Here is a 144,179-nt window from a genome sequence, read left to right as displayed (position 1 = left end):
GTGTGTGTGTGTGATAAAGAGAGAGAGAGAGAGAATGTAATGAGTATAATCCTCCCTTTTTATTTTTATGTTTAATTTTTTATTAAAGTGTCACTATATAGTTACAAATATTTTCAGGTTGACCATAATGTCATCTATGAAATCTTTATTATTATTATTATTATTATTATTATAGCTTTTTATTCTTCTAATTAACATTTCAGTGTAAGTGACATTGTCATTGGGAAATTGTTTTCAGGAGGTGGAAAGGTGCCGTAGTAGACTTCTAATTGCCACTGTTCTGGAAAAGGGATAAATTTCCCCATGATAAACTTTATTCACATTTCTGGGATACACCAAAATGACACTCTTAGTTTCAAGGTTGCCATAAAACTAATAAAGATAAAGAGAATATTTTACAAAATTCAACAATGTGCTTTGATTGAGACAAAAGAGAGAGAGAAAATCGTGTCCTGTAAATTGTCCTGTAAATCTTGAACATTATGTTTAATCATTATGTTTAATCTTTCTGAAGTGGCATATGAACAGCAGCAGTAGTGTCAGCAGACATCTGGGAATTAGAATAATTCAAATATTATTTTTTAAACGGTTTCTTAAAATAAATAGAATACACCAATGTATATTTCAGTCCTTTCCAGGCTGACTGTAAAAAAAAGTCACTGCATGTGAACGGAGAAGGGAGCAGACTGGATTGGCGTGCACTACACTACACCTCATTTGGTCCAAGCCGTGTATTCGGCTACATTAGCAGAATCTATTTTTTCCCCTCGTTTTTTTCTGCTCGTCATTGTTTTGTCAGGACAGTTTAGGAGGACATAAAGAGCCCTTGTTTTGACATATGGTTTCTTGGTTTTGTTTTTGTTATTAATGAGAAACAGGTTTTCTGGCAAGCGGGCTAGGAGCAGAGCTGCCGCGGTTGCGGAGACAAGAAACCCGCGCTCTCTCACCAAAGACTGCTGGGAAAAACGAGCTACAATCAGAAAGGGGGATTTTACCGAGATGTCATGAAGTTCCACATATCGCTTTTACATTGCACCTTTTTCACTTTGAAATATCGTCTCCGGTAAGGGCGCCAGTGTTACATTAATCAGTCTGATTTATTGCTGTTTTGCGGTGACCAATTAAACTGTTACTACGGGTCTTTTAGCTAAATCCCACTAATGGAAGAATCCGCTGGGCGTGCCTCTTTGCGTCCGTTCGGACATAAATTTTTCTTTCTATAGTTCTGTTTCCCAGGTACATTTATGACTTGGGTCCAAAAGAACTGGAGACAAAGGGTCCTCTGTAAACCAGGCAGGTTGGAAGAAATTTGGCAGGATTCATATTTTCCAGCTTCACTCATTTTTAGCTGAGCTGGAACAAAAGCCGATTTTGCCCTTAGTTGGGAAATTGGGTAATTTGACCTGGCGTGACCTGACTTGTAAAGCTTGACCTGGCTATCAGACAGAAGCCTTGTACTCCCTGCTCCGGCCTGCGGAAACACTAATCACTCGACCCGCCTGGCAATAAAAAACAGCCCAGCACGCAATAGGAACGGGGCTCTAGCAGCGAGCTGCGGGACAGCGGCATGGCGGAAACAGCTGTTTCAGGGCCATGCTGGCCGCTTGCTTGTTATCCGCTCCAAAATGCACTGCATTTATGCCATCCTCATTGTTAATCACGTCCCCTTTTCAGTTCCAATGTTTTGCCCATAAATTCAATCAGTGCAGCTTCATTTTTGTATTTAATAAAGCCTACCTTTACCATGGGGTTTCATTATTATAATTACTTTGAGAACAGAATACTCAATTACTCATATTTGGACCCTACCCAGGGGATGGGAGCTTATTACTGTTTTAAAAGAGTGAAATTGGGTGTCTGAAAAGACAAATTGGGATCTCTGGATTTCTTTTAAACCCAAAGCAATCGAGGTAACATGGAAAAATACACTGATTCATTTCTTCAATCTCAGGACCCATTTTGTAGGGATTGATTCAGCAATTCCCCAAAATGAGTCACAAATGTAAGGAGCTTACAGTGTGTCTTATATTACATTGCAGTATCTTGTAATTGGCTTCTGTGCACAACAAGACCTTTCAAATAATGCAATGAAATATTTCCAAAAGTTTATTTTCCAGCAAATATTTGGGGAAAAGAAACAATGCAGATTAGAGCTGTGGTTAATTAATCTACTTGTATAATCTATCGATCATCACAGTCCTCGTAATGCTAAAATTTGTCTTGGGTCCTGGCCACAGTCCAGGTCTCCTTGATTTGAGGGTAGATTCATTTTTCATCCTTATTATCATTACAGTACAGCAATCTCCACATATTGCGGATAGAATTTTTCTGCCAGTGGTCAAAGGACCCTGCAAAGTAATGTCTTTGAACTTTGTGGCTTGTCTTATGTTTTTTAATCTTCCCTGTCCACTAAATAGAAGATAAATCATTCTTTAAAGCAAGGTTGGAGCATGCCAGAAAAAGGGCACGCAATCGCTTCGAATAAAAGAGCAGAAAAAGCTGACATCAGCACATGCTGATGGCCCTGCCCTGACAATCCTCTGCTGCGGAGGCTTAGCATAGCACGCCGGCCAAAAAGACTTTCACCACTGCGGGCCCACTGCTTTCTTTGAACTCCTAAAGCATTGTGCACTTTCCCCAATTGCCCGTAATGATGCTTTTACAAAATTAGAATTAAAACCAATGCTAAACATAACCTCCCACTTCTCAGAATTGTTTTTCTTTTTATTTTAACAGGGTATGTCTGGAAATCATCTGTATTCCTTGCGTTGTCCCCAAGATACTGATTTAAAGATAACACAATTTTACGCAAGTATGTACACAAAGGGAATTCTATATGTCATGCAAGCACTGATATGTTGGTCTAATGCAAGTGTTCTGGCACGGCTCATTCACAAACCCCAGCCCCCACTCCCCACCCCCATGGGCGGTATTCTTTTGCTGGGCATCTTATTTCTATGTGGGATTTGTAGAGAGGGGATCATGCAATCACAGGAGAGTCCAGTGCAGTCTTAAGAACAGATCCCTCCATGGTGTTCCTCGCACTGAAAGCCACCAGGTTATTGCCAACTCCTGCATAACGGTCAATTTTTCCCTGTCCCCAATACCCCTATCATATGCCCATTTCACTGTCTTTTAGCATTATACATTGTTTCTCAATCTCTTGTTTAGTTGTCCTGTTAAGATCTTCAAAACATCAGTGTCCACTGGACAACAAATATTAATATTTCACAAGAAAAATTCAATGCTGGTGACTTTTTAAATCACCATTGCCATCCTTGCTCTGTGTACAGTTGTCATTTTGTGGTGACTGCACAGTACACCTGACACTTTGACATGCTGTGTTGGATTAAAGCTCAAGCAGTGTTAGGTCACCTCAAACAGCACAACAGAACTGCATATTATGGATGAATATTTTGGATCACAGTTGAAGAGCCTCTCCAAATTTCAAGAGGAACATTTGCAAACATAATTAATGCATCACTACCTGTTCACTAAATTTGATTAATGTTCAAATGTAGTAAATCTATGTGTTAATGTCAATATTTTGAAATAAAGAAGAATGAAAAAAGTGGAACAATTTCAAAGACATTTTTCTAAACAACAAGTAAACATTTTTTAAATAATGAATTGTTTGTTCATTACATATTTACAATTTACTATCCATTTTCGATTTTTTAAATATACATTTGTTTATTAATCAAAAATCAAATGTTGTTCTCTTTGGAAAAAGCTTGCTGTTTAAATAATGAGTAGGAGAGGGTGTGTTGCAGATTTGTAACTCGGGCCAAGATTCAATGTAACCAAGACATACTTTGTCTCAACCTTGGAAAGCCGCTTCTAAAATTGTTACAGCCTATTTCTTTTCTATTCTCATGCATTTTTATTTAATTCTAGTGACTGTTGAGCTTGATAGTGAGGAAATATGTTTTTTTTTTTTTCTAAAGTTGGACTTCGATAAGGACAAAACACATTGTGTTTACACTGAATTCAGGCCTTTTTGTATGCATGCATGCTTGGCTACCAATAGGAACTAGTCTGTGCCATGAGACAAGGACTGGCAAGTTTAGATGGGCAAATGGCTAGATGTCCAAGATAGCCAATTGGCTTGTTCTTGTTATTAAAATCCTTTTTTTTCTTCCAGTTGTGGATATGGCAGGAAAATGTCTGGATGTGTGGTTAAGAAATAATGATATAAATAAATAATTCTTTCTGAGGTGGAATGTAGCCATGTGGAGTGGCAGCAGCTCTCTGTACTGGAGTTTAATCGGGAGAGCTCCCCGGTCCTCTGATCATTGTAAAACCAATACTCACCACACACACAGAAACATAATGGCACACGGAACAGCAAAGACCTTCCACAGAAACCATAATGTTAATTGAGATATGCCAGATCATAATCAGGAGAGAAAAGAGGAGTATTATAAATATCAGTTACTCCAGTGGCTTTGGCAAGTGGCTCACAAATGCCACATCGTGTCTGTATGGGACTTCAGACATAAGATAATGAAAACAGAATTCAACAGGCAATGTGACTATGAAGTACAGGTCAGTGAGGGACAATCTTAAACAGAAAGTCAAGATAAAAGTTTTTTCTCTTTGTCCATCTTCAGAGTAAAAGTGAAAAATTTTAAATAATATACAGATGAATTAATTGTTTTCCAGAGTAACAAAATGATTTAGTATATTGTTTTCCTACCTCCTTGTCTTGGGTTTGTGTATAATAGTTGCATTACAATAAAAAATAAAAAAGTTGTCTTTCTTGGCCACACACTAAAAGCAAGAAATTACCTTCTCTAAACTATCTTCTCTGGCAGATTTTCTTATATCCTGGGAATTTTTTAACCACAAGCAAGACTCAGCTCTCCAAGGAAAGACCAAATAGCATGTGACTAAAATATATTGCACTTCAACAGAGGAAAAAACAAAACAAACAAACCAACCAACAATGAAGAACCATAATTCATAAATCTGTGGAGAATAAGATTGAGCAGTTATAATTCTTAAAATTGTGACATGGCATATTTGGCAAACACTGAATATGAAATAAATATGAGAAGACACAGCCATGACATTTTAATATAGCACAAACACATTTCTTAAACATATTTCTGAAAATGTCATTTATCTCCCTGGGTATTTGCACTTATTTTTAGCTCATATTTTGGGGCAGTGGTTTCCTGAAGATAAAATAAAGCAAAGGTGTGGTGAATCTAGCCATTTTAATTTGCCTCCATGGGATCTCCAGGGATATGACAAATTTTGATGTTACCTGATATTGACCATCCAAACTGCACATGCACACATGTACATATGTGAATGTAAACACACACACATACACACATAGAAAGGGGGAAGGGTGGGGCAAAAAGGTGAAGGACTCTGAGCATTTGACCAATTTTAGCTTTGAAAATTGCTTGAGAATTTATTTCTACCATCATGACTTGAGATGACGTTTGAATGCAGACGATCGATGAGAATTTACTGTTGCCTGCCCTTGGAATGGTGTCTGTGAGTGAGATTAAGCAACAGCGTGGGACTGGTCTCCCTAAATCAACCCTGCGACCCAGGCTAGAGGAGTCATTCCATGCCGACTTGCCCTCCGGCCCTAGTTAATAAAGTTCTCCTTTGTGAGTATTAGTTCTTCAATAACCTCGCCTTTTGCAACTGCATAATTTTAAATCCACTTCGTCTCTGTTCTCATAATGGAGTCATTCCTGACTTGGCTTTCAGCGGTTTCAGTGCAAAACGTTTTCCACATCCAAGCCAAAAATCCACCAGTCCATCCTGTGCATCATTTGCAGAAACCAATTAATGCCACAACCAACTAACTATGTAACTAACTTTGAATTTCAGTTTTTTTTTTTTCAGAGACCACAGATGTCATGCCTTTAAAAAGAAATACAATATGCTTCTTGTAATCAGTAATGGCAGTTACCAAACAAATTTTGGACAGGCACAGCACTTCTTGAACATTCTTGGATCATCAGCAGCACGGTGGGACTTTGCGCTGTGGCCTGGTGGTGCAGGGCAGGGTATGCTGTTTACTCTGCAGCGGGTACACACGAATGTGGGCGAGCGGCAGACACAGGGTAAGCGATGGCCATAAAAGGCTGCCTTCTCCCCGGCTCTCGTCACCTCCTGCAGCCACTGGGGCCCCCCGACTGCAACCAGCTGCCTACCTGCGTCTCTACCTCAAACGGAGCCTTCGATTGATTGCTAGGCTTGATAAAATAGTTTCCACTGGGACTTGGCAGAGGCTGGACCTATTTGGCATTGCTACCTCGACTGGAACAAATGTGTGTACACAGTACATACAAGGATTATCCTGATATAGGCCAGATGTTTAAAAAAGCCAATTTGAATTAATATATACCAAGATCGATTTATATACTACCTCAGGGGGTACAAGGACAGATGTGCATCACTGGAGCTGTGAGCTTTCATTATGAAAAAGGTCTTAGTGATGTTGTTATTTATATGTGCTTCCCTGTTATAGCCCTGTCGCCCTTACAAGGCAAGGAGGTTAAATGTGCTGAATACATGAGACGATTGGGAAACTCCATGAGGCGCTGCGGAATAAGTCACATGTCATAGCATTTGTGTTCCAACTTATCTGATGTTGTTAGCTGCTGTTATCTGAGAAAGCACATCCATTGCTATCCTTTATAAGGCACTGAAGGTGCAGCCTTATTGAAGGAAGAGAATGTTGCACTGTGTCAAACACTCACGATCTGCAGTTTGCAATCCCCACTTCCTTTTAATCCTAACATCTCAGCAGACTGACTACATATTTGTTGCTCTTTATGGCAGCAGAATCCAATTAGACTCAATTCATGAGATAAAAATCTAAACTGATATCTTAGGGATTTGAGTCCTTCAAAGCCAATATGGAATTGACACTGTGAAGGCAAGATAATGAGACCTTTTTTCTTCCTGCAACCTGCCATGTGACATATACTTTGTTTCTGACCGTGGCTTCTAAACGCCACTTTGTTACAGACATCACTCAGCGCTGTATGGGGGAATTCATAATGATATCAGCCACATACTTCTCCTCTAAATCCCTGTGACAGAAAATATTTCAGACTGTTTAAAAATTTAAACCTATCTGAGCTAAAATCATGCCTGCCTGACCTGTAGTTTCTCAGTTAATGCACTTATGTTGGATTTTTACATCCTAGCTGAAGAATAGTGGTGATTATTTAGTGATCATTATATCAATAGACTGATTAGTTTAGTAGAATTAGGATACACCGGGACAATGATGATTGTATTCTGTGTAGTTTTAGGCTGATCACAGAGTTGCGACTTGTGGCCTACATTCCAAGAGACACTGCTATGTTGAAATAATCATGCACAGAGGCATACTGAAGTATGTACGTGGCACAAGGCCGTTCCAACAGAGAGGCCTATGATTTCAAGCACTCATATAGCTGTAGTTCAGACATGTGGGAATGCATACATTCTTGGGTGATATAGGGATTCTCTACCCGGTGGGACTGTCTCCCACTCTGTCTCCCATGTCAGTGTTTGTGACAAAGAGGAGTTGGGTCAGTGTGTGCTCCCTTATCAACCAAGGATACCCTTTGAAGCAATGTTTTTTCCAATTAGGCGCCAGACTGTAGACGGTGCAAGGTCAATCAAATATCTGGACAGCTTAGGTCATTAGTTTCCCACTCTTTAGGATGCTATAAGATATTCTTTGTGAAGCAGAGTTGCCAGTTCCAGCACCCACCAGCAGCAGAGACAGACTGGATCTTGAGAGGTTGATGAGTGTGTAAGGTGTAAGACTCTAAGTGAGACTTAGTGCGTGTAACATCTGAAACTCTGCGAAGCCCTGCTGTACTGAAGATCATCAATAAACATCTTTTGCCTCTTCTACAACAACGATCCAGACTGAAGTTCTTTGTGTAACAGTTTATTAGTTAGACTGCAAGTGCATCAATTTCACCAAAAGCCAACATAGCTAAAGGTTCATTTTAATTATAACACAAATCTGCTGGTTCTGCTAGTTACCCTGGATAACATTTTACAATTTTACAGAGGATAATGTACACATTGGTCCAAAAACATTTCCTGAAAGTAAATAAGAAGGCCTATTTTTCTAGCTCTCAGTATTCTGTCAAAGGCAGTATGGGGAACTGCTTATCAAATTTGGAGGTAAGGATGGCATCATTACAGTAGCCCAAGTGTTAATCTGTCTTACAGCAACATACCAATGAAAAGTGGATTTAACTGATATTCCATCGAAAATCTATGTTAATTCTAAAAACCAGCTCAACCAAGAGGCTTGATAATCCTCTGCTTAGTGGAAAACTGTTTTTCTTAAAGGTCACCAGAGGTCATTTTCTGAAAGATTATCAGTATTTTATTTTACAGTTTAAGCATGAAATAAATGATGTGTCCCAGAAGAAGTCAGCAAGTATTTGAAAATGGCCCTCCAGGAGAACCATTCCAGTGCATGTGTAGTATCGAACACAACCTAGGGCTGCCCCACAAACTTTACCTCTTAAACCATTGCACCCTCATTTTGGGAGTAGGAAGTGCCAATGTCACAACATTAAAAGCTTTGGCAATCCATAGTTATCAAGGTGAAGCAGCTTGAAATTAAGCCTCGGATATGCCCTCAATGTATGGACAACTATTGTGACTTTGGGGAAGGGATGTATGGAATTACATCCCACAGACTATTGAGGTTGAGTCCACAGCAACCTCCCACACAGGACATGGCAAGCACACCCCTTCCTGAAATTTTGATAAATGGCTGAATGTAAAGAAAATCAGTGTATATCACACAAATCTATGTCATTCCTGCACATCTAGAATACTTTGATTAAGAAATATGACTTAAATCAGTCAGAATTTAGGACATGCATGAGTATGCAAGTATTTATTAAGTCTTAGGGAAATGGCTGTCTAACAGGGCAGCATGTAATAAATAATGAACAGTACACATTTTAAATTAACACAATTTGGACTTAAGCTAAAATCTCAAAATTCCCTAGCCAGTGCTACTCCATTAAGATACTGGGGTGGGGTTAGACAATGCTGAAACATTCAACCCCCATGGAATGCCAAATACTAGCCACTGTGTAGCTTTCTACACACAGCACTCTGTCACCCTTAAATAGGTCACCTCATGTACAGCTGACTACCTGGAGCCAGGACATCGTCACGGCAACACACATGTTTGTGGAAACGACAAATGAGGAGGCAGCCTAGCACAATACCACACAATTTACCCATCTTTGCCTTTTTCCATTCACACAAGAGCCTTTTCTGCATGCTTACTTTCCTGCTACAGCTAATTTAAATGGCAAAAAGGGAGAGAAGAACTTTCAAATGACAGACCAAACAATGCAGGAAGAGATTTAAAATCTGTTCAAAATCAATTTGAACAAGTCAATGTGACTAATGGAAAGTAGCTGCACTTTTGTAAGTCACTTTGGATAAAAGCATTGTCTAAACGACTAAATGTAAATATAATGTAGCTGTAATAAAATAAGTAGTAAATAATCTAATAAGCCAGCAAATGATGTAGTATTAGCAAAATATGAGCTTGTGAATTAGTGGCTGTGAAGACCGGCTACGCCAGAGCAGCCATTGTCTTGTGTATGTATTTGGAGTATAATTAGAAAGAAATACGTAACAGTTTCGTATTTTTGTTGTCTGTAGCATGTTAGATGTAGTAAAAATACATGGATGCAGACATGTTAACCTGTACCTAATCATTTACTGCCTCTAGGGTCATTGCCACAGATTCCCTGCAACACCATTAATGACCTCACACTGGGAACCACTGAAAGATAATGATCGCCCTTGCCAAAACAAAATCCCATTTGCACTGACTTCCAGACTCTGGGACCTAGCAATTTCCCATTGACACCTTATATAATGCTTTGTCTACCCACCAAATCTGTGCCTGAGATTTCTCCTTGTGCTAATATAATTCCTATACCTTCAGTGGGCACTTTACACTGTGCAAAGAACAGAGAATTTCCCAAGTATTCATTTGACTGACACACAAGGTCCTGTCATGCACATTGTACCAATCACAGATCCTCTGAGTTTCTGGGACCTTTGAGAGCTATAGAAGTGAGATTTGCAATTACAATTAAACAGAAGAAGACTTCAAGTGATGCTTCCCTGCAATAATCAAAATTAATTGCACTGGTAAATGCAGATGAAAAGTGGCAAGGAAGTGAACTTTCTAATATGTAGTCTTCCCTGTCCTTGCTCATGGAATGCTAAAAAGGTGTCATCCACAGTGCAAAAACATGGTCATAACCCGTGATAATGCACCACGCTCAAATCAAAAACAACTTGTACTCTACAGTAAAATAGCCCATTCAAAATAAAAAACAACCTTTATTCTAGAATAATGCATACTCAAACAGAGTATGCATTATTCTAGAACAAAGGTCCAGGTCCCCTCGGCCTCTTCATTGACAACCTCGACACTCTTCTGAGCTCCCTCTCTGATGACACCCCACTGACTCTACTGGGAGACTTCAACATTCAATCTGCAACCTCTGTGATGGCCAGCATAATCTCCCTCCTCCAGTCCTTTGCCCTCAACCTCTCGCCATCACCTGCAACCCACAAGGCCGGCAACCAGCTAGACCTTGTGCTCTACCTTGTTTCACCAGAAGCTGTGCCACAACCCTCCTCACGGTGACTCCCCTCCACATATCGGACCACTATTTTGTATCATTCTCCCTCACTCTCCCCTACACCCTCAACCCCCCTGACCACCCCACCCCCACTTTCAGGAGAAACTTCCATACTCTCTGCCACTCTGCATTTACCTCCACTGTTCTCTCTACTCTCCCTCCCCTTCCTTCCTTCTCCATCATGCCTGCTGAGTCTGCTATATCAGTCTTTAACACATCTTTCTCAATCCTTAGATGCACTCTGTCCTACTATCTCCAGACCATCACGACCGTCACCCTCCTGTCCATGGCTGACTGACTCCCTCTGCTCAGACAGGATTGCGCTGCGAGCTGCCGAGAGGAAGTTGAGGAAATCCAGATCCTCTGTGGACATGGCTACTTCTGCTAACAGCATTCACAACTGCAACAACATCAGCTAAGTCCTCATTCTTCCAATGCAAAATTAATGCGAACATAACTAACCCATGAAAACTTTTCTCCACCTTCTCCACCCTCCTCTCCCCTCCTCCTCCTCCCTCCCCCTCTCTCCTCTCTGCTAATGATTTTAGGGTTTACTTTGAGGAAAAGGTGACCAGCATCTGGGACTCCCTCACTCCCTCAACAACACCCTTGACCACCACAACCAACTGCATCAACCACCTGTCCTCTTTCATGCCGCTCAACGATTTGGATGTGCTTCAACTCATCTCAGACCACCATGCCATAACCTGCCTTCTGGACCCCATCCCCTCTACTCTGCTCCAATCTATATGCAGTGAGATCACCCCCTTTCTTTCCTCAATTGTCAACACCTGACTAATCTCTGGTATTGTCCCCACAGACCTCAAGAAAGCTCTGGTTACTCCACTCCTGGAGAAACCAACCACTGACCCATCAGATGTTATGAACTACCGACCGGTATCTCTCCTCTCATTTCTATCCAAAACCCTGGAATGTGCAGTACTTAATCAACTGTCCCCTTTTCTTCTCAGGAGTCCCACAGGGTTCAGTACTGGGACCCCTACTTTTCTCAGTTTACATCAACTCACTTGGCTCAGTTATCAAATCACATGGTTTCTCCTATCACTGTTATGCTGACGACATCCAATTCTTTTTCTCTTCCCTCCCTCTACCCCCCAGGTCAACGAAAGGATTTCCACATGCCTGGCTGACATCTCCAAATGGATGACATCCCACCATCTGAAGCTGAACCTCAAGAAAACAAAACTGCTCTTCATCCCAGCCAGCCCTTCCCCCCTGCAAGACCTCTCCATCACTGTCGATGGCACCACAATACCATCCTCTCGATCAGCAAAGAGCTTGGGCGTCATCCACAACAACAACCTAGACATCAAGGAGTACATTGCTCGCACATGACGAGGCTGCCGATTCCTCCTCCACAATATCAGGAGAATTCGTCTGTTCCTGACAACATATGCCACGCAGCTCCTTGTCCAGGCCGCAGTGCTCCCTCGCCTGGACTACTGCACCGCTCTCCTGGCAGGGCTCCCAGCCTGCACCACCCAGCCTCTGCAGCTCATTCAGAACGCAGCTGCCTGACTAATCTTCAACCTCCCCACATTCCCATGTTACTCCCCTGCTTAAATCCCTCCACTGGCTTCCTGTTGCAGCCAGGATCAGTTTCAAAACGCTGACCCTCACCTTCTCTACAGTCAACAGGACAGCCCCTACCTACCTCCAAGAACTCATCCAGCCCTACACACCTGCCCAGCCCCTACGCTCAACAGCAGCTGGACGTCTTGCCCCTCGCAAAGACAAAGCGGGAGGTTCTCGCTCTGCAAGGCAATGACGTTTCTCTTACGTTGCTCTCCAGTGGTGGAACGAACTCCCTGTTCCACTACAGACAGCTCCATCAGTCCAACAGTCCAATCCTTCAGATGTGGTCTGAAGACACAATTCTTCAGACTCTACCTGGACTGACCTATCACACAACCCCCCCCCCCCCCCCCCCCCCGGGGTAACTCACTTCCCAACTCCTGTCTGCTGTCATCTTTCAGCTCTCCATCTGGATCAGTGCTGTTAAAAATTGCTGTGTGTTTTTTGTGTTTGTGTTCTTGTTACCGTCTTTACTCTGGCACTCATTGCGCTGTTTTGAAGTTGGATCTTGTTAGTTGGCCTATACCCTGTAGTTGAATAAATTAGCTAGTACTGTGTCCTCAAACAGACTTTGCTCTCAGCTGAGAACTACTGTCTCATTGTGGAACTGTACACATCCTGTCTCCGTACTGTCGCTATACTTACTGTATGTACTTCTGTACATCGCTTTGGATAAAAGCATGTGTTAAATAAATAAATGTACATGTAAAAAATAATTACATACACATTTGATAATGGTTAGTGGCTAGTGCAGGACTAGAACATAATTAATTAAAGAAGAAATGTTTGCGCACTACTCTTATGTTCTAACAATTTTATTAGCACCTAGCCAAATACTATAACATAACATGGGGAATATTTATCTCTCTGGGGATCTTTGTCAGGACAGTGCAGATTGACATCTCACCTGTGTAAATATCGTCCAGTTCACCAGTTTCTTCTTTATCCAGGCTCAGAACAAAACATCCTTTAGTGTAATGCACTATACTCAGAACAAATGCAGCTTTTACTTTCCAGAAATGTATTTCTCACATACAAACTATGACTACAATGGTTTGGCAGCTTTAGTGTGAAGGTTACCAACCAACTGCATGCCTGGGAAATCCCTTTGGAGTAAACAGTGACAGAGGCTCAGTCCACCTCTCCCAGACTTGGGCTTAACCACTGAGCTTAAAATCTAGGAGAAAAAATAGAGGGTTATGTAATTGTCTGGTAAAGGTGAGGGTAATGACCTTGAACAAGTGATTTTGAGATGCGTCACAGCGCATCCCTCATTATGGCTGCTTTGCCCCAGGCTCCTTCAGACCCTGGAATGATTCCTTGGTGATGTCACAGGCATATCACACCACATGACTGCTAATGGCCAAAGGGCTTATATGAGGTAGCTGTGCAAGGGAGGCAAAGTAAATGGCTCTCACAGCGCATATTCATAAATGCTTGGAATATCAAGCCAAATGCTCTATCTGGGTTTTATTTTCTCAAAGAGCTACCCTTGGCACCTTTTAAGCCAAAACCATAGGCTGGATAGACAGACCCATGCTGTAAATAACCTCCTACAGTGGGTGGGCAGTGACGTGAGCAGCTTTTCTTTGTACGCTGTGCCCCTGCCCTCTGGCAGGAATGAAACTCACCAAACTACAAGAACAGCCAGTGTGAAGTGCCACAGACTCACACACCACAGCCCCTACCTTCCGCTCACCAAAGCCACTCCATTTGCATTCATCACACCACAGTTCTGCCTAGTCATCAATTACATCTCCCAGGGTTTTTTTTCTTTTTTCGGCCGTTCATTCATCCCGCAGTTAACACTGTCATGCATTCATGTAAATCACCACGTAGCAGATGGCAAACGCGCCCCCTCATGAATGGCCGTTTTCTCTGCTCATCGTTTTACACTGTCAATGGCTGATGATGTAAACTCCCCTGATTGTATGTAAATGCCTATGAAAAGGATAACAGCAGCTGATGCCAATCATGGTATAAACATGAAAGCAGCAGTGAATTTGTTATTCACTCAGACAGAAAAGAAAGGAGTGTCTGTTATTAGTGAATAAAGGACAAAAATAAATGGATGGAGCTACATGTATGATTGGCCTTCAGTTTCATCTCTGCTGTTGTGTGAATTGAAGAATAAGGACATCACACTATGACACTACGCAGCTCAGGGGGTTGTAGTGTGTTACAGCTGCACTGATTTGATGACAGAAACAGATGGTTGTTTTCAGTCCCCGTCGCCTTGGCTTTTATCTCTCCCCAGTTCATTACAGTTTTTGTTGCACCGCACACATCCCTGGCCGCATGCCCATTTTTTTGTTGTTTTTTTCTTTTTTGTTCCCACCCTCCACCCCCCCACAATCAATCATTCCTCAAGGGAGGTTTTGGGGAATCTGCAAATTTTGAGGGTAGCATTTTGATTCTGCTGGTGCCACGGCAACACAGGAAGGAAAAAAGTAACAGTATCCATGACCTGGTGAGGAGGTGATCACAGTTTTCATTTTGCTCAAACAGTTTTTTTAGTGTGCATGACAAAATGCCACTTCCAGCTTTATGGTTTGTATCTATTTTTGGAGATGGCAAAAGGGAGCAAAAGCAGCATAACTGATGTGATAAAACACTGTACTCTGTGTGAAGGAGGCCATTTTGGGAAGAAGAAACAAACACATTTCTTTCTGTCCCACAAGGAAGATGACTCTGATTCTAGGTGTCACAGGTACCTCAGGTATTCTCAAACTTTCAATTCCATCCCCACCTCTCAGCTGCCTTATTAATCATACTCACTCATTCATGACATTTCTGCAGTCACCTGTGCCTCAGTGAATATGCATTTTTGCCAGTCATAGTTTCATACAATGACTGGTAAAAAGAGGAGCTTGTCTTAACATTGCACTGATTTCAAATGTAACCTGTGTTAATGCATGAATTAAAACGGCACTTTAACATACATGCCATTTACACATTCAAATGAAAAATATTTGTTTGGAAGTCAGTTAGAGACTTTGTTGCTAAAACAGAACTTTTAATAGATTTCTCTTTTTTTGTCCCCGTAACTCACACTATACTGACATTCAGCATTTCAATACATTTGAGAAATGAGCTGTGACAGAGTTATTGTGAGCTATGTGGAACTCCAGGCACTCATTGATCAGGTACAGAGATTGCTGTCAGAAACATAATGCTATGCGATTCAGGAAAGATTGCATTTAGCACTTAAAATGATTGCGTTCAAAAGAGACACACAAATGCATTTTGCCCCTTTGATATTAAATATGGATACACCCTCAATAACAGGAGTCCAGATACCCTGTATGAACTTAAATTCACACAGCTGACATGTGACCACTTCAGTATTCCCTGCACACCTGTAGCCAGGTGTCCACTGTCCTAGCTAAGGTGAATGTGAGTAATTCTAATGCGAGCCATATGTTGGTTTGTGTTAGTTTATTAGTGCTCAAATGACACTAACCCTGAGTTACCATAGGTGGTAACGCCTGCCTGCCTTCTGTGTGTTTCTGTTATCAAATGAGAAGAGCCACTCCCTGAAATGATATATGATGGAGGAAGAAATCATGATGTAGCAAAAAGGAAAAAAAGAAAACATAAAGCAGAAAAATAAATAAGTAAAATAAAAGCAGAAACAGACAGCAACAAAAAAGACAGTGGAGACTGATGCCAATCCTAATAATACATGGATACAGCTTACAGCTCAAAAAGGGATGTTGGTTTAAATTAGACCATGAGTTGTTGATATGTGAAGACCATGCTTGCTACGCTAGCTAGGGGTCTGCACTGGTAAACAAACATGCTAACCCAGCTGGGATGGCTTTGTGCTTTAGAGTGTTGATTTTGTGGAGTTCGAAGAACTCTCACTTTTGTGATGAACACTGATCCCAAATATCACCATAAGCCCTGATACTGGTGGATGGATGTTCTGTCTATTATATTTGCATGTTGTGTGGTTATATCTATTTCCTTCAATGCAGTTATTTTTGCCTTCTCAGTTTCTTTTTAATTTTTTTTTTTAATCCCTGTGTTCTCTCACACAGTCTGACATTTAAACGTTAAAATTCAAACTGAACCAGGATCAGTCTGGGTCATTTTGAATTTGCTTCTTGGGCCCAATATTAACTTATTAATTATTAAATTGTTGCTTTGGTGCTTCAAGGAATTCTCTTTTTGCTCACCACATCTACTTGTGTACTTTAACTGATTTGTAAGTAACAACAGGGAATTCTGTCATCCACTGTCATTTTGAAATGAGCTGTGCTTTGAGTTATAATGCTGATGTCATAGGGGGATGTCATGGCAACATGGGAGGAACATTGCTGACACCCTTCTCCCTTGCCTCCACAGTCTGTTCCCATGTGCTAATGTGTGGAACCTTCCAGTGATTGAAGTGGAAAAAAAAAGTGCCGGTACTCCCCTTATTCACATGTTGGCGTGTGTATTTTGCCCTCTGTACGATGCACGACCAATAATGCCAAAAGTCCCATAATGTATGATAATTCGATCATTTTGTGACATTTAGTATTTGTAGTTGTAATCAGTCTATCTCATTTTAATTCATTTCCCGACAAGATCAGGATAGTAAAATATGGATCTTACGTCTGTGTTTACGAATCTCTTCTCACGTGACGTATTTCCAGCCAATCATGCTTGTTGTGATGATGAACGTGACTCATGAGCATGGCTGTCGTTAACCATTAATCAAATCCTCTTTACAAATCAGAAATTTTAGGTATTTTATATTGAATGCAGTAACTTACAGACCAGTACTATATTTACCCAGTGTAATGCAGTTAAAATATTACAAGTATATTACAAGTTAAATGAGCTGTCAAAAAGTCGTTCATCACAATGTTTTCTGAAATTACACATTTACGCCTATTTGTTCTCTTGGTAATGACCCGCATACAATAATTTTCCTCAAAATATGAGAATTTTAAGCCTCTGGTACGATACTTTTTTTTTTTTTACGATACGAACATTTCCCATCTGGCAATGTTGGCCATTGTTAATTAAACAATCTCATGCTGTAGCTTTCGCAATAGCACACAAACTACAGACATTCTGCACTGTTTTGTGGCCATAATCATTTACTCTATTTATGCGATTGTTGTCGATTATTCTGTGAATTATTTGTTTTAATGGTAATCAAGGAGGATAAAGGGGAACAGGTTGAAAGTAATGATAAATTTAAAGGTAATGTTTGGGCTTCCCCTGTTTCCAGCTCACCAGCCGCCACTGCTTAGCATTAACGTTACGTTACTTAGACTAGCATTAACGTTAGACTTGTCGAGAGAACGGGAACAGGTGAGCGTCACGTATATAGGGTATACAGTTTATATAGGGTCATTATAAATCGCCCAGAATCTGATATGGAGAGGGCAGGAAAGAGTACAGGTAGCCTGTGAGATGTGCCGGTACGCAAGAAAAAGTCACAGTACGCCAAAGAGTAAAATGTAGAAGTGCTGGTATTGTGTACCGGTGAGTACTGGCCCACTTTAAGCACTGGAACCTTCTATCATAAGCAATACCAGTTACCTTGACTGAAGTTACACCAAGTTTAGTGAGGACTAAGCCACAAAGCTCTAGGCAGGGCAAGACTCAAATTGAGAGAAAAATGGCGGCTTCAAGTGAATCTAAACTTTCAAAAATGCATCTAAAAATTCATCTAGATTCATTTCAAATTCAGTTTGTTCTCAAAGCATTCACTCTCAAAAGTGTGTTTGCCTCCATAGTCGACATGAGGTTAGCCACCGGGAGCTCCATCGTGACCCTTAACAAGAGGCTCTGATTGGCAGGTGTCAACAAGGACCAAGCCTCTGTTGTTTATTGGTCCTCTGCGGACTGCACCACTGTAATTTGTATATTTGGTGTTTGTAGTTGTTAGTTTACTTTAGTGGAACCTGGGGTTAGGCTGTGACCATAGCTAGGCAGTGAACCATGTATTTTTTGTTGTATTTAGCATGGTCATGTTCAACCTTGACTTGTGTCTTATATAAGTTATATTTGTCTCTCAAGGATCACTCCACTTTACCCCCAATGTCTTGTAGACTCTATCCCTCAATAAGTGTGGATTCAACATCTGTGTGCTAATTCATGAAGATTACCCCCTTAGTATGGGGGTGCACTGTTGTTCTGAATCTAAAGTTACTACTCTTATCCAGAGCGACCTCCAGCACAACAGAACAGAAGTGTATCCTTTCAAGTTAAATGAGCAACCATGCCAGACCAGGCTAACAACACTCACACTGAATGAGTGTGAGCACAACAACATTCAAGCCATACCACAGTTTACTTTTGCAAACTGATTAGGCAATGAAGACAAGTACACTAGAACACAGAATTCAACATACATGACAATACTACATGAAAAATAAACATCAATCCTAGTGATAGCAGGTGTTAGGGAGCAGGGATTGAGGTGGAACTGAGATGCAGTCTGAATAGATGGGTCTTCAGTCTGCGACAGAGGATGGCCAGAGATTCTGTTGTCCTGACCACCATAGGGAGTTCATTTCACCACTGAGGAACCAGTGCAGACAGGGATTATGTTTAAGAGGAACAACCCCATTGAGATGGGACAGTCAGTTGCCCCGTTGAGGCAGAGCATAGCGGTCTTTACAGAACATAATGTTTGAAGACTGGTTGTAGGAATGAGGGGGCTGTCCTGTATGCCAGCACCAATGTTTTGAACTTGATGTGAGTGATAAAAAGAAGCCAATGAAGTGAAGGAGGAGGGGAGTAACTTGACTAAGTTTAAGGAGATTGTAGACAAGTCATTTGCCATTGGAAATTTTCGTTTTTTTTTGGCTTGAATGCTCCTCTTGGATAAGGGCATATGAAAATAAAGCAATAAAATGTACCACTCACAATTATAGCTGCATTTATATTAATATTGATGATCAGTCACTAATGATTCATAGTTCATTTATTAGAAGTAATTGATGCTTTCCCCTCTAAATACTGAGTTATTTTTATCAGTGTGACCATATATAAAAAGAACTAAAACCACTACCATCTTGAGGGAGCCTCTTATTTGTTAAACAAACAAATGACGAGAAGAGTTTCCATGTGCAATTTTTAAACAACTCAAACCAGTTGCATCCGGCCAAAAAAAAAGAAATAAAATAAAAAATAAAATTGCCCTGTATTAGTTTCTGTACTCTGAAATTGGATCTTGTCTAGACCTTTGTAAACAGAAAACCTTAGAATTTACCCAACCATGAACATGCAGTAGCATGAGCCAATAAACTTCACTATTAAATGCACAATGCAATATTTCTGCAATGGTATGTGCCACCACTGGCTCCACTCTCCTGTCTCCCTTTCCTCATGCTTTACCTCACATTCCGCCAGACTCTCACTCTATCCATCTATAATACAGCTTCACATTCATGAAAAGTACATGCCAGACACACCTGTTTCTTTCTCTATTACCACAGTATGAAGCAGGTTCATACCAGTACGCCTTGCAGAGTGATATCGTAAGTAGCCTTTGAACCATTCTTCTATAAACTCTTTTTCAAATTTAGTTTTTTTTTTGCCTTGGTTAGTTAACTGCTAGTCTAATTAGTTAGTAGCTTAGGCTTTCCCCTCCTAATTGGCTGATCATTTGATCATTCAAGGCAACTAGGTATTTACTGGGTGTGTATGTGTTGAAGTGGCAGCCTCATTTCTCACCCTAATTGTTCCACAAAGACAAGAGAGTCTGTCTATGGGACTCCATGGAGGGAGGCTCTGTCACATCACTATCCCAAATTACTATTGCTAATTAACTTAATGAACTGTGTGCATCTAATCCCATCCATTATATCTGGAAATTGTACTTCAGGGTATGTGTTGGTATTGTGTTAGAATGACACACACCTATTGAGTATGTTGTGTGTGGTGCACTTCTGTGTTGGGCCAGGTGCACATTTATGGTCCCAGCCTTGTGTTTACTATAGGGTTTGCTTGGCCCCACAAAATGACACAATATATGAAGGCATCAGTATGCATGAAAAAGTTGCAGAATGTAAATCATTTTTATTGTGCAAACTGCAACATAGTAAAAACAGAACTTAAAAAATAGATATGCCAACAACTTTAACATTGCTTCCTTTTCAAAACAAAACAAACACTATAAATTGACCTAAAATACTCAAAAGTGTTTAATTATTCAAAGAGATATTTCTCAAATGTTCTATTGCACAAGTAAGAAACAAGCTTAATATTAATTCCCAATATGTTATCCTTCAAGCCAAGGTATTCAAGTATTAAAATGGCTGTTGATCAGTCACAAATCCCTTGGTTCTCCATTTAACAAATGAAACATTCCAACTCCGGTCTCACTTTCTTCATCCTCCATCTGTTTTTTGTTCTTTAAATCTACTGTAGTGATGGAGCCTCTCTCAGCTGTTAAAAGACTGCTATGCTACCTGGCTAGCTAGCGAGCTGTACCCAGTATGCCGTTCGGTGGTGTAATTTTGTAAACGTAGAAATATTAGTGTTACGCAGTGACGGCTAATTAACAAGGATGGTAATTTGAATAATTAAGTGGCAAGTAATCCATAAGCTTTCTCTTAAATGTTTCACATTATAGCTTTCTTGTGTTAGAAAATTCAAATTACAAAACTGAGAATAAACTTTTAGGTTAGGTTGAGTGCAATGAACAATAACGTTTAGAACACAGACTTCTAGCGGCGAACAATATTATATAATCTGCTGCCTATTGAAGCATTACAGCTGTTGTTTCAACTATGCAACGATATGGCGGTATATGAAAAATTCATACCGTATGGGAAATTAAAATATTGGGCTATACATTAAATTGTTAAGCTACTCCTTTCTCACAATGTATTTAGGATGGCTCATGCCTTTTCTAACTCATGTTTTCGTGTAATGTACAGTTTGAATTAACATTTACAATTCTGAAGAAACTGCGATTAAATGCCCATAGACTTAACATGGGGGTGCCAAAATGTTAGCCACAACAATGCTAAGTGAACATTCTTAAAATAACCGTTCAGAACCTTTGTCGGATGAACATTGTTTAAAAAACCGTAAGAAAGTAATCCAAAGTATTTAGATTACATTACTTACCTTGAGTAATCTGAATACATTACATACACACACATTTTAGGGCAAGTATTCTGTAATCTGTAGTGGAATACAAATTAAAAGTAACCCTTCCAACCCTGTGTGTGGATGATGGTGTCCTCATTTGTGTAGTTTTATGTTGTTTTATTGGATGCATTTCATGCTTGACTTTGCAAGGCATCTGCAAGGCAACAAATAGTAAATGTAAATGTACACTCTCTCATCCTCAACAACCAAAGTGAATTTTAGTTCATTTGTTGTGATTTAACAATCAATGCATTTTAAAGGGTATCTTGGGCCATTCTCTGACAAAACACTGACAATTTTGCATGACAGTCATCATGTACTGTTCATGTGCAACTGCAGCTTGATATTAAAAACCTCGTCATTCACCTCCCACAAGGCAGGTTTTTAAATCTCAGCATGTCCAACCAAACACATTTCCTGGGTTTTATTTTCCCATGGATCACGCCCATGTTCTTTTAAACTTCCTTCAAAGTCAGCTACAAAACCAACTGCCAGCAATACCCCTCCACTGAACCAGAAAACAAGGTTTTTTTCTTCTCTTCCTCTGTTCACAGTTCCTGTACAGAAGGACGTGGTTTCTTGTTGACTATGTAAAAAAGATGTTTATCACCTGAAGAGAATAAAGCAACTTACTGTTGGAGCTAGCATGTCAAATAATGAGTGTTGATGAGAAACGCTGAGCCACTTGTCCTCTCTGAGCTTTGAAATGGCGGAAGCGGCCGTGCCCCATTAGCTAGCTGGATTATTTCTCATGGCCTTGTTCATAGCTGATGTGAGAGCTCTCAACGGCGCGGCTGCCCCCACATCACTTTGCTGCCAGTTACCACCAACTTGTGGAATATGACGTCTCTCTGCTCGTCTGTTTGCACAAGGGGCTGCAGCTGCAAGATTCTGGGCAAGTGCCTGGCCCTTCGAGCGGGGGGGGGGGGGGCACAGGTGTCTCCTGTGTCTCTGCGCACACACACATACACATGCACGCACACACAGGCTCAGGCACAGAGACACACACAGAGACACACACAAAAGCATACACTCCTCATTGATTTCACCCTGTTTCACATCAGCATCTTAAAAAAGGGGAATTACTCTGGCCTATATATTTGACCTCACCTTGACATTGATCTCACCTCCCAAAGAACAGGACAGCAAACGGGTTGGGTGGTGGTGGCACATCTCTGTTACCTGCTCTGTGTAGAATTTACAGGCGTTTGGCTAATTCTGATTCAAGGTTATCCAGCCTTGGCTTCAGCTGAAATTGATTTGAAGCAATGCTTTCTTCACCTCGTCACATAAGTCTTCATTAGCCAATCCCCCTGACCCACACTTAACCAGTGTCATTACCCCAGCCATCATCAATATCCCCTCCTGTCCTATAGCTGAAGCCCACCGACTCTTATCAACGGGCTGCCCATTTCATTCACATCACCTCAATATTAATCTGGCTTCTGTCACAGAGCGTAAGCGCTACAGCGACTCGGTGCAGTCCAGGATCTGGAGGGGGAGCAACAAATAGCATTTTGTGCATCTAATAACATTCGAATGTGTCCATGTTTCAACCTATTGTGAGGCATGAAAAATGGGCCCTCTTAGATGGAATTCATTAACGACCCTCAGTGTTTTCATTTCACAGCTCCCCAGCCACTCGACTTAAACCGGGGAGGAAAACAAACACACACAAAACGTACAAAGTAGCCACAGCAGGGACGTGGGCAGTTAGGGTTTGGGTTGGGGTTATGGGACAGGGTTAAAAGTTGGGTTAGGGTTAGGGTTAGGTTTTAGGGTTGGGGTTGGGGTTATGGGACAGGGTTAAAAATTGGGGTTAACCCCTTTTATGCTCTGGCCTACTGAGCTCAGCAGTAATACATGGGGGAGAGAATTTCAGGTAAGCGTATCTGTATATGCATGGGTGAGTGTATGTATGTGGACAAACAAGGAGTGTGTGTGTGTGTGTGTGTGTGTATGTGTGTGTGTCTGCGTGTGGAGTGGAGTTGTATTGTGTGTTGTAAAAGTATCCCGGTATTACCAGAATAACCCTGGATATAGTATGTCAGCGAGGAGAGAAGAGGATCAAGGTAAGTAAAGAGGGTAAGTACTAAAGAGTAATACTGTAAATATGTTTGTTTAGTTGTATGTGTATGTATATGTATGGACAGGAGGTGTGTTGTGTTTCATGAGAATCACTCTGTCTTACAGGAGTCACTCTGTACCATCTGCTGGAGAGGTGGAAAGGATGCCAAGGTAAGTAGGGACAGTAATTAGTCAACAGTAATAAATAATTTGAATAAATTTAGACATAGATTAAATAGAGCATAATAAATAGTTAATGAATAGTTAGATAAAGGATATATTTTGAGAGAGGCTACAAGACCAATATGGGAGTTCAGTGGACACAGTCATGGCTTTTATGTGCTTTAAGTAAGATAAGTGCCAAAATAAGTGGATTCACAGCAATCCAAAACAATAAGTGAATATCAATTTTATATTCACACTACACCACAAGAATTTCAAGATTTTAACATTACAAGTTGAAAAAGTGCATTTCATTTGCCATGAATGGGGCCACTGAAACTCCCATCCTGTGTTGTATCCACCTATAGATAACCCATAATAAATAAATCATGATCATCAACAGCATCATGAGCATCAAAAGAGCATCATGCTGGTTAAATATGTGAGAAATTTCATGTTATATGTTAACTACCAGAACACAGGGCAAGGTTCAAAGACTGTTTTGTCGAGATCTAAAAGCATTTAAAATTGAACACCTATGGAAAAATGGCTCCCAGTTCTTTAATCCAGAAGGCCTCCCTTCTCCTTCTCTGCTGCAGGGACCATGTCAAACTCGTCTCCAACGCCATAATTTTATGGGAATGAGTGAAAAGTGTCTAATGAGAGGAGTGTCAAGGATTTGTGTGTGGATATTACATAAATGTTGCTTGAGTCATATGTCTAATGTATGATGGGTTTCCCCAATGTAATGTTGGGTGCAGTGTGTGCAGGTTATTATGTACACTAAGTTCCTGGTGGACAGGTTAACGTGAGCTGAAAGTGAGTACCCTTTGGACACGACTCAGAGGATCCTTTGCTGTTTGAAGTGTTGCTTCCACCCAAGAGGAGCATCGGCAGAACCTGTTTGGAAAGTAGACCTGACAAAATGTTCTTGAGGTACCTGTTCTTCCTGTAGGCTGAAACAACAGTGAACCTTTGTAGTGGTGGATGTGAGTCTTGTGCAACTGTGAAATTGTGTTAGGGTCCCAGTAAACATGCGGTGGTTGGGCCAGCGTTGGCTCATGGTCATTATGGTTGGTGACAGTCACCATCTGCTGCCAATGTTGGCACACTGTTGGGATGCCACTTTAGCCCAACGATCGCCTAATCATCATGAGTCAACATTGGTACAACATTGGACTACCACTCTACCCCAACCATCACATAACCGTCATGAACCAACGCTGGCACTCCGTTAGCATTGTGACTTTTACCCATCACATTTTTGCAATTAATGTTCCTAACTGGCCAACGTTAGCTTGGGAAGATCGCGAGGAGATTTTTGAAATTCAGCTGAAAGTGTGTGAGATAGCTCTCAGTCTCAGTCTGAAGAGAGAAGTAAAGCAGCATCTGGGGAAGTAGCCTACCTTATAACAATTGTCTTATATTTTGTAAAATAAATAAAACGTATCATGTCTAATTATGTTAAGTTCAAACTGGAATGGTTACTTTAATATATGGTATTTATATATTTATTTGTTGTTGTATGTTGGTAGTTTTAGCCAATTTTAGTGAGATGGATTTACATTACATTACCTGGTTCTGAGGTAAATTAGCTAGCGTAGGTAGCTATGTATTTAGCTCTTTTAGCTAATCCCACACTGCTTGGTTAGCTAAGGCTACGTTTTTAATTTCATACAAACAGTGAAGTGGTTAACGTTATAAGGGTGTCACAGATGTTGATCTTTATGACAGTGGCTGTAGTATCTAGATAGCCCACACCATAGCACTATCAATAAGATACACTGCGCTAGCTGCCTACTGCTTCACCAAACAGCTAGCTGTCAAAATTTGCTTAAGGTAAACCTAGGTTAGTTTCATATGGCCCAGATCTGGTAAAACATAATTGAATAAGTACTGTTTTGGCTACAGTTCGGCATGTCGCGAAAACACAATAACTACTGTTTAAAATAGCGTTTAGAAACTCTTAAGCAGATTTGCGGGGTTAACTGACACAAAACATTATTGAGTCATTATTTTGTTTGTCTTTAAGGAGCTGTGCGGGGAAACGTCAAAGATGCTACAGATGTCGACATCTGTACATCAGCGAAAAATTGGCTGCGGTATGCTAAAGACTGTGACGGAGGGAGGAAGGCAAGGAACGCAAGTTTTAATTAAGTTTCTAAAAGTAGCCTACTGTATTTTAAATACAATTGTATTCTAAATATGTTCTGTCATTTGGTTTTTGTGTATGTATTTTGTCATGGTTTAGCCTGTTAAATTGTTCCAAATAGGCTACATTTCTTTTTAAGTTTGACTTAAGCTATTTATTCCATTTTAAAATCCTGTTAATGTTTTATTTAAATGTTATTAATAAATCAGTTTCATTAATTATATGTTTTGTCATTTGTTCATGTTAACTTAGTCTAATATAGGCTACTCGTTTCCTCTCTTTGATATCTCCAACAACTACGTTAAAAGTGATACAGATAAACACTTCTCCAACCTTAAATTCTGAATGGAAATTTCTTCTCTGTGTAGCACAGTCGCAGCATATTTCTGCAAATGTAATATGTTGGATATAAAGGGCACATAATTGTTTCTGCCGACTTCAGAAGACCAAAACGTTGTATTTGTCCTAGTACCGTGTCTACTAACAAATGGTATAGGCTAATCAGTAATGGTTGGCTGGCGACTTTGGACCACCGGTGTTAGCGTAACATTCTAGAACCAAATACTGCTCTGTGCAGAATATCATATGGATTATACTTGGCTGCCGACGTTGCGCCATCCATGCAGATAAACGGTTGGGCCACCGTTGTAAGAACAAAGGAGTGCAACGTTGGGCCATCATGGTTGGGCCAACGTAGAACCATTGAGTAAAAACAATGATTGCCCAACGTTGGAAAATGACACTGGGCTACATCTCCGATTACGAGCACTGTCTAAGCTTCCTCCTGAAGCAGTGTGCTCCAGCTTGGTATCTCTGTTCACGTTTATGTTAGGTGTCCCAAAGTGATGATAACAAAACAAATCAGAAACAAACACCTCAAAACTTCTCATGAGCGCACAGCCTTTCACAGGGTTGAGCGGGACAAGTCATCTGCTGCCACCAGAACTCTTCCTCTTTTTTTCCCTCCTCCTTGTCCAGGTAACTTCTTGTCAATTTAAAAGACACCAGTCACGCCTCTCAATCAAATAGCCCCCTGCAGCCTTCAATGTCAGGGATTAGGGGCAGGATTATGCAATTGGGGGCAGAAACCAGGCAAGACAAAGGATTGAGAGTGAGGGCAGTGTTTTGTGTGCCTCCAAATGCATCTAAATGTGCTTTAACAAGCAATTAAGCGCTGTATACCTCCCCTACCTTTGGGTATTTCTTTCTAACTAAAGTAGAGAGATAAGGAAAAAAATCTGAACATTGCAGGGATTGAGGAGGGGTGGTATGGCCTAATTTGAATCATGGAAACTTCTGTATAAGGCAACTTGGATAATACCAAGCTGCTGTGCAAATGCAAGCTATATTTCCTCTTAAGAAGGCCTCTCTGAAGTGGATTTTGAATTCAGATGTAATAGAGGCAGGTCCACCACTGACTTCAGACTGCAGCCATCACCGCCTGTGTGGCACAGCATGAGATAACATTAGCTCAGCGAGTTAAAGACCCAGGTCTTTTGGGAGCCAGTCATTTTCTTGCCTTGGCTCTAAGCGATGACATCACCATCTAGAGTGGACTCAGGAGCTCTTCTGAGTGTTGCTCCACAAACAGCAAAACAGAGCTGGCAGAATGACAGCATTAAATCTGAGTTTACTATGGAATCAGGATCTGCATGTATAGTTTATTTATAAAAAGAATTCATTTTTCATGATAGAAGAATTCAAGAATTCAATTTTCATGATAAGAATAAAATGCATGTTCAATGGTTCAAGTCCAGTTCATAAAAACTACTGCAAAATAATGAAAAACACACAGAAATACAATGACAGAATGATTTACAATGCTTATTGGCCCGTAAACACCTTTCTTTTGAGCCATATAAATCACACTGTATTCTTCTGCACACAGAAGTTTGTAGCACATGCCATCTGAACTGTCCTTGAACACAGAGCTAGAGTGGGATCCAATGTAACTGTCAGATACCCAATCCTACTTGGCTAATATAACATCATGTACTACAAGATCACATCCCAGTGCTGTTTGTTCTCCACATATAACATGAAGATCCAATGAAGCCATCATGTTCCATTTGTGAACTCATTCTCGGTAAATTCTAGTGACCGTGCGCTATATGTAATAAACAGCTTTGACTAAAAACATAAAAGCATGCACTTCACTCTGTCTCTGCACAGACTGTAAGAAATGCACACTGAAACTAGCCTTTGTGCAACAAGCTCACACTTGCAACTGCATGTTCAGAAAGCTACCTGAAATTTTTAGACTGTCGAAGAGGGTTCTTAAGATTTAAAAACCATTCCCTCTGACTGGGGCTCCAGTGAGTGAAGACTGGAGAAATCAGGATTTAAATTAATCATGAAGCTCCAGCAGATAAAAAGGAAAACAGAGAGATGCTTTGAATCAAATAAAAAAGCACCAGCAAAAAAGCAAGCAGTGTTCATTAAATATAGAATGATAAAAACAAGCAGGAATCTTTTTCTGCATTTACTGCTTTTGAAGACTGCAGATAGGTGTTTCAGTGCATAGGCAGTCAAGCCACACTATCGAAGAAGACAATAAGAGTAAAAGGCTCCTGGTACTATGGCAAAAGCATGGATAACAATTAAAAAACAGTAATTCCCTTACTCTACAGTTATTATGGACTGACACCTGTCTCACTAATAACTTTTTCTACACGCACACAGCTATTTTACTGTTCACTTCAGTGGTAAGCAAATGGATTATCATTTTTGGCTCAGTCAAACCACTATTCAACTACGAACTTCTACCTCCATCAGTTGGCAGCCCATCTGTCATAATTGATAATACTTGCTAACAGCATGGCTTAGCAGCAGGTATATGCTTTGAGAGTGAAAAGTGTTGCAGGGCCAGGCTCAGGGAGGTACCTGTCCTGAAGCTCTACTTTAACTAGGACGTTGTCATATCTCTATCAGACATTATGCTAACTTCCCACAAAGACTCCTTGAGTGCTGTCAAGAATGTATTTCTCCAGTGTAAATGCTGAGAACTGTCAATAATTTGCATCAATTTGGTATTACAATACATGCCAAAAATAAGAGAATGTGGCAATTCTAGGTTTCTGCTGTTGCTGACATTTTTTCTTCAAAGCTGAGCCACTCACTGCTGTATAAGTCTGAACTCCAGGAGAATACCAGTATTTCAATGCACTATACAACTTGAGAAAGTGATGTTGGCTGGTGCCACTCTGAAATGCACCTTTTAGAACACTGTTGTGTCGCTTTGTGTCTCATACGAAGTGGAAGCACCCCAAATGCAAACAACACAGCATGTTCTTAATCCGATATACGCCTTTAATCCTGTCCTTTCACTCAAACAGTACTGCCCCATAATCAGAACTCTACCATTTAAAGTTATGCTTGTTCTGTCCAAAATGAATAAATATGCTGCAATGGGACAGACAGCCACAATTCACAGACATAACCACATGCCAGGCAGAAATCTTTGCCATCATCTCAAGCTCAGTCTCTCTAAAACAGGCCTGCTTTACTCATTGACAAACCCCTCAGCCTCTCCAGGACCTCCCAAAAACTCAAAGCTTCAAGAGTCTACATGTTTAACCAATTTTTGTAAACAACAACCTAGTTGTTGTAAGCCATTTGGTACCTACCAAATAAAAAATAAGTAACAATAAGCACATAATAGAATATCACTGTGTTCCTGCAATGAATGGCTGACTCAAAATTAATGTACTTTATGCTAGCAAACAAGTTGGCCAGTTTCTCAGCATGTTAACATCCATGTCTTAGTTATGGTTGAGTCTTAGGGACAGGAGATCCAAGGGCCTTGTGGTTCGGTGATGAACAACAGCAGTGTAGAGAGAAAGTATCTTTCAAGTAAATAGGATTTTGGTGATCTGTAAAGTAAGAGCAGAACCAGGCGTGGAGCAGTATCAGAGATTCTCAGATCAGTGGTGATGGTGACCTGTAAAGCAAGAGCAGAACCAAGCGTGGGGCAGTATCGGAGATTCTCAGATCAGTGGTGATGGTGACCTGTAAAGCAAGAGCAGAACCAGGCGTGGAGCAGTATCGGAGATTCTCAGATCAGTGGTGATGGTGACCTGTAAAGCAAGAGCAGAACCAGGCGTGGAGCAGTATCGGAGATTCTCAGATCAGTAGGGACTGAGATGACTGAGGATCTGCAGCATCAAAAGCAGCAGAGATTAGGAACAGTCAGTGTGGCGGAGGAGTAGCGTGAGCACAGAGTCAATTACAGATAAAATGTCACTGTCTGTCAGGCAAGAGGAGCTGAAGCCAGACCGCAGAGGATCACTACTACAGGCTGCAGAGTGGGCCCACACAAAGCCCTGGTGATGCTCCACGCCTCTGAAGTGGAGCGGACATAAAGACACCAAGGTTTGGGTCGATCAGACATTTTCGGAGGGGGAGGGGGGTGGGGGTGTAAAGCATGCCTGTTTAAAGGTAAGAAGTAGACATCAATCAGGGAGATCAGGGTAGTGTTGAAGAGGAAGCAGAGGGTGTGAGTGTAGGGGATACTGCCCCTATAGAGGCAGGTACAGGCCCCTGTGGGCAGACAGTAAGGCAGCACTCCTGGAGAAAAGAGACTTTAATTTAAAAGGAAAACCAAGGATGTGAGGGGCCAGAGGACAAAGGCAGGAGTCCCTGGAGCATGCCGACCAAACGACGAATGAATAGAAAAATATATTGCATAGTTTTTTACCACTAAGATTACAAATAGTTGTCACTTCATCGGCAAAAAGACAGAGAAAGGGAGTTAGAAGATATAATGACATATGTATATTCCAATTGCAGTTCATAAAAGCAATGGTGATATAAATACAGAGCCAAATTGCATGCGGAGGGATGGCTTTTGATTGGCCTTCTCCTCTCCAGGTATTCCTCTCATGCTCGGGTGTGTCGGTGGCCGCGGCAGATGCGCCGTGAGGTTCACTGAAGGGTGATGGCGAGACGGAGGGTGAGAAGGCCCCGGCAGACGGGGGCACTCACCGGAACAGAGGAAGAAAAGCAGGAGTTGGAGGAGAGCAGACCTGTCATGCGAGAAGAACAGCTGAAGTGAGGGAAGAGGGAGCTCTGGCAGAAGAGAGAAAAAAAAAGAATCTAAATGCAATGGAGGCCTATCTGAGGCTCCCCAGCAGGCAGAGGGATTTGGCCACACATGAACAGAGGGAAGTGAGAATAAAAAACCCAGTGGAAGAGCCACCAGATGAACTTTTTCAACTTTGAGGGGAAGGAGATTCTCAGCTCTCTGCATGCCATAACAAAAGACATACTAGACACCTTTTAAAACCGAATTGGACTTGCTTGAACGTGGTGGCTTTTCACACATGAGTGTACTAACCCATGAACGGAACGGCTGATGTAAACCGTCATGAATTGAGGCCCCCCCATTGCCACGCGCCTTTTGTGAAAACAGGTGTGAACACCGGGAGGTAATTCCAAATGGTGACGAAGGACAACTCGTCCCGCGTACTTCCTCTGTGCCGAGCCCAGGGGCTTCACCTCCTCTGCACAAAACACACTAAACGTGATGAGAGAAGGAACTTCCTGTGACATGGACATACAGGAAGCTCTGGCCAGGTGTGCAGCCTCGTCAACGTTTTAAGCCAAGACGTCCACGGAAGAGGTGCACACTGCTTTTTTTAAAGCTCCTTTTTAGCGATAGTTTTATGGCAGGACGGAATGAGGGATGAGCTCAGAGAGGCGGATGCGTGTCACCTGCAGGAAGCAAGAGGGGCCTGGTAGGGTGGAGACAGTCATGGACACTTGGGTGGAGTTTGAAAAAGGGCCATGGAGTTTCCTTGTTTCTGTGGCTTGTTACTAAATCTCAGCTGCCACATCTATTAGCTGCAGAGTCAGAGGTGGAGAGCAGCCTGTTGTGGATTTAAACATCAGAACAGGTACAGATTTTTCTCTACAACAGCCTCGGATAAAGACGATGAAGGCCTTTGTGGTTTGGGGAGACAGACTGCCTTTTAAATTTTTTATCATTTGCTTCAAGAGTAGATAGCCCTGGTCTTAGAGAGTCACAGCACTGCTGTTTGAGAATTGTTTTCATGTTTAGCTTGTTATAGCCACTCTTTTTTCTCAAAACAGAGCAGTTTGTATGTTTTATGACAGCCCGGAAACTTGGCTCCCTTCAGAATTTGCTTAGATTTACCCAACTCAGACCTGACCTGGTCTCAGATCAGCTGCGCTCAGGACTTGAGTGTGGTGTGGATGCCTTGCTGGTCTACCTACCCTTTCACTCATTCAAAGCTAAATCTGCAATTAGAAGTCACTGAAATTCAACACTTAATTTGGCCCACTACAAATTAGGGTGTCTTCATGCATACCACTTATTTTCTTGACATCACCTTCAAACTGTATGCACACACCTGTCTGGATTCATATAAAACACAACCAAAGCTGAAGTTGAACTGGTGTCTGTGACTAATTTGTGTTGCAGTATGAAGGTGACCAGCTCTGTGAAATACAACCAGAAGGAGCAGCAGTGTGGCATACCTGGTAAAGAGCAGCAGTGTGGTGTAGTGGTAAGGAGCAGACAGGGTTCGAATTATGGGGGGGATCAGGGGGGTCTGACCCCCCTAATTAAGACTTGGGACCCTCCCAAAGGAGGTAAAAACAACAGTTTGGGGGGGTCGAAACATTTATATATCCTTCTTACCTGTAATTGTACATCTTACAAAGTATGGTCCACTTTAGGGGTGTCTGAAATTGTATAACACAATTCTTCCAAGCATGAATATGGGAAATATATTGTAATATTTACAATTACAATTATAAATGTTTTGACCCCACCAGATGCTGTTAACCAGGCAGACTTCCGACTGTAAACTACAGACTTCCTCACCCCTCTGTCGTTCATGTGTCGCAGAGAGTGAAGATTCAAGACCAGCAAATGATACCATTATCAGGGCTCAGGTGGGCTATAAGAAATTATACACCCCCAAAGTTAAATCTGGCTCTTGGGGAGGAGGGGGGGGGGGCCTAGAGATCAAGTCCTCAAATGCTCATTTGCCACGCGTGTCTGCAGAAGGCACACACACCATAATCAGGAGAGGAAGGCAGATTCCCCGATTCCTTAGGCTATTCGGCTGTGCAGGGTGGAATAGTCTGACAGACGGTCAAGACCAATGCGGTTTCATCTATAATGGAACAAAAGAAACATGCAAGCACACCCTCTCAGAAGAACACAATAGCTTGGCTCAAAGAAAATCAAATCTTAAATGGGCTCTGTAACGCAGCCTTAGAAATCAATGTTCATGCCCCCCACCCCCTCCACACAGACACACAAATCAATAGCCGGTTTGGAGAGAAATTCTCCTTGCACGCAGGCGTCTCATCTCTCTGCACCAGCCTGCCTTCAGAACAAGTGAGGATTCCACTTTTAACTGCACTCAGACTGCCAGTCTACAGCCTGCTCCCTCAAGCTTACTTGTGGGAGACAACCAACAGCTGGCTGGGTAGCTGTGTGTGTCCAGACTAATGACTTCTTTTTTGGGAGTCACTGGAAGTTTAATGTTCTCGCCGCATGCCCGAAATTTTGTCCCAGCAAAAGGATCAAAGCTCAGTCACTCTACCGTGCAAGCGCAACCGCATGGATGCGAAATGGCATCAACTGGAATACGACTACTGGACGGTCTGCTGTGTTACACGTGTAACAAACCCAGATCCCTACATTCCCATCCATGACCATCCTGAAATGGAGAAAATGTGAGTCACACTAGTGATCTGAGGTCAGAGCCCAAACCTGGAAAATCTGTTGCGTCAAGGGTTGGGAGGAGGGGGTTGCAGGCTGCAGGCTCCTGCTTGGCCATTAAATCTCACTTTTAAACAAATATCAACCAGATTCGGTTCATTTTCTTTGTATTGAATAGCTGGAGAAACACCCCCAATCCCTAAAACATGTCGAACAGTGGAAATTAACCCTGTTAATGTTTGCGCACAGCTGCAGTGGTGTCAGAGTTTTGCCTCGGGGTCAGTGGAAACCATGCACCCAGACAAGCCTCAGGTCAACACAACTTTTACATCTGAGCTATTATTGTTTATATGGTTATTACACCATGGTGTTAACTTCATAACTGCAGCTTAAGTGCTATTGGTTTAAAATAGATTTAATAATTTGTCAGCTACTCAACTTTTTAATTATAGAGGGAGCTGGACTATGCAGTGATTACTGTAATTCATCTGCAAAGGGTGATACGCAGGGACAGACAGTACTATGAGATGTTTAGTATAAAAAGAGCAGCTAATGCAGCATCAATACGCTCTGCTTCATGAGGGCGCACATATTAAACATGCAGCACTCTGAAGGTTGCCGACAACTTCCTGGTTGAGAAGAGTTTTAAAGTTCTGTTTTTCACCACTTTCAGTTCAAATGTTTTAATTGCAGTCCTTGCGCCAATAAATAGAAATATATTTTAAAAAGCTAATAAATGGGTACTTCACCCTGTGGGTGGATTGGAAGTGCAGGAGGAGGAGAGCAATTTGAAGTACCAGAGTAAGTCTCTCTCAGCACAGCGGGACGTGGGCAGATATTAAGACCCATTGCTAATATCCTTTGATGGCAGAGAAGGTGTAGGGGCTTTTACACACTGTGAGGAATTTATAATTACATGGCTCTGCAATCTATTTGACTCATTAGGCTGCGCTGCCACGAACTGCGATTGACTTGTTACATTTTTAGACCTTGCCGTTACAGTTTAATAGAGAGCCTGTGAGGTTACTGCCCTGGGTTTTAAAGATGAGCGTTTCTCAGGTGCAGCTTGCTACTGCAGCAATTGTTGAGGCAAGTGTGGTGTGTGTGACAAAAAGACAAAGAGCCTCCTGCTGGAGCACCCAGCTCTGTGGCAGTCGGCATTTCTGCTTATTATTCACGTTTGTGTGAATTAAAAAAGTTTGAGGTTTAAGCCCGTAACTGCATCCACTGTGCAAGGGAGGGATTCAGCAGCTTAATTCGCTGTCTGGCAGTTGAGGGGATAAAAATCACTCAGTGGTCCCTTGAGATGCTGAAGATTTTCTGGTCGTCACAATGGATTCCACCACAGACTCATCTCACACCCACAGCCCCCACCCCTGATTAGCATTCCCACTCCACTCGTGTAAGCTAGTCTCCCACCTATGCTCTAATCAAGGATTCACATTCGTAAGGCTACTTTCAAGTCCCTTGCAATGGTTGGCTTTCACCAATTACTCTACTAAGGGGATAAGGAAGAAGAAAAATCCAAACACGAATAAATGACAAGCAGGCGCATCCAGGCACAAACCAGGACAAACATCAACACACACCAGATACACACCATCCCATTTTATTTTGGTTTTGTATTCATATCCAATTAACAAAATTCCCTAAACCAGGGACTTACATGGTCAAAACCCAACTCTAAATGCTTCCTCTCAGTTATTTCAAAAAAATCCTCTTTCCCCTTGGTCATGCGGGTTGCGCTCTGTGCTTCAGGCAGCTGGGTTAGCTGATCACATCATGCTCTGCCTGATTGGCACCTTGGGTCCTCCGCTAGTTGTTGTGGCCTTGCAGTGCCTCAGCCATGAAGAGTTTGCCCAGGTTTTGTGAGGTGAACTCCTTGACATTCTGGCAGTAGGTGTTGATTTGCCCTGCGGGGTGAGGGGAGAAAGACACAGAGAGGCAAGCGGGTGAGTTTGGGTGGGCTGGCAACACCAGTGAAGCATTGGAGTTTTAATAGTCTCTGCTCAGTTCTGGGAGAGTGGGCGCAGCATTAGCTGTGCCCCTCTTAAAAGATTGTCTACTCGGCCAGTCCTCCACTCCCCTCTCCACCCATTTAGCTCTGAGTTGTTGTTTTAAACGGCCTTCGGTGATAGAGAGGGATGAGGTCTCCCACCCCAGACTCAGAGAGTACTCTATCACCAGCACTAGGCCTCTCACGCATGCTGTGCAAGGAAACTCAACCACACAGAGCAAAGGAACAGGCATGAAGACAAGACTGCCGTCTACAATTATCTGCTTTGCTCTAAGTTCTAAAATGTCCACAGACAACTACACTACCACTGACAATCCAAAATTCAAAATGGCTACTGGTTCCAAAAACATGCAAGAAAATATTGTGCTCCCAAGAAATTTCAGGCTTGACATTTCACACTGAGAATGCTTTTTACCTTGTCAAAGTCTGTGTGGAGCTACCCTGAGCTTTCTTGCTGAAAACTGAGTGGGTCTTAGAGAGGCAGGGCCTCAGGGAGCAGTCTGAGTGATCGTTTAACCAGGTTTCTTCACATTTACGTTTCATCACTGGGTGCTCTAATCCAGAGCGATTTCCAAAACAAGGGTGCAGCTAATGTAGTTGCATATAAGACGGTAAAGACAGAACAGTACGCAGAATTGAACGCACCATGCCTCCATCCCTTACACATACACTTTAATACATGTTTCAAAAACGCAAATGAGGGCAATATAGCATACTCTACAATAAAATTACACAAACATGGGGAGGTGAGCTATGCCTGAATAGGGGAGCTGAGACACAGTTTGAAGGGTCTTCTGTCTGACAAAAAATGACCAATGACCCCGCTGTACTGGCAACTATGGGAATCTCAGTCCACCATACAGGAGCCAGTGCAGAGAGGACATGACTGAGGCGTGTGACTGGGTGGCCATGAGCCCTGGGAGCAGGAAGCTAACACTATTGTTTTGGAACATAAGCGAGCTGCTACTGCTAGCTAGTGCTGGACGATATGACCAAAAATTTGTATCACAATATTTTTAAGATTCTGGCGGTTTCACGGTATATATATATATTTTTTTTTTGCATGACTGGGCCTTTATATACGTTTGTGGCTTATTCTATTCTCAGGAGTACACAGAATATAAAAACATTTTAATTTCATCATGTATATAGTGAAGGCTTTGATTACTATAGGGTTAGCTTGGCCCCACAAAATGACACAATACATGAAGGAATCAGTATGCATGAAACAGTTGCAGAATGTAAACAATTTTTATTGTGCAAGCTGCAACTTAGTAAACACAGGACTTAAAAATAGATATGCCAACAACTTTAACATTGCTTCCTTTTTGAAACAAAGATACAAGATAGTTCTATAAACACTATAAATTGACCTAAAATATCCAAAAGTGTTTAATTATTCAAATAGATATTTCTCAAACTTTCTATTGCACAAGTAAGAAACAAGCTTAATATTAATTCACAATATGTTATCCTTCAAGCCAAGGTATTCAAGTATTAAAATGGCTGTTGATCAGTCACAAATCCCTTGGTTCTCCATTTAACAAATGAAACATTCCAACTCCGGTTTCACTTTCTTCATCCTCCATCTGTTTTCTGTTCTTTAATCTACCGTAGTGATGGAGCCTCTCCCAGCTGTTAACAGACTGTTATGCTACGTGGCTAGCTAGTGAGCTGTACCCAGTATGCCGTTTGGCAGTGTAATTTTGTAAACATACAAATATTAGTGTTACGCAGTGGCGGCTGGTGAGCTGGAAACAGGGGGAGTGGAAACACTACCTTTAAATCTATCATTACTTTTATCCTGTTCCCCTTTTATCCTCCTTGATTAACAATAAAACAAATAATTCACAGAATAATCGACACCAATCGCGTAAATAGAGCAAATGAATATGCTCACGAAATAGCGCAGATTGTCTGTAGTTTGTGTGCTATTGTGCAAGCTACAGCATTAGACCGGTATACCGCCCAGCACTACTGCTAGCCAATGGAGGGAGATCAACAGAGGTGAGACCAGCAAGGAGGGAGCTGGAGTAGGTATTGATTGCACACTTTGAGCATCTCAATACAGCAACTACTCCTTAATGACAAACCTACTACATAAGTTTTATTTTTAAAGTAACGATTCTATGATATTAATTATACATCATTATATTATACATCACAGCAATTATAAACAAAAGCTATTCTTAGTAATCAATACTTCTTTCTTACCACCTTGTACTCTGATCAAAGACTATTATCTAACTAGTTGTTATCCAGCATAACATTCCGCCCCCTGACTTAATTTTAGCTTTACTCTTGGTTTATAAATGACAAAGACATACTAGACAGGCAGGGTTTAAACAAACTGACCAGCCAACCGGTCAACCAATCAACCAACTAATGAACCCTTCTTGTCTTTTATAGACAACCTGACAAAGGATACCCTCTGAAGCGATCACTCCACAAGGCCTGCTAGTCGTTTTAGTGACCAGAACCCCACCTAACATTTAATTGCCTGTAAAGAGGAAGAAAAAAAGAGGCGAATTCCTGAGCTGGCACAGAGCAGAGTAGCGCAGTGGTCCGTCTTCCCAGATTAAGTCAACACAATGATGCGGTTTGTTTAGAGGGGCCACGATCAATTACCAGCACAAACAGGGATACCCACTATTTTATTCGTAAGAAACAACAGATCAATGTATGGATTTTTGGTGAAGGTGCCTCTTTGATGTGAAGAAATCAATGGCTTCTTGCATTCTTCAGCTTTGTTTCAACAGCAGGCTTTCCTTGACACCGGCAGGAGGCCTCTGCATGCTGGTGTATATATGTGAGCCTATGCATGTGTGCATGCAGGATGTGTGAATTTCTGCAAAATGTGTGCTACAGACAACTCCCATCCTCATGGCGACTCAGGCGACATCCTGGGCGGCTACTGATTCAAGAAGAGCTGGACGGCAATCCCAAGAAAGGGGCGAGGCCCTCTCTGGGGGCCTAGAGCTGATCTCGGTCCCCTCATTCACTGTAACTCCCTCACTCTACTGTAGTTTCCTCCATTTCCTGCTCCGTGGGTAAGCTGTTTCACACCGACGGGCTGATTTATCACTGTGCCTCTCATCAGCTTCTGCAAAGTGTGGTATAAAAAGAGCCCATGTCCTGAAACGGCATGTTCCTAACTCTGAGAACATGCTCTAATGAGCACACTCATGCCCACACCCCTTATGCAATATTTATCAGAGTGTCTGGAGTGAGAGTGTTGACCTGCTGCTTACCATGGCCCTCAGTCTTACTCCAAACTCAGCTGCTGCTCTCGCTGGGTATATAATATGCCACACATTTTACAGTAAAAGATTGTGACAGTGCGACAATCATCTAAAATGTCACACAGTGTCACACAGATGATTTCATGGCATGTGGCAATTTTTTAGAAGTGCAATTTTACAAATACTTCTAAACAGTGAAACACCTGAACAAGTATTTTACACTGGAACAAAATGCTATTGAAATGTTACCTTGTTTTAACATTTTAACATGTTATGTTATTGGTGAAAATTGAAACTGACAAAATGCAAAATACAAAACGAGTGTCAGCTGTGATATCCCGTTTTATGGGATTAGTGCAGTTTCCTGGGATTTGTATTTTACACTGGTCTGTCATAGGTAATACAGAATGTTATACGCATACTTTGTTACATTATTACGCCTAACTACACCTAAACAACTCAAACAAGTACTCCAAACCACAATCGTGTAAGGCAAGAGTGTAGTTTCTGCATTTTCTCTGACTGTGCTAATTGCATGAGATGAGGAAACTTGCCCCACAGTCATCACTGTGGTTCCCTGGTGTTCCCTCTCACAGTTCAGGTTCAGCCTCACTCTGACACCTATGCAGTCACGTCTGCCATCACAAGTACGCTCAGTCATTTTTAACCATATTTGATGGATATGTAGTTGATCGCCTAAAATCTTGATGAAAATTGTTTTTTTCAACAGGGTACGATTTTTTTAAATGGCATTCTGTTTTGCCTATTTATTTGTTTGATGGCATGTGTTTAATGCTCAAGCCTAACTAGCTTCAAGGACAACAATGGACAGGTGACCTTCTCCTTCTGGTATAGCCCCATAGAGTTCTCTCTCTAATTGCATTAAAATGGAGATTTCCACTCAGTCACTTTTCTGTATCCTGTACCAAATGCATTGCTGTTTCAAATTCAAGAAGCAACACTGTGGAACATATCATTATGACTTTGTTACTTTTTTTTTTTACCTTTCCAAATTTTTTTGACAATTTCTTCCATGCCCCTGTGAACGCCCATAAAGTGCTTCTGTAAGAAGCAAAATAGGAGCTTTGGGCTTGATGATGAAGCGATTTGGGCAAGTATGTGTCTGTGTGCACTGATATGTAGCATTCAATATCAGACATACTTGGCTTTGAGTGCACCTATATACCTGGCTTTCAGTGTGAAAACTCCAATTGGTTGCTGGCAATTACAGGCTGATCATTTCCAATGCGCTGTGTGATCAAGTGTTGAATTTATTGGTAGTTAACGTTAATGGATTGAGGGCTTGATGGGAACACAGTCAACACATGGCTGCTTATGAAGAGAAAGGTTTGGTTTTCATCTCTATTATAAACAGCCTCCAAAAGTCAAACAAGTCTCATTCTACATACAGCAGACATTACACACAAACCCCAAATGAAGCAATGCTCCACTGAAAAAATAACAGCATTTCTTTGACTTATGCAAGTGAAGAACACGAGGGCGGGTGAGAGACAGTGGCAGATAGAGAGGGATGAGAGAGAGTGAGAAAGGGTGAGAGAGTAAGTGGGGAGGGTAAAATAACAGGGAAGGGAAAGGGTGATAGAGAAAAGAGGTGGTGGGGGGAGTACAAACAGGTACTGGGGCAGTGAGCATGAGGGTATCGGAGACATGGCATAAGAGGGAGAGGCACCTGGAGGAGCAGGTGGAGGAGGAGAGGTGCACCTCTGTCAGAGAGAGAGAGAGAGAGAGAGAGAGAGAGAGAGAGAGAGAGAGAGAGAAAGAGAGGAGCTGCTCTGGACTGTGAATCACAGATGCTGACACAGCCAAAAGACACACGCATTCCAGGCTGACCTGTAACATATTACTTTAATAATCAGGAAAAAATAACACGTCTAAATAATTCTCTCTCAACCAATCTTCTTCTTAATGCAATTCATAAATTACTGGCTGGCTCGCTGGTTTTCGCTCTAGCTGTGTGGAGAGAGTGGGGATAAACTTCACTCTTTTAAAGCATAAATTAGCAGCGCAGAAGTACAGGGGATGATTAACACGGCCTCCGGTGGCTGTGTTCTCTCTCTCATCTCTGCTCTGACGCTCTCTGGGACCAAGCAATAAAGATATTCCCACTTTCTACACCTTGCTTGAAAAGCAAGAAGCCATCGAAAAGATCTCATGAATTTCCTCATCGCCTTTGCAAGGCCTCCCATCACAAGGGTCTGCTGGTGCTTATCTCCATGTTTGCATCTACATACGTCCTCTTTCCCTACAGCCCTTAGTTGGAACTGGCTCTGAGGGACTGTCCACCAATCGCACAAGGGCTGGTGGGGTGGTTTACATGTCCATGTGGTAGGAGGCAGGGCCTACAGTGTTACCTGTGATGAGGGGCAGGTCCGTGCTCTAGGTTTGGGTCGAGGACATTCCTAATTGGCAATGGGGACATATCCATACAAGAGGTGCCACGACTGAGTGTGTTACTGACCAGTGATGACAGGTGTGTCCATGTGATGGGGGTGGGGTTGAGTATGTTACTGAGCTGTGGTGAGGTGTGTGCCCATGAGATAAGAGGCAGAGGTTGAGCGCATTACTGACTCGTGGTGAGGGGCGTGTCCATTTGATAAGGGGTGGGGGCTGAGTATATTACTGACCTGCGATGAGGAGCGTGTCCATGCGGGGTGGGGGCTGGGGGGGCTTGAACATTTTGCTGAGGTCCTCATCAGGCAGCGGTGGCTCCCCGCGAGACTGCCTCTGAGCGTTCTCCTGCTGCCGCCTCTGCAGGTACTGCACAGAGAGAGACACACAATTACACCACTCAGAAACATGACATGCTTTGACTATTGCTGGGCCTACCTTCAGCAACACTTCGTCTGGATTTTGCATAGGGCAGCACTCTGCATTCAAAAGCAAGAGGAAGGAGAGAGATAGGAGGGCATATGCAAACCCCTGTTAAACTGAATTAGAGGCCATTTATCTGATGCTCCTCTGCATTTTCATTAACCTCTGCATGGCCTGAGTTGACCCAATCATCCTCTGGTCTGGTAGAGAGAAACAGGCCCTGCAGAGCGAGCTCCACTGAGACAGAGCTACAGGAGGCAATGAGGAGGGACAATGCTGCCTTCTCTGGTTACCTACATTTAATCCTTATGATTCACTCAGCACCCTCCTTATCACTGCATAGCCAGTGCAGTGCACTCCATGACTAATTTCTACAGTACCCATTTCCCCTGTGAGTGCTAAACCAATCAAAAACACAATTAGGAAAACATTACGCTCATGCTGGTGGAAGGGTCCAGATGTTTTTTTCCCCAATTTCTCTGCCATGACTTATCTGACCAGGGTGGGGGCTCCTGGCAGCCATTTTGTCACATTCGAGAGCTAAATTAAAAATGGTTTCCTCTGGCACAGAACCAAGGCAAATGGAGAAGAATACGGGTCATTTGGTCTATCTAACATGGGGTGTGCTTGCGCAAAATGGAGGGAAATATGAAGGATGGGGACAATTATAGGACGGACACAGCTCAGAAGTATGGCGGGGGGGGGGGGCACATCGGGCTCATGTCGGCAATCCAGTTCCTCTCGCGCTTTGGGGCAGGAGCCGATTCCATCGCCCACTAACGATTCCCCCGTGTTGTTCACTCGTCCATTTCATCTCAGACCCATCCCTGGAGTTTGTGCCCACCTGCCAACTTGATTAGCCGGGGCCTCTCTCAGATTCTGTTCAATTACAGGCTTTGAGGAGATCTCGCCTCAGAGAGCCAGCTGCTGCAGACCCAACCCCGCCACCACCCCTTCCTTATCTTAGTCTCAACATTAGGAGGAGAAACTCCAAGGTTATTTTTTTAACAGCACTGCAGCTGAGACGAGTGTGCTGTGAAGATGCTGGAGATGTGTCACAGTGTGAAAGTGCACATGACTGTCACTGGTACTCCCGACTGCTTCTCACGGCATCAGTCACCAAGGCATTTTGACGTGACGCAGCGTCCCTGTGACTGTTCGTCACTCGGCAACACGCGACCACCCCCCCTGCGGCTGTGTGTGGATTTGAACCTGTGACTCCACTGGTCACAGATGGAATGGATATGGGTGGCAGAAACAGAGGGCTCGATATAGTGTTAACCCTAAACGGTGTGGCCTTTCTGCTCTGCGTTGTTGAAGCCAGGGACATCAGGTAGTCCACCACCCTTTTGGATTCATCTACTTTTGCTGGTCAGCACGGGCGTGTGTGCGTGCGTGGCAGGCGAGGAGCCCAGGCAACAGCACATTGCGCCAGTTTCTCCGCTCAGCGGGAGTCGCCGTGGGCCCCCCACATCAAAGCTTGCGCGAGACGAGGTGCTCCTCTTATCAGCGCGGGTGCTATTTCACACCTCTTACAGATCTGAATGTTAGCGGTCGGCGGTGTGCTCAGCATGCTAGGCCCGGACTCGGCTCAGGGCTAATTGAATTAGGTAGAGATAAACCGACAGGGCTTTGAAAGCTGGCCGGGCCCCCGCTGCAGCAGCAGAAGCAATCCCCCTGCTCGCGCACCCTCTCCCCTGATTACACCGCTGATGGCTGGGAGCAAACCTGCCCTTATTTAGACATTTCCAATCGATACGACATAGCGGAGGCACCAAGAAAGGGAAAAAAATAGAACAAGGCTCCATTTCAGTGCCTGTCTCTGTTTCCTCTTTATAAGGATGTAAAGTTGAAAAAGACAATGGAAAAGAACGCTGTGGTTTGAAATTAAAGCCAAAGTCTGTCAAGTTGTTAGTTTAAAAAAAAGAAAAAAAAGCAACGTCATGCCCTGGATAACTTTGAAAAGTCACTTAAAAAAAAAAAAATAGGCTCAAGCGATGACGACGGCATCCACACTCGGATTCAGAGTTCCGCCGGATGACCGCGGACCGTGGGTGGTTTGCGCTAAGCACAGATGAAAAGCATTCCTTTGCTGACCTACAGGAATCCATCCCTCCTCCTCCTTTAGGAAAACCACTTTAAATGCAGACAAATCTGAGCTCGCCATCTCTGGCTAGATACATGAAGGATTTGAGGTGTAAAGCCACGGTGTCTGGTCCTGCTCAGAGGACTCCCGGGAGTTTAAATATCAGCACCCCCTATTCCAGGAGCAAGGCGCACTTTTATCAAAAACGTTTCTGTAAAGTCATTACCTCCCAAATGGAGAGAGAGCGGACAAATGGGGGGAAAAAAATAAATGCAAGACTAATAAATATTCATAACGATGTGGTTTGGAACGATAAGTTGCGCTTTTCAGATTAACCTTCTGAAATGAATAAATAAACATGCATAAACAGCCGAGTGCTGAATCGGTCTGTTAGACCTACGAGATTGCACACATGGCAAAATACCTCCCCCTGAGGGGCTTGTTTGTTCCCTACGGGGCCCCATCCAATGGTCTTGGAGAAAATTCTTCCGTGAATCTTTAATTACCACTGATGAAGCTGCAAACCACCAAATAAATGCACAACACAGAACTGAGCCAAGGAAGGAGAGAGCATGGCTGTTTCATGATGGGGAAAAGACCGGAAAAGACTGGCTCACTGACAGCCCAACCTGTTGACTGGCAGGGATCTGTGTTGGGCAGTGGACCCTTCAAGGCGTTCTCTCCTGTGGGAGGGAATGCCTAATGCAGATCATATCACAGGGTGTAAGGCTGGTGGCTTGGTTCCAGGGTCATTAGGGCCAGTTATCTAATCTGACTGAGATGGTGATGTTCGGTCTTATCTGAGTTGGTTCTCAGTAAGCAGTGTACCACCTCCACAGCGTGGCCCCCAAACCAACCGGTGAAAATAGTAACACAGTGTGGCTACAGTTGGTTTCAGGTAAAGGTGTCTTCCACAGTTTCCCTGTGGAGACCACAGATGTTTCTCCCTTATGTGCAATTGTGTGGCTTTGTTTGGCCTCTTTCATCATATATAAAGAGGAAAAACTCTGCTTTGTGAAACATGACTGATAGTGATGTTGCAAATGATAGAGTGTTTGTTTTTCATAGGAGAGAAACCTGGTACTTTCTGGGAAGAACTTTAATCAGATATGAGGGGCTGCTCTTGGTCATGCAGCTCTGTCTATAGTTGTTAGATAACAGTGGCTTCAGTAACAGACCCTGTTGGTGCCAATAACATGGTGTGAGACAGGCCCGTGGAGGAGTGTAAAGCTGTCACGGTATTTGCAGGCTTACCACAAAAGATAATTAAAACCACCCCAGTGATGAGACCACCGAAAAAATGACCAAAAATGGAACACAAACCTGTTCCCTTTGAGCATATGGTCCAAAACCCGGCCTCAAAAGATAAAGAGAAGTGGAGAGAGGGAGTCTAAGAGGGATGGCAAGTCAAGGAGCAGTGGATGGGGGGAGGGGATGGGCAGAGGTGAGGGCATACCTGGTGCTTCTGTTGCTGCTGCTTACTCAGGTTACGGCTGTAGGTGTTGTACTTGACAATGTCCTGGCTCATGTCGTCCACACGGTCCATCAGCATCTGCAGGCTCTTCTCCAGGTGGTTGCTGTGGGATGGGGAGGGAGGGACAGGGCATATTGTTAAAGGGAATCCATAAAGCTGCACCTGTTCTCCGCGCCATTAACCCCAACACCTCTGGCAACAGATGATGACATATAGCTCAAGATGCAGGCGGCTTGGGTGAGCTGCTTTTCCTGGCGACATGGCAGTGATGTGTGTGGCTAACCTGTGGCAGAGAGTGGTGCGTAAGGAGGCCGAAACCCAGGCCCTAATCCACACTTTCCTCTGAGCGGTTTCCGGTTCGACTGAGAACACCCACAATGCCCAGGGACCAGAGTCCTTCAGCTGTGCAGCCTTGCATTACTGTGTCAATGAGGAATGCACACCACAAAGAAGAACTCTAGGAGCAAAAAACTTAAATTCCTCTGTTTAATAGAATCCCCTTCTCTCCCATTCTCTCTGCCCGGGCTGAGATGAAACTGGATCGCACCATTTCAGAGCGCCATGTGGCAGACCTCCACACCAGCCATTGGCAAATGGTTCACCAGATGTGTGCGCACAACCCACCCTTCTCTGTCTCTTCCCTTTTGGGTCTCAGTTTTAACCTTTGAACCCCATACGAGAAAAAAAACACTGTGTCTTGCAAAGCACAGGACTGAAGGACAAACTCTGTCCAGAAAAACATTTTATTTCAAATTGCCATGTACATAGGCCTACATCACATATTAGCTTAACCATTAGAGCTGATGACATTTGGCTAGCTAACAATCTATGATCCCAAAGAAAAGTACCATTCTTCTACATCTATCACTAGTATTGTGCAAAGATAAGCACACACCTCATTGCAGGGAGAATGAACTTATGTCCTTTACTCCCATTTCTTTCAGTGGTAAAAAAAAAAAAAAAGTATTTGAAGTTTGCCAAAATTCATCCAGTGACTATCGACGACAAAACATTTTCCACTGAAAAGACACAAATATTATATATCATCTATATAGTGCCCTGTAAACCTCAGTCCTGTTGACTTCAGAAGATACTTCAATTAATGGACGACATTCTACTGTACTTGCAACTCACATCCACTGCTATTCTGTTGCCTACTCTAAGACACTCAGTGTCCTGTTTAATGTCACCTGTTTTGAACTGAGGCAAACACAGGGTGACTCCAGAGAGAACCAAAGGGACGGTCACCTCCACAGAGGCCTGGAATGGCCAAGAAGCCTCCTCTCGACCATTCCTGTTCAAGTGGCTTCATTTTATTTTTTTTAAATGATGCATTAATCTAAATTAGCAGCAAATTAGCCACTATAATACGTACCATTAATCTTCCCTTCAAACTGTAACGTTATGATGTGGAGAGTGCTTCTAAAGACGCTCGAGGCAAGGACAAAATCTGGCTTGTGGTACTGTACTGACACACAGAGCTAAAGGGATCGCAATGTGGTGCAATTTTTCTCTCATTTTTCAAATTCAGCCACCTTCCGTACAACCCAACACCATCCTCGGCCCCTGAAAGGGTGCCTTCCAGCTCACCGATGCAATCAGAATCATACTGCGGAAGGAATTCATCCTTGCTGCAGAGGAGCAGCTCTACCCAGACAGACTGTACGTAATCTGTTTGAGGACGACTGACTGGGCTCTTCGGTGATGGGAGTCCCAATGTGTGTGGGACAGTGAGGAAAGAAGAAAAACAGCAAAAAAAAAAAAAAAAAAACCCTCCCACACAAATGTGAAACACCCTGCTAGTGGGACGAAACACCGCTCACTCCACCCGTCGGTTTGCAGTGAGATTTGGACAAAGCCATTGTGTTGCTGTGACCTGCCAGAATAGTTTATTTTTTTGTAGCCATCATTGTTTAAAAGAACAGCATTCCAACCCATCAGACTAACGGCCCCAGCTCTTCTCCACTCTCTGAATGAGCAGGCACTGTCATCACTGTGAATATATCAGTGGTGGTGGGTTTTTTTTTTTTTAAACCCTCGTTTAAACGCTGCAACAGGACAAATTATGTATTTTGCAGACACAGACAGTTTTGCCAAAATTGCGAGGGGTGAGTAAGTGAGCGAGTGAGTGCATGCGTCTGTGTGTGTGTGCGCGTGTGTGTGAGTGCATGTGTGTGTGGCCCTGGCGAGAAATATTTAACTTTCTGAAGAGCCTCTGTCCCACGGATGCTGGTTGTGATGAATAAGTTAAGATATCCCTCCTTGCCCCCAGTCCCCCACCCCCTTTTTGTTTTTTATTTTTTTTTTTTACTGCAGGTTCTGATTATTCAGAACCGGGAATGCGCCCGTGTGCACAGCACGCCCAAGCTAGCTCGGACACTCACCGCCTTTTCTGTGAGCATGTGGCTGTGTTACAGAGCACAACGCCTCCCTCGCATCATGTAGGCCACGCCCTCAATGAAACGACACCTGCATCAGTTATGTGCAGATGTTACGTCTGGAAAATACATCTGATTTGTCCAATGTGCTGACAATATTTCATCCTGCCCCCCACCCTGAATTTTTCGTCCCACAGAACAAAAAACCAACAGGTGCTGGCAGCAAACATGCAAAGCAGGTCTGTCAGACAACGTAGCCTTGTCCAGGAAGTCAAGTACACAGCGTGTTGTTAGCCTTACATGTCTCCACAGAGCAGGAGCCAGCTGAGCCACACCCATGCACAGACTGTTCTGAATAGGGAGCCCGTTTGGAGAGGTATGTCCTTCGGCAGCCAACACCCTTTAAAAAGGGCATGCTGTGCATCCCTGGGCCCATGGTCTGCCACTGGTCACTGATGGCTGGCGACCGATAGTATTAAGCGATACAGTGACACAATGTCATGGTGGAAGGAGATGAGCTGATCCAGAAACACAGACGAAGAAACAGGGTGGCAAAGTGCTTACCCACAATGCAGCAGTCTCCCAGGTGGGAGGCTGCTGTTGCACCCTCCAGCGAGGTACTTAACCTGAATTGCTTCAGTCAATATCCAGGCATATCAATGACTAATATGTAAAAACGCACGCAACCCAGATCATCAGGGAAAAGGCCGTCTGCCATGTATGCCGATAATGTAAGGGAAAAACAGGTAATAACATTAAGCGGGCTTGTTTTTCAGAAGACGGGATAAACATTTTTCAGATTAGCATTCTCACTGGCTGGTAAACAGAGGACCCTTCAAAGACGCATTTTGCTTTAGGCGCCACTAAACATTGACAATAGTCTCACGCCACAAATAAAAGTAAATAAATGGGCTGTACGGAGATTAAAGTCGATTTAAACCAAAACACATGACGCGGATTCAAATGCACAGACAACAGACAAACAAAGAGAAGATAAAAAGGAGGGGGGGGGGGAGCCATTGTTCAAAGGAAAATTACTCTTAGGCCACAAATTTCAACATGGATCTTCAGAGGTTGCATAAACAGAGTGGGGTGGGATAGCAATGCCCTGCTCTCACGCTCACACTAAAACGAATGATAAGGGGTAAAATACGGTATACAATCTCAGAGCTGGCATGGGGAGATAAATCGCAACCTCTACTGTAAACGTATTTGGAGCGATGAAACCTGGGTTTTGAGGATAACGTCGTCAGTAAACAACCAACCGTTCTTTCAGTTCGTGAGAACGTAATTGTCAGTCCTGTCTTGCTGCGATCGTCGAAGCACCGACCATGTGTAACGATAGTGAGTGCAGATTTGATATTACTGTGTGTCTGAAACCAACCATTAATATTTTTTTAGAATAGCCTGTTCTTGATTCAGACGTTTCTCTCTCCACTGCAGTTAAAGGGACCAAAACCAAAAAAAAAAAAAAAAACCCACAATAAAAAGAAACAAGACGGATCTTTTTGCTCATGCATGAGCCTGATTTCACTTTTAGATGAATTCCTCCCCCTCTCTCCTCTCTTCCTGTTGTTGGCTGCAGTGAGCACCCCCCTCTCCATTACACAGTGAAAGATTGATGGCACGGAGTGGGGGGGGGGGGACGATGGTAAGGGAAGGGGAGGGGGGTGCACGCGATCTTGAGCTGCCGCGAGTGCGGAGCCCTCAGACACAAGCTGAGGTGGGAAACGTCCCAAACTGGACACGAGGGAAGAGAGAGAAAATAAGCTCTCTGGAGGCTTGCATTCATACAGCAATACGGTACACTTTCAGTGCTAACAAAACACTTCTTTTTTTCTTCCCTCCCCTAAAAACCAGACTTATAAGATTTTCACAGACCTCTGCACATACTGAAATGCTCATAATTCTTTTTTTCTCATCTCTCTTAAAAAAAAAAGAAGGAATTCAATTTTGCCCATACACGAATGGCGCTGACTTGCCGCGCGCCCTCTACGATCAGCAGCGGGGGTGGGGGGGGGGGGTGGTGATGGCGGGCCGCGGGAGAGAGAGACAGGGAGGTATTGTGCTGTGAAGGCTGCAGTGAGTCCGTGTTTGCTTTGGTTTCTAGGGTAACACCAGACTGCAAAGAGATAACTTAAACAGATGTGGAGGGAGGGAAAATAAAGGGGAAAAAAAGAAAACCCGCTGATAAATCTGCCGTCTCCGAGTAGTTTTTTTTGTATGCTACCCTTTCATGGGCCAAGAGTGAACCCGGCTCACTGTTAAATCGCTTCCCTGTGCCAGACAATTTAAGAGTAATTATTGCAATTCTTCTTGAGGTAAAGCAAAACAAAAAGAAATGTGTTACGTGGCTCTGTCAGGAAAACCATCGCAAGTCATTATTTTGATCTGAAAATGTAAAACAGGACAGCAAAGTAAACATCCTGAAACTGCATGCCACATGGTTAAGCTTTTACAAATTTGTTCATTTGAATAAAATGATTTGCTTTCCGTCTGACAGACGAGGGAGACGTTTTAATTTCACACTGGCCGAGAAGCCAAGCTCTAGAGGGTGGGGAAGAAGCTTGTGGTCTTCGAAAAAGACGGAAAGTAATTAGGAATGTATTCTTTCAAGTGCTAAACAGCACAGAGAAAGTCCCGCCTTTGATCTGGCAAAACTGCACATGACAGGTCTGAGTTAGGAGAGACAAATTAAAAAGATAAAATTCTCTTTATAGTCAACTGGAAGAGACCTTCAAACTTTCTTGGACATTTGACAGTGAAAAAAGTGATGAAGCCAAAATGAATATTTTCATTACAAACGGCATCCCATTGACAAAAGCTTTGCTTATTAAAATAATCAAGAGGTGAAAATACTACAATCTATATCTGCTTATCCACACAAGATATTTAAGTGTATGTGACTCCTGTTTCCACTTCTCTAGAGAATAAAACACTGATAACTTGTACATTAATTGACAGATTGTGATTCTTTCAGTTGAAATTAGTGGGCTTCTGAATGGACAAATAACAGTGCAAAATTCTTGCCAGAATGGATTCCTTATTAATCAGGCTAAAGGATTGTAAGAGTGTGGTTAAAAATCAACACCCACTTGATGGTTTGCCAGTCCGGGCCGAGCCCATTCCGAATGCAGGAATTCAAACGGCCTATTACTGGTGATTCTGAGTTTGGCCTATTACTGGTGATTCTGTCAGCTGTTGGGTAGCACAGACACGCAGACGTTCCTGGTAACATCACAAACTCACACTTGCGTCACTTGCATGCGCCCCGGGTAGATATTTCCACCAGATATTTCCACCAGATTTTAAGACCTTTAAGTTACTTTCATTTACAGATGCATACAAGTAGCCACCATTAGCTAGCTGTTCAAACATCATTTAGCGTCAAGTGTCTGAACAATCGCAGTCTGAGTCTGATCTGCACGAAGGTGAGCAACCTCGACTGCTTAGCATGGCCCATATGCACACCAGTGACTTGATTTAACCTCGTTTGCTCCTGTCACTGTAAGCATAAAAGCTCCTTAGCAGGCCCCAAACACCCTAATCTGACCTTTGAGGAATCCGAAACACTAAAATGGAGCATTCTACACAATGTATCTGTGAAATATGCAGAGCATTCTGATGTTTATCCACTTAACCTCACAGAGCAGCTGCTTGCCTTAGTCTTTGATCTTGGGATTTCCAAGCGACTGCAGCGTTGATGCGGCACCACCTGTTGACTGTTACTCGGCAGCAGGCATTAATTGCAACATTAGCTTACCAGTTTTACCAGTTTCCACATTTCCATTCACACACCTAATTGTGTATATTTTGGGTCAGATTTTCAGGATAGCCAATCTAAGAGATCAACTGCAAGGCTTTTTAAGATGTGGGTCTCTGCCAAATAAATGGACCAGTGCCTGCTGTAACTAGATGGCTGGGTGAGGGCATGTTACCTGTATCATAGTTGTGTAGAAGGTGTTCAGTACATACTGATAACAGTCTATAACAGCACATTCTACTATTATTAAATACATAAATATAACTGGGAATGGAAATTAAGAAAAAGTTGTTCTGTGAAAAGCCAGACTTATCCATGTATCCATTTTATAAACTATCTTCTGAGTCCAGCCAATCACTAGCCTTTACCTTCTCTGCTAGAACTGCCCAATGTGCCTTTTATGAGGCAGTGACATGCAAGTATCAACAATCACAGAAACTAGAACAGCTGGGGACAAAGAGAGAGCAGAGAACAGAGATATAGTGACTGGTGCTGGGGTAAGGGAGGTCATAGGATGAGAGAGGTGATGCAGTGAGGTATGTGAGGAGGTCAGTGGGCACAGGGTGACAGAGTGGGAAGGTCATGTGGCAAGGGAGGGGATGGGGTGAGGGAGAAGACAGGGTGACGGAGTGGGAAGGTGACTGGGTGAGGGAGGGGACAGCGTGAGGTGGCAAGAGTGGGTACAGAAAAACCGACCTGCTGGAGAGGTTGAGCAGCTCGTGCTTGTCAGCCACTGTGGACTTCTCCTCCAGCTCCCACATCAGCACGTTTATCAGGTGGGAGTTCTTGATGACGATGGGCACCTCCTCGAACATGTGCTCATACCCGATGTTGGCCTTCTTCAGCCTGGAGAAAGGACCAATGCAGTTTGATCAAAACCCTTTCTTCCCAAGTACCAAACAGAGACACCTGTCCTGTCTTGGAGTGACCCAGATTTCACAGACACTCTCAAACCAATTGTTGGTTGATTGGGTTTGGGTCTGGAGTGTTTGGGTTGCACCTATGAGGACATAAGTTGTCTTCTTCCCATTCAGTCTACACAGTTCCATACTAAAGGCTTTCTATGAGGTCAGCAACTGCATTATCCCTGAAAACAGGAATCAGTGCTGGAGGAAGCAAATTATGCACAGTTTAATAAGCTCCTTTCAGGAATAGCCGACTCTCAGGACAAACAGAGAGGAAATGCTGCAGTCCTGCTACCACCGGACTCCCTGCATATCTGAACAAAAAGAGGGCGATGATTTATTTAGCTGAGGTCATGCTGGGCTCCCAGTCTTCCAGCTGACATTGGTGTTTTTCAGCAAAACCTTTCTGGGGAGCTCAGTCACCCAGCTGTGGCACCGCAGCTCTTCTTCACATTCGGCACGCAAGGCGGTGTGGGAGGCCGTTATTTATGGCTTCCCTCTCCAGAAAAAGCTCTGACCTTTGAACCAGGAAGAGGGAGTGAGAGGAAGAGGGAATCAGGAAGTGAGAGAAAGAGAAAGAGAGAGGGAGAGAGACAGACCAAGAAGGAGGGAGAGGGAGGGAGGGAGATAGAGAGAGCCGGAGGAAGAGGACAGAACACAGAGGCCGAGGGCAAGTGCACTAATTCTCCTGTGAAAGTACTGTCAGACTTTTCCACGGAGTGCTGGCATCGCACAATCCCCTCTGGAACCGGATGACACGTGCCAGCATCTTGCTGTCTCCCTTAATGTCGGGGAGTCAGTGTGAAGCCAGAGTCCTCGCTCGTGTAGTCTGCCTCTAACAGAGGGTTCCCCAGTGTGCACAAAGGTGCAAATGTGAATAAAGCCTTAGCCTTCAACGCCTGCCTAACCAGAAGGAACACTTATCAGCGATAACTATTTAAACGTTCCTTAAATATTTAATAGTCAAATATTACAAGATCTAAATTCACATACATCCAAAAACACATGTACGCAAAAATGCACAAACATGATGGTACCTTATGACAAATCTGACAGTACCATGCAAACATCCTGCAAGAACTGCATTCTGAGCAGACTGAATTCTGTGCTTATTTTGAATCTTTGTTTTGATGTCTCTCATGACAGGTTTTTTGACAACTCCTCTTTCCACCCCTCACCACTTTCTACCCCCCAACTCCCCATGACTAGATCTGACTGAGTAGCACAGGCCCCACTGAAAGGGTACCAGGGGCACTGTTTTCAGCAGAACGCTCCTCAAACCTCACCTTTTTAAGAAGCACAGTGGTGTATGAACTAGCTTTGAACTGCACCCTTCGACCCCATCCAGCCCCATGACCCGAATTCATGGCACGGGTCAGCAAGAGGGCTCCATTCAGGGCGAGGAGATGACCCCTACCTGAACAGTGTAAACAGGCAGGGCATACAGACAGTCCTCTAGAAGCTTTGTGGTGGTGAAAGATGGCTCCCTGCTCTCTCCTCCCATTTCCTGATTGGGCACTTGGAATTTCAGGGGGAGGGGGTGGCAAATGGCTTTAAATAATTCTATGATATTATAGCTCTGATTTTTTATGCCTGCCAATTAATGAAATCAGCCAAGGTTAAACGCAACACTTTCAGGGGAGGAATTAACTGACGACATGCACAGATGATCAGTCAGACAGCAAAGCCTTTGGCTTTATTCAAATCTAAACAAGAGGGGACTGATGTGTGTGTGGGAAGAACTGTAAACGACCATGTGGGAACGAACATGAACTCACCGTGACCATACCTGGCTTTGAACGCAAGCCATCGAGACACCTTAAGTCAAATACGTGCTCTGGCGTTAAATAGCTAACAAAGTACCGGTGCTGTCTGAGCTACAGCCTCTGGAGAAAGATTCAATTGAAAATCCGGTCCTACAAGGATACACAATTGTGCACTTTAATTAAGAGTAAGTGCTACTGAAGCACTTATGTTTCCTTACAAGGCAGCTACAACAATTGAAAGAAATTATATGGCACCTACTGGAGTGGAGGTATTAGGCTCAAGGGTTAGGGGAAGTTTTACTTACTGTCTAAGATGAACCGCCTCCTTAAGAGCTTCTCGGGGTGACGTGGGGACAGAGAGAATAAGCGGGAAACTCTGGGACAGGGGGTCCCAGCATGGGACACGTATGGGACGCTCAGGACATTTCAGAGATTAAGCCCCGATGTCTCTACTGTGTGTGGGGTGAGCATGAACTGGCCATCTGCCTAAAATGTTTTTCTCTCCTGTATGGTGCTAGCATCAGTGCTGTGATTAGGTGTCTTCTGTTTGTATTATAGCTGTATTCAAGCACAGTAAGGTCTCAGTGGATTACTAAAGCTGTAAGGAATTCGCATTGTGGAGAAAAGAGATGGAAACACCGCATCCAGACAGAGTGAACAGTGAGGTACTTCCCATCCCAAACCACAAAATGAGCTTAAAACAATAGACAGTGCTATACATTTTTAATTACAATGAACACGCCCAGTTTAGAACTATGACAGTCTTAAGTGTTGTAAGACAGATGTGTAATGCATTTTAGCTCCTCTCTTCTACACTCTCACCTCTCAGCCTTTCTGCTCAAATTACTGCCAGGCTTGCAAAGCAACCTTTACTAGAAAAGACTGCTAACAAAAACCTCTAATGACATGATGCCTCTCAGGTAAAGCGAGCAGCCATTCACAAACTACTTCCAAGAATCAAGGGGAGTGTAGAGAAATTGTCACCAATCTGTTGCCTGGACACAAAGAGATTCCCGTAATGTCTACGTAACATCAGCACCAGCGAGCTTTAGCACCGCTGAAACGCTCTCCCTGGAGATAGGTACGATATCAGCTCATCTAGCCACCGGGTTCAGCAGGATACTCATTTTCCTTTCTCAGAAATTAGCATCAGCTTTGGAGGTTGGAATGGCCTGTCCTCAATTTGAAAAAAAAAACAACAAAAAACTGTTTCCCTGTGTTTAACCTGATGGATTCAATTATCTTTGACAGAAACAGATACAGATACTTTCCCTTTCCAGTAAGACATCTTCATGTACTTGAGTGAGTGAGTGACTGACAGTAAGTCAGTCAATCAGTGAATGAGTGAATGGCTCAGTGAGTAAGCGAGTGAATCAGTGAGCGAAGGACAGAGGTAAGACTGTGGAGGCCAAAGAGAGAGAGAGAGAGAGAAAGAGAAAAATAGAGTGAGGTAGAAGAAGAGCAAGAGAGAAGGGGAGTGAGGTAGAGGAAGAGCAAGAAAGAAGGAGAACCATGTGTAGGTATGAAGCTCACTGCTTACCCCTCAGGTGAGAAGTCCTTCTCCTTACAGATCTCCATCAGCTTGGGGGTCAGTCTGTAGGCCTTGAGGGACAGAGAGCCTTGGGCTGTCTTTATGGGGTCTGTGGAGAGAGGGGAGAAGGGGTAGGGCAGATAAAGTCATACATGATTCACTACACATGGCCAGTGTTCTCACCATTCTTATGTCTGTTCACATGTCCAGTTAGTTTATATCAAGCCTTTGGCCCCTGGAAACAGACCCAGGCATTTTCCAGAGGGATGGCACAATCACTGTGGCGTTCTTCTCAGTGCCTGCTAAATGTAACTTCAAACTGGCCGCTCAGAATGCTTTAACACAACCAAACAACTACATGGGAAAATTCTTAGTCATAACCGCTGCTTCCTGTGAAGAAAAAGACCATTTTTTCAGATCAAGCTAAAATCCGTGTGAGCAAAATGTCTGCCCACTTTAGAGCCTGAAGTGATGCGAGCGGTCAAGCCGTCAATCAACATCATCCGTCCTCTCGCCTAAATGCCTAAGCATACCGAAAAACAAAACTGGCTTCAGGGTTGTCAAGCGAAGACCAAAACACATAAATAAAGATCGAAACAGGGCCCCGCGGGCCATTAAGGATAGGTGTAGCCAGAGCCGTACGGAAAGTGCCGGCAGATTTGTAAGTGAGTCGTAGTGGATTAATTCTGCTGTCAGAAAGAGGACATTTTCTGTCTAAAAGGCTTTATTAACCTTCTAGCGAAGCTGAGCAGGCCTGTCAGTCATCTTCGCCTTCTGACACATGAAGAAAAGGTTCTTAAATTTCCTGCACATTTTTCACCCTCTCCTCCCTTTAAATACAATCTGTCATCCTGGAACAGCGCAAAAAAAACGCTCCCTCTTCAAGATGGACCTGGAACGCAGACGACAAAGTGAGAAGCCAGTGCTTTATCTGAGGAGACACATCGCTAATATTGTGAGAAATGTAAAGCTAGGAGCAGACGACACCACGTTGGCTGCATGCATCATGATGTTACATTTTTACTCGAGAGCCTCATTAGAAAAATGGATTTCTAACATAAAAAACAAGAGACGTATTGCTACTTAGCCATGTGTGCTTCCAGAAAAACGGGGGGGAGGAATTTTACACATTCCTTAAAAGTTTTGGGCATAAATTCGATTAATTAATCATTCATGACTGAGACGGGTTTCAGAACAGTGTACTCCATTTACAAGAATCAGAATCTGTCCAGGAAGGTTTGCAGCTTATTCTTAAAAGCTGGATTACAACAGAATAGATAAAATGTGTTCACATTTTAAATAGAGTTTCTCTTATTTGAGAAGTCCTCTAAAGTCGTAACGAAGTCATAAAATTTGGAACAAAACATTTAAATGTGCAGTATTTCTAAATAATAAAATGTTTTTTTTTTTTTAAAAAAAGCCCAATCAGTTACTTTGGAGTGTGACTGAAACTTGCTAGTGCTCCAATGCCACAGTGCAGTCTTCAGCAAGCAAAATGAGCTAAGCTACCAACCTAAATTCTGAAACTTAATTCCTAATGTAGGAATGCTAACGGACTTGAATTCATTATTTTTCAGTGTCTTCAAGATATCGGGCTCTGTGTTCTCTACAACAGTTGGTTTGGTCATTGCCTCGATCCTGGCTGGCTTACCGCTCATCTTTGTTTTCACGATGCTCTTCCTGTTACATGACTCGAGAAGGCAGTACTGTTCACCAACAGAAAACCATGCCTTTCTTTTCTTTGCTGTGTCCAAGCAATTCACAAAGTTTTATCAAACTATTTCATTCCCAAGGCGCTGTGAGAATTAAGGTCAGATAAAAGATCATCTTTCAAATTCAAATGCCAATTCTTGCACAGCTTTTTTTCCTCTTATTACAGGCCACTGCACTCGGTCACCATTTCGTCTCTTACAGCAGAGTATCGAATTACACAATACTCTGCATGATTACATGATTCTTGCAAGGGTACCTTGTGTGATTCATCAGAAATGAGCATGCTTATTTCAACTGCTTTTGGCAGTCTGGTCAAACACACTAACCAGGGCCTTTTTTTGGGGCTCACTGAGTAGTGGATCAGTCTGAGGAGAGGACCTGGTGTCCTCTGGACGCTAGGAGTTCATAGCCAGGGGAGCAAGTGGACTCCCGGCAGAAAGCACCAGCAGTGAGACTGACAGCGGAGCCTTTATTCCCTCTAATCAAGTGAAAACGCTGTCATTTTTCCCCAGGCCAGTGCGCCTTTCATCCCACTCGGCCTATGCATTATTGATGGGCGGTTAACAGAGCAATTTGTATTAAAAATGACGAATTGCAGAGGAGCCCTGCTCTTGAAGGGCACGTGCAGGCCTCCCAGGCCATCTGAAGGCGGCTGGCACCGTCTGTCAGAGCGGTGCGAGAAGAGGAGGAGGAGGAGGAGGAGAGACGGCACGTACACCGTCACAAGGTAAACAGCCAGGTAAACACGCTGTGGGCGGAATTAAATCAAAGGATCAAAGACCAGAAACGAAATGGGATTTTACACCCACACGCACGAATGCACACACAAACACACACATTTGGAGCAATAAACCACATCAAACTGTGTTCTCTCAATATATGCCTATTCCTCAGCCATGGCAATGTGGTCAGAGGCAAAGCCTATATACAATAGTTCGAATTTTTGAACTATTGTATGTGTACATCTACAAAATTATACAGCTCTTTGTCTGCAGCTAACTTTTTTGTAATCACCCATTGTACATTAGGTTCATTTTACCATGACAACCTCTGCACTCCTGTGGGAGCAGCGGGGCGTGGCAAATGTGCTCCTCCGATACGCATACCTGCCACAACTATTCTCACACTAAAAATCCCACAGTGCACCAGGAACGTGATGCCGAATGGAGCACAGCAGCATGTTGCCTGCATCATTCTAAGCGAGCCACATATTGTCTGAGAGCAGCGAGATGAGGGGACCCTGGCTGACCTGCCTACCCTTAACGCAACAGAAAAAGACAGGCTATGGGGCTTGGCCAGCACACAAAGCAAGTGCAATAACCATCTGAGCAGCCCAGGAGCACTAGGAATGGGTGGGTGGGTGGGTGGGTGCGTGGGTGCGTGCGTGCATGCGTGCGTGCGTGCAAGGAGCTACTGGGCTACTGGCTAGAAGCCACCCGTACAATATGCCAACATACAATATACCATATAGTACTAAACGCTTGCATCGATTCCGCTATGAATGCTGGAGTGGTCTACAGGGGTAGCACAGACTGATGGGGTGCCGATGACCAAAACAGCACCTGGGCCCGCACTCTACTAAAGGGCCTCCCTGAGCAGCAGGGAGAGCGCCAGTGTGGGTGGGGGACAAGGGTGCCAATACGGCAACACCAGCATGCAGAAACCCAAGGCCGCCCGAAGAGCGGCAGGGGCACCCCCTCTGCAGGTCTGTGCTGCAAAATTAAAAAGATACGACACCACATCTGGCGTGGGGGAGAGGAAACTTACTAACAGGACCCAGTTAGGGGGGTGGAGGAGGGGCTGCTAAAAACAGTTAAGGTTTTGTGTGCTCCCCCAAATCCACCCACCCCCTCACACATGCTACACCCCCCATTTCCTCTAATCAGGAGTGGACTGGCTTGGGAGTGGGGGAAGGGGGGTGAGGGCCGCCTGTGTCAGAACCATTTGGTCACGTACTGAGCGGGACTCCAGAGGTGGCGTTCTCTCTGACTTCTAGTCAGGTTCCGTGAACCAAGAGTGAGAGAGGAGGAAAGGGGGGAGGAGGAGAGGGGGGGGGCTTGTTGGAAGGAGGAATAAAAATGAAGCAGCTACTCAGGCATTCCAAAATGTACACATCAGGGCTCTGATAGCAAGAAAAATAAACAGAGAGAAGGAAACTCTGTCTAGACTGGGCAGCTGCTGAGAGTGCAGCAGACACCGAGCTGGTATTTACACTGGGGGAACTGCCAAGCCTATCCAGAAAGGCAGGACCAGTGAGAGGGAGGGAGAGAGGGAGGGATCGGGATTAGATGCAGAGGAGGACGGACCGAAAAGTAACCAAGGTTCCAAAAAAAAAAAAAAAAAAAAAAAAAACAAGGGGGGATTGATGATACAGAGAAGCTGATTTGGAGGCGCGGCCTACCATAGATGAGCACCACTGACTCCTCGATGGCGTGCTGGTAGCTGAACTGCGAGTCAAGCAGGGCGCGGCTGACGAAGGAGCCGTAGTAGGTGGACTGGTACCAGCCCACATGCAGGTGGTCGATATTCACATGGCGAAGGCTTCGCATCATCTCCATCTGGTACTGAACTGAGAGGGAGAAACAAAAAAAGGGTACAGAGTTACACAAGGTCAGTGGGACAGAGGGCCCCCTAGCAGTGCTGGAGGGCCTTCATTCCAGTCCTGCACTGTGCATTTGAATTTAACACGGTCCATGAGGGGGTGGTAGTTTCAGTGCGTTTCAGCATGCTGCCTGCAGGGGCGTTGAACGTGCAGTGACACTGCAGAAAGGCACTCTGGGAAATGTAGGCAGCTGTGCCAGAGTGCCCTTTCTTGCTCTTATAAGAGCAACGCTGTGGCGCCTGGGTCTCCTCCTATTGGCACTCCCCTGGGCCCGCTTCCTGATGTTTTCTTCCCACAGTGCACTCCCCTTATTTCAGCTCAACATGGGTCCTTTTTGGTTTGGCCACTGAACAAAGGCCGATATTTCAAGTTCAGCACACTGCTTAGCTCATAATACAGTCTTTGAAGAGCAGAAACCAATCAATGGGGAGTCTGAGGTTTGATCGGTGCTGGAACAGATACAGATACAGGGGAGGAACAGAGTAACAGACCGCAAGGAAAAGCCGGTCCGAACCTCACAGTCCAGACCCTCAGCAAGAAAAACAACCAGCGAGGTGGGGTGGCTGTGGGCGGGGGGAAAAAGGGATTCTCCTCCTCTCACCACAGCCCCGCCACCTATTTGATTCTAACTGGGTGGCTTGCAAGGATGGCCCCTGGACGTATGAGGATGGGGGGACCAACCGCCCGTCTGTCCACAGTATGGCGGGTGTGTGTGTGGGGGGGGGGGGGGGGGGGGGGGGCAGCTGTGTCCCCTTGTCCTTGTGCGTCTGGGGACAGTCCTCGCAAGCTACCCAGGGAGAATTAAATTGTCACCAGGCGAATGCGGACAGATCTCATAACGGCATCTCTCCCAGCCTGTCGCAGACCCCCCCCCCCACTGCACCCTGGACTCGTTATCACAACTCCTCCATCTAGCCATCTCCTCCTCTCCATGTGTGGCGCGTGTTAACAGGAAAAAGCCAGCCCTCTCCCCCGCTTTACGAGCGGGCCTGACAGCACGTTGCGGGGGGGGGGGCTCAAACAGGGGAAGGGGGTTTGCCTTACAATTGAGAACTGCACCGCTAATAAACCTGCGTTTGATGGTGTCACCGGGCAGGCATGCAGTGGAAAAAATTAACGAGGAGGCTCCGCCACAGATAAGCCCGTGTCTCTCAAGACCACGAGCAGCTCAGCTCCACGGACAAGAGGATCTGTCACTATATCTCCCAGAACCAAAACACAAGAAATATCTCCCCCTGAAGAGGGTGACCTAATCCCTTCTCAGACACTATTTGATTTTACACTGGTGGGGAGGAATAGAAAAAAAATGGACTGGCTGAACTGTTACAAAGCGTTTTTATTTGCCTTTGTGTTCATTTGCAACCGTAATTGTCAATTGACTGACCGGATTCAGACAAAGCGCCTCTGCAAGGCTGCAAATGTTACAAGCAGGTTACAGACAGAGGGGGACGACCACAACAAGCAGAGAAAGATTTGGGGGTAGTGGGACAGAGATCTCAGCGGCCCCTATCAGGGAGCACCAGGGCCAGGGCGTTTGCGGGCCCTCTGCGCAAACACAGACAGGCCTTGGGTGGGCCGTGGGGGCAGATATTTTGGGAGCTGGTCTCATCTGGCCGACGTCTGTCACGCGGGTCCGACACGGCTGTGTCGCGCCAGCTCCAGTGACGTCTCCTAAAAGCAAACACATAAATCGCCGTGTCGAGAGAGGGCCCGCTCCAAAACGGCCTCCGTGAAAATATTCAGCAACCACCTGCTGGCCCTCTTCATTCCTACACCATTGTCTGGATACTTTGCGCGTTCCCACTGACTTATGAGAAGCTTAAGACAGCCTCAGCAACACTAGCACCCCATCCAACAGAGGGAACAGACCAATAAAATCCAGTCACTTCTGGTTTACACCAAAAAATATTATTGTGAGAAGACGGTGGCCATTGCTAGGGCAAAACGGACATTGAGCGCTGGCTTCAAGGTCTCCTCCACAGGGCTGAGACTGACACACCGCAGCACTCCTGTGGGACAGAGGCCTTCAGGACCACACCCCCATGAATTACTGACAGGTACTCACCTGTCAGAGAGACATGACCACCTTGAAACACCCCCTCCGTCACCTGTATTGATGGAGACTACTCGCTTGAGACAGCTCCCCCTCCCCCCAACACTGCTCACAAGCCAATCCACTCCTATTGCGATCAAGCCAGTGTGTGCTACAGATCCCCCATTTCCAGTCTGAGGAAAACCAGCATGTGCTGAGAAACGGTTATTTCAGGTTGCGTATCCTTCTTTTTCCACTCTTATACAGGGTACTTAAGCTACACTGTCAAGATGGAAATGACCATTACATTGAAGAAAAAACACATACATTCATCGATGTCCCTTCTAGAATGCTAAGATTTAGCTGAAAAAGAGCAGTGGAGGAACGTGCATAAACATTGGGACGCGGCGCATAGATCTGCCCGCAGACCAGATTTCCCAAGGGCGAATGAGATGCACGCAGGCAAAACAAAAAATAAAACCCAAAAGCCACCAAAACACTTGAAACGACAACAGAAAAAACAAGATAATGAGCATCTAGCTGATCGCATGCTGTAATTATCTGACATTCCGAACTAGAAAACACTACCCCAAGAAAAAAAAGAAAGAGAGCAAAAGAAATAAAGGAGGGGAAAAACAGCAGGCTCCATGAAAGAAAGATGAATTTGGCAGTAATCTGCAACTGCATTTTGCAAGCTTGACATCACCTTCTGAAGTTAAGGATCGACCCAGTCTTCCATAGTCTTCAGAGGGACGAAAGAAAGATGTATAAAATCAAATTCATATAAAGTGTCCAAATGATCTGAATTCAGCTTTGGGGCCTAAACTAAAGGCTTTGACAGCACTGAAAGCCTCTGTCACAAACAAGCTAGTTCTCAAATATCCATTCTCTATTTCTGGGAAAAGACCGATTCAACTGACTATGTCCACTAGTAACTCCAGGCCTTACAGACAGGAAGAAGTGTTTTGAGAGACAGTGTTTGTTTTGATAAGCCCTGTGGGTTCAAGCGGGAATTGCTGCAATGGAGTGACACTCCTAGCGGAAGACAACAGACACAAGCTAGAAACATGACCTCCACGTGTTCACAAAACCAGTCCAGGCCCTCTATGTTGGCGTATGTCCCAGTGGCAATATCATGGCTCCTCACAGAGACATACCTCAAAAAAAGGCCTTAACCTGATTTTTCAGGCATCTTCACTATCAGAAATAGCTACCTGTACATACTAACTGGATTTTAAATGAACCATATACAAAACCATAAAACCACAGATGCAGGTGTAGAGTGCAATTATACCCAGAAAGGAGCAAACAAAATCTCCCAGAATTCTCAATTAAATCAGCTCCTGCGTCTAAGACAGGAGTTGGACAGTTCAAACTGCTCAAATGCACAGGAGTAAGCTCAGCTATGTGCCACTATTTAAGGGATGGGAACTATATTTTTATGAGGTTTGCAGTAATTTTAGCCCAACTTACTGTAATATGATTTCTGATGTTTTTATCTATATACCAAACCACAACTGATGCCTGCTTTAAGTCTCTACAAAATTGAATAAAATACTGCAATTTTTGAAACGTCTGGTCTAAATGGTTTAAAAATGTCAGAAATACAGATGGTTTCTACCCTTTCCCAACAGGAAACTGTTTTGGAAAATCCCAGAAGCCTTTGCACCCATGATGTCACTAGAAGGACATATGTAGGAAGTGTTGTGCTATGCTTTGGGTGATTTCCCAGGGCACTGCCATAATGTAGTTCACAGATGCTTGGAAAACAAATTTTGCATTTGCCACATTTGGTAACCACCACAAATGCCTCAGTGAATTTTATTTTTATGAAGGGTGTGTCTGGAGAGTTACTGTCAGTTCACGCATGTAACATATTATTGTATCTATCTCTCTGCAGGCCATCTATGGAGACACTCCCCTTTCCAGTGTTACCGGAGAGAAACTGGAATTCTTTGACAGGGGCTGAATTTATTGCTTAATGTGATTTTTCCAATTTAAAACTATTCTGTTTTGAGGTGCTATCTGTTAGCATAATGCACAGTTTACCTAGTTAGACCTGGATTTTAATTCAAATTTGCAACTGTAAAGCATCATATGAAATGTCTAAATAAAAAAATGACGCATCATTTGAAATCTCTTTAAAATGTATGACAGTTTTGGGGTGTTGTTTTTCCATCAAAAAAGATGTAAGATGCATTTCAAGGCTCCTGTCAGGTCTGATATATTTAGTACAAGGCTACTGGACTAGCTAGCCACATACCCACCAGCATGAAAAGCACATTAAGCCAACTGGTCCTGAGAAACTTTGGAAATACTGTATACATATCAAACTAACACAGTAGACAGAATTTGAAGTTCTAACAAGAATAGCAATTTGATTATGATGGGGACAGCTACTGCGGTCAGCTACTGTACTAGCATAAAGACACTGCTAGAACGCTTTCTGGACTCAGACCAAGGACAATTAAGGGGGATTACAGATGCAATAAAATTAATAAGCACAAGCAAAAAACTATTGCGAGCATCCATGACCTTAATGTTTGAACTTTCAATTTCAGTTCAACCAGGTTGTAGGGAACCGTGACATTATTTGTACAAATTCTATTCAAAGCTACGCATATGTGGAGTTAGAGGAACCTTCCACAGCTTTTGTGTTGCAAAAGTGAGATGGCTAGCAACAAAATGTCTGGTTTCACATGGAACACAGAAATCATACTCCTGCTAAGGACAACTGGGAGACTCTAAAATGGGTATCTACAGGGCTTTGAATGGGTATGGGTTTCATTACTGGGAATAAAATGGGTACTTACAGGGAAGAACCAGGAAAACATGGCAAATTTCATGAAACATCTGTGGAAAACTGACCAAGTCAGACACCAGACATTAAACACAGTTTTCAAGAGCCTCTCAGTCCTTGACCTTTGACCTTAATATTTTTGCCCCAGAGGTGGCCACGTTGGGTACCAGACACAAGTGTTGTGAAATAAGGACAACAGAAGAGAAGGACAACCTGAAAGCACATTGGGCCTGTTCTCAACCAGATGGAACACGGCATGACAGCGCTGTTCAAGTGGCCATGTAATTGTTTTTAACAGTACAATGCGATCTTCTTGCTGCCACTACCTTATCAATTCAAGCTCTCCCTACATCTCGTGTATGGTACATGTTGCTCTGAGAAACATGTGGGCTACATTTTAAGAGCAGCAGTATGAGTGCAGTTGCATTCAGAAATACACAATGCACCTGAGACATAGCTGGTATCTGTCATGTAAAAACACAACAAACAACAAGCTCTGGATAATATTGTGTGCAAGATCTACAGAACAGGAACAGGTCGATCACAATTTCAGGTCATTCTCACCCACCCCTCCCTGGTGGTTTGAATCTGGAGGCTTTGCAACGCGGTCTGGCGTGGGGCTGACGCACCCTAACATTTGCACTTGCAAATCGCTTTCCATTGCCCCACTGAAGGTAGTCCTGTAGCGACCAGCAAGAGCTAATAAAGGCACAAGCTGCCGTCTCCCCCACCGTCCCGAGCGTGTCCGAGCCTCGCTGGGTCCGCTTATTAGTGTGGTAATTCCCACCCCAGACTGCTTGTTAGGGCTGCCATGCCAAAGCCCAGCTTGCAAAGGCACAGGCTGTGCCGGATCTACTTTCAATGCAATGCAGCATGTTGGAGAGGAACTGCCCTTTTTAGTACCATTGTTTCTGTATGCAATCTGCAGTTAATTGATAATGGGATTATCAATTATTTGTAATTGATAATGTGATTATCAATATCAATTACTATATGTAATTGATTTCTTTGTTTTATTTACACTGGAAAGTAAATATATGCAAAAAGAGAAACATGGTAACACAGAGACATTACACTGAGAATCATGATGTGGGTTGTATGACTGATCTGGCAGTTAAAAAAAGCTTCATTCCAGACCTCAATTGTCCACCCTTTAGCACCATGAATGTGAGCTGTTGGTAGCTCCATGGAAATATCATCTAGAAAAACAGAAATCCATCGTTGCCCAGAAACCAAATGAGGAGGGTTCCATCAGTTTATTAGAATCTTTTTGGCAGCAGAGAATCTTCATAAAAACATTATTTTCTGTTCAAGTTACAAGTTGAGAGTAGAAAAATCATGAAGGAGAAATAATGATTGTGAGCATGATGTATTGTGATCTGTAGTGATATGTCCCTAGAAGCAAGGACAATCCCCAAACCAACAGAAAAAAGTACCCACAGCCCCCTGAGGACACTCTGGGGGTGGATGTAAACGCATATGGAAGCACCTCAGTGGAGTCAGATACAACCTATGCAGGATCCTCAGCCGGATTATCTGATGACTCAGCTTGTTAGAGGACACCCAAATGATGTTCCACACGTCAGTGCAAGACCATTTGTGAACATGTAGATTTTGGTCTTTTGCCCAGACAGATATAGCACCTAGTGCTCTGTAAGAGGGTCTGAGCAGTAGAAGAAAGTAGAAGAAAGTACATAGAGGCCTTTTAGAACATGTTACCCATACATGGCAAATAGTGGTAACCAAGTTCCCCAAGGAACCCCAGAGGCACATAGACCAGAAGTGAGATGTAAATACAAGGCCTGGTAAATTATATTGTACCTGAGCATACTGAAAGGTCCTTAGGTCATTTTCATTAGGAATATCTGCCAATATACATGTACAAATCCCTTTTTAACCCTCAAAGGAAGGGGAATTCACAATATTTAAAGAAAAAAAAGTTCTATTCTTCCCCAATTTCCTTCTCCATTTTACTCATGATCTACATAAAAACTGCCTGAACTCTCTGTGTCATACATTTAGGAGCCCCTTCACAGGAACCAAAAGTTGCTGCTTGAGGTTTCAGAGAGCAGACAATTATTAACATAAATACCACTTTCAACTTTTTATATTTTCATCTTGGAAAAAATTAATAAAAATCTATTCTACAGAATTGCACATATCAGAAATGAATGGATTCCTCCTTACAATAAAAACCCGTTCAAGCCTTATCACATACTAGCACTATACAGCTCTGGGGGGTGTGAGCGCTCACATGCTCTCCCTCTTGCTGTCACTCTATGAACCCTGAGGGGAAGCGACCGGGTCTGGTGCATTGGACAGCCAACTATTAGCTCCCGGTGATGGCATTAAGAGCCTGCTTACTAATTCAAATGCTGCCTCAAATAGACAGCGTTCCCCAGCACTGCATACTGCACACACTCTGTTTGGGCTTTCAGCACAGACTCTTAGCCAGGCCCAAAAACAGCAGCTTGGTGTAAAAGCCCATGAACTGCGTTTAGGAGTACCAGGACGCAACAGGGGACTAAGTGCAAAAGAAAAAGTGAAAAAGAAGTTATTTACGATGCAATATGTGACCAAATTGACAGCGTGCCTAAGCAGAGGTGGGGGAAAGGGTTAAAAACCTGATCTCCACGAGCTTGCATTCGTCTGCTACCCTCTATCTGTAACTGGGCTTTTTCAAGCTGCTGTCAAAGGGGCTTCAGCTCGACCCCTGCAACGACTCAAGTCCGAGGTTATGGCGCCATCTAGTGTCCAATATGCCAGACTGAGGACTACTTTCATGCAATCCTCTCCTCCTCCTTGTTCTGGAAAACAAAACACTGTATTTCATTGCTAAGATGACCTCTTAGAAGACAGTCTGTGTGTGTGTGTGTGTGTGTGTGTGTGTGTGTGTGTGTGTGTCTGGTGAATGGGTGGGGACAAGGTTATTGATAAGACAGTGGTAACTTTCAGAGGAAAGGCAGACATGTTATACCCCCAACCTCCCAAGCTTGAGGAAGCTATCCATGGAATACAAACTTCCTTGTTGGCTGATCTTGATGCAACATTGGCAGGTTCACAGCAGAGGCAGAGCCACGCCATTCAATATCATGCTTCACAGCCTGACAGGCAGAACTAAGCCCCTGTAAAACCAGGAACGCTCAACTCCAATTCTTTCAGGCCGTTGGGGTTTTTTGCTTTCTCCAGATTGCGAGCCTGAAATCATTTGCCATGTCACCCATTTTTCGCAGAGCTGCCTGATCTCTGGAAGACACTGATGCATCCTCTGGCCCTCGAGGACTGAAGGTGCCCTTACCGTGTGCCTTCGCTACCTTGTAGGTGACGGCACTTAAGGGCTGAGGTTCCCTGGAGGGGGGGGGCTTGGGGACAGATGGAGTGAGGAGAGACCAAGGGGCGCACAAGAGCAGTGTGGCTGACCTGCAACATCAGTTTCTGTCCTCTCTTCAGTCAGCTGCGGGACGCTCACAAGGGAGACACAGGAGGACTAGACTGCAGGTCCTCTTCCCAATATGCCCTTCAAGAGCCGTCCTCTCCCAACACTCATCGCGCTCACACCTCCACTGATACCGCACTCCCCTGAGCATCAACTGCACAGAGGTGTTTTACCGGAGACAGCCAGGTTTTTTGTTGTTGGCTGTTTTGAACATTACCTGAAAATGGCTACCCTAGACTGCCTTCCTGTTTCTTATGATAAGGATACTCAGCGATAAAGACAGCACTCATGCGCTGACGGACATATTCTACTGACTTTTTTTATCCATTGCCAATCCACAGCGGTCCACAGCCCTGGAGAGGACCGCTGAGGTCTGCTAAATTAAACCGCATGCCCCAAGTCAGGAGATGTTCAAGCATAGACAAGCACAGACCGGCAGCCAATTAAGACAGTTAAGTAGTGCTAAGCAGTGCCGGGGTAAGAGGCTAAAACTCATCACCGGCTGTCAGTCATTGGCAAGTCCCACGTCCATCTCCCATTTCCCATAGTGCAGCTGCAGAGAATGTCATGGTTTGCTTACTTAGCGGCCACGCATTCATTTCAATATCCCTCCATTATAATCCGGCATCATTCTTATACCAACTTTCAGGGGACTGAAATTTAGACACGGGGCAATAAAAACAAGAGGGGGCAATGGAAGGAACAAGAAAAGCTGGCAAATTACAACAGATAAATCTGAGGTGCCCAAGGTTATAGTGCTGACCTCAAATCTGTCCCTCTCATGCCAAGCCTAACCAAACTGCTCTTAAACAAACAATATGCATTCATCTCGTGCTCTGCTCTTTGTCAGGCGAGAGTGACGCCCTTTTTTTATGACAGATGGGGCCCTCGAAATAAAATAGAGTACAATAACACTCAGACATTTTCCATTATAAAGAAGTCAGCTGGGACTGCTGTGAGGGGAGGAGGGGACGTGCTAATATAACGCGGTTTTACGCAGAATGCGTTTCTGGGAAGCACTGGTCTGACCAAGACTAAAAAAAGGGACTATTCCTGCACTGCCCAGCCCAGTAGAAAACATACAGCAATACCTTCTGAAAAGCAATTGTGATTTTTGAATTCAGGAACAGAGCCATTTACGCAGCGTTCAAAGTGGTGGACAGGCGGGATTGGGGGAGAAAGGGATGGGGCACAAGGCTTCACCTTGAGTCGTGGGAGAGAATTCAGTCCGATGGTGATGAGTGCTGGCTATGGTGACATCACTGCATCTGTTCCACAAACTGCTATTTGCTCCCAGCACCACTCAAATCACTGCAGAACTGGGGCTCAGCCAGTCCAACTCTCCTGACCCCGGACAGCAGATCATTATCACCTCTCACATACTACGATGGGAACAAAGACATCTCAAAAGTGCAATGCCAACCGCAGAGTGTTCACATGCTCTTATCAGGAAAAGCAGCTAAGGAGCTGTGTCCACCAGGCGATGCTGGTTGCTTCTCTGACATGTTTTCAGCCAGGGGATGGGGATGATGCCGCCTTTCAGGATCCAAGGAATGCCACCACAAAGCCACCAATAAAAATTCAAGCTGGCTCTGTGCTTTCCAGTCTGATTTTTGTCCTTCAGATGGGCAGGAGTATTTTCCCGCCTTTTCCTTTATCAGCGAGCACGGCCCCCTCAGCTGGGCACACATGTGATCACGCTGGCGCACAGTGCCTGACGAGCACGGAGACTCAAAGTCGGTGAAAGGTCTAGGATTGTCCCGCGGACTCCGTGGAGGAGCAGGCCGATTCAGCAAACCGCCCGCTGCGCACCCCTCCAGCGCACCAGCTTGGGGTTTACTGAACTGGGAATTTACATCCAGGGGAAAGCAAAGCACTGGCTGGGAGGTCAGGATCAAACAGAGCTCATTCCAAGCTGTACAAACCAGATTAAAGGAATTAGACCACAGCTGGCAAGGTGGGTGAATCTAATCCTTAGGAGGGGAGGAGGCAACATTTTGGGGGCCGCTAGCGCGACGATCACTGCACCTGCAGCGGTGCAGCTCGGGAATGACAGTGAGCTGGTGATGCATCCCGCTGCAGGGCTGCCTGGGCAAGTGCATGCCTGCTTAACCCATTTCTAAATGAGACCTTACTCGAGCGAGTGGGTGGTAATTGACCGTAGGCCAGCAATGGCTGCTTGTTGGCCTATGTAGGGTTACAGTGGAAGCTGCATGTCTTTAACGCGGCTGACACCAGCCCTTGTCCATCCATCTCCGTGTAAATTCAGTGTAACCACACAGTGCTCCATCATTCCCGGGGGCATGGTTCAGTGCCCCCAGCCCGGACAGGCAGGCCACAGCGAAGAGCGATGCCGGTATGAACATTAAATCCCCTGTAAATGACGCTCCAACACAAAGGCTAATTCTCTGCAAACACCTTGCAGTCTAGGCGCTCCGCTGAGCAGCTGTGAGCCAGCGCCCAGGCCACAGAACGGCTGTGTTTGTCCATCTTTTCAGGGGCTTTGTTCGGGCAGCTTTGCCACTGGGCGCTGGCGGAAGGAGGCCCTGCCCAGCCATCGGAAACATTCATGCATGAGTCCTTAACAAGCCGTTGTCACATTCACAGAGGAAAACGTGCATAAAAATTTGTCCCCAATGACGGGGGGGGGGGAGACAGGGGAATGGCTCAGGGCATCAGCGGAGAACCCTATGGCGGGACAAAGCGCATTAGCATCAGCTCGCAGCGCAGCCATAAGCAGACGCCATGAGGCTGCCCTAATTAACTCAGCTGACATTTCCAGCTCCCGCACCGGCCGAGACACATGAAGGCCTCTCACAGTGGACACGGTCAGTCCTTGCGACACTTAACAAGCAACCCATGGCTCTGGCCACGATGGAGGCGTGGCCGTCCGGAGCAGAGGTCCCGGCAGGGTGAGCGTCCCGCTCCAGGCAGCTGTCAGAGGGCCGTGCGGAGGAGGGGGAGGAGATGGCAGCCGCCCCATCTCATTACAGCCCGTTTCTGACATGGAGGACTGCAGACGTGACACACGGCTCTGACCTCTGAGGTGATGGTTTGAACTGGCTCCCAGCATGAGGCTAAATCTGAGCAATCCATGGAGGGAAAAAAAAAGAGGCCCCTGGGGGGAGGAAGAGGGAGTATCGATACCGCCCAGCCAAAACACAACCGTGCCACAGCTGCTGATGTAACGGCACCTCCCTCTCCTGCTGGCTGGTTCGCCGGTGTCGCTGAAGCGTGGAGCCAGGAGGGGAGGCGAGTCATTAACAGCATTAGTGCTTTCATCCTCTTTGTTGCCGTGGTGCGAAACAAACCCTGTTAGGACCCCCTCCAAAACGCCTCTGCTTCCCGTCAGACACTCTGACGGAATGATTCAGTTGGAGCACGCCGAGCTGGGGGGGGTAGTCGACGTGTGCTGCTGGTTGATAAGTCTATCAGCCAGCGCAGACACGTGTCACGCCAAAACGCAGAGGTCCCAATCCTCTGGTGCTCTTGGGTCTCTGTCACACCTCTCCACCGCACCCCCTCCTCGTCCGCCATGGCGGCCAAGATGGCGATTATGCGGCCATGTAAACAATGCTCGCCTTGGATTCTCATTAAGGAGGCAGCCTCGCCAAACCTCGCCCCCTCGCATGTCGCACAAAAAGTTATGCTGCGTGGGAGGATCAGGGGCCTCGGCTCGCTCGGACAAGAAGGCCTGGCCCCGATTCACCGCCGTCGCCTAGTCTCCAGCTACCACCGCTAATGAACCAAGCTCCTTCAAGTCAAGGGCTGAATACTCCTACAGACGGAGCCTGGGTCAATTATAATTAACGCCTGGCAATTACTGTGGCTTTTTGGTGTCTGAACCGCAAGCGCCTGCCTTGGATAAGACGTTCCATTTGCATGGGCTGACGGGACAAGCTGGAGAAAAGGTTGCAGGCACTCGTCCGTGCAACAAAACCCAACAGACAAATAGCTGGGAAGGAAAAGGCACAAAAGGGTGTTTAACAGCAAATAAAAGCCAGGCAAAGAGTCTGAATGGAGGTGGACCTATAAATAAGCTCTGTGAGGGCTGCTGACCCAGCCACAGTAAACATACACCCTGGGGTTGCAGTTCAGATATGACTACTTCCAGGAAAATCAAAGCTTATTTTATGTGCCAATCAGATATCCGCAACACGCCATCCATGTAGGGCAATTCAGCGATTCCTAGTCCAGAGAAGTGTCCTTTACGTCATATGAAGGACTTAGAGTTTAATTACAGCCGGTGAACCCTCTGTCATATCTGTTAACACATGCATTTCTCCACACTGCTCACATGACCTACAGGTCCTGGTAAGACTTCTTTTAAGGACAGGGGACAATGGTTCAACCAAGCAATGTTCATCTCTTATTCCCTTGTAAACTAGGAATCACAGAGCCAGTAGCGGACCCCTTACTCTAAGAGATATGAATCATTACGCTATACTATACAGAGTGACAGAGTTACAGTCAATGAGCATTACAATAAAGCACACAAATAAGACTGCATACTAGCAATGCCGGTAGTTATGCAGGCATCTTTTACGTGGGGTAATAATATGACACATGACTGGGAGCAAGCAATTCATCATATGTACTAAATATACTTGCAGTAAACAAGGCAACAGTAACAAGATCTATATTTTAGCTATTAGTTCTTAATGCCTTCATGGAGTTGTTTCATTTGATAAGACAATAACCACCATTAAACGGTTACACAAAGATGTTTTGGTAGAAGGTAAAAGACACCTGTGTTTTGGATTCATAAAAATGACCATTGCTAAGCTGATAGCTTGAGATGTTTTCAAACCCAACTAGCTATGACCAAAATAGTAAAGTAAAAATATGGGTGATTATTTGTGGTTTACATCTTTTACATCTTTATGTGTTTGTTGTAAAAAAAAAAAAAAAAAAAAAAAAAGTCTTAAAACATTTCAGTTACACTTCAGTTATTTACAAAAACAAAAACTTTCTGCTTAATTGTTGTATCCTTTGTTTCTCAACAGTTTCACAATGACATCAAAAACAAGTTACAATAAAATCAGTTATTTTGAATATTTTCACATTTTAATATTTGTGTTACTAATAAATTAATGAGAGTTTGTTTTCTGTAACTCTACACAGCCTCGGACATGTCCTCTGAATGCTGTGCTCTAGTGCACTTCCACACAGCCAGTAAATCTCTGCTGGACGCTGAAAACCCGCATAGTGTCACATCCCCAGAACAGGCTGGATAAGGGTTTCAGTGAGTCAGCTGTAAGCCACACTCCCCATCACATGCTGGACGACACCAGGCTAACTGCGAGCATTTTTAACCCCTGATGTCGCCCCTGGGCAGAAACAAAAGGAGCCTCACACAGTTCCACTACTGCGGACGAGAAACTCTGCGGTGGAGTGAGGGGGTTTCTTCTCAGTTGTCCTCCATATATGGCCTCCATAGGGGCCTGGGACAGACCAAGGCTTACCCACGGTGATAAAAGCTCCCTTTCCTGTGTAGTGTCTGCTGGCTACTAGCATTTACTGACCAAGCAGCATGAGGGGGGCAGGGGACTGGGGGTGGAGGGAGGAGTCTGTGAACACCACAAGAGAGTCAGTACAGAACATCTACCGCACAGACAGGATCCTTATGAAAAAGAAAAAATGGCCTTAAGGAAACGGACGGGTGGGTAGGTGTGGGCGGGGGGGGGGGGGGGGGGGGGTAGTCTGTGATGCTACTAACAAGCTAACAAGCTGTGAGGCGACACATTTCAAAGGGAATCAGCAGAGCAGAGCAGAGGGGAGCTTCGCCTGGGACGGGGTGGGGGGCACTGGACAGTTCAGCCCAGCTCCAGCCTGACAGAGATTAATTGGAGCTTTAATCCTTGCTGCTGGCCAGAAGATGGAGCACACCTGAGTTGCTCTGAAGAGCTGCACCACCTGCAGGCCGAGCAATGTACTGCACTCCCCATGCCAGACTGAACAGGAACTCAATATGCCATTTACTCTTTTGAGCACAGGCATCCATCAGAGCCTGGGGCCCATAGGTCTGAAAAAACTCCCACAATCCCCCTCACACAGCATTTTAACCACTTCAACTCCTTTTAAAGCATGTGAACATGAGGTTGAGCCAAGGGCAGGCGCAGAGAGTGTGCGCATCCTCCTCTCCCTCTCACTGAATGAAGGTGACAGGAGCCATGATTTGCTTTTAATGGCTTCCAACAGGAGCAAAAACACTAAGTCGGAACAGCTAAAAGGCTGCAGAGGCCCATTTCAATATATGCTGCAGACCAGGGAGGTCAGTTCGGCTTCTTTGAACATTGATTGATGCCTTGTTTATTACCATGAAACATTTTGTTCAATCGAATTAGGATCGAAATCAATTTAATTGTTCCGGGATGGGTGAGTCAATTGTTGATATGCATTTGGTGGTACATACCAAGTGCAAAGCAAGCTGAAGGCCTTTGTTGATTAAGACCAGGTCCATCCAAATAAGCAGTTTCCCTGGGTATGTTTTTCTTTTTTTCCCCATGGGATGTCACATTTAGCGCAGCCCTCTCACTAACCCAGACACTCAGCACACCTGGCTTAGCCACAATAACCAATAATGTGGCCCTGATCCCCGCTTTGGGGAGAGAAGAGAGTAAAAGCGGACAGAAGAGAGGAGGAATAAAACAGCAGAATTGATGGCATGGATGGGCTGGCTGACAGGGGAGCGGCCGAAGCAGAACGTGGGAGCAGAATTAGCCTGTAAATCCACCGTAATAACAGCCAGCTTAGCGTTTCCCAGCAGGGGAGAGGGTATGGGAAGACTCACCGGACTCCGGGAGACCTCGCCTTCCACCCTGCTGAGTCATCCCCTTCACTGTTTATCTCCACGAGAGGAAGTTGATTTGCAATCTCCAGAAGATGCTTCTGAAGCATTTCCACGGGGTTCGGGGTTTCCCCCTCCCCCGCAAAGTGCGAACACAAAAATAATTAGCAAGTGGACTGCACTGGACTCTGCTGCCATCTTTTGAGGCTGATGGAATAGGTCATTTCTTCTTGCTGCTGAAGGGGATTCTGGGAATGCATGACGGTACCTCTGTCACAGCCAGAGGAGTCCTTCCTTCACCAGTCAGGTCAGCACCGCCACTACCACCATTGGAGACGTAAAAGCTAATATTATGATGGACTGGAGCGCAACACCATTGTAACACTGGACACCAGCTCTGTCATTCACCTGGCTCCAACTGTAACGCTGATCATGGGCAGTAACAGCTTGACATTTGAACACAAAATTAAATTGTTTAGTGGTTCACAGCAGAGGATTGCCCTGATCATTAGGACTACACCAATAAAAATGTCTACAAGCACATGAGACAAGCGTGGTACCCACAGACACTTTTGATTTTACATAAAACTAGACTAAAATAAGAAAAACACTCTTTGCTTTGAACATATTTGTATTTATAAACTTTGGGGACAAATCAGCAACAGCCATGCTAACCAAGCCGTCAACCAGGATAACAGGAACAGCTCTCAGGTCAACTGATTTTCTTTACACATGCTTTACTCCTACGTGCCTAACTATAACATGAAACTGGCTGTTCTGAGGAGCATGCTGCGTTCGGTCGCACCATCACATTATGGATAGGGAAGCGGCTCCTGCCTTCAAACAGAGGGCACCTGGCGCACTCTAACCCTATTAATAGATTGAGGACCATCTTACCTATCCCTGAGCCAAACTCACACAATTTCAAATTAAAGTGAACAGTAATCCAGGTTTAGCGTATAGAAGAAGAAATGATCTCTATCCAATTCTCGACTCTCTCACAGGTGACTGTTACAATGCCTCGTTCTGAATTCTCCATCAGAGAGTCAAAACTAATCTGTACTGGTACAAATTCATGTCGGTATAATATTGACTCCAAGCTACCTGCCACATTCTTGGTTATTTCAAAACTGACTCATTAAACGCTTCCTTCAGGTAGGCTGCCAATCATAAACTGACCAACACACAGGATGACCAGTAACAAATATTTTGCCTACTACTCAGTGTTGACCATTTCTGACTCCTTGCTCATATGAATGTGTATGTGATGGCTTTACAATGTGGATTGAGTTGTGTTGCACTACCACAGCCTAAGTCAGGCAGGGCTTGTACCCCACTGAGAGCAGTCTGCCTGAGGTTGAAGCAGACATAGTTAGGGACCGGATATGATAACTGCATAGATCTGCACATACGCGCAGGTGCGCGCGCGCACACACACACACACACACACACACACACACACACACACACACACACAGGCCTAATCACACTCACACTGCATCTCTAAAACCACATCAACACGCAAACCAGAAACTGAAAGGGGCAGAAAAAGGTTCGAACATAATTTCCACAGACGCCGATTATCCATCGTTTGGTGCAACTCTCTATGGAGCATTATTAATCAAAGCCTTCTGTCCGCACCAGGCATCTACCGCTCCCACAGACTGTCACCAGTCCTCATTCCCATTCCTCCTACCAATCCCTGTAGTGCTAGCCTACACTTAGCATCACGTTAGGGGGGAGTGCACTCCCATCACTGACATGCACACTGTACAAGTAATTTCAGAATTCAGACGGACCCCTCCACAGCCGCATCTTCAGGTGTGTGGAAAACCCAGGGTGAGTAAGCCTGCCCCACTAAGGCTCAGGAGAGTGAAGGTTTCTCTCATTTCAGAGGGGACTCCATGACGGTGTCCACTTGAGCGATGGCGGCGTGAGCGATGACGTTCTGCCAGCACGGAGAGGGTAATGGCTACCGGGGGACGGGTCCCCGCCACCAATCAATCAAGCCGTTTAAATAATCAATGGGCCTTGAGGTGGAATTGGGCCTCGAGAAGGGAGGGGGCCGGGCCGGGCAGGTGTCATCAATCCCAGCACTTGTATCTGATGCGCTTGGAGAGAATGACCCGCTGGCTTTGAAAGACTTGTGTGAGTAGAAGCCCCAGTGCATGTAGACACAGACAGACACACAGAACACAGACACAGAAGTGTGCTGTCTCACCAGGAGTCATTCCGCTGTCATGAGGCGCATCCCTCATTAAACAATCAAACATGGACTGAAATGTTTAATCTACTCTCCTCACCCTCACGCCCTCTCTCTGCTAATCAAGTAGATCATTTCCACAATGAGTGCTCTGTTTTTATGGAAGGAAATACAAGCCTGGGATCATTTTAGACAGAGGGAACCTGCAATCTTTAAACACATTAATAATTCTGTGTATGATTTATCAGATCAACTCTCTCGACTCCTGCGGGAGCACACCTCCAAAGTTCAGTGAAATGCTTCCGGGACAGAAAAATATCACTTGTATCTATATGTTGGTTAACTCCCTATTATCTTTGAAAAACACACTGCATATGTTGTCACTCTGTCTTTGTAGCCATGTGTTTCTATCTACTACATGGAAGCAGCATAGTGCTGTTGCTGTGATATCAACATTGAATAGATACGAGTGGTGTTTTTTCCCCCGGAAGCATTTCACATGGCCTTGGAAAACCGGAGGTGTGCTCCCACTTCAGGTATGACTAAAGGGAAAAAATATGGGAAGAAACCTAACGTCACATACTGGAGATAGCCATTATTGCGCTAAAAACAGCTATGCAATATATTGCAACGGCTATATAGCCCAGCCCTAGTGTGTATGTCAGAGTGTGTGTGTGTACATGAGTGCGTGCATGTACATCTGTGTATGTGCTTGCATAGGCCTATATGTAAGTGCATGTGTGTGTGTATGAGTGTGTGCATGTGTATGAGCGTCTGCGTGCGTGCTTATACACACACACATGTGCGTTCTTGCAGTGATGTGTGATCCTCCATGACTCATTAACCACAATCTCCTTGTGAAAAGGAATACCTACAACAAACCTATAACAAAAGCCCTTAATTAAGTTCTCACAATCAAGAACAGTTCTAAGGCACAATCTTCATCATCAGGCTCTGGGGCAGAGCGTCTAGGGCTTAAGAGTATTCTGTAATCACTGCTGACAATAAATCTCGGTAATGAAAAAGACAGAGTGATAAAGCCAGGGGACCAGTCCTTCAGAACATTACCCACCTGGAGAGGGGGTTGGGGGGGGCCTGTAACTTACAGTCCTGTAAACTTGCAAAACCCTGGGGTACAGATACTAATGCATTCATGAGGGTTCACACATGCATAATTAATTAGTGTTAATTAGGGGTTCACATATGAAGTTCACAATACTGCGAGGTCACATGCAGACACTGTCCATGCAAACCAATCAAGAGTCCTTTTGTGACAGGCCTGAGTGGCAGCTCTCCAGAGGCATGCTGGGTACATGCAGGGCACTGTGGGTAAAGCCAGCCCTTTGTGACACAAAGCCTGAGCGCACCACGCTCTGTCCTTCTCATTAAGCCTCAGTCAACAGTGGTCAGGAATGCAGCACTATCCACCAATCAAGAGGATGAATAAGGGAGGGAGAGTAGATAAAAACAGCTATCAAGTCTTTTAAAAGCCGGGCTTCACGTATGACAGATGGAGGGGGGTAGAGGAGGGGACGAGGGCAGAAGACAAGGTAGAGAGAGAGAGAGGAAGAGAGGGAGGCAGAGGGAAACAGAAACAGAGAGAGGAGAGAAAGACTAAAGAGGGAGGAAGAGGAAGACAGAAGGGGGAGGGAGAGAGAGAGGGAGAGAGACATGAAGACAGAGAGGAGGGGGGAGAGGACAGAAAGAGAAAGACAGAAGAGGGAGGGAGAGAGGAATAGGAAGACAAAGGGGAAGGGAGACAGGCAGACAGAGGTAGAGAGAGAGGGAGGAAGAGAGATGCACAGACAGTTGAGACTTGCAATGTGGAAACAGCTCAAATCTCCATGATTTTGAAGGCAGGAACCCTGCTATTCTAACTGGCAGTAATTAGAGATGGTAGTGCTGTAGGAGACCTGCACCTGTGTCGTTCAGCATCGAGCTACGTAATAGATGGTTGGGTTGAGTAGACCTTCATCGTGTACTCAACCCAGCCATCTGCTACACTTTCACTGAGCACTCAACCTTTACACCCATTTAAACCCTATTACACCCTGCTACAACTGGCACACTTCAACACTCAGCTACTCAGCAGCTCTCTCAGATGCACACAAAAGTGACCACAGAAAACACAAAGGCCCTGCTGATTGGCCAACTCCAACTCCACTTTCTAAATATAGAAATGCTTTAAACAGAGCCTGTTGCCTTGGTGAGCGAGAAAAGGCATTGATCAGGTAAGACTGCATACTGCATACTGCGTAACGAAAGGTCTAAGTCTGGAGCACAGACCAAAAGCCATGCCGATGTGTGCCGGACAGGCATGACCCACAGATCCAGTCCCTGCACTGATCTACACACCGAGGGGGAGAGCAGCCACGAAACCACACGGATTTAGGTTCAGACTCAAAGTGATTCACTGCTGTTACACAAGGTGCTTACTCAACAGATACTGTACACGCAAAGTATCTGGACACTGTATAATAAACAGAATCTGTATTACCACAGCTGATCGTGTACCAAATAAAGTTTGTGCTTTATAAAGGACTCCATGCTTTATTAGGCACTCCAAGTGGGAGTGGGACTGATCAGGCTTGTTTTGGGAGTTCACGCAAATAACCCCCAACACGCCCTACACACAATGGCCCAAAAGCATAATCACAACACACAAGATCTTTTAAAGTGACATAATTGCCTCTAATACAGAATTTAATTTATTTTAACACTCAAGACCAGTTAGTGAAACAGAGTGCATTCTAATGTGCACTCTAATGCATTGTAATGCATGGCACCCTTTAAGGTGAAATGGAGAGGTCTGCTGGAAGGCTTCATTTTTTTATGAAGCTGCTGAATTTATGAGTGCAGACCCTGGGGAGATGCCAGGATTTTTAGAGCAGTCGCCCCAGGTCCCCTTGGGCCTCCATCAAACGAGCATTAAAAATGTTTGCCATGAAGAGAGGGGGCGGGGCCAACTGGTTCCTCCTTCTCCAATTTCAAAATGACCATAAATTAAGCAATTGGCTTGCCAAAAGGCAAAGCAAAACTGGCCAGAGCCCAAAGATTGAGGCCTCTCAGAAATGCATTTACATCTCATGTGGCCCTTATTAGTTCCTGCATTACATGCAAAGTCCATAAGTACCCATTAGACTCAATCATTCAGTGAGCTTTTCAAGGTCTTCCTCGAAATTTCCCATCATTCCTAACTCGGTTAGGGCATCAGTGAGACACAGCCATGTGACAGAGAGTAACACAGCAGGGAGCAAGAATGGAGACGGCAGTATATTAAGAGGCTTCATAAAGACAGGCTGGACAGCTGGAAGGCTGCACAGTCCTACGATGGCCTCAGAAACAGCTGGGTTTCAACCAGAGATCTGGGGACCCTGAACAACACAAGGGCGGACCTCAGGAAGGTCAGACATGTGCACATTAGTGTCCATAAGATCACTGCCATGCATCTGAATCATCCACTAAATATATGCTGACATCATAAATGAGCAAAACTGCACATAGTATATGTATGCAAGGTAAATAATTCTGAACAAGGGCGTAAGTCAAACAAATACCATTAAAAACAATCTGCTACACTGGGGCAAAGCCGTTACTATGCTGCAGTGCAGGCTTTGGCTCGAGGGACCCCTGCTGTTTTAGCATTAGACACTGGGGTCACAGAGAGGTTGTGAAAACCCCTGCTGACAACCTCTGACCTCAAAGGCTAAAGGGTGAGGCTCCTCCCATTGCTGTGGAGTCTCTCAGAGCAGGTTCCTCTCGTAACACTACAGGACTCCCACAGTAAACAGACAGTGGGGAGTCCAAAACGCAAAGAAATTACAGCTGGAACCAGAATGCCAAAAGCAGCAGTGCGTGCGGGGACCAGCCTGGTGGAAGGGGCAGAGCTGACATCTCTTCCATTCATTCCCTTTCTTACCTAAATGGCTCAGGAATGTGACAAGTTCCTCTCATGGAGAATCAAGGTTAGCATTGGCACACACTGAAAACATAACAACAACAAAATCCAGCCAAATTACAACTCATATTTTTATCATGAGTATTTAAATCTGGGTCTTCTGACAAAAAAAAGAAAAACAAATTAAGGTAAAGTATTTGGATGGACATGACATAGGCTTTCTGATTAGGCTGTGAAGGCCACATAATTAGTGTAAGTCTAGCACAGAAACTCTCTGAGTTTCACATTCTAATACTTGTTCAATTGTTCTAGCAAACTTTAAAAACAGCTCAGGCTACTCACGTCTATATAAGGGTCTGGTTTGCCGTTCGACACGCATCCATTTTGTACATAAATACATGAGCCTCAGTACTGTTTATGGCTAATGCTTGTCTTTCATCTACAATTGTGGTTTTAACAGGGAGAAAAATTTGTCTCATGTCTGGTGTGCCATCTTTGGGTGACAGCAGTTCCCTGAAAATCCTGGTCTCCCTTATCCAAATTTCCACCCTGGTCTCCCTGGTTGATATTAGGCTTCACCGAGAAAGCAAAGAGGCTGAGGGTTTGAAACATCGTTTGAAAGATCTGGGGGGGGGGGGGGCTCTCTGAACGGAGGTGCTCCTGCCAATAAAGGGGGCCCGTGTCTGCCACTTCAACACTTCTACCACTAAGGGATGAGCAGAATATGGGGTGAACCAAGTATCATCTTACGCAATGTTCCCTCACCGGCCAACAAGTCTCAGCCACTAAAGCCTACTTGTCTGTTCTTCCTAAAAAAAAAAAAAAAAAACCCTACAATGCGGGGGTTCAACCTGGTGTTCACTTTCAGATTCCTGATTCACCTCTGCTATGTTGAAACACAAAAGCACACCCACTTTCCATTTCAAAATCAATGCCTTCACTCAAGGAACCATCCACTGAAAGTATTTTAAGACCCGATATTTTGACAGAAATATCAAATCTATTTCGCAGAGGCAAAATCAAAACCCACTGGCGAAAAAAAAACAAAACATGGGTATAAATGAATTGTGTTTCGGTGGTTGCCTTTAAGGAGATGAAGTAGTCATTTATTTATCCGAGACAAAAAAAAAAAAAACGCAACAGAGGGTTCATGAATCACTGAGGCTTATTTAATATTCTGGTCCATTACAGTGACTGAGAGACTAAAGCTCATGGCTCTTATCACCATAGCAATGATGTATTATGCCAGTGTGCACAAGAGCGAATCACGTGCCGCTCTCACTGATGAATGCCTGGCAACAAGTTAGCCATTCCATTGATGACTGTTAGCCTCGATCCGTCATTCAAGTCCCTCTGGTTTCCCAGCAAACCTTGCTGACGGAGAACCTGCACATTAAACACAATCACAGCACCAGTGGAGACTTTGAGGGAGACTTTGCTGGATTGAAATTATGCAGTAATTACAATTTGCTTTAGCGCTATTTTACATTATGAGCACCATCAATTTGTGCACTGATTGCTCACTATGCTCCTAAAGGCATTCATTTCTTGAATGCGTTTTGACATTCTGTTCAACAGCTGCCAATCAGGCAGAACTTTCGACTCAAAAGTAAACAACAACTCATATTACTTCTGTAATCAAATTTCAAATGTGTTTGAACTTATATTCAAACGGCATATGACAAATGGCAAAATAGTGTGAATCTAATAACCCTGATGCCTAAACTTCTTCCAGAGAATGTACTAGGGCAAAAGTCAAAGATAAAACAGCAGAACTCTCCATTTTAGACATTACAATAAATATTTAAAGGACACCACAGGCTGTTCTATGAAAAATTCAGCAGTTTACCATACAATTATTTTTTGACAAGTATATCATTGCATCTCATTGAATTAAATTTTAGCTTTGTAAAAAAGATGGATGACAAGTTCAAATGTACCCACAGGAATGCAGTACCATGCCTGGCAGGCTAACCAAACACATTCCCCAGGTTTTACTTTCCTTGAGCCATTATGTAAGGGATATAGATGTACAGGTACAAAACTGTCAATAGTTTTAGTTTATAATCTCTCTCATTTCGCAGGATGTGTAACCTGAAATAGACCTGGCCGAGAGGAGGCCATTCTGAACAGATATTGCATTCTCCTGCACTTTCATTTGATTTGGCTTCAGTTTCTCCCCCAAAAAGGTTGGGGAAAATTCTCTGCTTTTCAGGCAGGTGACTGCATTAGTGACCCGGCACCCCACCCATTCCCACAGGGAGATCTCAAAGCGCAGAGCAGGCGGAAAAAAACCTGTCCGCATCAGCCGTGAAGGTCAGCAGAGATATCCGCCTCTCCACAGAGGGCGGGAGATTAATGCCCAGGGCTTACCGGGAACCGTTCCTTTCAGCATCTAATCTCATCACGGAGGAGATGAATCCCCTTCCCCGCACTCTGGCCTCTCCTACGGGAGAGCTCAGCTGAACACACACGCAAAGCCCCCGCTGGTGATGGCGCGCCATGTGTCTCAGCCAGGCTTCCGTAGGCATGGGCCGCTTTCACATAGCTGCACATCTGAGAAACAGGACGTTGCAGAGTCCTCCAAACCAGCAGGTGGCATCTGCTCAGTGGCATTTCTTTAATGTTCCCTTTCATCAGCATAAACAGGTCATTAACACTGTCTTGTGATGCAGTTTTCAGCAAATTTCCACTGTACAATACAGCACTTTCCACAGAACTTTCTTCGACACTGGCGTTTCCAATATGCAACTGTAAACTTGCTCCCTGGCTGATTCAAGTTGTCAAAGGTGTATTCCTCTGCTTTGCTTTTGAAACTTCACCAGGGCAGGGCACTTCTAAGACGGCTGCAGAAACCTGCCATTGTCCTGTTTCTTTTCTTCTGGTGGATTAGTAGCAGAGAGTGAAGGTTGCGAGGGAGTGCAGGCTTCTTCAAAGCATCATCTTCGGCAGCGCGCTCCCAGGCGACCGGCTTTGAGGCACTGGCCGAGCCAGAGATCAAATGAGTGGGAGGGGAAATGGCGGCCGATCCTGGGCGGTGCCAGCTTCACCGGTGGGATTAGGGGCCGTGTTAATCCCCCTTCGTCTCGCGCCCCCTTTCTTGCCGTTAATACCTGGGCTGTCGGTGCCCTGGCTGCCGTCCTGTGGCCTGCGGGACTTGCTGCGTATTGTAAATGGCAGCCTTCCAACAGCAAAGGCTTTGCGCCGCTCGCTCTTTCTAGGGCCGTGTGTGCCTGGGAGATTATCGATCTATGAGAGGGGAGAGCTTTCAAAGAAAGGCAACCCATTTATCTGCGACCCCCTGCACCCACTGAGCTCAGCAGAAGAGAGCACCCCGCATTTCAGGATGAACCTGGACAAGATGTGCTAAAGCACTGGACGCTGGGAGAAAAGCAAACCACGGGTCTGAGGAGGAGAGGGAAAGTGAACAAAGAGGCTCAGCCTGCAAAGTCAGACAGACAAACTTTCCAGGGAAGCTGCTCCATTTGCCTCCATTCCGTTCTCTTGACGGCCTTGTATTTAAGAATCAATCAATACCCCCACCACAGCAAGATGCGTTTGCCGTTTTTTTATTTGGCCGGGATTCTAACAACACCTTTCCTTAAATGCAAGCATTACCTTCTTTCCAAAAAAAAAAAAAAAACAATTAATTCATTCTGGCCATTACTGAAATTGCCAAACTGTGCTGACACTCTACCTGTGAGTAGAGTCATTAACATTGTTTGCTTGTCCGTCCATGCCCATTCTGGCCTGCACAGCTGGCTTTGTTCTTCCATACCATCTATGTAATACAGATGGATATTCCCTGAATATATTCAACAGCAGGACAATACTGGTAACTTCAGCCTTTGACTGCTCTGGTTGAAGGCGTAACTCCAAACTATGTGCTTCACTCTGCTTTGCTCTCTGGTTATGTGATCCAAAGCCAGTTTGGAGGAATTCAGCCTGAAACAGCAGTCTGACAGGTACACCAGCAGCTGCCAGGTGACAGAGACAGGCCAGACAGGACCTGAGAAGGCCCCTAAAAATCCGGTTTCGACAGGAATTTGCTCCAAAGCTCGTGTAATCGCTGGAGGAGAGCTACACGGTGCTTCCTCCAGCTCGGGGGATGGGTGACAGTTTGTCCTAATCAGTGGGACAGCACTGTGCCTGAGAGGGCCAGCTGACGCTGGGGGACTGTGGTTCCCTCTCCCCCACGGGCTCAAGGTCACACGCTAATCCAGTTACTCTGCTTCTCTATCCACAGGTGGCAATTCTGCATTTTGCCAGCCCATCCGCGACTGGACAGGAGGCATGCAGACAGCCTCCCAGCTACACCTCCTGCACCAAGAAGCTCAGGACTGGTCCCTTTGATGATAATATGACCTGTGCATTTGCCCCTCTCTTTCCCTCAAATGATGATACCAGCCGACATCCACAATCTGGGGGTTTAGTGCCAGCCAGACATTCAGGAGGCCTGATCAAGTCTGAATCAGATTTCCATCCCTGGAACAGCCTATTATGTTTTCAAAGTGGAGGGCATCTCAATATCCAGTGAGTAGTAATTAGCATTCTGCCTATTACTCTGACACACACAACTACTACTACTATTGCTTAAAACAATACTCAGGATTTCTACGCTTCATACTCAAAGCTGAAGGGGGAAAAGAACTGCAGACCATGGTGACAGAAAAGGATGCGGAAAAAAGACGAGGACCATGTGAGTTTACGCCCTATAATGTGTTCTACCAAGCAGAAAAGCAAGTGCACTACTATGTAATAGTGCCTCTGTTGCTGTAGTTATTACCAAGCTGTTTTTATCTCTCAGTGTAATTAGCATTTCCTCTGCCGCTCTGACACAAACAACTATCACTTGTGCTGCCTGCAGCTAATAACTGCACCCAACTATGGCCCTGCTTGGCTTAGCATGACAGTGGTTGGGAAGATAGCCACTTCACTCCAGGCGTTATTAGACTACTTGAGAGCTGAAGTGGGCATTGCCTGAGGTGGTGACCACAATGAAATCTCATTACTGTCATTTCCATGCGCTGGGGCCTGCACCCCATGTAATTACTGGCCCTAATTTGCGGGGCGGAGGGACATGGAGTACGGTAATGAGGTCGGACTTCCCATCGGGCGGGATTACCGGGTAGGCCGCGTCCCCATTCCTCTGAGGGCGCCCGCAGTTGATCCCTTGCTAAAGGGCTTCCCATTTCTTTCGTTAGATAGTGGCGTGATTCGTTCTGTCACAGCTGCAGCTTGTCTGGGGCAGGATTAAGCCCCCGCACTGGTCCCCCACATGCAGGAAGAGTGTTACACTCCCCACTGAGATGAACGTATCCATTTGGAGCGGTGCTATCGGACTTTGGGTCCTCAACATGGCCGGTTATCAAGAGCAAGTGGGCCTTCCTCCTCGCAGCAGACATCATTCCAGCTAAACTAGACTGTGATCTCTGCCCGATTAATATTCATGGCTTATCAGTTGTGCTTTTTTATGACACTCATCGCCTGCAGAAAGGCAATTTCTCCAGTCGGCCATTGTATCGACGAGCTAGCCTTGGTGCAGTGGTATACTGGCTTTGACTCTGGGGGAAGGGCAGCTAACTTCACTCTGTCACAGTCTTCCTGTCCCTGACCCACCTCTTCAGCTGATTGGTTAAAAGTTGATTTCTGGTAAACCAGCCCTTAAACCAGACTTATACACTGCTGCAGGCTACAGGCCCTAATATATATGGTAGGTCAGCACTAAGACTGTGGACACCACTGAGCGAGCCATGGAGATGGTGCGAGTGGCGCATTTTACGCCAAATGGAAGGCCAATCACATGCCCAGACAGGGGTGCACCTTTGCGTACCTGCCATTTTCATACTTGTTTCTCTTCGCATGACAACTCAGCTCGTGCAGGAGGGCTGGCGCATGTTTGTTCAGTCCATGTGTGAAAAGAGCCTATCTGAGCACAGGGAAGGAGAGAAGGATTCCAACTGCAGGGCCTCACACAAGTGTTCAAACTGGAGCTCACGCCGAGAGAACACAGGTTTTGAGAATCTCTGAAAAGTCCGGGGCCACACAGACTGTGCAGTATGTAAAAGTGATCCCCCCCCCCCCCCCCAACCCAACCCAACCCCATACTGAAAAGGAGGCACAGCCCCCCCCCCCCCCCCCCTTACCTTCGTCGAAGTCAGCATCATCCTCAGTGTGCTGGGGAAAAGGGAAGCAGTTGGTGATCTCCAGCCGGTCTTCCACCACCAGGCCCAGTAGCACTCCCTGCACCACCTCACTGCCCTGCCCTTCCTCCTGGTAGTGCTTGATGATCTTCAGAACCACCTGCCAATCAAAACAGACGAAGGGGGTGGGGTGAGGTCTGGCAGCATGACAAAGCCAGACCTTCAGGAGCTGAGTACCTGGCTTTGAATTCCACGCTGAGGCTCTGATCAGACTGCGAACACTGTCTGAGGTAGAGGGACTGATGCAGGCGTTTGAATGTGCCATTTCATTTCTGCAATAGCTACTAAATGAAAACCACTGAACCAGATGAAGCAAATGCTAAAAGCAAAAATATTATGAATTAGGTTAAGTCAACAACAGACTCGTCAGTCTTGGACCTGCCACCGCAAGTCAGCTGTTGTGTTTAAAAGCCTTTGAAGAAGAGGGCAGACACCAGCAGAAGCAGCTTACATAAGAGAATGGACAGTGGCTCCTGCTGGAATGCCATGTCATGCCAGCTACAGGGATGAGGGCCATCATCCAGCTTCAGCCGTCCCATTCAATCACCCGTCCCAATCGTCCCCCCATCCCATTCACCCTGATTCACTCATCCATTCATTCGCCTTCAATCCCCATTCCCTCACCGTATTCACTCACACATCCCATCCCATCCCATACTCGTCTTCCCCCTGCATCCCCCAGGGTTGGCGCAGGGCAGGAGGTCAATAGCCAAAAGGGGACTCTGACACGTTAACTGGAGAGGAGGCACAGGTGATTCAGCCTGGTCAGCTAATGTCAGCCAATGTGTTTAACAACAACCTAGCCTGACCACTGTATGCCCTACCACCACCATGGGAGAAGGAGACTTATTTACATAGGCACTGTGACGTGTGAGTGAGTGCATCCAGATAAAGGACACAGGACAGCATGGAGGGGGGTCAGACTGAGGCTGCGTCAGGGGGGAGAGAGAAGAACAGCAAGCACAGCGCACTGCTAAAGCGTCTTGTTTGGACAGAGCTCACCCCGCTGCTCTGAGCCAGTTTAAAGAGGTGAGAGAAACACAATACTGCTAGTGGGCAACATTCGCCCGGTTGGACAGCAAAAGCCCCTCTTCGCCACAACTCAGCAGCTTGAGATTTTCAGCATAGCCGACCGCGTTCACACCGCACCTCGTTAGGGTGCTGGAGCATGGAGCGCGGAGAGCCCAGGCTTCACCGCAGCCACACGGCTAATCAATCCACCCAATTTCTGATCTGCACTGAGGCCTGACGTTTGGAGAGAGTATCACTTCTCGACTCCATGGAAACAGTATAGTGATACAGAGCAGGAGGGCGAGCCAACAAATTGGAGTGCGTGTTAAACACTACTCGATCAACTCAACCTAACCTCCCACCTCAGCAACATTACCCAAGAGGCAGTCTGCTTCCTCCTTGATCCTTAAGCTCTACATACCATCTTCAGCTCATGGGGGCCACGGCTTCTGCAGAAACTTCAAACATTCATCGTCTACCTTGGGGTGCTCTCCAGGAAGGTCTGATTGGGTGCACAGACATCCATAATCCATCAACGAGCCTTCTGACAAGGCGAAGGAATCATTTGTCAACCATCCTTCTGATTGGGTGCTACAAGCATTTATCAACTCACCATCTGATTGGGTGCAAGAGGCATTCGTCACCTAGTCATTTGGTTGGGCGTATTAAGCATTTTCCAGCTCAGCCTGCTGAGGGCAATCTGCTGAATGAGTGCTTCTTATCTTTCCAAATGTTTTGAAGTGAAAAAGTACTATAGTGTTTCACAGAACATGGTGTCCTACGGGAAACAAAAGCTGAATAAATTCATCATTAATTTCATTAAATGTTAATATTTTTCATAACGACTCTCTGATGCATGTTGCAGGACCCTGCGCCTCTTGGATGAAGATACAGAATTTCATGATTAATTTAATGAATCTGACAACTTGAGAATATTCTCCTGAAAGTGTACAAATGGTGTGAACAGGCTCAAAGTGGAAATTTGTATGTGAGTAAATTAAAATGATAATTATGACTAAGACAACAGCAACACCAGGATAGCATACTGCATTGTGGTTATCTTATACGCCGATATACACCACAGTGAGGTACAGCACTACTCATTTTGGGAGTTGAGTGTTAGGACAGGAGTGGCCTTTGACTTGACTGAGTGACACCAGTGTGACTTGGTGCTGGGTGCTGGGAGCAGAGGGACAAACCCTGGTCAAATGCCCACAGTGGACCACAGCTACATGGCCAATCCTTACAGGAGCATGTTGCGCCTACTTCAGCGCTTAGCATGCAGTATGTCATGCTAAATGGGCAGCAGTGTAGCATAGTGTTTAAGGAGAAGGACTTGTAACCAGAAGGTTGCCGGTTCGATTCCCGAGGCACTGCTGCTGTACTGCAGCTGGATATTTACTGAGACAAAGGATAACATTGTAACATGTAAAAACCTGTAACTGATGTAAGTCGCTCTGGATAAAAGCGTCTGCTAAATGCCAATGATGTAGTATAATGACTCTGGCTATTGGATGTATCACTGATGATTTGGCATCCTAACCTTTTTATACACCTTTGCAACCTGCTCTGGATAAGCCCTATGGGCTGGGGGTGGTGTGACTTCCCACATGTCATTGAGAAAGGGATGGGAGGCTCAGAAACTTGCGTCCGTGTTTTTGCATATGAAGTTGTGTGGTGTATAACAGTACAAGCAAGGACATCGTAGCCCATCCCACAAACATGGCAGTGCATTTTCAAAGAGAGGATTTAATTTAACTTTTTCTTCCCCTCTTTCTCCTGCAGGGTTTTCCTTTGGGAATGCAATCCACTGTGCTACAAGCAATGAGCAATGAGAGGGCCTGCCAGGCTACAGCGCAGTGTAGCAAACAGCAATGTTACAAGCACAAACAAACACAAAAACCCCCGCAATCACTTTGAAATGTTAAAAAAAGAAAAAAAAAACAGCAGTTTGAAGAGCGCTTATCAGCCGGCTCCCTGTGTACAATTTACTGCTCACGTAAAGATTTCAAATCCCCTCATTTCTAAAGTAGGTTAATTCTTCCCGAACGCACATTCGAAATCGTGTTCGCAAAGAAACAAGCGTTTATATCCGTGGCCTCATTCAATTATTAATCTGGCATTTTCCACGGAGAGAGAAAGCGATCGTGCGCAGCGCATTGTGGAGATGAGGTACAAGACGCTGACAATGGCTTCTGAGGGAGTCTACAGAAGTGTCTCAGACTGAACATCCTGAATGAGGGAATGAGCAATGTATTCCTCATACTCAAAATCATTGCACAAATAAATAAATACATCTCACAAACAGAGCTGGGAGTGTTTTGTTCGAGGGGTTCTGTTTTGTGAGGGGTTCAACTCCCCCCCACCCAACACGGTCCCTGACTGTTTCGCTGCAGGGAAGAAACATGCACGTTGAGGGTGAATTTGAAAAGGTTCACCGATAAAGCTCTCATGAAGCAGGCAATGGGCAAAATGTGTACCTCTATAAGGATAAGGATAAGGATGTTTTATTGTCATTCCAGGACATGTTCAGGGAATGAAATGAGGTATGCAGGTCCCGGTTCAGTAATAGCAATAATAAAATCAAAGAAGCAGCACACAATTTAACACCAGTAAAGATAAAAATAAGTAAATAAATATATAAATATGAGTATAAAGTGAGCAGAGTGTGAGGAAAGGAATAAGACTTTAAAAAATCTAAAAGATAAACCGACATAGCATCGTTTTCAAATTGCAAAAAATTTCAAATTGCAGCAATGCCCTGGTATGGAGTAATAATGTCCTGATGTGGAGTAATGGTAATAATAATAGCAGCAATTGTTCAGTGAGATATAGAATTTGTCAGTCTCACAGCGTCAGAGAAGAAGCTATTCCTCAGCCAGGTGGTTCTGGCCTTGATGCTGCGTAGCCTCTTGCCTGAAGGGAGGGTGGCAAACAGTCCGTTAGCAGGGTGGGTGATGCAGGAGGCCTTTTTCCTGCACCTGCTGCTGTAAATGTCACTGATGCTGGGTAGGCTGCTGTCAATGATCCTCTGTGCAGTCTTTACCAGCCACTACAGTACCTGTCTGTCTGCAGCAGAGCAGTTAGCGTACCACACAGTGATGCAGGAAGTGAGGATGCTCTCCACCACACACCTGTAGAAGGAGATGAGGACTGAGGTGCCAAGGTCAGCGTGCTTCAGCCTGCTCAAGACATAGAGGCGTTGGCGGGCCTTCTTCACTATGCTGGCTGTGTTGGTGCTCCAGGTGAGGTTGTCAGAGATGTGCATCCCCAGGTATTTAAAGCAGGAGACCACCTCAATCTTCCTAAAGTCTACAATCATCTCCTTTGTTTTCTTTACATTGATGGAGAGCTTGTTTACTTTGCACCAGGCCTCCAGTTCCTGCCTGTACTCGGACTAGGGCTGGGCGGTATGGCCTAAAATTTATATCACGGTATAATTTGAAGCACAGATGGTAATGGTATATATAACGGTATATTCGTTTTTCTTAAAATGTCAATATAGATGCTTCTGAGGGGTTAAAGCACTGGTATGGCAACTGCACGGCAGCTATTACTGTACTCAACTGTATTTCTAGGACATATTTCACATAGTACAGAGTTATTTTAAGAACATTTATTGTGCAAAACTGCAATACTACATAGAAAAAAATAGTGGATGGTAATTGTTCTGGTAGTGGTAATATCATCCACACACTTGCTGATGTAGCGGATGACGTATACTCCTCCAGGTCCACATCTCCAGCGCTTGTTGCTGCCTCTCTGAAGATCTGCCAGTCAGTACATTCAAAACAGTCCTGGAGCATGGAGGCAGCGCCACTGGGCCACACAGTGATAGTCTTTGTTGTTGGTTTCCTGGACTTCAGCAAAAGGCGGTAGGCAGTGACAAGCATGATGGAGATGTGGCCGAAGAGGCCGAGGTGGGGGCGGGGGTTGGCTATACAGAATATAACAGCCGATTCAACATTCAATGTAATATCACTAGGGCTGTACTTCCTCCACTTAAACCTTCATTGCTCAATGCCCCAATTTCCAAAAATTGTAAGGTTCTGTGATGGTGTGCAGCACCGTTTTTTTTTTTTTTTTTGGAACAGCCACTGCAATGTTCTGATTGCACTGTTAAGAGCGACTCATCATTAAGAATAGCACATCATTCCAGCCTCTGCCCACATTCTCCGCTGTGCCTCATCAAAGCCGCTTTTATAGGTGCTGCTTTGGGGAAAATATGCACTGAAAAAGATGAGACTAAGACAACATTTCAATTCGGCACATAAACCAAGATGACTTCTTTCTGCTTGTGCTCCGAATGACTTATGCCTTTCGATCTATTTGTGACTGCTGTGACTTTGACAGTTGTTAATCAGAATGGCAAACTAAGGCTGGGACCGCACTGAGAAAACGATCTCTTTGAAGTGCTTTCCAATTCCCATTGCCTTTAGCATTGGGACATTCACTAACAGGCTGCATTTACGCAAGAGTGTGCGCACCTGTAGCAAAGAGCGCCCACCTGCACAAACTGCTTCAGTGTACTGTGGGAGTATGGTTTCCAGCCGCAGCCAAAATAAAGATGGGCATCTAGAGCCCCAGCCTGCTGGTCCTCAGGTATTGTGTCTAGCTGTGCGAGGAGAGATGGAGGCTGGGCTCTGAGGCCCTATGCTCTCAGGTCAGCTTTAGAGGCCCTTCAAAAGCCTGCAGTAAAATATTACATCCTGCTTTCATGCTTCTTCCCCTGAAATTTACAGCTTCATATATTCTATTTATATCATGGAAATTTGCCTCCATCGTCTAGTTTTGGTTGGTTTTGTTTTTTTTTCATACTGCAACATGATACATCCCCACCTAGGGGAGGCAGCACAATAATCAGGCTATCTGCACTCAGACCTGTTTTAACATATGCAGAGCTCACACTCTGACTTTGGGAGACTTGAGTATGTTATCTGCAAATGTATACTTATTTACAGTAAGTGCTATGTCAAACCTCCTGCAGGGCAGCTGTGAGATGACGGTGATACCTTGCTCACACCACAGCGTTATGTTCCGGTCTGAAACATCAACTTGCAAACAGTTTCATCACTGTCTACCAACTTTCATCTGTCGAGATACATGCACTTCCATTCCTTTGATTAAAATGGATTGCAACCACATTCTGGAGGTGATGATTAAAAACAAAAAAAACACACACTCACGCAGGCACACACACACACGCACACGCACGCACACGCACGCACACGCACGCACTCTCACACACTCTCACACACTCTCACACACACTCTCACACACACTCTCACACACACTCTCACACACACACTCTCACACACACTCTCACACACACTCTCACACACACTCTCACACACACTCTCACACACACTCTCACACACTCTCACACACACACTCTCACACACTCTCACACACACACTCTCACACACTCTCACACACACACTCTCACACACTCTCACACACTCTCACACACTCTCACACACTCTCACACACTCTCACACACTCTCACACACTCTCACACACTCTCACACACTCACACACACTCACACACACTCACACACACTCACACACACTCACACACACTCACACTCACTCACACTCACTCATACTCACACTTACACTCACACTTACACTCACACTTACACTCACACTTACACTCACACACAGACTCTAGGGAGGTTTTTGCAGCTGTCTGGAACTGTGAGTAAAAATAAGAGCGGCCCATACCCAAGGCCACTCTTCCTACAGACATCATCAGTGCTGCTCAGTGGGTCAGCACAGCCTTGGCCCAGGCACAGGAAAAGGAAATGCATATTAAATAAGAGGATAAATAAGTAAAAGAACTTATCCCTGAAGTCTCCTATTGATCGTTCATTAAAACTTGTTTTGCTCAGCTCTAAAGGAGCAAGCTGAATTTTTCTGGCACTGACCCTCTCCCCGCTGTGGGTCGGAGCTTTTTTGAGGGTGTTTGAGGTAGCTAGTGTTGCTTATGGCGGTGCGCGGAGCCCTCTACACCGATACGCACACCGGTAAGCTTTAATGGGAACCCTGAAGCTCACCTGCAATTTTTTTTTCTTACCAATCACTGAGTGGCGCTTAGCTGGCTAGAAATATAAACAGGCTTTCCCACTGTATCACCAGGGAGGAGAAAAAAAAAAACTTCTCTCTCATAGAGCTGCATGTTTGGATATTCCTGGCCTGTCTGTCCCTTGCAGCAGACAAACAGCTCGCCAGACTGTTTCAGTATAATCAGAGGGGCTCCTAGTCCCACCTTATAAAATTCCAAATTCCTCCATTGAGATTGCCAAAATTTTGATTTCTCACAGCCGCAACACCACTAGTACTGGCAGCAGGATAAACAGCAGGTCTAAGCCAAGCCTGGTGAGCCTAATTTACACAGCCCAAACCCCAAACCTAATATGTACAGTATATATTTACCATTACAGTTAGCAAGGATGCTACTGATTCGGCCATTTTAAACATCCAAGAATGAAAGCAAACAAGCATGTTAACAAGAGCAGGAAAGGCAAATGCCTTATAAGTATTATTTTTAGATTACAAGGTCAGTGCTTCTGGAAAGGCTGGAGTAAATAAAGCTTTTTAAAAAATCATTTAATTTACAAGAAAGCGGTTTAGTAGACATTGCCCTGCTAAAGCAACCTTAAAAACCATCTAACTCGAAGAACACCTTCAACATAAACAACCGCCTGAAATGATAGTGTTTCTACCAGTAATAGTATGATGAAATGCCTCCCTCAAGTAATAAACACCCTAATGTCCCCTTACTTCTATTTTTATGAGCCAGTGGCTAAAAGACGGCCAAACTGCAGCTCATTCATCCAGGCCATCGCAGTCTCCTTCTCCTTCTGTCAGGCCTGACCACAGTGCCAGCCCCAACAGGGATGTCATTAGCCCTCAACTTCCAAAACTATTCTGCCCATTTTGCATTTTAGTCTTGAGTTTAGATGAATCTGCTTTTTTTTTGGGGGGGGGGGGGGTTCAGTGGCTTTTTTTGGTTTGTTTCTTCGCATTGTTCTCTCTCCACCCCCCCCCCCCCCCCCCCCCCCCCCCCCCCCCCCCCCCCCTGTCGTGACCTGTTTTTTCGCTTGGTTGTGAGAAACAGCTGCATAAGCAGAAACGAGGCCAGCTTCCCAAAGTCACCGGCAGACCTGGCTGTGCTGCTGGCCTCCAGGTGGCTGCGTTCAGGTTGAGGAACTCCCGGCAAGCATTTTTAAAAAAAAAAAAAAAAAAAAAAAACAGACGGAACATCCGTCTCAGAGCAGCAGGTCCAACCTTCCAAACCGATGCGAGGGGCAGAAGTGGGTCTCAAGCTGAATGCCGGGAAAGGAGATGCTTCAGCTCAACTCTGTAGCGCCACTCCCAAAATGACCACTGGGGCTAATTAGGGAAGCCGTGCACCTGCTTCCACCGCCCCTGCAGACTTAAAGGGCACGTGCCGGCTCCCCTGCTTTTAAACACATGTCGCAGAGGACTGTCTTTTCCCCCTGCTGGGATTTACAGACAAAGGCAGTTAGCTACCGTGTTTCCAGGCTTACAGGTTTCTTTCATGCACTGGTACTCCCTAGCAAACATCTCAACTTGCTTACTGGATTGATGGTGGCTGTTTGAGGTTCATGACTAGGCTGCAATTTTAAAAGCACTGCTTATCTCCTTAGTGGCACGTGTCTATCATGTATTTACCATTTCCACAATATTTCAGCAGCAGGCTATTTCAGTCTCATCTGCTGCATTATACGCCGCCTGTAATTAACAGGATACAATATGAAAGGCAAAACAGCAATTTCTATTTTACAACCAGTTATGATGCACATTACACTCGGAGTGGCTGCAGTGTAGCTCACAAGCTAAACTCCATCAACCAGTACAGAAATGATGTATTAAAGTATAATATAAATTTAGTATATAGATAGTATGAAAATCACTGCTTATCTTATCCACCTGTCATAAGGGAAACAGTCGGCCATGGGATCAACTCCCAGGTAGAGCCCAGCCGTGCTTTGCCTCAAGCTCTCCAATGAAAACCTGCCCTGATAATTCCAGCTGCCCCCATGAGGGCACTGGCGAGGCAGGTAAGTGTTTTCTCCATAGCTGACAGTCTCCCAGGCTGCTACGTCCTGCAAAGACATGGCAACCCCCTCCTCCCCCTCCCCACCATGGCTCTTGCCAGTGCTGTAAAAGTGGCTGCACTCAGTCGCCTGTCAGAGCGGCTCGGAAAGGGAGCTGCTTCAGCACCGTGACCTTGAACCCATTCAGCAGGAAAGATCCTGTGTCCGTGCTGATAAGAGCTACAGCTAGCGGCTACAAAGCATGCCAAAGCTACACAGGCCCCCTCTCACAGCCTGGTCCATGGTCCAACGGTGCAGGAATTATCAACTTTCCAGCTTAGTTCGGCCACCCAGCTGCCATGTATACCCGATCCCTCACCTCTCTCTACACTTGATATGGAAAGACTTTGTATCATCTCAATCTCACACACACATAAACACACACATACACACATGCACCCACCCTTAATTACAGTAGAGGAACAGGCACCAAGTATCACACTTGTCCTGTAAAGGTGACATTTCCTTATGATCCCTTATGATCAGTGCGGTCCTTTCCTGCTGGAATGGATCGCACTGATTCCAGTGAGGTGGCTCGTGGTTCAGACAGATACTTTTTCAGCTGGAGTCTAAACTCTGGGGGAAGACGAGCAATGTGGCGAAGCGTGACCGGAACTGGAGGTCTCCATCCCCGTTGGGTCCCAGGACAGTCCCGGGACAAGCTGGGCCGTGACTCTGGCCGGCGTGTCTGCCAGTGCTTGGGGCGTTCTCAAGGACTCGCTGGGATTTCTTCATCTCTCTGCCTGCTTCCTCTCTGCGGCATGCTCCCCCGGCGACGCGGCCATCAATCTCTTTTACGCCCGCGTCACAAGTGCGCCGAGTTTACAGGGAATAAAGTCTTTCACCCCCAGCCATTAATCTACCGCACCCAGTGCTGCGCTCCGCCTCCTCAGCTCTCCAAATGGGCGCGCAGGTCAGCTCTTGGGCTGGACTCTTGGGTCAAGAACCTTTATTTTTCTACTTTTTTTCCCTTTATCTGACATAGCAGTACATGAGGTGATCTGACACAGTCACAGTATTAAAGATGTAAAAGAACAGATCAGTCTGTAAGAGAATCATGAACAGAAATACACAGGTAATGGTGCAGGGCTATATCCCTTCATATTAAACCTTAGCAGCTATCAGTCCTGTGTGTTGTAAAGACTAGCATGTTCTTTACGTTTGGTGCAAACTGAAGGTAACTTGACACACTGGGTGTGTCCAGGTGCGCAGGGTCCTGGCCCGCCTCGGCCAGGAAGGGCCAGCCCCAGGGACTTCGGGCATCGGGCCTGGCATGCCCGGTTCAGTCAGTCTCGCAGGTTCTGCTGATCAGAGCAGTAATTAAAAGAATGCCAATTCAGACAGAACAGATGCTTATTTCAGATCGCTTATTGATTGCCTCTCAGCGCGCTACACGAAAATGTCTAATTACCACGATAAACCGTGAGGATTTTAATCAACGCTGCCGTCAAAGGTTAGGCCAATTGCTTAATCAAGTAGGGGGGAAAAAACGCATCACTTTGCATCCTATTAACACCAGGATGAGACAAAGTCAGTGGATGAAAGTTAAGCAACCCCCCCCCCCCCCCCCCCACTCCTCGCCCCCCTTCTTACCTCTCCCCCATAGTTGGAGATAATCCTGTGAGCCGGTTAAAAAAAAAAAAAAAAAAAAAAAAACACAAACAGCTGGCTTTTTAACATGGTGAGAGGGACTGCTCCCCCTTGGCTACGGCCATGCCCGCAGACTGCCTAATCAGAGAGATGGGTGCTTCAGCCGTCCCTCAAAGCCACTCCACTGCTGTTGGCAGCAGTGCCGAGTTTGGTCGACCCCTGCGCTCGAGCGCAGCACCAAGCTGCACCCCACAGATAGCCAACGCTCAACCGGGAGGCCAGTCTGCCAGGTCCAGAGGGTGTGCTTGTAGCGGCCTCCAGCGTAACACTCCTGAAAAGCGCATCGTTGAGGGACGACGTGAGTCATGCGTGCTTTAATTCCATTCTGCACAGTTTAATAGTGCTCCGCTGGCACCTGGCTAATGGCATTACAGGCCGCAGTAAACCTGATGGATGTGGCAGCACTCCGCCCCCTTCTCCTCTCAGAGCCACTGAGTCAAGGTGCCATTTTTACCACATTTGTATCAGGTGCAGAGAGCCCTAACCCTCACTCCCAAGCCTGCAGAGCTACTCATATTTCTACTTAGTGTCCAAATACCATATCATTTAATAACTACACTCAACCAGAATCAGCACCTTAATACATTTCAAAATTTTTATATATAAACACTTCTTTGTTCACTGGGTTCTGTTGAAGAAAAATTAAGAGCCACACACCGCTGTCTGAGGCAATAGAGATTTAGTATGCACTGTGCTGTCACATTCTGATGCTGTATTTCCCTCTTCCCAAGCAGAGATAGTTACTGCCATACCTACTTCCTCCACCCCGTTTTCCCCCCTTAGGCCATACAGAGAGGCACACCTTTCTGGAGCGTGGGGCCAAGCAGAACATGTCGCCAAAGAAGGTGCGGACCAGAGGGGTGGCGTTTTTGAACATCAGCCTCTAACCAATACGAAGTATGTTGAAATCCCAGTTAAAGTACCTTTGGAGAGGCATTTAAGTTTGTACAGTAAAAATGTTAATGTATAAATGGATAATGGGTAAAAAAAAAGCCAGTTACATAAGCCACCTCAGATAAGGGTAAGCTAATACCGGCTAAGCTAACATATAATACCTCTCTGGAGGAAATGACTAGCACCCGCCTTCCCCTCCCCCATTAGAAAAGCAAACTCTACCACTGCAACAAGGTTTTGTGTTTTTTAAAGTAGACTCAGGGTCGATTTATCTTTTCTTCTCCTCTGCGTCACACCAGGCACAGAGTTTTCAGTGGGACACTTCTGCCCTCTGCTGACACCATGGGGGAACTGCAGGGCTCTGACTCATAAAACGTGAGATGGGATTTCTTTCCCTAGTGACACCTCAGATACAAATGCGTTTGTGTATGTCTGTCCATGTGCATGTGTGTATACTCTAATTTGCAGATTCTTTGAGCACCATCAGCAGCTATGCATTATGATGGTTCAGGGTTTTTGCACATTGCATTTTCAGTCATTGGCACGCAGTCATTGGTCATTTTACACAATCCAGACACAAAAAGATCAGAGAGGTCCCCGAGAGGAAAAAAAAAATCTGATGAATTGACAGAATTTGAATTTTATTTGGACTCCAGACTAACTGAAACAATACATTTATTTGTTTAATACAGCACACGTCAAACAACAGTGCCCAATTACCATCCATGAAAAATGAAAAATCAATTTCCATCTGAAAGCAAGTTAATCTCAAGCCCCCCATGTCCGTCCATTCTGAAGTGCAGTTTTTGCCAAGGAAGGGTTCAATATAATATTTATGCAGTCTTAAATCAATCACATAATTTTTTTAAGAAAAACGACTGCCATTACTCAGAATATAATGCATTCATGGAGACCTACAGAACAACACTGTACCATCTGTAATAGGATGGTCATTTCAATGTATTCACTACAAATGATCAGCTAAGTGATGGGATACCTTGGGCAACGTTCCATGACATGGTGTCCCCTTTCCCAAATTCCAACCTGCCTGGTACTCCTCCAACAAGTGCCCTGCTGAACCAATGTGTCCCATTCCAACCCCTAAAATAGGACACCAAGGTACCAAATGTGTCATCACTGTACGCTATCACTCGTTCATTGCTCAACACTGTTCGTAGTAGCAGACAGAGGCTTCCCAGGCCAAGCTCTGTCCCCACAATACTAAGCACCGCACTCTGTCCCCACAATACTAAGCACCACACTACCGCCACAGGCAGCGCAATGTTCTCTGAGGAACGCGTGATTAAAGGGGAAAAAAATCCCCCTTCGACCCGATACTTTGAGCAAGAACATTTTGTACACAGAGCAGAGTAGGAAATGCAAAAAATTAATTTGTGTTTAATTAGCTGTGTTTTTTGCTGTGCTAGGCATTGTATAGTCGAGCTTAACTGGCTGTGACTCCCCCTCTCGACAGGTTTGCTTGGAGTGAGATCAGACCACACTAGCCGAACTGACTGCAGGGTAGAAGGCTTGGGAACTTTAACTGCCTGTTCTTAAGGACCACGTAGAGAAGATTCATTTCAAAAGTCACCGCGTCTACAGCCTTGTTCCTCTGCAGTATTTAAGAGAAACAATAGCTTAAAATGAACGCAGACCTGCCACACAAAGTCAGAGAATGACCCATGTGGGAGGTGCCATGCAGATTCAGAAATGTCTTAAAATTGACTCTATTGACTGACTGACCAAAGTGCCTTTCTGAAATATGTTCAGAAGTATAAAATTTCTTGCTCTCAGATCACAAAAGTTAGCTTGTAACTACTCTGTACCATAAAACGAAAGGAGAAATAAAAAAATAAATAAAAGGAGAACATCAACTTGATACATTTCTCCCTTGTGTGGATTTGTAGGGCTTTTCATTTAAGCAGCTTACCCACTCTGGAGTAGGAGATGTTAATCCACCTTTTTTATACGTTTATTTATGTATGTATTCATTAAACAGCCACAAAAGTTCAGCACTGCTCCAAGAGCTCTCTGTGGAAGAAAAAAACGAAGGGAACAATAAACAGCGAAATTGAGCCGAGAAACCCAAGCAACGGAAACCAGCGGCGATCAACTCAGGTTAAATCTTCATTTTTTTACAGTCCCGCAGTGGTGGGAGGAGGAAAAAAAAAAACAAACCAAACAATGACAAAAAAAGAAGCCTGGGAGATGCTTCTGAATTCAGTATGGGTCCCGGTGACCACACGCCACAGTTCCAGGGAGAGTAGGCCAGCTTGGCCCCACAACTGTGACAGCCAGGCCAGAGGGCTGCTTCAGGGGCCTGGGTGGCGTGGATTACATCCGTGTTCAGAATGAAGCTGAACACATCAGCAGTATGCTCCTGTCACCCTCCCCTTATCACTGTGCCCATACTTTGAGGACCCCAGAGGGCCCAGTGACAAGTGGCACTGTGTGCTGCTGCTGCTGCTGCTGTAGTTGTTGTTGTTGCAGTGCCTCATGCGGCTTGTACGCCAGCAACACAGACCTCATACCTGCATGCCATGAAATCCCGCACTCGGTTACAGCACACTAGGTGAGGATATGTTTTAACCCTGTAACCTCACTGTGACACTATTGGTTGAACTCTCTCGGGGGCAAAGCATCATGTCTGAAACGCTGCTTTCTGATCGGCCAGTCAGAGATGACACACATGTATCGACACACCTGGAAGTTGATGCCACGCCCATCCTCGAACCCAAGTGCCGCTGGTGCCCTCTCAGGCAACGCCGCAAGGCAGGCCTCGTTCCTTTCGCTCGTATTTAGCAGTGAGGCCTCTCTAAAGCTAGGAAAAGTGCAGCTGGAACACAAAGCCCAGATTAGCGTCATCTCTGAACATATGGTGAAAGCGGTGCCTTTCTCCGCAAGCCACGGCCCGCCTAATTAAAGCGCCTTTGATACAGAGAGATAACAGCTCTGCGGCTGGTACAAGGAAGCCAATTACTCAGCCTCCCGCTGGGGGGGAGAGGTCATCACACAGCCTGAATGAAAGGCTGTGCAGCACCAGCCAGGATCAGACAGGAGAGAAAGGCGTCCCCTCGTGCCTGCCGCGCCCCCGGGACGGGCACGAGTTGGAGCCTGGAGCGTGCTCGCAGTCACGATTCATCATTTCGGCAGACGCATTGGGCCACGTCCTGATACGTGCTCCTGCAGATGCACCCTCATGTTGTCAGCTTAATCTCTCGCGTCTAGCGTCATAAAGAGAAAGTTAAAAATGCAGCATTTCACACTGCTGATAACACACACATGCTCTTCACTCCATTGCCTCTAGGTGGCATTGTAGTTCCCATATTAATATATGGATTAGGTTTGGAACAGTGCTGTGTCCTACACATGGTATCTTTGCCTTGGGAGCTTAATTCTCCACTAAAGCTGCATATTGTTCAAGAGTATAGCCATCAATGGAGGTTCCTGGCAACAGAGAGATAGATAGAGAGAGAGAGAGAGAGAGAGAGAGAGAGAGAGAGAGAGAGAGAGAGAGAGGAATGGGAATATTTCGCATCAGCCAGCATTGTTATTCGTGGGCTGTCGGCAGTTCCTTCCCAAAATCTGTACTTCAGTTCTGTGACATCTGGAGTAAAACGATTGATTTATGATCAGCAGCTGTTTGCAGGGAGGGAAAGGCTGCACCACTGCCTCAGCATCCTGGCCCCACAGTCACCCCTCAGGAAGAATAAAAAACAGGCTCGTCTGCTAAAAAAAAAAAAAAAAAAAAAAAAAGAAAATAAACAGCTCAAGTCCCCCTCATTCTTTTAATCACCGACACTCAAAAGTTTTGTTCGAGGTTAATTATAAGGGTCCCTCGTCGCACCCATAATTGGTTTAAGCCAAGAGTGTGATTAAAAGTTAACACTGGCTGAGGAGAGGTGGAGGGTGCAGGGGTAATGTCAGGACCCTTTGCTGAAGAGCGGCTTCTGAAACTGATGGAGTGTGGGGGGAATAGGGGTGTCTGGGCGCCTCAAGGGGGGAGAAGGCGTGGGCCATGCACATGTGACCTTTTGTCGAAATGAAAGGTGACATCAGCAGGGACTGGCGACAAGCCCCTTGTGGCGATGCTCGGTCAGAGCCCACAAACAAAAACAAGCACAAAACAGAAAAGGTTACTTCGGCGCTTTTGTGTGGCAGAAAGAAAATGACTGCGAAAACCGCAAGGGACACAAATCCGATACCTCAGAGCCAAAGGAAACGGGCCGAAAAATTCTTACTTAAGGAGAAATGAGGCAACAGAAGGCAGAGAAAATCAATGAGACCCACCGTCGGCCTGGCTCATAGCAGTAATCCAACTGTTTTATTTTGATACATTTACAGTGGGTAGCCAGCCCTCCCTAACAGCAAAGCTCAGGGACTGTTCATCCAGAACCAGGTAAGACAAAACTTCCAATTAAAAGACTGGTGCGCCCTTTTGGTTAGATTACCAGGTGGAGATTCTGACAGCGTTGTCCATTGGGATGCCCGGGCAGTCTGTAGAGGGGAAAGCTGGTTGGAAATTGCGGAGGGCAGAGAGTAAAAACAAGGCTGAGGTGGCATGGCCTGCATGTACTGGGGAAACAGAGGGTGCCCCCCCCCCCCCTTTGCCTGAACGGAGCAGAACCCGCTACCTGACAGCCGTTTGCTTTTCTCTAATGAGATCAGAAACACGGCAGCCATATGGCAGAGCAGTTTAACAATGTTAGCACTGAATGGGAAAAAACAGCATCCAACAGCATGTAGCAGAAAAACCCAGGGAAAACAATTAAGGGGCGCACACAGTGATACTGCTGCCAGCCAAACACACCCAAACTCACATACGTGGCTATGAGTCCACCATTAGAAAATGATGAATACAATAAAATATACAAAGCACACAAATGAACACACGCCAAGCATGATGTTGAATGAACTGTGGGAAGGAAGCGTTAAAGAAGCATGGGTGATGGAGGGCATGTCCCTATAGCCAGAGGTGGAAAACCCTGGCTTCAGAAAGTAAAAGTCCTGCCACGTATTTGCTCCACCCATGCACTACACCAGCTGAATTTAATTAGCACAACTTTTCAGCCAGGTAGAGGAGCTAATTAGTGAAATCACCTTGTTTAGTGAACGGCTAGAACAAATACATGGTAGGACTTTTACTTTCTGAAGCCGGGGTTTTCTACCTCTGCCTATAGCACCGCTCAGCGCTGTCCCGTTTCTGGGATGACAGACACCGTCGACAACTTGTGAAGCCAAGGCCACCATTCCAGCGACCTTTGTTTGAGGATTTGTGACAGGGTGAGAAACAGCAGCAGGTACCCGCAGGGGCCGACCAATACAGTGCAGTCGGGGGGGAATGTTACATTAAGACAGGCCGGAACTAAAGGCGCCAGAAAACCTATACAGCAGGAAATCAGACACACACCGCTGAAGAGTGCAAAGCTAGCCCCTTAACACCACTCTGCACCCAAACTAAGCTTATTTCTACCTCACACAATGCAATCTTAAGCTATTAAAAGCAGCAGTGTTATACAAGAAACACAGAATACTGATATTCAGGTCAGGTCATCGCCTTCTCAGTCTACCGATATCCAGCCACCCACATCCATGGCACACAATTATTCATTCCATCTGCCATCATGCGTTTCAGGATTTATCTGCGCTAACAAAAATGCTGTACTCTTATTAACGCAAACTCAAACGCAAGCATCCGGAAGGCCCTGAAAACAGGTCCTTACAGAACTGTGACAATACTGCACTGATGGCTGCCCTGTAAAACATCCAGCCCATTATCATTTAATCAGGCTGGTTCTCTCTCTATCAAGCAGGAAATTCAGTTTTCAAATTCAGTTGTTGCAGACCACAGCGTGATTTCATTTGCGACCTTACAGTTGTGAAAAAGACCGGAATCCAAAATACCATGTGAAGTTCACTTCGAGAAGAGAAATGCTCTGAAAGGCGCAACCTGGGCCCTTGAAGCTGAGCGTCAAAGGGAATAGGGAATAGCTGAGGGCCAGCATTTCACCACTACAACAGACAATTGAGCAGCCAGCCTGCAACACAGGAAAAGTGTTTCACCTACAAAATTCAGATCGCCCAGATTTTTGGTGTTGGCCGTTATTACACTCAGAATGCAGAATGCCCTTGGAAAGAAGAAAAAGCATTTCACTGCATGCAGAGCAAATACCATTTATTTTCTCCTAGCTCATGTTTCATCCAGAAATGATGCTCTGCTACTAAAGGCTCACAGCATTTTCCACGTCCCCGCTCGGCTGCCCCTGTGCAAGGAGAAAGTGCCTGTCAGAGCCGCAGCTGACGCTGACCTGGGACCAGTGTTTGCAGCCTGCTTCCCTGTGGGAACAATAGCTGTCGGGGCACAGCGTGAGCCCTGGAACAGGCTCCGGAGGTTAACCCCAACACATGCAGCATGTCATGCCCTCCACGTCATCCATTTGTAAAATCAGGAGGACATCTGCTCGTTAACATCCACTCAACAAAGGCATGCTGCAGGCGCTTAAGGACGGGAGAGGAATTCGGGCACAGGCGCGACTCCAGCGGTGAATGGGCGGGACCTCCCACACTCCCATGGTCAGGGAGCACTCGTTGTAGCACAGTCTGTGCTGGTTAGAATTCAAAATCTACCTTTTCATATCTGGTACTAAATGTACATTCTTTGATACGCTATTCTGCTACCTAGCATACATTACATACATTACTATCCAGGGTGACTTACATGGATAGAATTGTAACCTATTTATACAGCTGGATACTTACTGAGGCACTTGAGGGTTAAGTACCTTGCCCAAGGGTACAACAAGTAGTGTCCCAGCAGGGAATCAAACCAGCAACCTCTCAGATACAAGCCCGTTCCATATCACTATGCCACACTGCTACATCTCAGAAGACATGGCTTACAAGAGGGATAACCCTTCCTACAAACTGCTTTCCTCTGCCTTTATTATCAAACACCTGATTCAGTGATTTGGTATGCACAGATACCTCCCATATGGTATCCATGCATGTAAGACTTGATTTGAGGATTCAATAAAATACGATTCAATTAGATACAACCAACTAAACATAAAAACCAGTAAATATGTAATAAACTGTCATTCTGAATTTGATTATAATCAAATCTCTCGATAAGGTAGAACACAAAAAGACTGACATTTGAGAGAATTTTATTTTATCAAGATTAGCATTCGACTGAGGTGCTTCATGATAATTCAGACGGACGTATCAAACACAACCTGATTCGGGGTTACACCCTGTCCATTCTATTGAAGGTCCAGCTCTCAAACACTCTCCTTACTTAGACTTCAATAGCCTACTTTACTCCTGAGCTGATTTCATCTTCCGTTATGCTGAAAGAACCATTTCTGTTCCATGAGAACTCAAAACACATTCAGATTAAACCATGCATCAGTTCAGTTCTGATTAGTTTGACCCAATGTGTTGATTTTTTAGATTATTTTGACCTCTTCCAAACCACCTGGTAATGTTCATTTATGATAGCCACAATGGTCCCGTTGAGCGTCCTTGTTAGTATCGCATGGTGTATGTCATTTCGGGGGTTAGCTGGGGTGGGTCAGCAAGGCTATTTTTTGATTCCTATCCTGAGTGGATAGAAACTGGCAATCAACACATCAAAAGATCAAAGTGAGTTGTGTGAGAGCAGAAGGGAACACTGCATGGCAGCAGTGAGGGTCAGTGTGGAACACAGAACTGGCTATAATGGAATGAAATGCTGGAATTTCACCAAGCAAAAATGACCCCCCTCACCCTTGGGCATGTAAGGCACACGAGGTCATCCCAGGGGATCTCTGAAATCTCACTTTGAAACCAATTTTTAATTTTGACAATAGCTGCATTTTATTTTTTACAAGACTTCTTTTTACAAGACACTCAATGCACCCCCAACATAATTCTTCCCAACTTGACAGTCATGAGGGATATTTTAGAAGTCCCAAACATAAGTACAGGAGTGCACCCAGTGAGACAGCATGCCATTAATCTAGACAGCACTGAGCAGGGCCTTAATTCATTTCGCAATCAAAGATTGCTCCCCTTCTCTGATTATGTTTTTTTTTTTTGAAGGAAATGGGTCTGGTGTGGCATACCAACACTGCTGATTCCTGTAAAGTTGAAGGCATTCACCATGATTCAACGGTCTGTGTGCACCAATCGCATTTCCTCTAAAGCGACAACAATGAACAAAGCTTACAGTTTATAATTCCTACAATTTCAGAAGTTGCTGGCAACTACGCCTTTGTTTTTTCCTTGATGGCTTTGCTGGTCCATTCCTTAGTTCTTTGAATGACACTGCAGCCAGGCCACATCCTGATCTACACTCAGCCATTTCTTGTTTGGTTTCCCTGCTCACACTCTATGGCATATGTTTTATTTTTGCATAGCCTATTGTGACTCGGCCATAATTGGGCCTCCTCACAGAGTCCGCACGACTGACCAGTTTCAATAAGTTGGTTTACGACCTCTAGGTGTGTGGGGGTCATTGTGATACAGCTGCTCTCCTGCTTTATAATTTAAAAACATAAAAGACCATTTCACTAGGTCCAAGTTAGATCTAACCACATATCTGGTCAACCACCTGGTCAAAATGCTTGACCAAGGTTTCAATCTAGGTCTTCAATCAACAATAATCACAGGCTGTGGTACTGCCCAAAACATCCATTTAGGACCAGAGAGAAGTAACCCCAGAAACCTTTGGCCGCCCTTTGCTGTGATTTGGCACAAGGTGTGAGTATGACACCCAATCATTTAAAAAGATTATACAATAGAAGAGCTGAAGAGCTGATTTTTTTGACTCTGGTCCCGCTGTGTAGTGGGGAAACTGAATGAAAGGGCAGGGATGCATGCAGGACCAGTGGCTGAAGATGGGCCACACTACTGTCATCTATAACTACTAGAGTTCCAAAATACCACCACATTGCTGGGGTCTCCAATCTGCTGCACATGTGTTGTCTGGGATGACCACTTCTGAGAGACCACTTTTCTAAAGTGACAAATGACTCGTCTTTTAGACCAGCATCTTGAGGATATGCTTGTAAGCAAGAACAGAATCATCCCAGTCGTTTTATGTTATCAAAGGCAGTTAGTTTCATGACTCTGTCTTCTCATCTGAAAATCCCAGTTCACAGATACAAGTGCTAGCTATGCAATTTACAAAACTTGTGAATTACAGCACACAGCACAACAGTAAACTATATTGATATGTATTGTCATATGTATAGTATGATATGTACTACTGTATGACTGCAACTCCATACGAGCAGAATGAAACTGTATACATTATAGCTATGCAACCGCTTGTCAAGTTCAGTTTGTCAAATGACCCCCCCCCCCCCCCAAACAAAAAAAAAATATCATGTCATTCACCTAATCTGACTCATATCAATATTGTACAATTGTCTGAAAAATAAAACTCAATTTTATTGAGTCCCCAAACTGCATATTAATTATCCTTCCAAACCGCTGAAATGCTCCTGGAATTTCATGCAAATTCAGAACTTGTTATATATTTAAAACCTGAACGTATCTAACCAGCTGTCTATAAATCGGACAGCATTTTAAATAACACTCAGTCATTTGTCTGGGAGAAACTGTCATTCCATCATATCTCCCTCGTAGCAAGAGCACAATTAAATAAGCTATTTAATACACAAATCATAGTTATTAATATAAAAAAATATCTTAACAGAATGACAGAATCTCTTGGCAATATTATTTACCTACACATTTCCAGGTTTTAACACGGTTAAGGTCCTATATATTCAATATATTATCTCCATACCAATACCGTTTGATTTTGCCTGCTTTGATTTAGTTGTTTTGTCTTTGCTTGGCAAGATTATCGCTTTCATTCTATGCTCTCCTATAGTTGAAAATTGTCTGTTAATACGGATTAATTGCCCACATAAAATCCACCGTCTTTTCACATTTGAATTCATCCTCTCCCTCCCAACGCAGTAAACAACATGATCGTAGTGTTTGTAGTTGGTAATGTGTGTGCGGGGGGGGGTTGAGTGGTTTCGAAGGCTTAGAGCTCCACCTAATGTAATCTTATGAACTGGCGGCAAGCGCGGCACTAGCGAAGCCCACAGAAGCGTAAACTGAAATACAGACATCAGCCTTTTTCTTATGTTAATACAACTTCTTAGATAAACTCAGCCGCACACAATGGGAGCTTGTTCATAAGGTTAATTAAAACAATTCTTTAACGTGATCTTGCAATGCTGTTTGGTAATTGAAGTTGACCTAAATAAAACTTCATTATAAATACATACCTGGTAATGCATCATCCAGCCCGTTGTGAATAACAGCGGTCGTTAAAAGTCCGCGAGCTAGCGACAATCTCTAAATTCAATTGATACTAACGTGACCAATTGTTGAAACAGCCAAAATGTCAATATACACAACGGACAAAAAGTTAATAGCAAACCAGTTACCTGGACAAACAACCTTACTGTCTAGCCAATTAGGTAAATTTTCAAAAAGACCACTGAATGGCTAATCTAGCTATGATACTAACTTGCTTAGTATTCAGCTCGTAACATGCCGGCGCTGGCCAGGCCCGGTAGTGATCATGTCCACGCTTTCTGCCGGGCCAATATGATCCACATGGTTGATCATGTAAATAATCACCGTAAAGCCCGTGGTTCATGGTTGTGACTTACCAGCCCCTCTATCTGGATCTGCTTCACCGGAGAGTCCAGCGTGTTGGCCGAGGACTGAGACGGCGTTGTGGTAGCTGCAGCTGTGGACTCCTTGCGGGTTGCCATCTTTCCGAATTACGGCGAGTGAAAAGGAAGGAAATCTGCTTCGTGGTGAAGTTTCCGGTCCCTGAGTGCAACACTTTATTACTAACGGCAAAAACTAGCGGTTCCTTGAATAGTTCCTGGAAAACGGAGCGCCTGACAAAAAATATGAATACCCAAATATTAACAAATACGTATGCATATTTTGTTTATAATATATAACAGACATTAAATGTACATAATACATTAAATGTATTATATGAATTGCCTTACTGTATAATTTATTCTATAGCTTGTTTGGCGTTTTTGGTTATTCTTGTTTCACTAGGGAAATTATTTATTGTTACCCAATGGAACTCACATGTGTTGTCGTGCTTGTTGCCTTGAACAGTAACGTTAAAGTCTTGATGAATGCCTGAAATCTAACGAATTTTCCGCATCATATCTTTGTGTAGGGTACATTTTCGATTTATCTTAGTCACCTGCAATGAAAATTAAACGGCAAAAACACGCGAAGAAAATTATCAGTTTTTATAAATATAACTTTAATTTTAGGGAACCTTTTCAAATACTGCTCGATGGAACCTTTTGTCAAGCTGCATTGAAGAACAAAATTCAGATTAAAGAACAGATGCCGAAATACTTGATGGGTGAGGTGCAGCTGTGTACCACGAAGTGAGTCTTGGGTCAATTTGTATTTGTGTGCTTGGCAAGTTAATGCTAGTCTCTCTTTCGACTTTACATCACTAATGTAATTCGTTGCTTCTGTCATTATCCACATTTAATGTGAGTTGCTGTGTGTGTGTTCTACAGTTGCGTTCTGAAGGAACTTGAGTCGCTGGGGAAGGAACTTTACGGAGCCAAAATCATCTTGCAGCGCTTTCAGATTCGGAACTGTGCACACTTCAAAAATCCCGTCTCGGCTGCAGAGTGTCTGCAGTCAATGCTAGAAACGACCAATCCACACCATTACTTTATTGCATCCCAGGTAACAAAGCTGTATGTATACGCTTCTTTTCCTGTGAGTGTGTTCAAATGCGAACTAACATGCGTTTGTCAGTTCCAATGATAGCACTGTATTGGTAGCTAGAGTGGTAGGATATGATCGTCCGCGGAAATGATAAATTATGGACGCATCTACTGTATGTACAAGAACAGTAAAACTGCCCTACACGGTAAAACTGCCATACACTATGGTCATAAACATGTCTTTATTAGCATGCTCATTCTTCAAGTGTGGTGTATTGGTAAAGAGCAGGGCTCGTAATCCACGGTGAATTCACTACCCAATGCTTAACGATATCCTGAGTAAATATGTTCGTTTTAAATGGATAACATTTTAAAAGTGCTAAAAAGTTAAGTCGCTATGCAGCATGTAAGTAAATGCGACGTATGGCTTTCCCAAACATCATTTGTTTTTCTAACATCAACGTTGTTTCACTGGCAGGACCAGGACCTGACCACAGCGGTAAAGAAAATCCCTGGAGTTCCTCTTCTGTATATTATATTGAACACCATCGTGTTGGATAAGCCTTCCCCGCGCTCGGTGAGCCACGTTCAAGCAGTGCAGGCAGGCGAGCTGGTGACGCCGGAGCAGCAGCAGAGCATATGCAAACTTAAGCAGGAGCAAGGAATCGCCAGGGACGGAGCTGAGCGCCGCGGCAAGAAACGCAAAAGGAAATCCGGGAATCCCAACCCTCTGAGCTGCCTAAAGAAGAAAAAGAAACCAGCCGGGCACCCACCAAAGACGACAGATGGCGAAAAAAGAAAACGGAGCAGACACAAGAGACGCAAAACGGGTGGAGGGGAGGGTCCGCCCTTGCAGCCCTCAGAGTCAAAATCAGCTGGGGAGTGACTTGTTTAAGGGGGACAACTTTTCCTTTTGCATGTCGGACTGACGAAGAAAATGAGAAGTCGCATGTTCCAACGTCGTGAAAGAAGCTGTGTGAATTCATCCAAAAACAGCTGATCAAGTGTTTTGAAGTCATGTACCGGCGAAACAAAGTTTTGAGATCTATCTTAAATGTATGGAAATGGATCGAAAGTTGTCCTTGATTACGTTCTCCATTATTACTGCTCCTGTATTTTGCAATGTTTTCTTTCAGCACAATGAGTCAGAAAATAGTAACATCTTTGAGGCCTAAATCCTACATTAACAACAGTAGCCAGTATCCACATCACTTTGGAGGTGACCTCAGTTGATAAAATTTAAGATGTTTTAGTCTCTGAAAACCTTACATTTTTCCAAGTGAGTTGGGTGTTTTGTGCAAACCAAAAGCAAATCAAATTCTAACTGGTTTCATTGTTCTTTTGTATAACATTTTGTTAAATGACAGCTACTTAAACAACAGCTTCAGAAACCACCTTTGTCCTAATTAACGTTAAGAAGGGATGAAAAATTCTTCCGGGTCTCACAGCACATCTTCACTGATGTTCAGCAGCAAGCTACACATTTTTTGGAATCAACCTAGATATAAAAAGGTTTATATTTCAGAATTCCATCTTTTAGGTAGTATAATCCAGACTCTGAAAAATCTTCTCCCCGTGTGAGCCAAAATCCCATAATTGCATGCGATAACACTTTGTAATGCACATGCAACTGTATGCTCAAATCAAAGTTTGCATACAGTTTGCATTCAATCCCAGCCATGTCATCAGCAAACAGAAACAAGGAACCCACTGTTTCAGAACAGGGTAGGTCAGCCAAGGTTTGCCAGTCTCACTACCTTAAGGTGCCATGTAATATATCAGGCACCTGAAAATTTCTTGGATGGGATCATAGTTCCTGTTAGCCTGTGCATCTACTTGACTGCAGTGCACTGAGTTGTAGTTTTAGGTTTCAAACTCAGATACATGCACATACTCATTTCTATGACTACAGCAATCTCCAAAACAAACTTATTGATCAAGAAATGTAACAGTATTTATTTTATTAGAAAAGTTATACATAACAGCTGCAAGGGCTCAATGGCTGAAGCATAACAACCTACCAAAAACAGTTCTTTTACACATACTGATGAACTTTCAAAAGCAGCAGTATCTACAAGATTACTTTTTTATACAAAAGGAATAATGCAAGTTTACAGGCACATTGTTTAAAATAAAGGATGCTCCAAAACAATGGCATGATTCAAATCGTGTAACAGGTGGGTGGAGTTACAAAACATGATGGGGATCCCAGTTGGCCAAAATAGTCTATTACTAAGGGCATGTTAAAAGAATCTATCCGGCCAAAATCCACAATTTGTTGCTAAACAGACAGCAAATACTTAGTCACGAACAAAATGTAGTTCTGACACACAGATATCATCCAAAAACCTGACTAATGCTGACTTGATCTTAGCAGTTACTGGTGGATGACTGGAACACTGTTTTAAGAGTGGGGAGAGACTACCATGTAAGGGGGTATGCAGGCTAAGAGGGGGTCTGCATGTTGTCAGCAATGAATAAGACTGTTTACAATTGAAAAGAGGCATGGTACCATTTTTCCCTCTACATGACCAAGCGTCAGGTCTGCCTCACCAGCCTTCAGAATTACCAGAGTATGTCAGTTCCAGAACTCACTGTGCATCAGAACCACCCAAATTATGTAATACAAAATATATAGCATAAAACTGTAGATTTTGCCAGTATTCTACTAAAATTACTCAAATTTAACTGAAATGAAGAAATTAGCACTGGATGTTAAATAAGCCCATAGTGACTTTTAAAACAGGGGCAGTCTAAACTTTCACATGAAAAGTTTAACCAAGTTCCATTTTAATAAAATCGGGAACAAAAAGGTAATGGAGCATGCACTATGAGTAAAGACTTAACTATACTCATTTAAAATTTTCAATTAAGCAACGATTTTCACCTAGTCGGTTGGATAGATTAAGACCCTGAAATATTGTTTCTAAAACTTAATCAAATGCCTTTCTTGTTGAGAGGTAAGAAGTAGAACAGTACTGAAGTTATGGTGTGATAAATGCAGAACTAACCTGACCAAAAGGAATGGTGGAAACTACCATACGTACTCTTGGTCTTCAGGACAAACACTGATGTATCCAAAACTTGGTTGCAATTTTAATTTACATATCAATAATTGAATGTGTTAAACTGTCCAATACAACATGCTCCTTTTGGGCTTGATGTTTAATTAAAAAAAAAAAAAAAAAAAAAAGCTATGATGTTAATCAACCTTATAAAAACCCATCCTTCTTTCCAAATATCCCCAAAATGACATGTACCACAAATTATTAAAAAAATACACAAAACAGAACAAATAACACGTCATATACAAACAAATTATTAAAGAATAAAACGTGCCAGTGTGGTTCCACCAGACAAGAGAGAGCGCAGGGTCTATACGATCTGGAAGCGTGGGCCGGGGGTGGCAATGATGTCGCTGTAGGGCTCGGCCTGGGACAGCTCGATGGCCTGCTGCTTCTTCAGCACCAAGAAGCTGTAAAACTTGGCGGCTGCCTGCTTCTTGTTGTTGCTCCTGCAGAGGTCCAGCAGGCTGATGGACTCCGCCCCCGTCTTCGCCATCACCCTCTGTGGATGCAGGAGGGGCAGAAATCCGTTAAGAGCAGCTTAACACACCGTTCACCATTTTTAGTCCAACGGCATGCATTCTCTAGTCTGATTTGTCAACACTGCTGGGAGACCGGGGCTTTGTAGCGCATTCTCCCTGCTCGCTTTAGAGCAAGAGGCATGCTGTTACTATGAACGACACGTTCCCAAGTGCTCTTCAGTAATGGCATAATTCAAAGTGCTTTAACCTTACACAACTTTAAGCAATGTCACCTATACATTCCTATTGGGTACAACATCTGTACATTGCATGTATGGAACAAAATCAGTGATAATCAGTACTGTTGGTGCGTTCACAACATTTAACCAACCTATTAATAAGTAAACTTAACTCAATCTACTGACACACCTCTATGGGAGGACTGCCCTTTTTTTGGAACTCTTTGGAGAAAAGGCCCAAACCAAAATAATATGGTTGTGCTCTGGAACACGACAAGTGCTGTCAATATCCTCTTTATTAAAAACTAAGCTGGAGGGTGCAAATGCAAAAGGAACTATTCAACTCTTTCCTATTCACAACACAGATTGAGAAGTCAAGTTCTAATCATGTGAAAACACCAGTTTGAGAGGTTAGTTCTTTGGAGGAGCACAAACCTGAAGGCCGTGGAGCATCTGCTGTGTTCTCTTGTTCCATCTCCTTTCCTCCTGGTCCTGGTCTCCGCTCTGACCCTCTTCCTCCTGTCAAACGAACACGCATGGCATTGAGATGCAGCACAGAAGTACATGGAGTTTAAGATAATTTTCTGTTTGTTGCTCGTGGTTAATGACACTCCTGCCTTGGCACTATGAGGACAGACAACATGCAGCCTGCGTAGAACACGGTTAACGTTTGGTTTAGAGCAGCTTCTATTTCGCCCTACACCCTTTCTTTGATTAGCGAGCTCATGTCCCCATCAGACCATTAAACGCCTCACCTCCTCCTCCTCCTCGTCATCCTTCTCCTTCTCCTTCCCTTTGCCCTTGTCTCCCAGCAGGTCGAGCTCTGGGATGAGCTGGTTGAGGCTAGCCGTCTCCTCTGGGGGCAGGTCCACCGGAGGCATGTCTAGCCCAGACACTATGGATGCACGGTCAGACTGATCCAGAGCACCCATCTACCAAGAGGAAGACAGAGAGAGATACAGGGTGAGATACCATGGCTAAGTGCTCAGCCTCTAGCTCCACACTGGCCATCTACAGAGAGATGCTAGGGCCTCTACTCTACACACAGCTCACTAAACACAAAGGTTCTCCTTTACTTCTATAATACTAGACATTTTAACCTCTTTTACTTACCTATGACCTCCATCTCTATACCATACACAAGCACCACATGTGAACCAGGCTTAGAGGTAAAGTTTATGGCCGTAGGTATACAAGCAAATGTATATACACCACATGGCATTCCTCTGCAGCCAGTGGTCTCAGACTGGCTCATTTGTCCTAGCACTCCACTAGCCATCAGGGCTCACTCACAGGCAGGGCTGGTTCCGTGTCCTGGACCTTGCGCTTGACGCCACGCTGGGAGGAGGGGGGTGGCATGACGGACTCCTCCAGGGTCCTGCTGCCCTCCATGGTCGACGCCTGCAGGACGCTGGGCTCCTCCAGGATGGTCTGGTCTGCATGGGGACACGAGCACACAAACTCAGCATCATATAAAGAACATGCAGTTCAGTAGTACAATGCATAAGCAGTAATGTCTGTATCATGTGGAGAAGCTGGGCTGGACTGTAACGTCTGGAGGAGATGGGCTGTGGCACGTGGAGGAGCTGTAGCATGCGGAGGGGCTAGGCTGTAGCATGTAGGCACTGTAGTATGTGGAGGGGCTGGGCTGTAGCGCATGGAGGAGATGGTGTGTAGTATGTGGAGGACTCACCAATGATGTCCCTCTGCTGGGACAACACCTCCTCCCTGGGCACCTCAGGGTTCTCCAGCTCCTTCAGGAACTCGTCCAGGCTGTCAGCTTCACCTCCCTTCCTCCTCTTACGCAGCTCATCCGGCACCAGTGGGGTCAGGCAGCGTGTAAACATCTGCTCACACACAGAAACAACCGTAAGAGAGCATTCACCATATAATCACATACTAACCGCACTGAGCAAAGCACTCAAAATATGACAGAAGATAAACCACACTCAGGAGATCATTCAACAAAAAAACCACACTAATCATACTCATAGAACTCAGCACATCAGAATCAAAATCAGACTTTATTGGCCAAGTACGCTTTTGCACATAAAAGGAATGTAACTCCGGTTCCAGCGTCTCTTGTAGTGCTTTCATGCAACATCAAGGTGACAACAATAAATACCAAACAGTAGTGATACAACAAACAAGCAACAAACAGTAGTGCAGGACACATACATGGAATATGAACAGAATGAATGAGGTATATAAAATAAATATGTACAGCTACTGCACAATAAGTCTAAGTGTACATGAGTGCAGGCTATGGATATGCACAACTATTGCATTGTGAAAACGCAGTGACAGAAATACGTTTGAAACGCAGCTAGTTCAAGAGTTCAAGAGTGTGACGGTGTGCTGGAAGAAGCTATTCCAGTCTCTGCTCGTTTTGGTGGGCAGTGATCTGAAGCGCCTGCCGGAGGGAAGGAGTTCAAATGTGTGATGGCCAGGGTGTGAAGGGTCAGCAATGATTTTGCCCGACTGCTTCCTGGCTCTGGTAGTGAAAAGGGCACTGAACCGAGGCAGCCAACTGTGGTGCCATCGTGGTATTAACATATTGGTATAGATCAGCCACACTTATGGGAGAGTTCAGCATATGACCACACCCAGGTTAAATTCTACCAATATTTTATCTGAAATCAAAAACTCCAGCACCAAACAAAAGCATTTCCAAAACAGTCCTTCTATGTCACGACTGTGTGCATCACAGTCTGTGGTGTGGAGCCTGACAGTCCGGGTATAACCTGGGCCTGCTGCATGGTCACACCGCCACCGCCCCCATGGGGTCCTTACCTTGAGCAGCCTGCTGTTCCACAGGGGCTGGGCAGGCAGGGAGAAGAGCTTCTCCACGCCCCCAGTCTCCTTCCACATCATCAACTTCTTGGTGGGCGGGGCCAGGTCGAGCGTGGTGACAATGTCAGAGTAGTCGCTCAGCTGCGCCCGGATCGTCTTGCTGTCCAGCTCTTTCACGCTGTCCACAATCAGCTTCCTCTTCCTCTTCGCCTTGGTTTCCTTCACTGCAGGAGCAAAAAGGAGAGGCATAGACAACTACAGGCTATAGGCAACAAAGCAAACAGGCTCTCTGACTCTCAACCCCTCATAACCCACACTGGAATGGAAACCAACAGGAAGACCAGTCCTGTCTACCACATTCTGAAAAATAGCTCAAACACAAAATGGATTTTAACCAGGGACTGATATAAAAGGCAGATACATGCAAATGTACAGCCAGTGAAACACACCCAGTGTTGCAGCTCTATTTATTTATCCCATCAAGGTCTTTCCTTGATGAAACATACTTCTGAGCAGATGAGCAGTTTAACATGAATCAGTCTTTTACATATTTTTACCTAAAGTTTTAAGCATGCAGGAAACTTTACTTCTCTTTTGAAATTAGAATGAATCTAATATCAGCCAGGTAGCATAGTGGTAAGGAGCAGGGTTATTAACCCAAAGGTTGCTGGCTTGATTCCCTGATGCGGCGCTGCTGTTGTACCCTTGGACAAGGTACTTAACCCACAACTGCCCCAGTAAATATCTTGTTGTATAATGGATAACGCGTAAAAAAGTGGAACCTAAATAAGACCCCCTGAATAAGATCATCTGCTAAATGACACTAATGTAATGTAATGAAACAATGCAGTTAATTCTAGGAGCAGGAGAAACAGGGGAAGGGCTCACCTGTGATGTCGATGGGCTCCAGAGCAAAGGCCTCCTCCTCGTTGGGCACCAGGGTGGTTTGCTCTGTCTGGTCCGTCATCGTGGGCATGGACTCCACAGGGCCCGAGTCTGGGCTGTCCGGACCCCCAGCTGCAGCAGCACAAGACAAACCAGTACACCCTCACACCTACTTCCTCCACTGGGTAATAGTAAAAGCACAGGAGTTCCAGTCTGGCAGGAACAATTTTCCTGTTCTTACATTCTGCTGTTCTTATTTAGTTATAGTAGCACATAGCAATAGCCATTGTAAAAATGCATTTCCAGTAAATACTAGATATCTGCTCAATGTTAACCAAGTCCATGTCCATGAGGGCAAGTTAGCCAGCAACAAAGCGCAATGAATATATCATGCTCACATGAGAAATGACACTCTTCCTGCGTCATCATTCTGACTGATGACAGCGCCAAAGCACAGAACACAGGGCACTTGTCCTGAGTCACTTACGGGACAGGTTATCAAAGTCATCGTCGTCATCGCCATGGTCTGGGGGCATCAACACACTCTCAGTGATGGCCGGGGGGTCGTCAAAAATGCCGCCTCCATCTTCATTACTGAGTAGCTTGTCCACTAAAAATATAAACATCCAGGAGGAGTACTATCAATGCCCGCTTTTTTTGAGACTGCACTTAATACTGGTTTCTAGCTTTCTTTCTCCCTTTCCCTTTCCCAGTAGACACTGCTTTCCTAACTACCTGGCTGCTCCACTCCAACATCACACCAAATAACAAGGAGATGCCAAATAATGATAGGATGTCAAAGAATGAAGCTTTCTGGCCCGTCTCCAAGCCAACCCCAAAAGCACTGCTTACCCAGCATGCCTCCCTCACTGCTGCCCATGGCATTGTCCCCAAAGTCGTCCTTGTACTGGTCGTACTCTAGGTGGTTGGACTTCTCTGCCATCTGGCCCGCGCCAGCCTCAGGCTCCAGCAGCAGGTTAGAGGCAGAGGCACCATGGATGATGTCCACCTCGAAGGCGCTCTCCTCGCGCATCATCTCACGGTCGTCCATCCCAAAGTCAGCTGAAACAAGACACACAGACCCGTAGAGCCGGTGTACGGAGCATTTTCACGGCTGGGAGGTTTTATTCTAACTGAGGACGACTGACTACAACTCTACAATTTCTGAGATTGGGACATTTGAAACTCTGCTGTCAACAGTGGCTTTTGACCAGGGGCACAGTTAGCATGGACATACCGAAGTCGTTCTCCTGCAGGAGGCTGGGGTTGCCCACCTCCTCCCTCATGGTGATCTCCTCCACACGACTCTGGTTTAAGGTGAACTGCTGCGCAACGTCAATATCACTGCAGAAAAGACAGAATTTCATTTAAGAGGAATTTTACTTTCACAGGTAGAGAAGCACCCTTTCAAATCTGTAGCCTCATGTTCTGACACACTGCTACCACATTAATTTTGAAGGGCCATCTTTCGCGCACTCCCAACTAAAACTACACAAAAAAATCTGATAGCAGTAAAGATAAGACAGAGGTAAAGAAAACTTGATGTGCTTGATAAATACACATTTGGCAGGCTTCAGCTGCACATGCACGTTTTAGACCAAGAGACCATGACTTGAGACTATGGAGAGTAAACTAAAGAAAGAAGGGAAAAAACGTAAATCAACTCAGTAAAGAAACAAAGTGTCAAATGTGGTTTCATGCTATGCAGCTGCTTTAGGATGAAGTTTCCTAGAAAGCAAGTATATGAAAATTAACCAAGTCTGCATGCAGCACACATCAAATCACTGTTCCATACATTGGTGTTTTTTAAACAACTTATTATTTAAAAGTGACTGTATAACAGAATAATTGCACTCCTGATAATGCATTAAAGTAAAGATAACATTTTAAAACAAAAAAAATGCACAAAACTGAAAACACAGTAACCTTTTGACACAAATACAAGTCTAGCACTGGAAGAACTAGAAATGCCTGGTTTTTTTAACCTGCATTTTCATTTGCTGTAACTGGGACTGCAATAATGCAGGGTAGGTGTATGTGTTGATCCTATGCAAGAGTCATGCAATAATGCAGACTGCTGTGGGAAGGACACTGATGAGCACCAGTCAGACCTCAGGATCCTAAGGCCTCCACAAAGAAATTAATTTAAATAAACTGACTGGGCTGTGTTCCATCTTATATCGATTTGAAAAAGAAAAATCATTAGACGTGTTGAATGCAAATAGTGACTTACTCTCTCCCTGAGTAGTGCATCATATGGGCTCAGTGCCAAAATGGTATCGCACCCAGCAAGATGTCTCTATCATGTCAGAAGTGAGTATGACTCTAAAGTAAATCCAAATTATCATGGCAGTTTACATCTATTTAAATCTGTTTACATACCCTCCTATTCAAGAGTAGTCAACCACATCAACCAATCATTTCCACCACGTTGGCATTAGGGCTGGGTATTGGCACAGATGCCCCAATTCGATTCGATTCGATTCCGCTTCACAAGCTAACAATTTGATTCAATCCAATTCGATTTGATTCCAATTCAATATATCGATTCGATAGGAATGAGATATGAAATACTATATCGCAGCTTTCCATATTTCCATATATAGCTTCCCGCACGCAACACGTGTATCTCATGTCTCATGGAAATAAAGCGATTGCGCTGCCAGGCGTATAATCGGACAGGTCACAGTATACCATGTAATACGTCTTGATAGTCATAAAAAACACCTATGCTAATGTCTTATGTACATAATGTACTACACTTTCTATCGTTGTTTTAATGTGAACTTTGCATACTTACAATTAAAAAGTTTATCGTATAACAGTGTACGCTTCGACATGTAAGCAGCAGCATCCAATCTAGTGCCTATTCCATACAGGTTTGCTAAGTATAGTATGGTGTTTGCACAACCCCCAAAATCACATAATGTCCTATTTCACAGAACGTATCGTGGACGTTAAGCAACGCATGGCTGTGTACCAAAATCTTTTTATTTGAGGAACACATCGGTATAGTTCCTTAAAAACAAAAACAACCTGCATCATTGCCTACTTATTAATTATACGAAGCAGCAATGTGTTTGCATTAGTTAGCTCAGGGAAAGCTGGTTTGTAAAGTAGCTACAATGACTGACAAAACGTAGCTGACTGCCAGGAGCAACTTTGCAATCGTGAACAACGTTTTCTTGCTAGCCTAATATGAACAACTAGCTAGCTAGCTACCTAGCAAACGAACATGAACAACTCCGTTCCTCTTGAATTGCGCTAAATTACATTGCATTCGTGATCAAGTGTTGCTGTTCAGTTTAGCTAGCTAGCTAGTGGCTGTGTACTGTATTAAAATTAAAGCTAAAAAGCTGTGACTGCAGTGCACATATATATGAATATGTATACCAGGCATCTCCACGATTTCAGACACCCTTCTTCACGCAACATTTTTTACATTTATATCTCTGTAAGTATCAAGAGACAAACTGTAGAGTATGGGGAAACCCGACACTGCCACGATAAGCTTCTGCTCCGCGTTTGACTGGAACCAAAATGTTGGATCATTTGTTTCAGCAACATGTCACGCTACCTTCACTCCGTAGTCGGCGTGTCGCAACGCTCAGCATTTGCATAAAACAGACCTCGAGTCTAGTCTATTTTAGCCCCACCTAGTTGGCTTTGCAACGGCCACTTGTCTCTTGACGCTGTAAATCACAAACTCTCACTGAAAATGAATGGCAGCCGGTCGCTTTGTCTCTCTCCTGTGTCATCCGTGTGACCGTAGGGTTAGCCATGGTGAACACAGAGGTCATCACAGTAAAAAAAAAAAAAAAAAAAAACTGATGTTGGGGACGACGACTAGCATTTGCCCTTAATACGACAGTTAGGCTACGTCAGAGCCCGTCTATTTAATTCTCTGGCTATGTTTATCCATTGCGGAAATGAACCTAGAAAGCCGGAAAAAAATGCATATTAGCCTAAAAGATCGATCCACAAATTTTACAGATCATATCGAATTGGACGGATCTTTAAAAATGATTAATCAAAAAAACGATATTTTTTGCACACCTCTAGTTGGCATGCTATCACATCAATCAGTTAAAGGCCATTAACTAAAAGACCCTGTGAGAAGGCAAAGTAGGAACCTCCAGGGACTGTGAGGATTCTGTGTGACCAGTTATTTTAGTGCTGTGAAGCAATCTTCTGACCTTAATTAAAAAGCAATGCCCTCCTGAGACGGACACCTCTCTGGAAAAGATACTTCATCACTAATTTTGATCTACATTTCGCTGCAGCGAGAATGCGTGAGCTTCAGTCCTGCGGAATAACCCAAGGCAAGGCAACAAGGCAAGAGGTAGACAGACCCAACTAAACACGCTGCTACTACCGTGTAAAAATCGCAGACCTATGAATGATCTGGCTGTTTGTGAGCACAAGCTACATTCATGGTCGTGTTCTGCATGCCAAATTGTTCGCCAAGGTTGCTCCCTTCACCTTGTCTTTTCCGGAGCAAGCAGAGGTAGTGAGAGAGATGCTTTTGGACGGGACTCACTCGAGATCTGGCAGCGGCTGATCGAAGTCGTGGAACTCCTCTGGCAGGGTGATGGCATTGTAGGCAGCCTCACGGTTCTCCTCTGGAAGATCCACCACACCTGGGACACAGAGTTCAACAGGTCAAAGCAAGCATGCACAAGCTGATCAGAGTATTACTTCCAGGGACAACCTGAGGCCGAATTTCATGCTGAGCTCTACATTCTAACAAGTTATATGTATGTGCTGCTAGCAGACCAAGTCAATAAGTTACAACCCTCACAACCACCCAGCCATATAAATTCTATTTCAGAAAATAATTCAACACAAGAAACATCATCATACACAAAAGTGACCAGGTGCTTGCACACTAAAAGAAACCATAATCAACAGTCCTACTGCAGCTTGTCCTTTTCTTGCTGGTAGCTTTCAGTGAGCAGTTTACCAGGACGGAAGGCCATCTTGATCTTGATGAAAGCCTCATTGCAGTCAGCCAACAGGTACTTGGCCTTCCTGTGGTAGATCCTGACCACTCCGAGAAGCAGATGACCGGAGGTCCGCAAGGCCATCTTCACCTACAAAGGAAAACATCAACAACCTCAAGAAAGAGAAGACACAAAGGAACACGACCCTGCATGCTGCTACAGTTTTGGTGCCTAGCGTAAATCACAAAGACACAAGGCTTCTCAGTAAAAGTATTGCCTTCCCAAAGGGCAGTTTATCACAGCGTTGTGCCCCGAACGAGAGGCAATAGACTAGTCTCCCATCCAAGTTATGACTTCTGTGAAATGATTACACCCAAAGCAGAGTGAAAACCAGATCTGTCTGATGGAAACGGATCAGGCTTTGCCAAATGTCTCAGAAAGCTGATTGTGTAGGCCTGACAAGGCAGAGAACTAATCCACGATTTGAATCCCACAGACAGAGAGGGGAGGTGTGCTGACATGCTCACCTTGGGGGAGATGATACTCTCCACACTGCTCTCTAGGTTGCACTCAAACACATGCGCCTTGGTCAGCTTCTTATCCCAGTGGGCCGCCAGCCAGATTTTGGCCAGCGGCCCACGCTTGCTTAGAACAAAGTGGGCGTAGAACATTGTCCCAGCTCGTTCTCACAGCGAGGTGGGAGACGCCAAACCTGCGGTAGGGAGGAACACCACAGACAAATATCAGTCAGATATAACCTAACAGATGTGACATTAAAATTACAATTACTAGATTATTGTAATTCTTGCACAAATGTTAAGAGTTATTTTTAGAAGAGTCTGGATACAACAGCATAAGAAAGCATATTTACAAACATTTAAAAAATTTCCCGAGGCTTCTCGCCAGTTATCGTTAATAAACAGACCCATGAGCCATTTGGCTAGCTATGTAATCAACATTCAGAATATTAGATGAAATACTACCTAGCTGGCTCGGCTGCATGGGGAAATTAGCCATCATGACAGCTAATGACATGTGCTTTGCGACTAACTTTCGATAGTAAGACAGCTAAAAAGCAGAGGTATCCAGTAAGCTAACCCTAAAGTGTAGTCTACGTAACACTAGCTGGCTTGCACGATGATACAATCACCATAGCCGCAAAATATGTTTAGGATCAGCTGCTACGCTCTGAATGTTATCTTGCTGTCTAGCCAGCACAGAAGAAAGCCAACAAAAATGTGTTTGTCGGCAGGTCCTAAGAATTGCATTCCACAAACTTCATTACGGTAGCTAACCAATTGGCTAACTGCCTACATAGTTGGCGTTAACAAACTAGTTTCTACAGTCTTAACGACAGCTATGATAACGGAAAAAATAAAGTAACCTAATTACTAATCATTGTAGATCTCGTCGACAAACACAGCTACAAAAGAATGCACACTAGCTGTCAAGTATCCATCCAGGCCCAGATTTGGTCCGGCCAATTTCCTACGGCCGTCATGCCCGAAGACTGGCGGAGGACAGGCGCCAGCGAGCGCAGTAGAGCTCGGGGGCCGCAACTACTTTTCAGATGACACACTGGGATTGGTTTTTCAAAATGCCTAACAATTTATTTTAAAAGCACGTTCTTAACACCTACCTGGCTATTGATTGTGGCTAATTAACTTCATTAACTACGTCCAAGGGTATATAGGTAGCTAGCTAGCCAGCTGTTCGCTTACAAAACACAGCCCGAAACGAAGGCCCATTGCGCGGGATGAATGAATGCAACACAACGGGCAAAAGTAACGCACAGGCGGTTTCACGGAACAACGTACTACTTTTAAAAGTCGTTCACAATTTTGACGACTACCTAGCCAGTAAGTTATTCGGGAAACTAACCGTACAGTGTTTCAGTCAACCGGTACGCAGCGCATTAGCTTTGATAGCTACTCCTGTGCAACCAGACGCAACGGATGGAGCAGGACTGCGTCCCGTGCATTCCCAATTCCCAACAAACTATTAAAATAATCGCGCATGCAGCATACCGTGTATGTCTTATTTAATCATCAACGCCCGTTCAATACTTTGTTTATTCGACTCACCTATGTAACTCCTGTTATCTTTTCCTTTTTGGCGGCCGAGGTACTTTTGACGACCCCTCCTCCCAGCGACGGATTCACCAGCTAAAACAAACAAGATGGCGCCGGCGCTCTTCCTCCTTCCTCCCGCCCAGAGAGCCCGTTTAAAACCCGCAGGATGTTTACGGACGAATTTCGCCTTTTTCCTCAGGAGGCGGAGTCTACGCCTTTGATTGACATATGCGAAAACCTGCACGATGTTTAGGGACAAATTTTGCCTTCCTCTCAGGAGACGGAGTCTACGCCTTTGATTGACATGTGCAACGAAGCCTGAGACTGGACTCTTTTTACGCTAAGTTAGCGACCAGAGCGTTTTTTTAGTTTTGAGTCCAATGCAGCTTTTACAGCATTGTCAAACCTCTTCAAAAATAACCTACAATCATACATTAGTCCAACCCCATTTAGTTATTCGAAATGTTATCTCTTTGTACTTTGGACACAGTGACCTTAGCGTTTTTGGTTCAAAAAAGGCAACTTATATATCACTCTCAACATCACTTAAATATAACATAAAATTAATCATTGATTCAGCCGAACCCCGGTTAGTTACCTGAAATGTTTTATAAAGCACAGTTGTATTTGTGGTTGTAACTGATGTGTGAGGGTGTTTTTATGACCGTCTGGACCAGATGCCTTGCAAGGTAAAATGTTCAAGCTAAAATTGACTAAATCCGTGGAGTGGAATAATGGTTCAAAGATCAAGCCAACGAAGACAAATGTAAATTGACAAGAAACGAGCTACTCAGCTTCAGTAATGTTAAGAATTTTGAAATAAAACTAATACAAAGGTCATATTAATTGTCCAGAAATACAATATTATCAACATGAATTCATAACTTTACTTTAACTATGATGCTTTGCAGTGTCAGTTAGCATGAATTATTTTTACCATTTTAGTACTTGTCTGAAACTAGACAGTAACCACCCTGATAAATGACTTATAATGGTTCCTCAAAGCCAGAGACAGTATAAGCATTACTTTCCAATGTTGTGAAATCTCAAAGGTATTTACACAAGTGTGAGTGAGAGACCACAGCAGTGTTCTTCATACTTCATTAATGCATGTATGTGACTCCATTCCTGTTTAACAAATGTTGTGAGCACTGTTTAACATAGTGTAAGAGTTCCATGAGACACAATCCATATCCATACACAAAGAGGTAGTTTTCTGTCCAAGAAGGCTATATGTCTAAACTACAAGATATTGGGCACTTACAAGTTTTGCTACCTCCACTATTACAGCTCTGTAGGATTTAAAATCTTCCACTAGAAGGCAGTAAAAGCATTGTAACTCACCAATGAAAAAGTATTTGACATTTAGCCAGAAGGGGTTCCCTTAGAAAGTGATGTAGAAGAGGATGCACACTGTATCCCATACAGTGTGGAGGTTTTATGCTGTTTTAAGATCAGGTAATAAAGAGCAAGTCTGCATAAAATTTCCAGGATTTGCTTTGTTAGTATTATTGTGGCAATTCCACGGGATGAAAAACTACTTCAAAAATAATATCCTTGCATATAATTGTGTCTGACTAAAATTAATCAGATCTCACATAAAGCTCCTGTTTCTAACATGGTGCAAGTAAAACCAGGGGATTAGACATCGCTTTAAATAAATTTGTGTACTCACATTTCTTTAAAGGTAAACCAAATAAATCTGATGTGTCAAGCTTATTGTAACACTGTATTATACAGTAACTATTGTTATTGTGTTACTGGTGTTTCTGTATCTGTTTGTGCAGCTTAACATACACACTAATGTGTTTTATTTCGGTCATTGCAAAATACAATATATATATATATATATATATATATATATATATATATGTATATATATATAATTTTTTTTAGCAGACTCAAAGGCAGCCAGGTCATATGCTTTTTTTAGCAGACTCAAAGGCAGCCAGGTCATATGCTTTTTTTTACATATTCATGGAGGAAACATTGTTAAAATTCTTATGAAACAGTGGTTATATGTAGATGGGATTTTGAAGATCACACTGAATAATCCTTTCTCCTGGCATTAGCTTGAAACACTGTATGTATTACAGTTTTTGCAGACCATTATTAGTCATTACATTTTGTATTTTTTGCATTCCATTATCAATGTCTCATGAACGCAGGGATTGGTTAGGAAGGAAAGTGGTATGATACGTTATGCTTGCTTTAGCAGCACAGCTTAAACTAAAATCCAAGACAGACAAGAATAAAATGCTTTAATAAAATCACTTTGTTGTTCCTGATGGGGCAGGCTTATAATTTGAATACAATAATAAATAACACAATACTATTACACTGAGTAATTAAAGAGTACTCAGGGCTGAAAGCAGGGTGGCTATTCAGTGTTCATAATTGAACATGAAATTTGTGGTACATTTTTCAAAAAAAAAAAAAAACATTCAGAATTCAATGTTATGAAGCACATACTGGAAAAGGTGACGGTCCTTGAAAGAATGATTTATGAATACTTTGCTTATGAGCTAAAAACTATGAGTTTTTATTGTAAAACCGCCACAGGTGTTTTAAATGCAAAAATTTAATTGATTATGTCAATTAGTCCAACTCGTTGAACCCACCGAATGACTAATCTCACCACGGACGGAATATAGCAAATGGCGTGGCAAGTGACCACCATGGAACACCTGGGACGCCTGGAGGATAACGACTGAAACGCAAGCTGTAAGCCCCACAGGTCAAATGGTAGAGGAAGAACTCTATGAAACTCTGATGAAATGGTTATTTCAAAGCAAACCACTTAAATCAGTAAAATGTGACTAGTACACACTGCTCTCTTTTATTACCAGACATTTTAAACAAAATTCTTAACCTGTTGGTCTTTTCACACTGCAGATAATGAATCATCCAGATCAGAGAGCAAATTTTTTAAATGAGTAAACTGGTAGGGGAATTTAATTCTTGAAATATAAAATTTAATGTGCATACTGTAACCCAGTATAAAACAGCTAGAAATGTAAATCTAATCAAGTATCTTGTGAGTCTTACTGTGCCTGATGTTTCTGTTCAGTTTTGCACATACACACACACACACATACACACACACACACACACACACACACACACACACACACACACACACACACACACACGGTTTTTCATTCCTCTGGTATTACATCCTTAAACACACAATATGCACATATTCAGACCTGTTTTTCATCATTTAATTAGGTAAATCAAATCAACCTTTGGCTACATTGCCTCTGTATCTTGTTAACGTAAAAATTCATAGACCTGTTATGGATATTATTTTATTGATTATGTCTTTCCACAATTATTCTTCTCCCCTGTGCAGAAAGAGGGAGAATCTCTTGGCAACAGGGCATTTCAGGAAAGGCCAAGTACATCTCCAGAGATGCAAGACTATACATCTGATTCTTTAACTGCAGTTTGCATTGTTTGAGTGTGTGAGTGTGCATACGTGTGTGCATGCACAAGTGTGTGCACATGTGTGTGTGTGTGTGTGTCTGTGTATTAATGCTTGTGTATGTGCATATGTGAGTAGGTGTGTACTAATGTTTGAGTGTGTGTACATAAGTTTGTGTATACCTACTTGTGTGTGTATGTATGTGTGTGTTCGTGTGTTTGTGTACATTAAAGTTTGTATGTGTGTGTGTGTATGTGTGAGACAGAGAGACTTCTTCTGTAAGGACAGAGATGAATGCTGCCTGTTTGCTCTTCCTTTCTGTGTTGTCCTTTCCTGCCTTTATTGGCACCACTGTGGCTGTCTGGGAAGCTTTATAGATCTCATTAATTCTGCACAGTTTGTTAGTCTATGGGATCTTTATAACAGGGCCTGGCTATCCCGACCACTCCCCTTATTTAGCATATGACCTTTCAAACACAACCGTGAGGGGTACATCACATTAATTGAGGTTCCTTGGAATGGCACTCTCGAGATGGGAAAAAGAACTGCCGCCTGTGTTCAGTTTGTATTCAGGTATGTTGTTCACAAAGAAAAGAATCAGATAACCACCCAGTAGAGAGAGGACCAGAGAGAGAGAATGCCACTTCTCAGAGTGTGGCTTATAGAATGGACCCTGGTGATTTGGTTGGGACAAAAAAGTGGAATTCTTACAATACAAACAGATGCACTCTTGTAGTCGGTAAATGAAGTTTTTCATCACTCTCTGAATGCAGGGTGGGATGTGCGCTTTGAGAGATTCATTGTGTCTTATGGTCCCTGCTTTCAGTACTGTGACACTCACAAATACTCCTAGCGGTCACTTTAGCGAAGCAGAGTGAGAGATTGAGGGTTCTGTTTCACGGAAACCCTGTGGACACCTCCCTCATGAGATACACCCTCCAACAGACCATGAGATGAGACACAATACAGGTCCACAGCCTCAACAAGGCATATTTTCCTGTCTTACAGTCTTTATGTGTGTGTGTACTTTCTGAACATTGCATTCTACACTTCTCAGTGAGTTAACCAGCTGCTGTGACTGGTAGAGGAACAGACTGAAATCGACAAAGACGCACTCTCTAAAAGGGGCAAAACCTAAAATGCTGCAGCAAGGCAAAAAGAACACGCGAGGTGGAAAAAAAGACAGTAATGGACTCCTTTGTGGCGGTTTCTAAAGGGGCGATATTGTTCACAGGCAGTAAACCGGCCCTGTGGTCCTACTCTCCATGTGGTCTTTGTCTATTTGTTTCATTCACTCTCCTTTATGTGGCGCAAGACCGACTGTGCAGAGCTCTGGGGAGAGGGCCCATCTGCATCAGGGAAATGGTATCCCAGAGACCCCTATGCCCAGGGCTGGCTCCCATCCCTTGGGGTCTGAGCCTTGTTTTCCAGAGACGTTGACTCATCGCTCCATTTGGTGGTGACGGAGGGACATTTGTCTCGACTCGAGCAACCACTTGTTGCGTTTCACTCCACCGGTTTGAGCCTCGGAGCCTGCACTCACATGGTCCAGAACCTGCTGAGTAAATGCACTGACATTTTCAGGCACCACTCAAGGCTCCAACAAGTATATTTTCACACCCCACTCCTTGTCTCCTGAGCACGCGTGACATTTTTATTCCAAAACCTCTTTGTTTATAAAAGGTTTGCTTACCTCATAGTCTTTAATTATGCTACAGAGCTGGCCAGTCAAATTCTGGCAATGGTCATAGTGAAGAATACCACATACAGGTTATTGTCATCAATATTCAACAGCTTTAAACAGCTTTCCACTGCCTTATTGAGCGGAAACTGTCAGGCAGACATGCATTGTATTGTGCGTCGTCCAAAGCCAGAGTGCAGGGGGATCTCCTAATGAAGCTCAGAAATCAGTTTCACACAGACCAGGTCTGCACTGACAGCAGGTGGTATGTGTAAAAACTCCCTCACCGCTTTAAGACAATACAGTGACACTGGGAGAGTGAGAATGATATGGCAGTGGGTCATGCTGTATGCTTAGTTAGCAGACTTGTGGATTTTTGACAGTTTTGAAGAGTGTCCCCTTTCTCCTCAGCTACTTCAGCGATGTTGACAGGTTACCTTTGTCTGGTCCTCCTACAGTGCATTTCACACCACAGAAACCCCACAGAGATCAGGGAAACTGCTGCCCCTTGGGGAATGGATTCATCATACACACAAAAAGGCTGATTATATTTCAGTGCTGGGCCAGTTTCGTTCCCCTGTCAACTGGGTTAGAGCAAGCCTGCGTGTCTAACGATCCAAACCCACCGATCCCACTGATCACGGCAATTGCACCGACCACACTTGCAAAACTAGCCTTTTGTGGGGCCACTGCACACCAATACTGTGGATCTGCAGTCTCGCAATGCTTCCTCAGTTACTGCTGGCCAGCCTTGCTTAAGATCAGGCGTCAGCTCCGCTGGCTCTATTGAAACTTCTCTCACATTGAAAAGGGAGGAAAAAGAGAGAGAGAGAGTAAGGGGAGAGAGAGGGAGGTACAAAGCTTTTCATTTCTTTAGAAGCAACAATGGTCTTTGTCCCAAATCTTCCACCATTCTCATTGGGGTTACCAAGGGAGGGGGGCCTGGTTTTCCATAGTAACAGTGACAAAACAAGCTTGTCCCCAACTGGGGAGGGGCATGAGAAACTGCTGAAAGAAGACAGGCAAACGTCTGCAGAATATAGGTGGCAGTCTCTTTGCTGAGAGAGAGAGTGAGAGAGAGAGAGAGAGAGAGAGCTGGATGGAAGGAGGACAAGTCCTGAGAAAAAGGGGAAGATAGAGTGAAACACGTTCAGCGACAGTCAGCTGGTTCGGGCAAGCAAGAAAACAGTGAGAGAAAAAACGGAGGGAGTCCAGAAAGAAGTCGAGTGAGGATAGTAGAGAAAGGGGAGCATACTGAACTTGAAGGACTCCATGAGGGGGGAGGTGAGTGGGGCAAGGACACACACACACACTCACAAGCTTCAGAAGCACACATGCACGCAGTCACACATTTTTCTCTCATTTACACTCATACACTCTCTTCTCTCTCTTTCACACACACACACACACACACACACACACTCACTCACTCACTCTCCTCTTTCTCACTTTCATACACACAAACTCACACACTCTCCTCCTTCTGTTCTGTCTTACACACACATACATACATACTCTCTCTCTCTCTCTCTCTCTCTCTCTCTCTCTCTCTCTCTCCTCATGCACACACATTGACAGCCCAGTCCATCCCACTTGCAGGATCCAGGGCACTGCCAGCTTCCCTCAGAGAGAAGCATGAACCCTGAGACTCAGTGCGAAGACACCCTGTCCACCATGGTGCTGGAGAACATCAAGAACAAGCTAATCCACGCCTTCAGGGTGACTGGGGAACCGTTGACTGCTGCTGGTTCTGGTGCCGACTCGGTCAACAGTATTGGAAGGAACTACCAAGCCAGTGAAGAACTCCGCAGAGCCAAGATTGATGGAGCCATAACCTGGCTGAGGACAGAACTGGTGAGTAACTGGAATATCAGTGCATTCATACATCTGTTTGGTCTTCTGCTTTTTGTGAATTGCTACTTTCCTTTTGGGTTTTGATTTAAACATATATGTAGTTTACCAGCTTTTTAGAATAGTGTTGGCTTATTAATTTACCAGCACTTCTGTCAATGTACTGTAACACTACATGACTGTGCCAAAATGTATCTGCATCTATTGATGATGTAGCACATTTACACATGGTATGATATCAACACTGATTCCCGATGAACTGGCATGGTGGTTGCTGTTGAGGTTGTGTGTGTGTGTGTGTGTGTGTGTGTGTGAACTGATTTTGCACGATTGAACTACAGCTGGAGATGCGGTCCCAGGACCGGCAGCTGGCGGAAACCCTGCTGGGTCTGAACAGCGAGATTCAAAAACTAAGGCAGGAGAGCAATGGCATCACTCTGGACCCAGCGGGGGCGGGGCAGGACTGACCTCCTCCCGGGAGCAACTGAGAGGACCCCCCCCCCCCCTCCCCCCCAGCAGATTTTTAGCAGGACCTTCTACGAATGACTGGCCCTTCATACGAACACTGGGGAAACGCAGTGCCGCTGCAGCGTCTGAAGTGTTCAGCATGGGACGATTGACACGGCGAGTCAGCTGTAGCCGCAGCAATAACTTGCGGAAGCATATTGGATGGTGTCCTCCAGAGGAGACCGAATTTCCCTTCTTTTCAGATGAACGTCCGTGTGGATGCTCTGTGGGCAGTCCCGAAGAAGGTGGACACTTTGCAAAGACTTGTATGTGTGCTTGATGTTAAACTGTTTTAAGTCATGGGACAGTGTGCGCTTTAAGGACGAGTATTTCATGAGGATTGTTTCAGATCTAAGGTGAGAGAACAACAGACGTAGGCATTTCTGTTGTTTTGCAGGATAGACCTTGTGTCCAACGTTAACAAAAGCGTGAGTTAATACGTAACTACACTGCACTCACCTCAGATCAATCGAAAGAAGAAAGAAAATCTGGGGTAAAGTTCAGGTGAAGTTATGTCCAGTATAGCAAGGGGGCAACAAAATGGACATTGTGTTTAGTAAATGTCTGTGGAATATATGCTTATATATTATAAGAAAATTGCTAGAATGAAATACCACTGATCTTACCACTAGCGAATTTACAGGCAAGACCTTGTCAGGTTTTTGGAGTTACACACACCAACCCCAGGACAAGTAAGCCCACTTATATTTTCCATGAACAGTTTTAAGACCAGATCTTTAGAGTGGCATGCTGAACACTACATGATGTGCTGTAACAAATAGCACCGGTTCCGTATGCTGTGATAACATGCAAAGGGAATAAACTAGCCGGGAGAAATATACGCCTAGACACAGAAATGGTGTTTTACAGTCTTTATTATCAAAGCGTACCAAGAGGGGTACTTGTCCACTGGTTATTAAGAGTGAGAATGAACGAAAGTTCATCTGTCAGGACTAGAGAGCAATCAAAAGGGATATCAATCAGGGCTTAGTCCCTTCATAGTTTACATTTCCTCAGACCGTGAGTGCGGAAGGCTCTCACATTATGTGAGTTCTGTGTTGAACTGTCCAAGGCATACCCCCGTTTGTGGAGGCGGACGGTGTTGTTTTCCTGCCTTGTACTTAATAGCAGTGTTTTTAGGCCCTAAAATGACAAAGGACATTAGTATCCCCAATAAAATATCGAACATACAAAAAGGAAATGTCTTCTGTGATATTCATACCAAATACGTACTATACTGAGTTGTTTGTTATTTCGATTTTTTCAACTTCTTTGGTTGATTTTACACGATCTAAATTAGATAATACAATATTTCTGAGCTTCTCCTGTACATTTGTACATTGTGTAAATTGTGCTCTTCGTCGTCTACCTATTAATTTAGTTAACGAAATGCTTGATTAATAAAAATGTCCCAGGCTTTGAATGCACAAGTAGCTGTATTCACTCCAGTTGACAACTGCAGAAATACTAAACTCTAGAGAAAATTTCTGATGCTATTTCCAAGATTAGAGGGGATTACATTCAAATTGGAGACTGATCAGAACAGGATTTACTTTTTGTCGATTGTGTAATATGCTTCTGAATTCATAAAAATATTGTGCCCAGCAAAAGCTACTTTAACCCCTAATAACTCTGCATATCACGAGGCATTAAAGTGTAAGTACCCGCCCCTCTACCAAAGCCTGCAGCATCTGAGGGAACATTCACCACCGAACTGGAAATTTGTTGCAGTATCATACATATCTTTTGTCTTCTTCTGCACAGGGTCTGAGGAAAATCTAAACAATAACCAGAGCAAAAACAAAAATGTGATATTCTGGTTGACCTGAAATTCAGTTAACTTCTTTTTGAACCCACTCCTCTTATTTCTTCTCTCTTATTTTCTCCTCTTATAATTGCCTCCAAGTAAAAAAAAAAAAAGCTATCACACTTGAAAAGCGACGTCATCTTAAATTACAGGTTATTTTCATGGTCACTTTCTCTTCCCCTTTTCGGACAACACACAGCCATCATGTTTTAGGACTTGACTTACTCTACTCTGAATTGTGGTGTAATTGAAAAGGTCTAGGCCTACATCCTCCTTTGTGCAGCAAACAGATGGTCTTGGATCCATTTTGTTTGATTTTACTTTTAGCAGGTTAACCTGATACTCTGTCATGAGACCATCTCCTGTGAGATAAACAATAACGTCGAACAGCATTCTGAGTGTCACCTGTGAATGACCGCTACAATCCCACCACTTTCCACACATAAAGCACGGCTTTGTTAATGAAAATCTCCATCAGGCAGTGGCAATTTCAACATACATGACGTAACATGTATGACACAATGCAAAAGAACATCATACTGAGTTTTAAAATTGTATAGCCCTTCTTAATATGATAAAATATCATACATGATAAAACATTTGGGCATCATTCTTAGCAAATTTGTGAAATCACACCAGTATGAAAGAATGCACTGTTGCTTGGCATTTAGATAGACCCTTGTGAGGGAGCAGAATAAGAACGTCAGTGTGTCAGATTCAGAGGTTGAAATGTATGACCTTTAACATTCATGTGTAATGTAAAGGGTATTATTTAGAATATGACCCAGTGAGATCATTGCATGTTAAAGATTTATATACAAGGAAGTCATTTAATCTTTGCTTAGGCCCGACGCTCACATTCTAAACTGCAGCTTGGAATAGGGGTTCTATGGCCTGTAAACAAATGGACTTTTAAAGGGGACAATTAAAGCACAAAGCATTCATCTTCTTCCTTAAACTGTAAGATCTGGCATTTAGCTCTCTTGAATGGGCCCTTTTAACAGTCTATAAAACATGAGGTACAGTAAACACTAATGTGTTTCTATGGCATAGTCTAGAGTTTGTCCTTTCTAACGGGGATCTCAACAGATGTGGTACTAATATAAGAGTTAAGTAAGACTAAAAAGAGTCATTTTGTTTGTCAGCTCCAGTGAACTATGAAACAGCAGCAGCACAGGGGAATGAACTGATTCTTTACAAGCAAAGCATACAGCACCAGCCTATAAACTTTGCTTTTTGAACTGTTATTAGTCAAACCCAATGCCATCCATCACGAGTTTGTAGACTGTGAGTGAGTCAATGTGGAGATCAATGATGAGATGTATATGGTGAACCAGGTGGTCCCTCTACTCTGAGAGTCATGTTTAACCAGGTGAATTGGAATGGAGATATGTTGCAGAGGTGCTGATAAGAGCTGAAGTACTGTAATGATGTAAAGATTCCCCTGAGTTCTGGGCTTCTGACCCTGGAGACATTTTACAGTGGTCTATCTCTTCGGTTTTCAAACCGGGTCAAAACTACCTCCCAGCTTTAAGGACACTTTAAGGGGTTGTTATGGGGGGGTTCTTGGAAATACGGTTAATAAGCATGAAGGATGTGGAAACACAAGGGGGTGACACCAAGAAAGGGACACTTCAGTTTAGGCCTTTGAAAAAAAGGCAAACAGCTCTAGAATTAGGTTGAAAACCTTGTTTCTACCAATTGAGTGTGACTGCAGTGTGACCAGGGGAGGACCTGTTGGGGGTTAGGGGACGGAGCTCCTGCGGCTGAAGGCTCGTCTGGGCAGTGACCTCCCGGGATAGAAAAGGGAGGCCACGGGCATGCTGCTAGCTGAGGGGGAGGAGGAAAACCCCACCTCCCCTGAGCTGGAATAGATGCTGCCACCCCCAGCTTCACCCCCTGAGTCCCAGCCCTCCTCTTCCTCCTCTTCCTCTTCTTCCTCCTCAGCCTCAGCTTCAGTGTACTCCAGCTTCAGCTCCTGTATCCCAGCATGCAGGTCCATCAGCTGCCGGATCAGAACCTGGTCCTGGGAGCGCATCTCCATCTATAGCACAGGCAGACACAACTCATATCCACCCATATCCTCATATCACTATATACTGGCCTAACAGCAAGTCACTGGCTTATAACCCCATATACTGGGCTAACAGTGACCCTCTGGCTCATATCCCTGCACATACAAAAGGTCATTAGCAGAGCTTTCTATGATTTACTTTAGAGAAATAAGCAAACACTGACTAAGAATAACATTATGCAAGGGGGCTGTCAGTGCCAGGTCTCTCTCTGTGCACTGATTCTGACAAATAGGCAAAGACAGCCTTTCCAGTGGCTTTGAACAGTCTCCTGAGTCCTGAGATCCAGCAGCCAAGTGCTGTCAGATACAGCCATGTTTGTGTTTACATCTGCAGGACTTTCCCTGAGTTGCTCAGTTGAGATTTATGTCTCAGAGCCCTGATATATCCCCACATCCCATGTAAAGGCTGAAACTGAAACCTGAGCCCAACCCACACACTTCAATACCGGCACCAAACTTGACCCAAAGCCGGATTCTGACTTAACGTGGTAATTAGTAATTACCAGAAAGCCTACTGGTAAAAATCAGATCAAATCAAAATTACTTTCAGCAGCTTACATATATCCACATTTTCTTACAAATATATCCTTTTTGGTAAAACACAGTGTACTCTGAATAAAGTCTGTACAAGTAAACAAGTAGCCTACAAATGGGAAAATTCAGCTCAACAGTTCAACAAACAGTACTTTTTGGGAAAACAGAGGGCACTTACATGAAAATAAGTTGTTCCTGTCTAAATAAGTAAGTAAATAAATTAGTCATTTGTTTGAGTTTGATGTAAGGTAGCTTTAAAACCATTAATTTCCTTTGTGTGTGTATCATTCATTCAAAATGAAATTTTAGCCCAAATTTCAGACAGCAGTGCATTCAAAATCTGACATCCAGGAATACTGAGTCCAACCTGACCAGAATGCTATAATGCAATTGCAGGCCCAAACCAGCCGGAACCTGACAAATTTTGTAGGGCCCCATAAGGTTCGGGTTGGGACTCAGGACTCAGGGTGTGATCCCTGGCTGGCCTTAGAGCACTGATGTGTCCCTACGTCCCAGGATGCACTCTGACAGGGTGACCCCTGCCTGGACTTCATTCAAAATGTTTTTTTCATTTCACTAGTCTGTGACCCATGAAATGGGTTATGGAGCATTGTTTGGTGAAACAACCCCCCAGAACATTCTGTCCATTTGAGCAGCCCAGTCCTGCCAACTGTTTTGCCTTCATTACATGAGCATAGATTCAGTGGGAAATTAACCATAAAAGTTCAAATGACACAAAAAGACATTATCCCACAAATTTGCATTGGGAATACCTGAGTCTGAACCTGAGAACCCTTGTAGGCCACCAAGGCCACATTGCTTTCTTTCAATAAAACAGACATGTTGTAGCCAGAGAAAGGACACATACTCCTGTCAGGACACATATAGTATGATTTAGTTTATTAAGTTCATGTCCTTTCTCAGACAAAACGAGTGTTTAAACCATTTCTGTTGAACAGTGTTTCATTCAAATGCTAATGTTCAGCCTTTCTTCTCTTTTTTATGCAAGTCAGAGGCAGTCTAATTGCCCGCATTGTAGGAATAAAATGTTCTGAATTCCAGGGAACTCAGAACCCAAGTTTGTCCCAGACAGGAATTTGGAGACAAAAGTTGGGAGAACTGAGTCTTTTAAAGAATGGCATCTTGCTCACAGCTAATTACTTCATAGAAGAGGAAGCGAGCATTTACCTCAAAGCTGCTCGACTTAAAAAAGTCTTTGCAAAAAGGGGAAATCAAAGATGAAAACATGAACTTTCTAAAGCTTAAATCGCGCTTTAACTTCCTGGGGGTTAAAACCCCCCTCTGACTTGTTTGTGAGCTCATGTGTATGTGTATCTGAGCTCTCGCACCTGTGTGTGTCTATAGTGCAGCCATTGTAGCAGCTCGAACCATGACTAATTTCCAAAGGGGAAGGCACTAAAGAAATGCTTGTTCATTCCAGGGTTGTTGCTTTGCCTTCTGTTGCAGCCACTGAAAGGTGGACCATGAAACCTAATTAGAAGTGATGGCTGTAATTGGTAAGGGTCATTTCTATTTGTGCTGATAGAATGCCTGGCTTGCTGTGATGGTAATGCCAACACAATGGCACCCTGAATGAAGGACACTGAGATGGCCCTAATGTGAGGACAAATGTAACTGTTGAAACCAGGAACTCACTGCAGCAAACTGCATGAGCGTTCAAGAAGAAATACATTAATTCTGTTGGTGCACATCATTGGATCATTTAAGTATCAGAAAATAGTGGAAATCAGAGAATGTAAGCTATTCAGCTGAAACACTATTAAAGGACTCGTCTTTCAAATAAATGCTAATAACAAAGCATAGGGTATGTTTAAAATAGTCCAACAATAACATATGACTAAAATCCATGCCAGCCAACAAAGATGTATGATTGCTAATTAATGTGACATTTATGGAGGTCACAAAACCTTCACATCTACAGACAAGCAGCCCAGCAGAGATTCAAATGAAGCAGGCATCAGATGAACAGAACTACAAAACTACTCATCTACAGGAAGGTGTTGTGCTTATAATGTTCAGCTAAAAATAGACATGCTACTAAATCAAAGGCTTTTTGACATATGCCAGTGGGAGAGTCCCTCGCTTTGTCACGGCTAAGCAACAATAGGCTATTTTCATCCTTTTTTATGTGTGCATAAATAGCTTCAAAAAACAACACAGGCAGTAACTGCACCCTCACACATTCAGGATATGATATGTCACAGTATAGGGAAATGATGCCTGGCCCAGCATGATCTACACTGAATTGTCGCAAGCAGCAGGTTCAACTGTATATTTGTCAGCTAAGAGGGCTTCTCATTCCACATGATCTGTACTCGGTGGCCTTTCCTCAGCACAGCGTGTCATTGCTTCTGTGCTTCTCTAATGTTAGGATTTGTTGTGTTTTTTGTCCTAGGGCATTTAGTTGCCATGACAAGGCAGTTAGGTTAGGCAGCTAAATGTTACCCGACATATTAATCATTCGCAAAATAGCTCCTCGTAGTTGAAAAAAGGAAGGAAAGAAAATAATGACTCTCACAAGTTAAAAAAAAAACTGGGAGTACGGTAGCCTTCAGCCCCTTTCAATAACTGTTTAACCCCTTAGGGCTGTAAAATGACCACGGTAACACTTCATTTTCACTGGAATCCCCAGGACATGGGAAATCAAGACAAGAATTTGCATTTAAACAGGATATTGCACAACAAACATCGAACTAACCATCTCCTTCCAGAACTGCAAGATAGAGAAAAGGGCTCTCCAGTATGCAGAATCAGTTGTTTAGAATTATCCTTTAAGAATGAATATCCTTTATCTTTCTTTATCTTTTAAAAACGTGTATATATATATACACGAGAGAGAGAAAGAGAGAGAGAGAGAGACTCTTTACTGTTCTGCAAGCACAAGTAAACCCTTGGTAACAGCCTCCCTTGGTAGTTCTTGAGAACTCTTGTCTTAATGTCATACAGAGAGATGCTCTTAGACCAGTCCTAGGTAATTCTAGAGGATCCTAAAGTCACACTGAGAGATGCTCTGGTCTCACCAGTTCTCTGCGCAGCCACTCCAAGGCGCTCTCGATGTCCAGCTGAATTGGGCTGTGGTCTCCGGCGCCGTGGGCTCCCCTCTGTCCCCCCTCAGCCCCACAGCCGTCCCTGGAGCTGCTTCCACAGACAGCCATGCCCACTGATTTGCAGTTGTCGAAGGTAGCTGCCTTGCAGGAAAAGTCCCTCAGCCTGGTCAGGACTACTTCCATCGTTTGGCGTGCCTGTTAATCGTTTCTCTAGCTTATCTTCCTGTGTGTGGAGGTTGGAGTCTCTCAGCCGTAGCAAGCTACAGCTTGGTCAGGGTGAAAAAACACCTCTCTCTCACTTGCTCTGAGACTCCCCGTCCAGCTCTGCTCCAGAGCACTGTGTTACTTATTACTGTTGGCTCTGCGCTGGACTGGAAACTTAAATCCAGAAACTTTTTTTTCCTCTTCAAACTGCCCCCCTCCTGTGCTGTGAAGTGTCATCTAGTGTGCATGTGCAGTGACGTGGTCCCTGGTGACGCGGGCGCTGCCAATTGTCGGCACGGCTTTGTTTACTGTTTTACTGCACAAGCCTTGTGTTTCGGGCAAAGGAGGAGCAGGGGGAGGACAGGGAGGAGGTGTAGTGGACAGCCAGTTGCCACAGCAATGCCAGACGTGTTCCCCTGGACACTAGAACAAGCTATGGAATGTCCTTGGCTCCAAATAATGTCATGACTGTTAACAACAACGCAAGACGGAGCAGACATTGCGTTCCTCATTCTCTACACACTCGCCCCAGGCCTCCCATGTAGACCAATCAAAAGTAACCTTTGAAATGTGGTTTTATGAGATATGTTGATGAGATATGTAAAGGCTGTGTGCTTTGGGGTGAGGGCAGATGGTCTTTCTCAACATCCATGAGGAAGTTACCTTTAGACTGGGACATCTTTGTTTTTCATTGGTGGAGAGATGTCCAGGCGGTGGCCTGCTTTCTGGTGGTGAGGTTGATTTACAGGATATCCCTGCCATCAGCGCCCATGTGCAACTAATCTAATGCATGTCAAAACACCTTCTCCCTGCTGCACCTAGCAACCCACACAATAGGCATTAAACCCAGACAAGAACAAAAATAGCTCGCATGCGTAGTGCTGACTAAATTTAGACCCCATTTGCTTTAGTTTTTAGACCAACAGCCATTAATCACAACCTAGCACTGCTTAGAATTGAGACTTTTTTGGTGGGGGCTTCTTTCTGCTGTAGAGCAATGTTGATCTGTGACATTTGTGAATAACGAGTTCCCTCTGATGTCAAGCCACAGCAGTGTGCTTCCCCAAGAGTGATAGTGTGAAATTTGCCAGTGGCTTATTTTAACTCTGGGAAATCTGGGGTCAAGCACTTGGGGAAAAAAGATGTTTAGGCTATTTAAATCTGTACATGCCTCCATGGGATAACAAAGAGAAACTGCCAGTCACATAGTATCAAAAGTGAATTGGGTTAGGGTTAGGGTGAGGGTTAGGAAGTGCCTTGACAAAGATGGACAATGATTCCCCTCTGAGCATGTTATATGTGTTATAGGAGCTTGTTTTATGTATCTATGGGACTGAGAGCAAAGCCTGGTGATTGTAGATGAGTAGTAATGAAGCCATTGCAGAGAATGTAGAGGCCTTGAGTGCAAAGGCTTGTAGTAACATTGATTCTGATGATCTAGGGATACCAGAGATTTTTTCTGCTGGCCAGATGACAGAAAACAGTTTAGAAAAGAGTAGGGCTTGAATGGTGTTACACTCACACTTGGAAGTGTTGTTAGTCTGGTGTGACACTGTGTGATACTGGAAGTCACTCTGGATAGGAACATCTGATAAATGAATGTAATGAAATGTTATGTAATGTAATGTAACATGATGTGGTAGAAAACCTGAATTGTTCAATTTAATGCCTCTAATGCAAAAAACCAAGAATCTCTCTGGCATGTTCAACAGAGCTGGATCCATCCATACTGTCATCAAACAAGGCAGCATGATGACACTGGTCCTCAACTCTTTGACGTCAGCCCAGTCTTGGATCCTTTCCATGGCCAAGCATCAGGACTAACAGGCTTAGAGTCATGACTGATCGCTGTCTGCTGGTGAGGCTTTACAGCAGATGCCAGTTGAGAGTCAGGAGTTGATTTATGTTGAGTGTACGCACATTGAAAGCCTCGCTGTTACTGACATCACCCCATGAACTGTGCAAATGATAGCTCCATGTGCTGCTTGGCTCCCTCATGTTACAAAAGGATCAATGCATTGTCCGTACAAGCAATTCATACATATTTATTAGGTTGCAAGAATACAACATTCACCTCAATACAAGAGTCATTTAATCAGTCCTATACATGAAAAACACAACTTCAGCTACCATATATAACAGAGAGACTTCCCTAAATAAAACATCATGTACATAAGAACATAAAAACATAAGAACATATTATGACGAGAACAGGCCATTCGGCCCAACTAAGCTTGCCATTTCTTAATTAAAGAGTATCCAAAACTGCATCAAGTCTAGAATTGAACACTGCAAGGGTCTCTGCCTCAACTACATGCAACCTATTCCATGTATTGATAACTCTTTGTGTAAAATAATATTTCCTTATATGAGTGCGAAACTTACTCTTAACTAGTTCCATGTCCTCTTGTTTTACAGACTGAACTCACCCTAAAAAATCTATTATAGTTAACCTTATTGAGTCCTTTTATAAATTTAAAAACCTCAATTAAATCACCCCTAAGCCTCCTCTTGCTTAGTCTAAATAGGTTAAGTAACTTGAGTCTTTCCCCGTAGCTTTTATATTTCATGCCAGGAACTAATTTAGTTGCCCTTCTTTGAACCTTTTCAAGAACTTCGATATCTTTTTTATAGTGCGGTGCCTAGAACTGCTCACAATATTCCAAGTGAGGTCTGACTAAGGCATTGTATAATGTCAATATAACCTCTTTAGATTTATACTTAATACGTTTGGCTATATATCCCAGCATCCTGTTGGCCTTTTTTACTGCTGCAGCACACTGCCTGGATCCTGTTAAGCTTGGGTCAACTATTACTCCGAAGTCTTTTTCAAATTGAGCACATTCTAGTTTTTTTCCACCCATGGAGTAGTCTTGTCTAAGGTTCTTATTTCCCACATGCAACACATTACATTTATCTAAATTGAATGACATCTGCCAGGTATATGCCCACTTTTGGATGCTGTTTAGGTCTTCCTGTATTACCTTAGTTGATTCTGTACTGTTGGCTAGACTCCCTAGTTTTGTATCATCTGCAAATTCTACTATTTTACTGCTAACCTCTGCATCAAGATCATTTATGTATATAAGAAATAGCAAAGGCTATGTGTCTGTTGAACTAAAGGTTAAAATTACATCCTGGAATTGCAGAGGGCTACAAAAAACAAAAAAGGTCAAACAAGTTATGAACAGGATTAAAGTATTACAATCTAACATAGTATTCCTTCAAGAAACTCACCTAACCCATGAAGATGAACTTAAAGTGAGGAGGAGGTGGAAGTGAAAAAATTTTGACAGCCCCTTTTACCTCTCAGGCAAGGGGTGTCATGATATTGATTCATGATTCTGTTCCTCTACAGATTCACAAAGTTATTAAGGACAAGGCAGGACGTTACTTGATTATTCAAGGGAAAATTCTCAGGGAACAATTAATTCTGGTAAATATTTATGCCCCAAATACAGATGAGCCAAAATTTTTCCAAGACCTATTTCTTATTATTGCTTCTTTACCTGGTGTTTGCATTATGGCGGGCGACTTCAACTGCACTTTAGATCCATGGAAAGACAAAAGTTCAGGAACAGATCGATCACATTCAGGAAGCAGGAGTGTCATTCACCATTTCATGAAAGAAATGAATTTGATTGATGTGTGGAGGGAAGATAATCCCAATGATAAAAAATATTCATGCTTTTCTAGTACACATCAGTCATATTCCCGCATAGACTTTTTTCTGGTTTCAGCAATACTAAAATGTAAAATAAAGAAGGTTTCCTATGATGCCATACTCCTGTCAGATCATGCCCCAAACTCTTTAGTCTACTATGATCCCAAATTGACTGGTGATACTCCTAGATGGAGATTTAAAACAAAATGGTTGGCGGATACAGGCTTTGTTACCTTTCTTGATGAACAGATTAAATTCTATTTTGAAACAAATACAACAGAGACCTCAGGAAGTACCAGATGGGAAGCGTTTAAGGCATTTATTAGGGGACAAATAATTAATATCACTAGCTCCAAAGCCAAAGAAACT

General features: G+C 44.2%; 4 protein-coding genes across 4 annotated transcripts; 1 reads left to right on the top strand and 3 right to left on the bottom strand.

Annotated features, from left to right (window-relative positions):
* Positions 1-35,056: 35,056 nt before the first annotated feature.
* eif3hb (eukaryotic translation initiation factor 3, subunit H, b) lies at positions 35,057-109,624 on the bottom strand. The gene is made up of 8 exons (XM_036515586.1): positions 109,486-109,624; positions 87,072-87,228; positions 59,566-59,733; positions 55,461-55,560; positions 51,946-52,095; positions 45,091-45,211; positions 41,362-41,494; positions 35,057-35,370 (listed from the first exon to the last, which is right to left on the bottom strand). The coding sequence occupies exons 1-8, from the start codon at positions 109,588-109,590 to the stop codon at positions 35,273-35,275; spliced, it is 1,032 nt and encodes a 343-aa protein (XP_036371479.1). The 5' UTR covers positions 109,591-109,624; the 3' UTR covers positions 35,057-35,272.
* A 299-nt stretch (positions 109,625-109,923) lies between these two features.
* Positions 109,924-112,238, top strand: utp23 (UTP23 small subunit processome component). The gene is made up of 3 exons (XM_036516027.1): positions 109,924-110,241; positions 110,380-110,554; positions 111,014-112,238. Exons 1-3 carry the CDS (start codon positions 110,054-110,056, stop codon positions 111,419-111,421), a joined length of 771 nt encoding a protein of 256 aa, XP_036371920.1. The 5' UTR covers positions 109,924-110,053; the 3' UTR covers positions 111,422-112,238.
* Positions 112,239-113,709: 1,471 nt separating this feature from the next.
* On the bottom strand, positions 113,710-125,130 carry rad21b (RAD21 cohesin complex component b). The gene is made up of 14 exons (XM_036515979.1): positions 125,006-125,130; positions 123,449-123,633; positions 122,942-123,071; positions 122,519-122,618; positions 119,216-119,322; positions 118,831-119,040; positions 118,466-118,588; positions 117,982-118,110; positions 117,094-117,317; positions 115,994-116,147; positions 115,594-115,736; positions 115,056-115,232; positions 114,736-114,819; positions 113,710-114,102 (listed from the first exon to the last, which is right to left on the bottom strand). Exons 2-14 carry the CDS (start codon positions 123,590-123,592, stop codon positions 113,911-113,913), a joined length of 1,917 nt encoding a protein of 638 aa, XP_036371872.1. The 5' UTR covers positions 123,593-123,633; positions 125,006-125,130; the 3' UTR covers positions 113,710-113,910.
* A 9,800-nt stretch (positions 125,131-134,930) lies between these two features.
* On the bottom strand, positions 134,931-140,300 carry si:ch211-153f2.3. Its single transcript, XM_036516022.1, has 2 exons — positions 139,916-140,300; positions 134,931-136,310 (listed from the first exon to the last, which is right to left on the bottom strand). The coding sequence occupies exons 1-2, from the start codon at positions 140,123-140,125 to the stop codon at positions 136,011-136,013; spliced, it is 510 nt and encodes a 169-aa protein (XP_036371915.1). The 5' UTR covers positions 140,126-140,300; the 3' UTR covers positions 134,931-136,010.
* Between the last annotated feature and the right edge of the window lie 3,879 nt (positions 140,301-144,179).

The sequence above is a fragment of the Megalops cyprinoides genome, chromosome 21, assembly GCF_013368585.1.
Source record: "Megalops cyprinoides isolate fMegCyp1 chromosome 21, fMegCyp1.pri, whole genome shotgun sequence".
In the NCBI taxonomy this organism is placed as follows: Eukaryota; Metazoa; Chordata; class Actinopteri; order Elopiformes; family Megalopidae; genus Megalops; species Megalops cyprinoides.
Note: the sequence above shows the minus strand (reverse complement) of the source record. Positions and strands in the feature narration are given on the sequence as shown.

Coding starts and splice junctions, on each gene's coding strand:
- eif3hb (XM_036515586.1), bottom strand. CDS start 109,590: ATGGCAACCCGCAAGGAGTCCACAGCTGCAGCTACCACAACGCCGTCT. Junction 87,229..109,485: donor AGATCCAGATAGAGGGGCTG/GTAAGTCACAAC, acceptor TTTGATTGGCAG/GTGGTTCTGAAGATCATCAA. Junction 41,495..45,090: donor AGCAGCAACAGAAGCACCAG/GTATGCCCTCAC, acceptor CTCTCTGTGCAG/TACCTGCAGAGGCGGCAGCA.
- si:ch211-153f2.3 (XM_036516022.1), bottom strand. CDS start 140,125: ATGGAAGTAGTCCTGACCAGGCTGAGGGACTTTTCCTGCAAGGCAGCT. Junction 136,311..139,915: donor AGTGGCTGCGCAGAGAACTG/GTGAGACCAGAG, acceptor CCTGTGCTATAG/ATGGAGATGCGCTCCCAGGA.
- rad21b (XM_036515979.1), bottom strand. CDS start 123,592: ATGTTCTACGCCCACTTTGTTCTAAGCAAGCGTGGGCCGCTGGCCAAA. Junction 118,589..118,830: donor CAGTGAGGGAGGCATGCTGG/GTAAGCAGTGCT, acceptor TTATATTTTTAG/TGGACAAGCTACTCAGTAAT. Junction 114,103..114,735: donor AGATGCTCCACGGCCTTCAG/GTTTGTGCTCCT, acceptor CTGCATCCACAG/AGGGTGATGGCGAAGACGGG.
- utp23 (XM_036516027.1), top strand. CDS start 110,054: ATGAAAATTAAACGGCAAAAACACGCGAAGAAAATTATCAGTTTTTAT. Junction 110,242..110,379: donor GTGCAGCTGTGTACCACGAA/GTGAGTCTTGGG, acceptor TGTGTTCTACAG/TTGCGTTCTGAAGGAACTTG. Junction 110,555..111,013: donor ATTACTTTATTGCATCCCAG/GTAACAAAGCTG, acceptor TTTCACTGGCAG/GACCAGGACCTGACCACAGC.